The sequence below is a fragment of the Diabrotica virgifera genome, chromosome 4, assembly GCF_917563875.1.
Source record: "Diabrotica virgifera virgifera chromosome 4, PGI_DIABVI_V3a".
Taxonomy (NCBI): domain Eukaryota; kingdom Metazoa; phylum Arthropoda; class Insecta; order Coleoptera; family Chrysomelidae; genus Diabrotica; species Diabrotica virgifera.
This window is the reverse complement of record NC_065446.1, coordinates 64,634,133-64,740,748: the sequence shown is the minus strand read 5'-3', so window position 1 is coordinate 64,740,748 and position 106,616 is coordinate 64,634,133. Positions and strand designations below refer to the sequence as shown.

Sequence of the window (106,616 nt, the reverse complement as noted above, 5' to 3'; positions counted from 1 at the left end):
ACTTTACGGGAGTAAACACAATTACGGGAGTACCTACATAGGCGACGCAACGAAGCTTTCAACCTAGGAATTTTGTACAGTAAGATGAATCGTCACGCAACTTTTTGCATTCGATTCAGGAGAGTGTCAGGAAATTTTAAGAACTAAATTGATCTCCGGGAGATGAAAATTGCATTTTGGGCATAAGAAAAATGCTTTTCAATGTGCATCTCGAAGAGATGGAAAATGAGAAATTTAGAACTCGGGAAATATTAACGGAAATGAGTTCAATTTTTATACTCGGAGGTTTTGGGGGTCATTGAACACGAATTTCATAGATGGCGATGGTCTCCGAGGTACTTGGTGTACAGGGTGAAACTCGTCGCCTGGAGTTTTATGTTATAATCATTCAAAATAACCATTACTCGGCTGTTTTGGAGGTCGCCGAGCAAGAATTTCTATACGGCGATAGTCTCCGAGGTACCTGGTGCCCAGGGTGGAAATCGTCAACTGGAGTCTTATGTTATAATCATTCAAAATCAGTCAATAACCATAACTCGGGGTTTTGGGGGTCGCTGAGCACAAATTTCATGTCAGCGATGGTCTCCAAGGTACCTGGTTGCCTGTTTTAGTATGCAATTTCATTGGAAAATATAACTGACTTAATAAAAGAGAAGGAAATAACTCTCAGATAAGCTGCAGCCGAAAATAGCATTTTTGGGAGTCAGGGAGTCAAGGTTTCAAGCGTTGCCAATGCAAAGGTGGTTGTAAAAAGAAGTGTGCATGTCGTGCAAACAATAAAATTTGTAAGTCAAAATACCATGGTTTACTATCTTGTCAAAATAAAAATGATTAGTTTTCAAAAGTAGTTTTAAATAAAAAATAATACATCATGGATAATTTTGTTAATTTATCAACATTGGTCATATGCTTCTGGCCGCTGTCGTTATTGTTATTGACCGTTTATTGATTAAAACTCTAATTTTATGTTATCTTTATACAACATTTGGTAATATAAAAATTTAACTCATTCCCGTTAATACTTCCCGAGTTCTAAATGTTTAATTTTCCATCTCTTCGAGATGTACTTTGAAAATTAATTTTTTGATGCACAAAATGCAATTTTCATTTCCCGGAGATCAATTTAGTTCACAAAAATTCCTGACACTTTCTCGAATCGAGTGCAAAAAGTTGCATGACGATTCATCTTATTGCACAAAATACCTAGGTTTTGGGCTTATAAGTGCTTCGTTAATTCACCTAAGACTCATTCACGGGAGTAAACCCATTCACTAGAGTAAACCCACTCATAGGAGCAAGTTCGTTGTACTTTGGATGTAGCATGTGTGAAATGCAGATAGTATGCAATAATGAAACAATCACAAAAAATAGAAATTATTTCAAATTGTTGATTTATTAATTCGTGCCGACTTGTTTTAATTTCGGAATAATTATTATTTAATTAATTTTGCATACAATTTTACAACAAATTTTAAACAAGCTGAAAATGAGAGCGTTATCATAACGAAATCCTTCTTTATTTACGTATTTAAATTCATAAAATGAAAAATTGCTATTATGAAAAGTTGTTTAGAATTTAAAAAACTATGTTTTAATGTGCAATTATATCATTCCAATTTAAATATTGTGAACTATGAAGGTACATTACTCTTGAGCGAAATTCATATTTTTTGACACACTTCGTACAAAATTGATAAAATTTGATATATGATGGTTGCATCCTAGATCTTAGACCATGAAGAGCTTTTTATGAAGAATAACTTTTCTTCGTCAAATTAAAAATAAAAGAAAATGTGAAAAATAAGTGAAAATGATGTTGGTATCCGTAATTTAATAAAAATCTTTAAATATTGTTTTTCATCAGAAGGACGTAATTACAAACCTATATTAGAATATAATTTTTTATTGCAAATAACATTTCATAATAACAGTTTTCAATATTGTGAAATAAATAAAGCTCCCTTACTCTTTAAATAAATTCATATTTTTTGACATACCTCGTATAATATAGATAAAATTTTATATCTAATGGTTAAATCTTAGGTTTTAGGCCATACAGAACCTTTTTTGAAAAATAACTTTTTTTCGTAAAATTAAAAATAAAAAAATTTCCCATAATAATATATGTGTGCAACTTAAGCGACACCCTGTATATAATGTATACATAAAATATAATGTACATAATACATATCATTGGGTAGACAGCTCAAATAAAAAAATAGTGAGCTGGCATTTAACATTGCATTAACATTAATAAATAACATTTATTTATTTGACGTTTCAATTTTGTGTTGACGTTTAGTTGCGTCAAACGAAAACAAATATATTTGAAGAAGGATTGTGACGTCACAATGTCGACTTTGAGGTCGGATATCTCGAAGCTGGTTAGAGATACCGAAATGCCGTTTTCATATTTGGAATCAAAAGACAAAACTACATAGGAATCCGTCGCTAGATCAGGTCTAAGTATTACAGGAGCGGCAACGCACGAACGAACGAACATACTTTGCGAATTTACAAACGAAAAGTTTTCGTTGAAATAGTTATTTTTCTACGGCCGTGCTAGTACAGCCACTTTCCAGCACGCATTTTGTTTCCGAGAGTTGCACTTTCCCGCACGGCGTGCTGGAAAGTAAATTTTCCCGCACGGAGTGAGGGAAAGTAAAATACTTTTTAATATGGCCTTAAAATAATTATAATACATGCAAAAGCTAATATTTAGCTATTATTTACTAATTTTATTTCAAATGTATCTTATTGTGTCCATCCATGTTTTAATGAAATTACCGCGACAATTCGTTGAAATAATAGTACATATACACAACGAACTATACCTCCCTGGACTATTAATTTTCCCACTATTGATATATCCCTCGCGGCCTATCCAAAGAGTACCACAAATCTCATAATCATTAACAAACTATATCAAGAACGGATATCAGAATACACTGGCTATAACAAGATTTTTACTGATGCATCTAGAACTGAAAGCGGACATGCAGCGACCTTTATTCTAGGAAAGTCTGAATATGCAGTTCGCATCCCTCAATTCTGCAGCATTTTCACGGGAGAATCAATCGCCATTTTAAAGGCATTAGACATAATATGTAAGAGTCATGCAAGCTCAAACTTTCTTATCATTACTGACTCTTTATCTGTTCTTCAGAGCTTAAGGCAAATATATCCAGTACATGCTATCCTGCAACAAATACAACTAGCACTTTATCACCTACAAAACAGACACGTAAACGTTAAATCTCTTTGGGTACCATCACACACAAGTATCGCAGGAAATGAAAATGTAGATGAATTGGCAAAGAAAGCTGCTACTGACGAGCAAACTGAAATAATGACTACATTTCCATTCAGTGATATCCAGCTCAAAATTAAACAGCACTGTGTAAAAAATTGGCAACAAATGTGGAATTCTAATAAGGCTAACCTTAAAAACGTTAAAACCAGGATTGGCACTAAACTACAATTTCCAGAAAACAGAAGGCAACAGGTGATTATAAACCGACTAAAAATTGGGCATACAGCGTTAACTCACCAGCATCTCATAACAGAAGAACCACCACCTGAATGTTCGTATTGTGAGTGTCCAATACCTGTTCAATATATATTGATTGAATGCCCTCTTTATTCCTACGAAAGAGCAATCAACAACGTACCAGAAGAAGCAAAGAAACTTAAAGATATTTTAAACTGTAATGTATCAAATACAATCAAATTCCTTAAGGACATACGTTTACTACACAAAATTTAAGTTATGTTATATGTTTCATTTTGTAATGTGTAATTTATTACTTGTAATTTAATACGCAATTTTTAATTAGTATATATAACCTTTAATGATTGATGCGGAAATTCTAAAAAAAAATAGTATACCTATTGTACAACAACTGAGAAAAAATACATATTTCTCACGAGCGCAGAAGTTTGTTATTGTATTTAATAATCTTAAAATTCATATACGTTATTTATTTAAAATTCTAATTAACAATTATATTTCGACGGTTTTGAAAGATATTTCTTGGTAAGTTTTCTTCAACACATTTTACTTGACAACATTAATTGTGTTTGTATTGTGCATGTTACCATGGAAACGGCGATCATATGTATGAAATACCGGCGAGAACCCGCGAGAAAAAATATTTCTCACTGCAATGGCCGACTTTTCTCACTGTGTGGGAAATTGTTCGTTTTGAATGTATGTAAGTAGTGAGAGAAGTTGCACATTGTATAGCATCCATAGAAAAAATTATTTTGGCATAATATTCGAAAGTCAAATCAGTAGACAATAGCAGTGGTTTTGAATCGTCGTCATGGTAACCAATTACCTATATTGAAAGTTTGGTCGTTTGGTTTTGACAACCTTGTCAAAGGATAAAGGATTAGTTTGTGTATTTTCACTCCTAAATAAAAATTGATATAACTCTATTTGTTGTGGCTTTTTTCCAAACGTACGGCCCTAGAAAAAATATTGTTTTTAACTCATGCGAAAAGTGTCTTCCCCCACTTGACTGCTTCCCCGAACTCCGCTATCGCGTCGTTCGGGTCAACGTCAATTTTCGCACTAGTTAAGAAATAGTTATTTTATAGTTATAACTAGTGCGGAAAGTAATACTTTCCCGAACGAGACTGCCGTTGACCCGAACGACGTGATAGCGGAGTTCGGGCAAGCAGTCGAGTGCGGGATAGACACTTTCCGCATGAGTTAGGAACAATATGTTTTCGCATATAATTCAACATTGCATATAACTCCACAACAATCAATTTTAGAGAAAAATCACAGGAGACCTTTTTGCTCAAAATGACTCAAAGAATCTAAAAAACAAATTGTGCGAAGTAAAAAAATTGATTTTTTGAATTTGTTTAAAAAAAATGTTTAAACAATTTTCCGACCGCGGCACCGCCTAGCACCCTGTGGATTTGTCATAAGGACCTCTTTTTGAGTAAGTCTGTGCAAAAAAAAGAATGTGTGTGTACTTTGTACGCACGTAAGAAGTTATTCTTCTATTATATAATTTCAACGAAGTAAACATACTTAACAGGTTATTTGTATTTTATTTAAATATTAAACTAACTTTCTTATATACCACTTTCAAAATTTTTTTATTAAAACAACCAAACATGAAAAAAAAATAAATCGTCCAGGATTGGAACTCGCAACCGTCCAATCATGGGCCCAACGCTCTACCAACTACGCCACCGAGCATCTTTAAGTGACACGTAAGTTTCGGATATAATTACACAACACGGTGACAAATAGACATATAAAAATGTTATACCTACATACATAATATTTTATTATCTTACTACAGAGAAAGACAAATCCAAAAATTATAATAAATAATACATTTACTAAAAACACTAATATATTCTTTTAATGACTTATTTGCGCTGATACAGATACTAGTCTAGTATAATAAAATTACACTACATGTAAATCAAAATGTAAATTCGTACAGGTTGAAACAAATTTTATATCAAAGTTTAGGTGGGTACAAACGATATTTTCAAGAAAGTATCCAAATCATACAAGGGGATCATTGTTTAAATAATTAAAAAGGGGTCATTTTTACAAAAAAATTACTTTTTTAACTGCTGAGGACATTCAATTACTAATGAAGGTCTATGAGATTTTTTTCTGCAAAGTTGAAGGGTAAGTCTTTCACATAAGACTTACTAAATTAAATTTGACCCCCTGTTTATTTAAATAATGGTATATAAAACTTTAAAAACAAATTTGCAAAAAATTATTTTTAGCGTTTTAAATAAGCACTATAAAATATCTTATTTTATAGACTAAGTTGCGCTATGTTATCAGTATTAAGCAGAAAAAAATTGGTCCAAAAATATTTAATATTTTTTGAGATATTGAATTTGTTTATTAAATGTTACTTTATTTTCTATTGCAAAAACGCGGTTGTTGCCAAAGAAATATTCACCTGTATTAAATCTTATAATTTTTATATTTATGTAAATTTTCGACAGATGTACTGATAAATTCAAATTTCAATTAAACTAAAATGGCATTTGAAATTTATTCAAATTTGTATATAAGTTGGTTTTTTAATAACGTCGCGTGGATTAAATATTTTGAAATGCCGTTTCGATAATTGGGTTTCTGGGAATTTTTCACTAACTAACAAATTTTTTTGTCTTTTTTTCCTCTTCTTTTTTTTTCTTGGAATTATGTTATTACGGGCCCTTTTAGGGTTAAGTTTCATTAAGAATGTCGAATCTCTAAGTTGTAGATTCTAGACATAAAAATATTAAGATTGGTCTAAAATCACTTAAATAAAATGTGGCTACTTACTGAGTTACAGGGTGTTTTATTTAAAAATTTAAAAATTATTTTTACCAATTACTTTCAAACTATTTGACGTATCCTTATCATACTTAGCAGAAAGTGTGTGTACCATACAGTGTACTAAATTGTGATAAACAAAAGTTTCTAGCTACTACCAGAGGCGTACGACAGGGGATAGTTAATGGTTGACCCTTCCCAAATTCTACGCCACTGAGGGAATTACTATTTTAGCGAAATTTTTCGATTCTCCAATATTTTTTATGTAAATAATATAGTTTTTACTGGTAACGATTAAGTCATTAGTTTTCGAGATATTGGACGTTAAAAATGAAACGGCATAGTTATTTTGATTCATCCATTCATTCATTTTAAACTTCCAATATCTCTTAAACTGATGACTTTATCAATACCAATAAAGTTATTTACATACAAAGTATTGGAGAATCGAAAAATTTTGCTAAAATAGTAATTCACTCAGTGGCGTAGAATTTGGGAAGGGTCAATCATTCACTGTCCCCTGTCGTACGCCCCTGGCACTAGCTAGAAACGTTTATTAATCACAATTTAGTAGGGTGTATAATAGCCACACTTTCTGCCAAGTATGATAAGGATACGTCAAATAGTTTTAAAGTACTTGGTAACAATAATTTTTATATTTTTAAATAAAACACCCTGTAACTCAACAAGTAGCCACATTTTATTTAAGAGATTTTAGTTAAATCTTAATATTTTTAGGTCTAGAATCTACAACTCAGATATTCGACATTCTTAATAAAATTTAACCCTAAAAGGGCACGTAGTAATGTAACTCCAAGAAAAAAAAAGAAGAAAAACGACAAAAAAATTTTTTAATTAGTAAAAAATTTCCAGGAACCCAATTATCGAAATGACATTTCAAAATACTTAATCCCCGCGACGTTATAAAAAAAAAACAAATTATAAACAAATTTGAATAATTTTCAAATGCCATTTTAGGGGGGAGTTTAATTGAAATTTGAATTTATCAATACATTTATGGAAAATATACATAAAAATAAAAATAATGACATCTTAAACAGGTGAATATTTCTTTGGCAACAACCGCGTCTTTGCAATTTAAAATATAGTAACATTTAATAAACAAATTCAATATCTCAAAAAATATTAAATATTTTTCGACCAATTTTTTTTTACTTAATACTGATGACATAGCGCAACTTAGTCTGTAAAATAAGATATTTTATAGTGCTTATTTAAAACGCTAAAAATAATTTTTTGCAAATTTGTTTTTAAAGTTTTATATACCATTATTTAAATAAATAGGGGGTCAAATTTAATTTAGTAAGTCTTATGTGAAAGATTTTATAGACCTTCATTAATAAGTGAATTACCTCAGCAGTTAAAAAAGTATTTTTTTTTTTGCAAAAATGACCCCATTTTAATTTTTTAAACAATGATCCCCTGGTATGATTTGGATACTTTCTTAAAAATATCTTTTGTACCCACCTAAACTTTGATATAAAATTTGTTTTAGCCTGTACGAATTTACATTTTGACTTTTTTTTATTTTATTAGGCTATACATACATACCTATCTTGAAATATTATATTATTTATGAAATTTTACTCTCAATCGCGCCTAAAGAAGAATAACTTCAAAAATTAATCTATTTTACGGGATGGATCAGTCTCCATGATCATTGTATTTGCTCACTAACATGTCTCCATTTCTTCCGGTCTATTGCTTTCTTAGGTCTTCCTCTACTTTAGTTAACCATTTCGATCTGGGTCGACCACGTCTCCTCTTTCCTCCTGGGTGCCATAATATCATAGCTTTTGATATTGATTCTGGTCCTTGTCTCCATATATGACCCAGCCATTTGGGTATTTGTACTTTTATTTTCTTTACTATAGCTACTCCATTTAATTCTTCTAAAATTTCTTTATTAGTTCTCCTTATATACTCTTGTTCTTCGATTCTTACTGGACATTGTATTGTCCTTATCATCTTTCGTTCAATTATCCTTAATTTCTCTTCTTCTTTTTTATCATAGCCATCGTTTCTGCTGCATGCATTGTTATTGGTCTTATTATTGTTTTATACTATATATATTTATTTTTGGCTTGCACAAAAAGAAATATTGGGTGGAGAGAAGCAGAAAGACTAGCTACTGACCGAAAGGCATGGAGACGTCTGATTTCTCCACTTACCTCGACAACGTAAGGTACAAGAGGACAACTTAAGTAAATAAGTAAAATATATTTATTTTGGTTTGTATGGGGAATATTTTACTCTTTAGTAGTTTTCTATTTGTTTGGTATATACAGTTTGTCGCAGTTATTCTTTCTTCGATCTCCGTTTTTCTTTCCTCTTTGTTGTTTATCATAACGCCCAGGAATTTAAATTTTTGTACTTCCTCGAATTTTTTATTTCCTATCCTTATCTCTTTGTTTTGTTCTGCTTTTCCGAGTCTGATTAGTTTTGTTTTCTTTTCATTAATTCTTAGTCCCATCTTCTTTCCCCCTTCTTCAATTTCCATCAATAATTTTTTCATAATTTTTCTTGTTTTTGTTACTATCGCTATATCATCTGCATAGGCGACTAGTTAGTAACCTGATGCTCTTAGGTTTCACTTGTGGATCTTTAATAACACAAAATCTATCTTTTTCTTTTAACAACAAAAAGTCTACAGGATTTGACGACATGCCAGTTTCACTCCTAAAGGAATGTTCATCACAATTAGCTCCTTTTATAACCGAATTAATTAATTATTCAGTGAGTACCGGAAAATTCCCCGATATTTTAAAAACTTCTAAAGTAGTTCCGGTTTATAAGAAAGGTCCAAGAAACTTATTATCAAATTACAGAGGCATATCTATTTTAAGCGTTATCGCAAAAACTTATGAAAAAGTAGTGTATAATATAATTACGTCATTTCTAATTAAAACAAGAATCCTTAGTAGTAAACAACACGGATTTCGACAAGGACGATCATGTGAAACAGCTACAGTAGATTTAATTCAAGTTATTCATGAAAAACTAGATCAAAATTTGTACACTTTTGGAATATTCTTTGATCTCTCGAGGGCTTTCGACTGCCTTGATCCAGTATGTCTAAAAGAAAAACTTATAGCAATAGGCATTCGCGAACCGGTCAACTCATGGATATTGTGACGAATTTCTAACTGAGGCCGGCCCTGCCCCTAGTAGTCAACAAACAACAGCGACACGTCATCGACGAGTATTGTCTCCGCTAATCCAGAAGTTTCCCCGATGATAGGCGTGGACCCGCCTCAGGCCTTCCTGACTGTTCTCGAAGCAGAGCCGTATCTATATAAGCGGATGATTTTTAAGCAGCAGGCAGTCAGTTAATATATTCGACGCGATATATATTGTTTTATTGTTTGATCGGGTTGCTGAAATGTATGTATTTGTAAAGTAGATAAGTCGTATTTGTAAATAAATTAAATGTTAGAAAGTGTAAAATAAATTAGATATTGTTGTTAAATAAGTGTTAATTGTAAGTGTTATAAATAAACAATTTCAAGTAAGTCTTTTATTTATTTAATAATAATTAAAAGTCAATTCGCGTAATATTTCCTAAAAACGTAACAAAATGGTGCAGAAGTGAGGATACTTGAAATACATAAATTAAACGTAAATTTTCGGTTTAAATAGAGTGTGGAACTTTTAAAAATAAATAAAATATAAATCGTAATAAATAAAGTGTGTGACAATGTCTTCACAACATAAGAAAATCACTGAATTGATCGTTAAGGAGCTCCGCAACCAGTTAGAAGAGAGAGACATGGACACTACTGGGAAAAAGTCTGATCTAGTCAAACGTCTAAAGAACGCTCTTCAAGAAGAGGGTCAAGATCCAGAAACCTATTTGTTTGAAGACAAGCATGCTGCTGTGATCTCGTCGATTTCGAAAGTTTCCTCCGATGTTTCTAAAGTTTCGACAGACATTACATCGTTGGAGAACAAAGTTTCCGGAGACATTACATCATTAGAAAAAAAAGTTTCTAGTGACATTTCGAAAGTTTCGGGTGATATTTCATCCCTTGAAAGCAAGATGACTAACGAGATCTCTGCTAGCATCTCTAAAGTTACCTCCGATTTTGATGACAAAATATCATCCATAAAATCTACCTTTGAAGAAAAGATCAAGGAAATAGAAAAGAAACTGGAGGAAACGGAAAAAGTGGACAAAGTGGTGGAACCCATCTTAACAGATATTAAAGATGATGAAACCAAATACAAGTTGGAGCCACGGTCGATAGTTGAAGGGAGTGTAGGTCATGCTCGTGTTAAGGTGCCAAATTTCGACGGAAAGTCATCATGGAACAACTACATGAAACAGTTCGAATCGGCGGCCAGAGCGAACGGATGGTCCGAAAAAGAAAAAGCTGTAAACCTCACTATTGCTCTTCGAGGCGACGCTTTGGATGTCCTCCAGACCATAGCCGTAGAGGAGACAGATGACTTCGAGCAGCTTAAAAAGAGACTGAATATGCGATACGGACACGAACATTTAGAGCATGTCTATCAGTCGCAGTTTAAAAATCGAAGACAAAAGAAAGATGAAGCTCTTCAAGAATACGAGGTCGATATTGCCAGGTTGGCACGATATGCATATCCAACAGCTCCCGAAGACATGATGGAAAAGTTGGCTGTTCAAACATTCATTGATGGCCTTCGTGATCATGAAATGCAAAGAACACTGCGATTAGCTCGTCACAAGACGCTGGTTGATGTCTTGTCTGCCGCCCTCGAATACGAATCAGCTACCCAGGCCTCTGGCGGGTACAGTAAAGTTAGGACTGTGAAAGAGGAAGAGGATGAAGACAAACTGGACCAGATTGTCAATATGATAAAGGGCATTTCCTACAAGAAAACAAAGACCATGAATTGCTGCAATTGTGGTGAAAAGGGGTACGCACGGAGTTTAAGGAAGAACGCAAATCAAGAAACTCACCAGCAGGAAATAAGAGAACACACAGACCCTAGGGGGGCAGCCTCGACTCAGAACTCCTCTAAAGACCATCTAATACTAATAGCTTCTTTTAAATGTCGTGAAGATAATGTATATGTAGATGGAGAAATAAATGGTAAAAATTATACATTGTTGGTGGATACCGGAGCGACCAGGACCATTATACGACCGTCAGTTATAAACAGTCGTAAGAAACTCTGACCAACGAGGTTGCGACTGCGGACTGCCACAGGTGAAAATGCCAACATCCACGGAGAAATCCAGATACAATTGGGGATTGGAGCAGAAAAGTTCGTCCATACTGTCATAGTTGCAGACATCGAAGAAGATGTTATATTAGGAATGGACGTAATGAATTTGCGTGGATTTCAATTGGATTTTAAGAACAGGGTAATCAAAGTTGGCAACGAGGAGGTATTTCTTCATCCACATGATGACAGCACTATGCTAGCAGCTATTAGAGAAGATACAGTTGTGCCTGCGAGGAGTGAAACGATCATCGTAGCGCGGCTACAGGGAATTGTAGAAGAAGGAACACCTGTTATGATGGAGCCATGGAACCACGACGAGGAGGTTGGCCGAGGAATCATAATTGGAAAGGAATTGGTTACTTCTGCTAAAGAAATTCCCGTGAGATTGATTAATGTCAATGACTACCCGGTGACCATCAAGAAGGAGACAAAAGTAGGAACTTGTGTACCCGTGACGTCCATAATCCGTCAGACAACAACATCAGATAATTCCAACGACAAGTTCGACCAAATGGTTGCAGTTGCAGGCCAATCTCTGAATCAAGTGGAGAAAAGGAAATTAAGGGAATTTCTTAGGCAATATCGTGACATATTCGTACCGAAAGGAGGAAAGACAGGAAGAACGACAGTTGTCAAACATAAAATTGACACTGGTACCGCTAGGTCAATTCGTCAATCAGCTCGACGATTACCACAGGCGAAGAGAGAGGAAGCTGAAAGGATTGTTCAAGAAATGAAGAAAGACGGGGTGATAGAAACTTCTACGAGCCCATGGGTCTCTCCGGTGGTCCTGGTCAAGAAGAAAGATGGAACTACGAGGTTCTGTGTGGACTACCGTTTGTTGAACAATGTTACCAAGAAAGATAGTTATCCTCTGCCTGGGATCGACGACACGTTGGACACATTAGCTGGAAGTAAATTGTTTTCTACGTTGGACTTGAAGTCTGGATATTGGCAGGTAGAAATGGATCCAGTGGACAAAGAGAAGACGGCCTTTACGACAGGATCTGGATTATGGGAATTCAACGTTATGCCGTTTGGACTCTGTAACGCTCCTGCGACATTTGAGAGGCTTATGGAAAATGTGTTGAGAGGGTTATCGTGGAAAACGTGCCTGGTGTATTTAGACGACATAATCGTTTTGGGAGAGACGTTTGAAGACCACCTGAAGAATTTAGAAGACGTCTTTAATCGACTTAAAGCTGCCCAGTTAATGTTAAATCCCAAGAAATGCCAGTTATTTAAAAGAAAAGTCAATTATTTAGGTCATATAGTCAGCAAAGAAGGAGTGGCCGTGGATAAAGGAAAAATCGATTCCATTAAGGAATGGCCTGAACCAACTGATAAACATCAAGTGAGAAGTTTTCTGGGACTATGTACTTACTACCGGAGGTTCATTAAGAAGTTTGCAGATATCGCTAAGCCATTAACGCGACTTACAGAGGAAGCAAGAGATTATTGCTGGGATGGAGACTGCCAAACGGCCTTTGAAACTTTGAAGAGGCATTTAATTACAGCGCCAATATTAGGGTATCCACTGCCAGAAGGAGAGTTCATCTTAGATACGGATGCAAGTAATGTGGGAATTGGAGGAGTGCTGTCGCAGATCCAAGGAGGACAGGAACGAGTCCTTGGATATTTTAGTAAAGTGCTTTCAAAACCTGAACGAAATTATTGCGTCACGAGAAGAGAACTTCTAGCAGTAGTAAAATCAGTGGAACACTTCTATCAATACCTCTACGGAAGGAAGTTTCTAATCCGAACCGACCATGCCGCCCTTAAATGGTTAATGCAGTTTAAGAATCCAGAGGGTCAGATAGCCAGATGGATTGAACGACTTCAAGAATATGATTTCAAGATCGAGCATCGGGCCGGAGTTAGCCACAGAAACGCTGATTCTCTATCTAGAAGACCGTGTCCAGCAGAATGTTCCCATTGCAACAAAACAGAGTCAAAGGAAGCAGCAGTACTAAGAACAACAGTGGTCAACGACGAGTGGACGCCTACCAAGATCAAGGAAGAACAAGAAAAAGATCCAGTTTTACAGAAGATTCGAAAATGGAAAGAAGAAAATCGTCGACCATCTTGGCAAGAAATATCAAGCCTAGGCTCAGCAGTTAAGACGTATTGGGCCCAGTGGGACTCATTTATCTTGGAAGATAGCTTGCTTAAACGAGTAATAGAAAATGATGATGGTTCGGTGAGGAGAACACAGTTGGTGATTCCAAAGAGCAGAGTAGCCGAAGTACTTCGTCAGTTACACGACAGTCCATCAGGAGGGCATTTTGGTGTAAAGAAGACCCTTCAGAGAATTCGGGAACGATTTTATTGGATGAAGAGTTCCGACGATGTGAAGGACTGGTGTAAGAAATGTACTACCTGTGCTACAAGTAACGGGCCCTACCAGAAAAGAAAGGCTCCTATGAGACAGTACAATGTTGGAAGTCCGTTTGAAAGAATAGCTTTGGATATTGCCGGGCCATTTCCAGAAAGTGACAATGGATGCAAATACATGTTGGTGGTAATGTATTACTTCACGAAGTGGGTGGAGATCTTCGCAATTCCAGACCAGAAGGCCGCCACTATTGCAGATGTGTTAATCAAAGACTGCATCAGCCGACTTGGAGTACCTCTGGAGATCCATAGTGACCAAGGAAGGAACTTTGAGAGCGATCTATTTCAAGGAATCTGTGATAAACTAGGCATGAAGAAGACAAGAACCACGGCCTATCACCCGCAATCGGATGGAATGGTGGAGCGTATGAATAGGACAGTTGGCAAGTATTTGACAAAGATGGTGTCCAATCATCAACGAGACTGGGACCAGTACCTTCCGTTCTTCGCAATGGCCTATAGATCTGCTGTTAATGAATCAACTGGCCAAACACCAGCAAAAGTCCTATTTGGACGTGAGATGCGTCTACCCTGTGATCTAGAGTTTGGATGTCGACCTGGAGAAGATGTTGCTGGTGAGGATTACGTGAATGAATTACGAAGAAGAATGGACGATATACATGAGTTGGTCCGTTCTAATCTTCAGATCGCTAGCGACCGAATGAAGAAACGATACGATACCCAAGTTGAGAAGGGATGTTTCAAGGAGAACGACAAAGTCTGGCTTTATAATCCAAAGAAGCGAACAGGTTGTTCTCCCAAGTTGCAGCAGTTCTGGGAAGGTCCGTACCTCATTGTCAAGAAAATCAATGACGTTATCTACCGAATAAGCAAGATTCCTAGGGGAAAGCCGATGATAGTCCACCATAATCGGTTGGCGCCGTACGAGGGAGACCACGACGTAGATGAGGAAGTGGAAGTCAACCAAGTTCGAGAAATACCTGACCTTACCTTTGAAGAGTTCTTGGGTGCCTACGGAGGTACCGGTAAAGCAAGACATGGTGTTACCACTGAAGAAAAGCGAGATCTTCTCGCACTTCCCGATGACTATTCGCTGGCCCATACCATCCCGGCCACTATCAAAGACGCACGAGGGTTGGCATCCGCCTTCCGAAGGAAGTTTGGTCGAGTTGCAGAACTTCAATGCCAACTGCCAGCTCCTGGCAAAGCATTGAAACTCCAAGATGCATCACGTTACCTATTCTATCTGGTAACAAAAGACACTGTCCGTGACCAACCTACCTACCAAGATGTATGGGATGCATTAATTCAATTGAGAGAGCACGTGTTGGAGTCCGACGTGCAAAAGTTAGCCATACCAAAGTTAGAATGCAGCCAATTAGACTGGAGAGTTATCCGAAATATGGTAGAAGAAATTTTCCAAGACACCGAGGTCCAGGTGTTAGTCTGTTGCAATCCGCATAGTTACTGGTGCGGAAAGAAGACCGTCCCCTGTCACTTTTATACAACTGGGAGTTGTAAAAGAGGGTCCAGTTGCCGATACCAGCATCCAGTTCCAGTCCTGACAAGGTTCCAGGAGGAACCATCTTTTAAGGAGGGGGCAATGTGACGAATTTCTAACTGAGGCCGGCCCTGCCCCTAGTAGTCAACAAACAACAGCGACACGTCATCGACGAGTATTGTCTCCGCTAATCCAGAAGTTTCCCCGATGATAGGCGTGGACCCGCCTCAGGCCTTCCTGACTGTTCTCGAAGCAGAGCCGTATCTATATAAGCGGATGATTTTTAAGCAGCAGGCAGTCAGTTAATATATTCGACGCGATATATATTGTTTTATTGTTTGATCGGGTTGCTGAAATGTATGTATTTGTAAAGTAGATAAGTCGTATTTGTAAATAAATTAAATGTTAGAAAGTGTAAAATAAATTAGATATTGTTGTTAAATAAGTGTTAATTGTAAGTGTTATAAATAAACAATTTCAAGTAAGTCTTTTATTTATTTAATAATAATTAAAAGTCAATTCGCGTAATATTTCCTAAAAACGTAACAATATATTCGTTTACAACGAATAGACCACTTTTTGTGTCTATTAATAATATTTCATCGGAAATCTACTATAGTAATTTAGGAATACCCCAGGGTGTAATATTAGGTCCACTACTCTTTTTACTTTATATAAATGATATGCCTGAATATATCTCAGAAAAACACATATTCATGTATGCAGATGATCAGGGGCGTCATTTGGGCGTCCAGGGAGGGGCATTTGCCCCCCCCCCTGGCCCTAAAAAATGACTGAAATTTACAAAAAATACATCAATATTCATCATAACATCATATATAATGTATTGTATATATAGTGCTTGCCCCCCCCCAAACAAAATTTCAAATGACGCTCCTGCAGATGATACCACCATACTTGTCTCTTGTCTCAGCGGAATCCTTCGAGTTAGCACATTCTAAGGTCAAGAATGTAATCTTGTCATTTAAGAACTGGTGCTACCGAAATAATTTGGTAATAAATATAGATAAGACAGTATGTATTCAGTTTTCTTATGGTGAAAGAAAAATAAGTACTTCTGCGTTCGAAATTACAGACAACGTGATTATTAAATTGGTTGATAGTACTAAGTTCCTTGGCACGATTGTGGATAATACTTTAAATTTTCGTGAACACGTAAACAATACCTGTTTAAAATTGAATCGAGCATATTTCGCGATGTTGTCGTTAAAGGACGAAGTTACTGTAAATGCGTTGGTTACACTATACTATTCTCAAGTGTATTCCATAATCAGTCAAAACATTATTGTTTGGGGACAGGCATCGGAAAGTTTGAGAGTATTTGTCCTACAAAAACGAATAATTCGAACAATATTTGGTTTACGCTTTAGAGACAGTTGTCAACAATGTTTTAAAAATAATAACATTCTTACGCTTGCTTCAATATACAGTGCGTCCATAAAGTAACGCATAAATTCGTTATTTCGTAAACCGGCGACTTTAAGGAAAAATCCCGAAACAGGTCGATTTTTATTTTCAAATTACGATTTTTTGGCATATATATCATACTAGTGACGTCATCCATTTTGGGCGTGATGACGCAGTTCTCTATCCAATAATATAAACATTAACATAATTATTTATACAGGGTGTTCAAAAAACATTTTTTTAAATAAAATAAGTGAGACAAAAAGAAGAATATATGTAATTTATTTTAATTCAAAATGCATTTTGCTACTGTCAGTAAAGAGAAAAAAAAATTATTTGACAAATAAACATTGATTTTCGTTTAAACAAAATGTTCAAACTGCCAAGAGACAGGTGGGTGGCAGCTTCAACATTGCATTTAAGCGAAAAAACAATATTTATTTGTCAAATAAACATTTTTTTTCTGTTTTCTGACAACAGTAAAACGTATTTTGAATTAAATAAATTACATACATTCTTCTTTTTGTCTCAATTATTTTAATTAAAAAAATGTTTTTTTGAACACCTTGTATAAAAAATATGTTAATGTTTATATTATTGAATAGAGAATTGAATACCCTTTCAAATGAGCTATCACATGACCCCTATTCTTATTAAAAAAAACATCGGTTACGTCGTAATGCCCAGATGGATGATGTCACTAGTATGATATATATGCCAAAAAATCGGAATTTAAAAATAAAAATCGACCTGTTTCGGGATTTTTCCTTAATATCGCCGGTTTACGAAATCATGAATTTATGCGTTACTTTATGGACGCACTGTATATCTATAAGTTGTTATCACGCACGTTCACTAAGTTAAATGATCTTAAAACAGCAAACGACTTACACGCATATAACACAAGAAATGCCGGGATAATATATCTTCCCCGTCATATTCATACTAATTTTAGAAAATCTCCTGAATATGCAGGCTCCCTACTTTTTAATACACTATCATCTAGTTTTAAAAATTTTAATTCACTAAGAACTTTCCAAAAAAACTTAAAGCAATTCTTAATAAGCCATGCCTTTTATTCAGTACGTGAATTTACAGAATGCTTAGCTCTAATTATTTAGAAGATTTCCAATGTCTGGGGCGAATTTTAATTTTTATATTGACATGATTTATAGAATAATTGTTGGCAACTTATTATGTATTTGTCTTGTACTGTATATTATTTTTGTTTGTAATTGTAGTGTTGTAATGTTTATTGTATTTTTTTTGACATGCCCTATGTATACGTGTATGTAACGAAGGGTCAATAAAATTACCTATCTATCTATCTATCTACTGCAGTGGCGTGCGGTCCATTGAAGCGGGGGAAGCGCCGCTTCCCTATTTATTTGTCGATATAAGAAAATATATTATTAATTAATATTTAATAATAATTTTTTTCCCTAATCCAAATAATCTACATAATTATTACCTAGCCAATAGGCATTGAAAAATATTAAAAATTAATCGCGTACGAACGAACTCAATATGCACACAATTCAACTATTAAATAGTCCACCAAATTTTGGTCCACTCCTGGCAGAAGCGCATCTCAAAATCGCCGCTTGTCATGCAGTTATCCCTTTTAAAATTGGTCAGGGTTCAATGACCGCACCCACTAGTCGCGCGAATTTTGGTATGCCATGGAAGCGCTCGTTATATCGCCTTCCCGAAAGTGAGATGCTCCGACTGTTGCTGCTGCTAAGGGGTGCTTAGGTATTACATACATTCGCTTAAAGAATATTTCGATTTAAATTTTTTGCAGAGATATTTCCTTTTACTGATCTTATATTTGACATTTTACAGAAATCAAATGGTATTGCATTTTGTATAAAACAAATTGATGACTTTATTAATACGATAATTAAAAAAACGAGAGCAGTTTAAAAATATTTGGGATAAAACTGAACATATGGGGTTTGAACATGAAAGAAAAATAATGAAAATTGATAATTTCGGAGACAGAGAGACAGAGAAAACAGAGGAAACAAAGAAACCTTTTGATAATATTCTACAACAAATAAATTCTAGCTTTCAAAATTTTAACGATTTAAAATTTGTAGAATTATATAAATATAATCTTAATATTTCTAATTACAATTGATTAAAATTTCCCACAGAGGAATTTATGTCATTACGATTAAATAATGAAAATTTTTTGATATCCCAGCTTTGCATTCTCAGTTAAGTATCATTTATGAAACAACTGACATGAATGATAAAGAAATACCCAGAAATCTGGGATTTCTTTATAACTACTGGTTTAAACAAGTCGCTGTGTGAAGTGGTCAAGTTGTGTAAATTAGTACTGCTAACTATCCCAGCCACAAGTGCATCAGTTGAACGAAGTTTTGCAGTATTAAGATGCATTAAAAGTTTCAAATTAAGAGTTTAAAAGAAATTCAACAAGCGAAGACAGACTTTGAAAGTTAGCCCTATTATCCATTGAAAAAGACTGCATTCAACAATTATCAGAAGTTGATAGGAGAATAGACCGCGAGTATAAATAAGTGTCATTTTAGTGAAAGTTGTGTGTTGTGGAAAATGCCTCGGAGTATATTTTTTTTTTAATAGGATTCTTCTTTAGTAAACCAAGCCCGGCGCGAGGACTCAAGGCCCGAGCTAGCAATACAGATCAATGATAGGTCACTAGTCACTAGAAATAGCGGGAATAGAGTGCCTCACGCATTCACGCGTCACGGATTTAGTGTGTGAGTCCTTGTAAGCAGGACGTCTCACATAATTAAGTACTTTGCTGATAGAGAGCCCCTGCGCATCAGAGCGTTATCAGGTGGAAAGTTGCTCGACCCTCGACCCTTAAGAAAATATTTTTATATCCTTATTGAATCGCTTCCCCTTTCGAAAAAGTCACCGCACGCCACTGATCTACTGCCAGGTTACATAGTGTTGCTGACAGTGAGGCACCTTGTCTCACTCCTTTATTTATTTCGAACTTGTTTCCCCTTTTTGTGTTAGAATACTGACTTTTGATTTGTTCATTGACATTGCTATTAGGTTTCTCAGTTTTTTACTTACTCCTTGATATTTTAGGGCTTTCATTATTTTCGTTCTCTTAATTGAGTCAAAGGCTTGTTCGAAGTCTATAAATAATATTTATATTTCATGTTGATGTTCGTGTGCTTTTTACATGATTTGTTTGATGGTACGTATTGTATATGTTGTTGATCTGCCTTTCATGAAACCGCAATGGTATTGCCCTAAGATATTTTTTGTTTCATCCGTTAATCTTTTTTGTATTATTGACAATTTATATCTCGACATATTAGTGACTTAATTTTATTTCTGCTAAGCGAAGGATGATTAAGTGTATGTACGAGTTCTAGTTATTGATGATCCAAATCTTTTGTTAACCATTATGTAATCTATCTGGTTTCGAACTATACTCTCGTGGCGGTCCGCTGGGGTTTTCCACGTATATAAACATCTAGGTGAGAGCTTGAACCAGGTATTAGTTATTTTCATATATCTTCCTCCTGACAAAATTGATATAGTCGTTCGCCTCGGTCATTCCTCTCTCCCAAGCCGTACGGGACTATTAAATCATCGTCTCTACCTCTCCAAATCTTGGCATTAAAGTCGCCTATTATGATCTGTGTCTTCTTCCTCTTCGCCTAGCCATTCACGTCTACATCTGAGCATAAGCCACTTTAAGTCTTCCTTTCCATTGTCTTTTATTGTATGCTACTTGTAGCCAATTTTTCCCGGCCGTCCGTTTCAGATCATCTGTCCATCTCATAGGAGGTCTGCCTCTGGGTCTTTTTGTGTTGGTATAATCTCCAGGTTAGAATTATTGTTCTGTGTCATTTGTTTAGAGTGCTCCTATTAGCTACATGTCCAGCGTATTCCCATTTCAATTTTAATGATTTTTGTACCACATCGGTGACTTTGGTTTTCTATCTTATCTATGTGTTTGTTTTCCTGTCCTTAAGTGATATGCCTAGCATTGCTCTTTTCATCGCGTGTTGAGTGACTCTGAGTTTATTCATATTCTTTTTTGTGATTGTCCATGTTTATGCCCCATATGTTAGTATCGGAATAATGCATGCATCAAAAACTTTAGATCTAAGATGTAGTTGAATTTGTTGATTTCTAAGTATATAGTTCAGTTTGTCGAATGATTCCCATGCTAACTATTTCCTTCTCTTTATTTCTCCCGCTTGAATTTCCCTATTGAGTATTATTTTTTGTCCTAAGTATACCTACATATCCTTCAACTGTTTCTATATTTTATTTGTTTTGTTTAAATTCATTTTCAGTCCTATTTTAGAAGATTCGGTATGTAGTTCTTAAAGCATGGCTTGCAGTTCTTGTAGGTCAGTAGCTATCAGGATTATGTTATTCGCAAATCGTAGATTACTGAGGTAACGGCCATTTATGCATATTCCCTTATATTTCCAATTTAGGTATTTAAAAACGTCCTCCAAAACTAAGGTCAACAGTTTGGGTGATAGAGTGTCTCCCTGTTTGACTACCCTGTCTAATGGTATAGAGTTCGTGTATTCATTTTCATTTAGCTAGTATGTATTAGCTGCAGCTTGGTTCATAGTTTCTTTTATTAAGCTAATATATCTGCTGTCTATTCTACAATTTTGCATTGCGTTTATTATGTTCGTGTGTTCTATGGTGTCGAAATATTTTTCGTAGTCTACAAATGCTATAAAAACTGAAAACTTGTATTCGTTACATTTTTCTACTAATATTTTTGTGGTAACAGGTAATCGGAAGTTGAATAGCCTTTTCTAAAACCTGCCTCTTCATATGGACCTTCATGTTGACCTTCAAGTCAATGTATATTGATGTGTGTATTTGTATAAAATTATAAGGTGCTGTAATATTGATAATAGTTCAAGTAATGAAGCTTAAAATAGGACAAAATATCGCAATTTTTACAGAATGGATCGATTTGCTTGAAAATTTGAAAATAAGTAGTGAATGATAGTCCAAGGATCAAAATCTATATGATGCCAAAAGGCGCTTTTAACATGGGGGTGGTTGCCACCCCATCTCGGGGGTGGAAATTTTTTATTATATTTTGACCGAAAAAGTTCGTAAAAACATTCATTATAAGCAAAAAACGTTCTATACATGTTTTTGATAAAATTAATAATTTTCGATTTATCCGCTATCGAAAGTGTTAGTTATAATATCGAAAAAATCAATGTTATTAATCACTTTTCTGCTAATAACTCAAAAAGTTTTCGTTTTATCAAAACAACTTTAACAAAAATAAACAAAACCGTTTTTTAATTTTCTTTAAGACCAATAGTAATCGAGCTATACTCTATTATATGTTAGCTCTTCTTCGTCGTATGCTAAATATTGTAGTTTCAAAGTCAAAAGACTTAAAAACTATGCATTTGTCAAGAATAACTTGATCAAACAAATTTAAAGCATTTAAAAATACCTATCTCTAGAAATAAAAAAAAAGTCTTTAGCTTAAAAATTTAGCGACTTATAATGATTATTTCATTCATAGGAGATTCTGACCAATAGAAAGCTAAAGAAATCTGAATTAAATCGATAATTTTTGATAATCTGCCGTCGTTAAGTATATTACGTCAGATGCCCTTCGTTGCTACGAAAAAAAAATACATTCAGTGACATTAATGACAATTAATGTTATAAAAATTATAAAAGTGATGACTTTCAATCGTCAAATATTTATAAAAACTGTGTGTTTAATGGTACTTACATAAATAAATTACAATAAAATTTTTGTTTTGAACAGTTTTATTCATGAAATAATCGCAACAAATTGCACTCGACCTCTGAAATTAATATAGAATTTTTGCTCTCGTGACACTTTGACATAATTTCACTCGCCTTCGGCTCGTGAAATTAAAACTGTCAAAGTGTCACTCGGGAGAAATTCAATAATTTCAGAGCTCTTGTGCAATTCCTACTGAAAATCATGTCAGTCCCTATTTTTTTAGCAAAAATTAATCGGAAACAACCCCCTAATCACCACCTTAAATAAAATTATTCATTGACTTGATTTGGTCTTCTTTATTTATGTATTATTAATATAGGTTCATTATCATAGGTATTATTAATATTTAAATAGGTTCTAGAAGTTTGATCGGCTTAGAATGATTAGTTTTAAAAAATATGGAGTTAAAAGCAAATAACGAGTTTTTGTAGTTTGGTAAAAAATGTCCTGTTCTTCAGAATAGAAAGATTAGCATCAGAGATACGCAAAAATATTTTAAATATGAAAATGTAGCTTATTTAGTTCCCAAGAACTTGGTTTGCAAAAATTTTCTACTGCAAAAATTGAGTGAGCTATTGAAAATTAAAACTTTTAATCACATGCAAAAACCACCTTTTTGCACGATTGATAATTTTTGACTGTTTACCGTGACAGATTTTACGTCAGTAGGTGACATTTACTAGCAACTCGACGGTAAGTAATCCAACTCGACGGTAAGTACTCCAACTCGACGGTAAGTAATTCACTTACCGTCGAGTTAAAAAATCTCTTAATTTTAATTTATTTTTTGAAAGAATAAAGAAAACTAACGAACTATTTATTAAGATTGAAACTTATGGTACAATTTGTTAAATTATTTAATGAAATCCCACTTGTTTGGGCTGTGGTTTCACTTCTAACAGAAACTCCTGCAGAATCGCATACATTAGTAGTAACGTGTGATCCAAAATTATTGTCACCATAGGTGGCTCTGAACGACAGAGATAGCTATACAGTGCATGTCTATTCTTAATTCAGATATACTTTCCAGTTTACGTCAACTTTGCAGTGTACGTCAACTTAACAAGAAAAGTTAGGTTATGTAGAGATGTTGATGGTGGACATATACAACATCCTGTTTGATTTTATTTATTATTGTTACGTATAATTTTGTTAATTCTTTTTATTTTTGATTAAAGTTCTGTGTTAAAGGTTTTGACTGATTTTTTATGTTTTATAATGTTAATCAAAATTAATTGATAAACCAATGATATAAGATTAAAACAAGACATACGTAATTTTTTGCACGGCTAGCTTTGATCCCAATAATTGTGGATCGCTCGTTATTACTAGTATTGCACAATATTTTTTCGGCAAAATCTATTTTATTTTGAAGAGAATCTTCTACATAGCTTTCTGCCACTGTCGATGAACGCCAACCTCCATGGCGCTTTAATCCGAGGACATCAACACCTTTATTAGCCAAAAGCGTTGCTGATGTCCTCCTGAACGAATGGCCAGTATAGTTCTCGGGATTAGGCAAATTTAAGAATTTGGCAATTACTCAATTCTCCATTGTTGTTATGCACCCTAGTTACTGCCTAACAACCAAAGTATCTATCTTGATAAAATGAATGAAACTAGTCAATATGACGAAAATGTTTAATTTTATAATTTATAATGGTATCAATCGTGCAAAAAAGGTTATAAGCAAGTCGAACGTTAATGGTAACCGATCTCAGACAATAATTGGAGTCGTCGCTCCGCTTCTCCTCCAAACAATTGTCTTCGATCGGTATAAAACCCTTACCGTTCTCCATACTTAATATACTATTACCAACCATTTCAATGTCACCCCTCTTTGTGACTGAGGATTTTAAAGGATTTAGTATTACTAGCCTTATAGATCTTGTAAAAACCTACAAAACTCTTTTTTACCAAACTTTATAAGATAAAAAATAAAAAAGTTAAGGTTAAAAAATCAATATATTTTTTTGAAAAAAAAGCAGAAATCTAATTGAAAGCATAATAATATAAGTTAGCAGTGTTTTTAGTCATTTACCTTATTAATTATTCTTTATCTATGTATTATTAATATATTCTAGATGTTTAACTGGCTTAGAATGATTCGTTTTTAAAAAACTGGAGTTTAAAGCGAATAACGAATTTTTGTAAATTGGTAAAATGTATTCTCTTCAGAATAGATAGGTTAGCATCAGAGATACGAAAAAAATATTTAAATATGAAATTGTAGGTTATTTAATTCGTAAGAACTTGGTTAGAAAATATTTTTTCTACGACAAAAATTGAGTGAATCGTAAATGAGTATACCATCGAAAAACATTGATTTTTTAGATATAAAACTAACACTTTCGATAGCAAATAAATCGACTCTATTAATTTTATCCATAAAATTCATAGAACGTTTTTTGCTTAAAATTAACGTTTTTATTATCTTTTGCGGTCAAAATATAATAAAAAATTTCCACCCCCGAGATGGGGTGGCAACCAACCCCATGGTAAAAGCGCCTTTCAGCATCATATAGATTTTGATCCTTGGACTATCCACTACTCATTCTCAAATTTTAAAGCAAATCGATCCATTCTGTAAAAATTGCGAGGTGAAAAGATTCAGTTCCTGGATTATAATGATAATGTGCGAAAAAATTTATTGTGCGTATTTGCACAGTGATAAAAACACATTGCAACTAATTTAAATGTTTGGATTCTCACCGCACACAAAGCTAGAGAGTTACTTTTTATAGTTTAAGTTTAGAGTACTCGACAATTTCGCGGGCTCTTGAAATTCAATTTGTACGGAAACGATTCCTACGATGCGCCCGCATCATTCTCCTGGCACAAATTTATTCCCATGATAGCTGGTTCCCATGATCGGGTGTATCGAAATTTCAAACTGACAAGACAAAAAGGTGGTCTACAATGCAGGTATGGGAATTAAGCACTTGTGATTTTTAGATTTCAAGTAAAGGTATGCAATAATAGTAAACTTCACGGTTTTGATATTCAATTTCAGAAAAAAAAAAAATTAAATGTAAGTTATTATTTACTATACTTCTAAACTACTATTATTTCTAGACTAGATGATCTTGAAATGTGTTTATTGTATCTCTAAAATTTATATTGTACCGTGAAATGGGGTGAGATTGATCAAATTTAACTTTATTTGATTTATATTTTAAACGTTTTTGTGTATGTTCTATATTTAAACACTTCACGTGTTATATTAATATCTAAAGAGTAGTGATTTAACACTAGTTTTGTTTTAATTATTCAGAAAATGCACTTATCTCATAAAAAAAGGGTGATCAATCTTAGACCCGTGACTGGGGTGAGATTGATCATGATGATTTTATAGCATGAAACAGTAGTGCTTTTAAATAGAATATGATCAATCTTAACCCCGACTAATTCGGTCAGATAGTTTTTCAAATTTTTACAAAGGGGTGAGATTGATCATGCGGGGTGAGAGTGATCACACTATTTTTATTGTACTATTCTTTATTTATACAAAAAAAAAAACATATTTTAATAACTAAAAATGTAATTCAGAACAATTTATAGAAAAAGAAAATTTGATTTAACATTCTTTTACATTAATTTCTCCGCGAAAATGATATTTTTGTATCCTATCAGAAATCGTCTCAAGTGTCGGATCTGGTAGTAAAGCAATTACTTCCTTGAAGGGAACAGTGGATATGTCATTTTCAATTATTTTGAAAATCTTCCTCCATCCTGCTGATTTAAGGCCTTGAACTTCGATTTCTTCTCCTTCTAAAACTCCTTTTATCTGACAGACATAGCGAATTCCGTCTTTTTCCGAGAACCAGACAAAAATCTTACTAACAGGAATTTTCCTTTCGTGATGTTTTCTAATGAAGAACAGAAATATTTAACCTCCTCTTCATCTTGGCTAATATCAACATCAATGTTGCTGTCATCTAATTCCAGGTTTTCATTTGAATCATCGTCACTGGACTCCTCTGATGGTTTAGGTGCTGTAACACTTTGACCAGGTTCAGGTGCTAACAGTTTTCCTTTACGTCTAGGTTTTTCAGAGCCGAAATTGTACCTCAAGTCTTTCAAAAAGTTAGTAAGAGAGCATCTAAGCTCGACTTGATCAATAGTGTCTTGTGGTAGCTTTTCCAAAACTCGATTGGGGTTGAATGGTGCAATACCACATGCTTCAAAACTAGAAAGTAAGTTTCTTTTTACAGCACTTTTCTCTCCGTCTGGATTTTTAGGTGGTACTTTATTCATGATTTTAAGTGTTTGCTTTAACAGCTTAGGAAATTAATTTTTCGGAATGCCAGAGGTTTTGGAATTTTGCATTTTCCATGATGTTAAAGTTTTCCTCCAGCTTTCTTGGAAGGGCCTGAAGAATGCGATATCCAACGGCTGGCAAATATTAGTAAAGTTGGCTGGTAAGCATGTAAATATTATATTATTTTCTTAAAATTTTAAATTAATTTCTGCAACGTACGTAAGGTGGGGTGAGATTGATCACTTGATCAATGTCACCCCATTCAATATTATCCGCCATCTTAAAAAAGCTGGCGTTAGCTAAAATGCTAGATACTTAAAATTATTATTACAGAACCATAAAAAATAATTTTATAACACTAGAACTAGCGAACTTACCTCCGTTCTTTCTCTACCATCAAAAGTACACAAACTATAAAAATAGGCCAAAACTATGGTTAATTTCAAAGCAATAGAAACTTCTTCCCAATGCCAATTGCAAACTAACAACGACGTGAATTGATCATAGTCAAGATCCAAGAAATGAACAGTGCCACGTACAGAAACAATTTTACATTGTTACCGGTTGTATCTACATATATGTGATATAATGACAAATGATCAATGTCACCCCGGGAGATCAATCTCACCCCATTCTACGGTATCTCTTTCTAATAATTGTTGTTGTAGTGATGCTGTTTTTTAATTGACTTACGTATTTTACATTTATTAAAAATACTATTTTTAGAAATAATAACTCGATCTTTATTCTGAGAATTAGCTTAATCCTTTTTTGGTTATTTAGATAGTGGTGATGTTGAAAAAGTAACTATTCGTTACAAAGTACTCGTTACTTACGAATACTGAAAGTAACGATTACTATACAGAGAGGTAAATCGTTACTTTTATTACTGTGATTACTCTGATTACTTCGTATCAATGGTATTAGAGCGAGTACCTATTTTGATTTTGAGTATTGTATCTACTCGGTTGATATCGGAGTCGGACCAGTATTCCACGAGTGTTCGGTATCAGTACAGTTAAGCAAAATTTTATATATGAAGGGCGAAGGCTATGAAGAGTTTTACAGGATTACAGGGCGCTGAGAAGTAGCTGAAATAGAGGGAGGTATATCATTTAACAAAGCATGCACCCAGAAACAGTTGTCTATACGATTTGTCAAGGTAGATAATTCACAGAAATTCCCAGATAGTCCAGAGAAATAGGGTTTTTGTCGGGACACTTGAGCAGCCAGGTTACAAATGAGTTTTTGGGTACTATATACCTAGTACATTATAAATACAAAAACGCCCGTCACAGTTCCGACGAGAATTTTAGCTATTAACAAATAAGCATCAAAATGGCAGTTTTCTCGTTTAAATCGCTACAGGTAAAAATACGGTAATTAAATATCTTATTTGGAGTATTCATTTTTTAGTAGGTGAGCAAAGGTTCAAAATGGCAGTTTTTTAATTTTGGTCCGATCATTTGTTGCTTCGATAATGGCAAAAAAGACTAAAATTTCGAAAATAAAAAATGTGCTAGAACTTTTGTGAAAATTAACTTAAGACTTTGATATGGCATGAAAAGCTGAGACTATCAGTACACATCATGCACAAAAAATTTCAAGACAATTCGTCAATTAGTTTAAATTTTATTCAATTTGTTTATCCAAAAGAGCTTTTTTGCAATGTTATTGTTCAGAAAATAATAATGATACAGCAATTCTGTGGAAAGCACATGAAAGAAGAATACTTATATTTTAAAAGCATTTAAAAAATCTATAAAAAGTCATTTTTATCATTTCGAAAACATTTTATTAAAGTTGAGTCATTTTTGGCTTAAAATCAATTTGAAAAGCTTTGTTAATATTGTTGTTGTTTATTTGGGTTTATATGACTGCGGACACTAAATCCATTCGCCAAATTTGTTAATATTGACTGTAGAGTAAATCTACTTTGGGACTTCAGAAGCTGGTCTTTTTACACGAATTTTCAAAAAAAAATATTTTGCCTAGGTTAATTGCTGTCAAAGTTAGCCACTTTTATTATTTAATTCACAGTAACTTCTATGTACATAAAATTCTCCTGTAACAGTGTTAGTTACCATACTCCTCCGAAACCATACTCCTCCGACTTGAACGATTTTTATGAAATTTTACACGTATATCCTGTAGAACTGAGAATAGGTTCTAATCTATTTTTCATTCCCATAAATTATAAGGGGGTTGCCTTCTTGACATTTTTTTTTTTTGACAAAATTGTCTACCTTAATTTTATATGGTGTAGAATTAAAAAATACATACAACCCTTAATTTTCACTCTTCTATCACCAACCCTTATTTTTTAATAGCCATCTATATATTTGCATCTATAAAATTCTTCTGTCACACTGTTAGTTGCCATACTGTTGCCGATTGTTAAGAAATTATATATGTATATTCGGTAGGTCTTAGAACCGGTCGTAATCTGTTTTTCATATCCCTGAGTGAGACGGGGGGTTCACCCTAACATTTTGTAATGTTAGGTGGGGATATGTGTACATAACGTACTCTACAAGACTACGAGTACATACAAATTAAAAAAAAATTATGATCAAAATCCATCAACAAGCTCCGGATATATTATCTGCAGCATACGTTTGACGAATCAATTTCATTTTTTGGGTGCACGGATTTTAATAATTATTCCCCTCCAACGATCACGAATCGATTTCGTTAGGACGCAATTTTTAAAGCTTTATTAACCACTTTATTGAAGTTCAAAGTTTAGTCAAACTTTACACATAAACTCTATACCTTGAACTTTAAAATGGCGCTAGTTCGGTTGCTTAATTGTTATAAGCGATGTAGCTGTGAACTAAATAAAAAAAGTGGCTAACTTTGACCATAATTAACCTATGCGAAAAGATTTTTTTTGAAAATTCGTGTAAAAATACCAGCTTTTCAAAATCCCAAAGTAGTTTTAGTCTAGAGTCAATATTAACAAAGTTATTCAAATTGTTTATAAGCCAAAATGACCCTATTTTAGAAAAATGTTTTCGGAATGATAAAAATGACTTTTGAATGTTTTTTTAAATGCATTGAAAATATAACTATTTTTCTTTCACGTGGTTTCAACAGAATTGCTATATCGTTATTAGTTTCTGAACAATAATGCCAAAAAAAAAAGCTTTTTGGGATAAACAAATTGAATAATATTGAAGCTAATTGACGAATCGTCTTAAAAATTTTTGTGCAGTGTATGGACTGCTTGACTCAACTTTTCATGAAATATGAGAGTCTTAGGGTCATTTTCGCAAAATTTATAGAAATTTTTTTGTTTTCGAAATTTTAATTTTATTTTGAAATTTCCGAAGCAATCAAGGATCGGACTAAAATTCAAAAAATTCCATTTTAAACCTTTGCTCATGTACTAAAAGAAGAATACTATAAATTGTATTTATACCATAGGACAATAATACCAATCTACTCTGATTTCGTCAATGGCTGTTTTCGTGAAGTAAAAACAATAAAGATAACCTAAAGCGATTTGACCTTAAAAATAAATTACCTACTTTTAATGTGATAGTGATAGGTTAACCTACTTGTTATATTTTTTTTACTAGAAAATAACAAATATGTAATTCCTAAAATATACTGAAAATAGACAAACGTATAATCAGAGACAAACAAGAAGGAAATATCCTCATACATCAAGAAAATTGGTTACAACCCAGCTGCCGTTGCTTTCGTACCAATTTCAGGATGGCACGGAGACAACATGTTAGAAGGATCTGACAAGATGCCATGGTTCAAGGGAGGGCAAATCGAACGTAAAGAAGGAAAAGCTGAAGGAAAGTGCTTGATTGAGGCTTTGGATGCTATCCTTCCCCCATCTCGTCCAACTGAGAAACCCCTCCGTCTTCCACTCCAGGATGTCTACAAAATTGGTGGTATTGGAACAGTACCTGTAGGTCGTGTTGAAACTGGTGTATTGAAACCTGGTATGGTTGTAGTATTCGCTCCAGCCAATTTGACGACTGAAGTAAAATCCGTTGAAATGCATCACGAAGCCCTCCAGGAAGCAGTACCTGGTGACAATGTTGGTTTCAACGTCAAGAACGTCTCTGTTAAAGAATTGCGTCGTGGTTACGTAGCTGGAGACACCAAGAACAACCCACCCAGAGGAGCTTCAGACTTCACTGCCCAAGTCGTTGTTCTCAACCACCCTGGTCAAATCTCAAACGGATATACCCCTGTACTCGACTGTCACACAGCTCACATTGCCTGCAAATTCGCTGAAATCAAAGAAAAGGTTGACCGTCGTTCTGGTAAGACCACTGAAGAAAATCCCAAAGCCATCAAATCTGGTGATGCCGCCATTGTCAACTTGGTACCCACCAAGCCCATGTGTGTAGAATCATTCCAAGAATTCTCACCCCTTGGACGTTTTGCTGTCCGTGACATGAGGCAAACCGTTGCAGTAGGAGTCATCAAGAGCGTTGCCTTCAAAGATCCCAGCGCCGGAAAAGTCACAAAAGCTGCAGAAAAAGCCCAATAGAAGAAATAGTCTATTTGGACTCCACTACTTAAATAATTTTGATATGTTTTGTTTCTTTTATACAGAGTGTCCCAAAAGTAGTGGAACGGTCGAATATTTCGCGAACTAAACATCGGATCGAAAAACTGAAAAATACGTGTTCAATCATTTTCAAAAATCTATCCAATGACATTAAACACCAACCCCCACTACACCCCCTGGAAGTGGGGTGGTGGGTAACTTTAAAATCTCAAATGGAAACCCCTAGTTTTTCTTGCAGATTTGGATTCGGTACGTAAAAGTGAGAAACTTTTATTCAAGACATTTTTTCGAACTGTGAATAGATGGCGCTATGATTGAGAAAAACGATTTATCCTGATACCATAGGTAAATCATAGAAACGGTCTAATATCTCGAGAAATACACTTCCAAATGAGAAACCAAAAAAAAGGTTTTTAATACTTTTCGAAAATCTATTGAATAACACTAAACATGACCCTCCAACCCACCCCCTGGATTTGGGGTGGGGGGTAACTTTAAAATCTTAAATAGCAACCCCCACTTTTTATTACGGATTCGGATTCGTCATGAAAAATTAAGCAACACTTATTCGAAACATTTTTTAGAATTGTTGATAGATGGCGCTTTAATTGGAAAAATACGATATATTAGCGCCATCTCTCAGCAATTTTAAAAAATGTTTCGAATAAATGTTGCTTAATTTTTCATGACGAATTCGAATCTGCAATAAAAAGTGAGGGTTGCTATTTAAGATTTTAAATTTACCCCCACCCAGTCTCCAGGGGGTGGGTTGGAGGGTCATTTTTGGTGTTTATCGATAGGTTTTCGAAAAATATTAAAAACCTGTTTCTTGATTTCTCATTTGGAAGTGTATTTCTCGAGATATTAGACCGTTTCTATAATTTACCTATGGTATCAGGATAAATCATTTTCCCCAATTATAGCGCCATCTATCCACAGTTCGAAAAAATGTCTTGAATAAAAGTTACCTACTTTTAGGTAACGAATTCAAATCTGCAAGAAAAACTAGGGGTTTCCATTTGAGATTTTAAAGTTACCCCCCACCCCACCTCCAGGGGGTGTAGTGGGGGTTGGTGTTTGATGTCACTGGATAGATTTTTGAAAATGATTGGAACGTATTTCTCAGTTTTTCGATGCGATGTTTAGTTCGCGAAATATTCGACCGTTCCACTACTTTTGGGACACCCTATATATTAATATTGGAGTATCAATGTATTTTTAATAACTAATGGACTTATTACTTGCATTGCATTATTTGTGATCTGTAAATTAAACTTGGACAAACAGAGAAAACCATCCTTTATTTTATCTAAACTGTATTCTGTATTAATGTTTGCATAATAAAGATCACCTCTCTCGTGCCAAGTAGGTACCTTTTTGAAATCAAAAGGAATCCTGCCACTGATTTCTTCACATTTATTAAGTAATCTTCTGTATAGTATTCTTAAGAAAAGTTTTAAAAAGTAACTTATTGCACTTTTGCAGAATTTCGCATTTGGTATTTTAAGTAGTGCGAAAAGCCACTCTTTTGGAATCTAGCACATATCGTAGATATCGTTAAACAGCTTCACAATAGATAGTATCAAATATTCCTTCATTAATTAACTTGATTGTTGTTTCATACATACCCTCTTCACTTAAATAGACATGCCATAAGCCATATTATATAACCTTATATAACGACAGTTCTTTTATGTGACACTGGTCTACGCAGGTTTGTTTGGTCAAGACTATATTGAACCCGTCTATAGCAACGTTCTATAAGAATGTTTATTTATACATATACTATGCAGAACTCCGGAACAGACCATAGAATAATTCTAAACGTCGGCTCGGAAACTCTCCCTAACTTCTGCGGAAATTAGACATGCCATACAGCAAATGAAAAATAAAAAGCTCCTGGCGACGATCGTATAACGTCTGAAATGTTAAAAATGGGCGGCAACACCGTTGTAGAGGTTGTGGAAGTCTTGCTGAATAAGTCTCTAATAGAGAAAAGAATACCCAGTCTGTGGGAAAACGCCGAAATAATAAAGATAAAAAGATCAAGGCAGGTTTTGTTTATATTTGATTCAGAGTTGGACCACCATCTCCATATAGCTATTTCAGCATCCTTATGCCTCATCGGTGAAGCTCAGAAGTCTCAACTCTGAAGGAAATACAAACAATTCTGTCAATTTAAGGCAAACCATCGCAATGCAATGAACCCACCTCTGAGACGCAATTCAGCGACATCTCTCGTATTACGAGGAAAACAACGAAAAGCCCCAGATGCAAAGTTTACTACCTTTTAAACAATTAGAATAATTGAAATAAAAATATAATAAACAATATTTTAAATCCAAGACTTTTCGTTAATAAACTGCTTTCTGGCTGCATCCCATTTCTCCGGATTTTACAATATATAATCACAAGAGACGACGAAAGTAGGAGAAAGCAAATAGAGGACGCTTAGGTCACGCATTTACCTTCCCTTCGTCAAGGAAAAGGACCGAAAGACAGTTTAATACTAAGTTTTAAACCTTTTTCCTCCAGAGCTTGTCTCCACTGTTCCAGTTTTTGTTATAAGTCTCTTTCACTATTTCCTATTAACACTACATCATCAGCATACATTAGGCACCATGGAATGCTACCCTGTAGTTTCGCTGTTATCTGGTCCAAAACTAATGAGAATAAAAAAGGACTAAGGACAGAGCCTTGGTGCAATCCTACTTTTACCTGAAATTTATCAGTCTCTCCCACACCTGTCCTAACACTAGTCGTTACTCCCTCATACATATCTCTCACAATCTTTACATATTCGCCAGGGACTCCTTTCTTATTGAGTGCCCACCACAGAATCTCTCGAGGAACACTATCATATGCTTTCTCAAGATCAATGAATACAATATGAGCGTTGGTCTCTTTATTCTTGTATTTTTCCATCAGTTGCCTTACAATGAAAATTGCATCTGTCGTTAATCTGCCCTCCATAAAGCCAAATTGATTATCGGATATTTCGGTTTCTTCACGTACCCGTCTATCAATTACTCTCTCCCATATTTTCATGGTGTGGCTAAGTAGTTTTATAGCCCTGTAGTTTGTACATTGTTGTATGTCTACCTTGTTTTTGTAGACAGGTACTAATATACTGCTTCTCCATTCGTCTGGCATTTGTCCAACTTCCATAATTCTATTAAATAGACCTGCTAGCCAACTTATTCCTGTCTCTTCCAATGCTCTCCATACTTCCCCAGGAATGTCATCTGATCCGACTGCTCTTTCTTTCTTTATTTTTTGAAGCGCTTGAGCCACTTCCTCGTTTGTTATTCTGGTAACCATTGCTGTTACTGTCTCCGTTAATTCCACAGGCTGTCTGTCAAATTCTTCATTTAATAAACTGTCAAAATACTTTCTCCATCTCTTTTTGACATCCTTTTCGTGAATTAGTATTTTATTATTTTCATCTCGGAACATCTAATCTGATTAAAATCTCTTGCTTTCTTTGATCTCTGTTTGGCTATTGGCTTCGCCTTCCCTGGTATGTATCAAGTTGATCGTATAGGTTTGAATACGCTTCTGCTTTAGCTTTTGCTACTGCTACTTTCACTTCCTTTTTGGCGACCATATAGTTTTAAAGATCTATGTCGGATCTGGTTTCTTGCCACTTTTTATAAAATTTTCCGTTTTATTTTTCCTTGTGGTCTTCTCTGATATTTTTGTTTAGTTTCGCTTTTTATTTCAATGTCCAGAACAAGCAGCTTATGTTGTTGGCTTACTATCTCACTAACTATTAACTTGCAGTCCTTGCATTCACGTATGTCTTCTTTCCTTAGCATGAAGTAATCTATTTGGGATTTATGTTGTCCACTTTTGTAGGTAATAAGTTGAGTTTCTCATATCCTATGCTGCTGCTAATTCATCTCCAGCTTCATTTCTAGTTCCAAAGCTTAATCCCCTATGTATTTTTTCATATCCTGTCTTGGCTTGGACCACATGTGCATTGAAATCCGCTCCTATTATAACTTTCTTCTCTGCTGGAATATCACTCAGTACGTTTCCTAATTGGTCATAGAAAGCTCTTCTTTCATTCTCACCCAGACCTGTTTGAGGAGCATACACACACAACATTCAATACCTCTTTATCAATTACAAATTTCACTGACATCATTCTATCACTTGTTCTTACAACTTCTACTACGTTATCTTTCATTTCACTATCAGCAATTATACCAACTCCATTTCTAGTGTTACTACTCCCTACATACCACAATTTGTATCCTTCACCTAGTTCTTTCGCCCTTTGTCCTTTCCACCTAGTTTCTTGATTACAAGCAATTTGAACTCTTCTTCGTTTGAGCGCATCCACTAACTCCAGACTCTTACCTGTAAGACTACCAAGATTCCAAGACTCTATCCTGATTTTTCTAACCTGTAATGGTGTTTCCCCTGAGATAGTCCTCACCCGGAGATCCGAACGGAGGCTCATTTTACTTCCGGAATATTTTACCTCAGGAGATGCCATCATTGGAGTATAAGTGTTTATTGCGTTGGAGAAGGTCTTTTCATTATTATGGCCTGAAAAATTTTTGAAGTTATACTTCTTTACCGGCGATATGCGGGTGAATTTTTATATGTTAAAACCTATGATCCCGGCGCATGCGCATTATAACTTTGTTCTGATTGGATGTTCAAATGACATGTCAAAAATTATTCAATATGTCGGCTGTGGTACAGCTGTAGTTTGATTATTTATGGTTGTTGCGTTTTAAAATTTGTGTGAAAAGAAACAACAAACAAAAGTTAGTTAATAGTTATACTGCCTTTTTAAATGGTTTTCATAAGTATACCTATATTTTTGGACTTTTGGACTATTTTGGACAAGGAAAACTCATTCTAATTTGGTAAGTAGTTTTTATTATAATCATATTGTAATTATACATTTGGATTAGGTTGAAATACAGTAGAGCGTCGATTATCCGAACTAATTGGGGGAATAGGTGTTCGGAAAACCGATTTGTTCGGATAATCGAACTACAATATATTGATACATATTTATAGTCATACATATTTATCCACAAGTGAATAAAAGCCATATTTATATACCTACATATTTATTTATATCTTGTTAATGACAACTAGCAACTAAACAAAAAAGTGCAGTCTTAGCGACAACATAATTATTTTTGGATATAATATTGAAGAAAATTGAAGATATTTTAAGCGTCAATTACTAAATCTTGCTCGGTATTCGAGTGCGGGACGCGGGAGTCGATAGTTCGAATAAGCGGTCGTTCGGTTGATCGACGTTTGGATAATCGACGCTCTACTGTACATTTATTTTCTCAAGAATGGGGATTTTAGAGAGAAATCCCAAATTAGGTCCGATTTTTATTTTTAAATTATGATTTTTTGGCGTAGATTTATTTATCTAGTAGGTATGTAATGCTTTGATTTACATACTTAATTTGATTAGCAACAAAAGTTCTACCATTTTTCATCTAATATATTGTTTTCTTACTGTTTTGTTATATTTTAATATTTTCTTCCACAAAATTTAAACTACATAATTTAATTATATTCAAAACAAGTGTCAAACAGTAAAACGTTCAGTTACCCTATTTTTCCACATGACAAATAATGTGGAATTGGACGAGTGAGTCTAGGCTTCGATTACGAATCAAAGCGTCCCGAAATTCACGGGTTGGATTCCCGATGCAAGTTTTTATTTTTTTATTTTTTTATGCATTTTATGATTGTAAGTATATTTGTTATATAATTTTTTTTTTCAGAAAATGCGTATTTAAAATTTTTGCCAACAATTATTATCGTTCAGAAATCATTTTTTCTTTGTGGCATTTTTCAATGTGTTTGTGTGCGTTTTATTCTTTTATTTTTTAAAATTTTTGTTATTGTCTTAAAAATCACATAATATGTAGTAGAAGCATAACTTCTTACGTGCGTACAAAGTACACACACATTCTTTTTTTTTGGATATTTGAATGCCTGAATGCCTTTTCTATCAGCACCATACCCTGCCCTACATGTTCAGCCAATACACCACCAATGCAACCAAAGTGCAGTATTACCCCACACCCGCCTGCATTTTTCTGTATAGGCCAGGATCCCTACTGTAAGAACTGCCCTATAAGCCAATGTATTGTTGCCCGTATCCCGCCACTAGGAGACACATACTTTATTCGGGATACAATCTTGACCGAATCAATATATTAATAAAATTAGTGAATGTGTTGCATAACTGCAAAATAATAAAACCAGACATTTGCAAAGTGCAATTTTTTATAAAATGAAAGTAATGGGGAAAATTATTTGCGAGTGGTTAGTGTACCTACATGTAAATGTAGCCGTGTTTATTGTTACGTTTGTAAAGTGATTTCCGCGAAAATTATTGTTTTTCTAACTTTTGATGCGTATAATAATTGCAAAAGTATCAATAGGACAGTTATTCAACATGAGCGATCTCCTGAAAATATTTCATCAATTGGTACGTAGTCAAGAGAAGTAGGTAGTTTAGCGGGACAAATTGTAACATTAATGGAAAAAAGTTAAATACAAGAAAATAAACATTGGAGAAACGTTCTTCAACGAATAATAGCAACCATTAAATTTTTGTCCAAGAACGGTATATCCTTTCATGGAAATGACATATATACAGCGTGTCGCAAGTTAGATGAAAACATTTTGGCTATCAAAATAAATACAGATTTGAAGTTTTGCACAGTCATACAGGTTGAATGTTTACATTTTTTAAGATACTCGGCTGAAATTTAAATTTTAAACACAGCCTACTGCGACTCCTCAAATAGGGTAAATTTTCAATATTTTGCTTGGCGTTATTATTTGTAGTAAGGATCCTAAAACTTAAAACTGGTTGGCCCGAGTTGCATCTCGAGACAGATGAACTTTAGGGTCCTGACTACAAATACTGAAAAAACTAAAAGTGCGAATTTTGTCATGCAATTTAGTATGTGGGGTTAGAATAAGATTTGGGGGTACTTGTTCAAATAACTTTTTCCGATATCTCTAACGCTAAGCAAAATATAGAAAATTTACCCCATTTCTGGGTTCGCAGTAGGCCGCGATTAAAATTTAACTTGACTTCAAATCTCTATTTATTGTAATAGCCGAAATATAGAGCTGTCTTCATCTTAAATACTACACACTGTATTTAAACAATCTTTAATTATTGTTTAAATATAAATTGTATTTATTGTTAATAAAAATTTTAATTTCTGGTGCAATTAATTCCTATTAAATAATTGATTCATTTAAAAAAGTTATTATTAGATATTATTATTAAATCATAAGAAAAAAGAAACAGTACCTAGAAGCACGAATACAGCAACTCGAGGAGGAACATAGAACCGGTCAGTCTAGACAGTTTTATAGGGACATAAAAACAATGACGGGCAACACGATCAACAGCCCAAGATTTATAAAAGACGATGCAGGACAATTGCTCACTGACGACGAAGAGATAAGCCGCCAATGGAGAAAGTATTTTGAGCAACTCTTAAATACAGAAAACCCCACAACGACAGGGCAACAAAGACAGTACCAGTTAGCCGAACCTGAAATACCAGGGCCCACACTAGCTGTAGTAAAGTCCGCAATTTCGTCCCTAAAAAACCATAAAGCCCCAGGCCCAGACGGCATACAGGCGGAACTACTAAAAAAAGGGGGAGACAAACTACATCTTGAGATATATCATCTTATAAGAGAAGTCTGGGAAAGAGAAGAAATACCGAAACACTGGCATGAAAGCCATATAATACCTATTCAAAAGAAGGGAGACAAACAAATATGTCGGAACTATAGAGGAATATCGTTAATTAATACAACATACAAGATTATATCCATAATACTGTTTAGAAGATTAACTCCATACGCAGAGGAAATAATAGGCGACTACCAAAGCGGATTCAGACCGGGAAGGTCGACTATAGACCAGATCTTCGTCTTACGCCAGGTGTTGGAAAAAAACTGGGAATTCAACCGCGATGTACACCAAATCTTCGTGGACTTCAAACAAGCTTACGATTCTGTTAGCAGAGAAGCATTGTGGGAGACTATGGTAGAAATGGGAGTACCTGGAAAACTGGTACGATTAGCAAAGGTGAGCACGGAGAACGCTTCCGCACGAATCAGAGTTGGCAGCAACACGTCGGAGGAATTCCTCATTGACACCGGACTTAGACAAGGAGATCCTCTCGCCCCCCTGCTGTTTAACTTCGCACTGGAACATGCAGTAAGGAAAGCTCAGCCACAACTGACAAACCTTGCCGCCCAAGGATCAAAAATACTATTAGCCTTTGCGGATGACGTGGACACAATTGCACAATCCACCAGAGATGCAAAAGAAGTTTTCACCCTATTCGAGAACGGAGCCAAGGAAGTTGGTCTTAAGGTCAACGAGGACAAGACCAAGTAATGGTGGTTACGAAGAACCCAAGACCAAGGGTTAGACAAAACGTAACAATTAATGAATACAATTTTGAAGTCGTCAAAGAATTTAAGTACTTGGGAGCGATCATAACATCTGAAAATAACTATGAAAAGGACGTGGCAGCCAGGATTATTGCAGGAAACAGGGCATATTACTCGTTAAGGACCCTACTTAAATCAAAAATACTCTCAAGACCAGCAAAAATAAGAGTATATAAGACAATAATTCGTCCCACAATAACGTATGGAAGCGAAACCTGGACTCTAAATCAGCGGGAAACAACAAAATTACTGGTACTTGAAAGGAAGATACTGCGGACTATCTATTGGCCTTGCAGAGAAGAGACAACAGGAGAATGGAGAAGAAGACACAATGATGAACTCCAGACAATATACGGAGATGAAAACATAGTACGCTACATTAAATCAAACAGAATACGATGGGCGGGTCACGTACTAAGATCAAGTGACGAAAGACTTCTAAACGCCACATTCTGGAAAAGACCCGATGGAAAAAGGTCAGTTGGTCGCCCAAGAAAGAGATGGAAGGACGCAGTAGCCAGCGATCTACGCAAAATGGGAGTACAGCAATGGGAAATAGCTGCTCAGGACCGACAACAATGGAGGGAAATAGTAAACGCGGCCAAGACTCACATAGAGTTGTAGAGCCAAATGATGATGATATGTAGGGGCCCGAAAAGTGTGTAGTGCCTCGGGCCTGATTTGGAGTAAAATAGGCTCTGCATGTCTCAGGAAGTTTTTATCAACACTCAGGCTGTCTTGCTTGGTATACTAATACTAATATGCTGAGACTTGGCACTTGGTCTCATACTGACAGGGTAGTAGGACTTATTTTAGAATGGAAAGTAATCTACTGTAGCGCAGTTCTGTGTCATCTAAAGCAATGCTATTTCCCTGATTTACAAATTTAAAGGCAATTGAAAAAAGAAAAGTATAGTGAATACTGCTTATACTTGATAGTAAAGCAAAAGACGCATTAAAGCCTCTTGATCACAACATTGGTACATTGATGGGAACAAAATAGAATAAAACAAAAATAGAAAAATTAAATAATTATATTACAATGAACACAGCGGTTTTACACATTATATAACAAATGATTTTTACAAAATTAAAACAAATTCTCAGAATTTATATGTTATAAATATAAAAATTTTCTCTTTTATTTACAATAAAGCTTTTTTGGAATCTAATATAATCCCATTGTTAAGTCAATTCCAGAGACATGCTCTTTTAGCTATGGATTACAAACAGTCAATATACAGATAATTTAATGAGTTTAATTTGATAAACAAGTAGATTAGAATATTTCAAATTACAAAAAAAAATTACGAAGCCTGAGATATTTGATTTTTTAAATTGTGTACACCCTCTGAAATTGCTTTTCTATTTACATCACAGACTAAAGCTGTCATAAAATACTTTTTTGTGTAATACTTTTACTAATATCAACAAAAGTTTACTTATGTAGTACCTACTGGTTAACTTTTGTAATTACTATTAGGTACTTTAAAATTAAGTAGCCTTTCAATGTTATTTTTGTTTGTCTATTCATTAATATTGCCTATTTTCAATCAACATTCACATCGATATAAGAAACAACTAGTACGTCAAACATTATTTTTTAAATTTTTATAAGGCTTTATTATTGTCGTAGTCGCATAGTTTTGTAAATTTTCAATGGTTCTATGAAAAGGATATGTCCAGAAGAAATTAAACTTGGCCCAAAATAAACCAAAGTCTACAAGAAATATTAAGATAACGCAAAAGAAAAACTCGTGGGCTGGCAGACATACTTCAGTAACGAGATACGCAATAGACTAGGTTGTTGGTTCAAATCACACGCTAGCGTGAAAAATATTTCACACCCAACATTCAAATGAATTGAGGTTTGAACTGTAAAGTCGGTCACTCACGGTACTGCCACGTCGTTCAATTATGTCCAATTCGACTAATTGACAAAAATTTTGATCGTGTGTGACCGAGCATTCAACGTACAATTTGACCGAAGACAGACTGGTCTGTCTACTGCAGTAGGTACCGCAGAAAGGTAGTCTACTGCAGTAGGTACCGTCTGTCTACTGCAGTAGGTACCGTAGGTACTGCAGAAATTGATGTCATCGACGATCTTGACGAAAGTAGTACGAATAAAGATAGGATATCACGGTATGATAAAGATTAATTTACTGGTCCCTACTGGAAGACTTTGAATTGCTGGAAAGTCGAAATAAAGTAGAACAAAGATTGCCACAAAATGTGAGCACCAATGTTTAACATATTTTGCTTTATCTGAGTGTAATAAATAATGAAGTCAAAAAATGCATACAAACAGTTGTAGAACTTAAACTTTAGAAGATGGAATGAAAAGTCCGTTACAGAACGAGAACAAAAAAATAAAAGCTTGTAAACAAAGATTCCTAAACATAAATTATTTTTAAACTTAAAAAGAATGTCAAACATTAAAAATAGTACTGCTTTAAAATAAGAAAAATAAACTGAAATAGGAATAATAATTAAACAGGGTGAAACTCACTTATGGAATAAAATTATTTCTGTCCTTGTTTTAAAAAATTATAAAAATCTGCACACCTTAAACATAAATTGAAATGTGCAACGTGATTCACGCAAACCTAGAATAGTCCATAAGTTTTATTTTGAATGGAACGTCTTGTATAATATTTTTATATTTTTAATAGCTCTTTAAGAATCTGATCTCTTAAAGAATTATAACTATGTCTATTCTGAATATTACAGGATGAAATTTTGGAATTATAAAGTGTAGAAACCGCTTACTTATTGAATTAGACTGTTTGTGCCCTTATTTTAGAAAATTATATAAAACTCTGATACACGTCAACTTTTAAATTCAAATGTGCCGTTTTTAAACATAAATTTAAATGCACAGGTTGATTCATACAAGTTTTGCACTGTCCATCGTCTTAATTTTTAATGAAACATCCTGTATTTTTTTTGTTTTTCAAAACTTCTTAATCACTTGATCTTAACAAACTAAATTATGTAGTGTCTATTATGAATAATCTGAAATTAATAATTTATAAACTTTAACTAATGGTATTTTTTTAATTACTTAAATACAGAGATAAATCTTTTAAACTTAGTATCAATCAATTTTGTATTTAACTTGTATTATCCATAATAGACCCTACATAATAGAGTTTTTTAAGAAAAATGTACAGGGTGTTTCATTAAAAATAAAGATGATAAATTATGCTAGTACGTGAACTACCCTGTACATTTATATTTGCACATTTGAATTTAAAAAATGACGTGTACCACCGCTTTTTACAATTTTCTCATATAAGGGCTAAAAAAAAAATTTTATTCCATAAGTAGTTTTCACACTTGTATAATCTGAAAATGTTTACCCTGTTATATTCATAATAGATCGCACGTGATATAGTTGGTTGTGATCAGGTTGTTAAGAAACTTTTAAAAATATAAAAATATACAGGGTGTTTCATTAAAAATTAAGCATATGGACTATGCTAGGCTTGCGTGAATCCCCTGTATATTTAAACGTATTATTTACAAAGCGCAGATTTATACTCGTATATAAAAATCGACGGGTCTCAGCGTTTTTAAAACAACGGCAGAAATAATTTTATTCCATAAGCGAGTCAGTTCTGTTCCACCATATAAAGGTATATCTACAGGGTGATTCATTAAGAATGTCTAATCTCTGAGTTGTAGATTCTAGACCACAAAATATTAAGATTTAATCCAAATCGCTTATATAAAATTTGCCTCGTTACTTATTTACAGGGTGTTCTATTTAAAAATTTAATAACCATTTTTACCTAGTACTTTAAAAATATTTGACATATCCTTGTCATACTTTGCAGAAAGTGTAGTTGCCATACACCCTACTAAATTATGATAAACAAACGTTTCTGGCTACTACCAGAGGCGTACGACAGGGGACAGTGCATGGTTTACCCCTCCCAAATTCTACGCCACTGGCGAAATTGCTATTTTAGCACAATATTTCGATTTTCCAATACTTTCTATGTAAATAATATACTCTTCATTCGTAACGTTAAGGTCATTAGTTTTCGAGATATTTGAAGTTGAAAATGAAACTTTACAGTTATTTTGATTAATGTATTGTGCCCCTTCATTTTTTTAACTTCAAATATCTCGAAAACTAATAATTTTAACGATACGAATGAAGAGTATATTATTTGCATAGAAAGTATTGGAGAATCTGAAAATTATACTGAAATGGCAATTCCATCAGTGGCGTAGAATTTGGGAAGGTTCAACCATTCTCTGGTAATAGCCAGAAACGTTTATTTAACATAAATTAGTAAGGTGTGCAGTGCCTAAACTTTTTGGCAACTATGATACGGCAATTTCAAATACTTTTAAAGTACTGGGTACAAATAATTTTTAAATTTTTAAATCAAACATCCCTATTACATAAATATTAACTATTTGTATCCAGTATTTTATAAGTATTTGACATATCCTTATCATACTTAGCAGATAGTGTAGATACTGTACAACCTACTAATATATGTTAAATAAAACTTTCTGGCTAGTACCAGAGGCGTACTACAGGGGAAAGTGAATGGTTGACCTTTCCCACATTCTACGCCACTGGCGGACTTACTATTTTATTGCAATTTTTCGATTCTCCAATACTTTCTATGCAAATAATATACTCTTTATCCGTACCGATAAAATCATTAGTTTTCGAGATATTTAAAGTTAAAAATGAAGGAGCACAATACATTAATCAAAATAGCTATGCCGTTTCATTTTCAACTTCAAATATCTCGAAAACTAATGACTTTAACGTTACGAATGAAAAGTATATTACTTACATAGAAAGTATTGGAAAATCGAAATATTGTGCTAAAGTAGCAATTTCGCCAGTGGCGTAGAATTTCCGAAGGGTCAACCATTCACTTTCCCCTGTCGTACGCCTCTGGTTGTAGCCAGAAAAGTTTATTTATCATAATTTAGTAGGATATACAGTACCTATATTTTTTGCCTAGTTTGATAACGATATTATGTCAAATAGTTTTAAAGCCCTGGGTAAAAATAGTTATTAAATTTTTAAATAAAACACCCTGTAACTCAGTAACAAGCCACATTTTATTTAAATGATTTGGGTTAAATCTTAATATTTTGAGGTCTAGAATCTACATTTCAAAGATTGGACATTCTTAATGGGTGATTACCCTGTATAGCGGCTTCTGTGTGAACGAAAGAACAAAAATTGTTACTAACAGTTAAACAAAAACATTCAAAAATCATAAGAAAATGTCGTAATAAATATTAACTGAATTTTATTAACTGAAAAAGGAAAACAATGAAACCCAAAAAGGTACCAACAGATGTGGAAAAAACTTTTTAAAATATAGCGATTCTGATATCGCATAATTCCGCTCAAACAGTGTCATAAGTCAAAAAAGCAAAGTATCGAGAAAACGAAATTTAAAATGTGTGCTAGAACTTTGCCGGGTTGAATGCAAAAACTATTAAAATTTGTATAATATGTAACTGTTTTAGTCAGTTACAAAGGTTTTTGAAGCTCTACAAGATAGTGCAATAATTCTGCTAAAAATATTTAAAAAATATTTTTTTTTCAGTTGTGACACTATACAGATAAAGTAACGAAAAATTTACGAAATATGATTTATCAAAAGTGGCTCTTGCAGTACTGAATACAATATCATTATTATTACCTGATTGACGGACTAATACTTTTTAATGATGTAACTTTAAATACAAGTAACTACATTAAACACAAAATAGTCCAAAAAGAAAGATAAATAAGTGATAAATGTGTCACTTTTCTTGAGTCCATACGCAGCTGGTTGTTAATAAAGTAATCACATATTATACTGTCCTAACTCGACAAACTACGCTCTATACAAATCTTAGTTGGACAAATGATTTGCACAAGTCGATATGTGACACTGTTTATGTTCGGTGCACCGTTGATTTTGGCACCAATCATATAATGACGCTTGTGTCATCTAACGACAAATACTTGAACTATAAATGTAACATTTTTTAGATAATAGTTTCTAGTTTTATTAAACTGTTGGTCCAATAAAACCGTTTTTTTTTAGTTGTGACACTCTTTGAGCGGAGGTGCGATATAAAGATATACAGGCGAGTAATGCTTTCAAAATATTCCATTTCTATTATTGTATTAGTTTGATCGATGTGTATGAAAACAAAAAATAATGAAATATTAATAAATAGAGAGAGAGTTTTTGTTAAATATACGCTATTTTGGTATAACAGTAAAGTACGTATTGATTGCAGAAATATTAATAAATAATCGAAAAATCATAAACTGGCTTGTGATTTATACATATCACTAATTATCCTCACAATCGGAATATTGCCAATGGTTTTCCTAAAGAAAAGTTCTTCTATCGTTTCACCAGGAACTTTTTTGAGAGTTGGAAGAAGCAGTAAGAGCTTGCCGAATCTTAAAGGTTGTCCAGGATGGGTCGTACTTATGTATTTGTTTAAAGTAAGTTGTGTTTCATCTTGAATAGCCACTATTTTCGCAGGATTGCTGAGTACTCTTTCATGTTGAGTAGATGCCGGCAAACTGGCCTTATCAAAATTTGTTTTAAAAAGAATAGTCGCCCTCAAACACGAATATTCATGAGGATCAACGTGAAATTGTCTAATATTAACTAAGATATCTTGAAATTCTTGTACACTTTGTAGGAAGCTACTACTAGTTTCTATGGAACTGCAATTTGGAACTAAATGCGGAAGGTACGTTAAGGGTAAAAATTGAGCTGCTCCAAGTACGAATAGTTCCCTCCAACTCTCTTCTAGAAGAAGGAGTTGATCAGAAAATGAGAGCGAGGTAAAGGCGGGAAGAGTTCTAGTCCATTGGACGTTCATAAATAGTAATCTTGCCGCTGCCTCACATACAACTGCTGGATTTGGTATTGGTGGAGGTGATATCGGTTGTAGCGGTAACGGAAACTGTAACGAAAAAATTCAAAAATTAGTTACTGCCAATGCTACGCAACAATGATGAATAATATTACTTATAATACAATAAATTATATTTATAATATTAAACCTGGATCCCGCGTACCAAAAAAATTGATTAATAGCAAGCTGAAAATTTGTTAATAGCTTAACGGTGTCTAGTCGGACAAACTTTGATATATGGGAACACTGAAACAGGGAAAGTTTTAATTGTGGAAAAGGTTAAAAATTTTGAAGGTCAGACTACGAAAACGTTCCATGTATTTTGTCGGACAGAACGTCAAATTGATTTGTTACCACTTTATTAAAGAATTTAATTGATTTAGAATTTTAAGCTATTGCATTAGCCTTTTTATTTTTCTGTTTAGGCCAACCGGTATTAGAGTTGCACAAGTTTGACTTAAATGTTTGAACTTGACTTGAGTTTGACTTAATTTCAAGTCAAACTCAAGTCAATCCCTCTAACAAATAATTCAAGTCAATTCAAACTGGTCAATCGTACAGGTTTGAAAATTCAAACTCTTTGTAAACTAGTTTGAAAGAGTTTGAAAAATAATTTATTTCGTACATATACTTTTTTGTTGAGATAGACATGTCAGTTGCCAATTAAGATAAGAAATTTAATAAAACATTGAGTGCCATATAAATCATCCTTTAGTTCCAATAATTTTAGTATTTGTTTCCCTCTACTTATTTTTAAAAATCATGTACAATAAAACACTGACACTTTCACAGTATAGTTATTTTCCTAACAAGTGCAGAAAGTCATTCTTTTCCGCACGCGATTGCAGTTTGCCGAACGACGCGAAGCGGGAGTTCGGCAAGCAGTCGAGTGCGGAAAAGAGACTTTCTGCAAGAGTTAGGAACAATATTTTTTCTAACAGTCTTTAAAAAATTACCAAATCTTTATCAATTAATTTAATTAATATGAAAATACATACACAAATTAATTCTTTGACAAGGTTGTCAAAACCAAACTTTCAATATAATTAGTTAGCATGACGACTATCTTGGTTTCCATGACGATGTTTCAAAACGTCTGTTATTGTCTACCGATTTGACTTTCGAATATTATGTCTAAATAATTTTATTTCATCGAATTGTCGCGTTAATTTCATTAAAACAGGAACACAATAAGATATATTTGAAATAAATTAGTAAATAATATCTAAATATTAGTTTATTGCATGTATTATAATTACTTTAATGCCATATTAACATATCTAAATTAACACGCGTGCGGAAAAGTAAAAACCGCGTGCGGAAAAGTGAAACTTTTTAAACTAAAATGCGTGCGCGAAAGTAGACATTTTGGCACGCTCGTAGAAAAAACTATTTTAAACACGCACAACATAATTAAATAAAAAAATACTAAATGAACAGTTTTTGGTTTAAATGAGATCTAGCTAATAATTTTCTGCTTTAATAACCGATAACAATAAACACCGGCACCGTCTTCAACGACAGAACGAAAGTCATAAAAAAGGTTTAAAAGGAAAGTTAAGAAGGAAGAAAACAAAGAACCTCAAAAATCTATTTTCGTACCAACCCTTTTTTAAGCATGTTAATTCCTTGAAATTTTATGGTCAAATTTGGATTATCTACATTTTTTGAATACAAACGCTCCAGAATCTCGTAACATGTGGTGTGTGTACTAAAAGTATAAGTCAAGCTGCGTAAGTGAAAGCGGAAGGTACTAACAGTATAAGCTGAAAGTGAAATTTAATAAAAAAATTTCTTCTTGGTAAAAGGTATATCAGTTTAAAAAGCCCTAAAGGACTACAAACATATGGACAAAACGTTATCGCTCTATAACAAGAGCATCATCAGTGTTACAAGAACATGGTGAGCCCACCAAAAAATACAAAGGTCAAAGCCTTTCAAAAAACAGACAAAAGTCTTATATAAATGAAAACATCGAAAAATCCAAAGGATGGATAAAATTCTTAAGGATACGGCCTAGGGCAACATATGACTCCCACACGTTGTAAGTGGGTCAAAAGGTATCTAGGTCATTCTGTTGCAGGCAACCTCTTATAACAGAATGAACTAGTTAGATTTTGTAGTTTATAATAGTTGATCGTTTGTTCCGTAGTCTTTTCTAAAACCCATCTGATAAAATTCCAATTTATTTTTTGATAATTTCTTAATCATTTCTGTAAATAGTTATAAATATGGGAAAGTGGACTTATGAGTCTGTAGTTTCTGAGGTCGGTGCATGACCTTTTTTATGAAGTAGGATATTGTCTACGTTATGCCACGGAGTTGGTGTTTCTACTTCCTGTAAACGTCTGGTGAATAGTTTAGCAAGGACCTGCGATAATATTTTTCCAGTCACTTTCCAGGCATCTGCCACTAGGTATTTCGTTGCCTCAGCGGGACTTCATTTCTGATGTTATGTTTGGTAAAATTTTGGATTTTTGATTAATTATCTTTAGTAATGATCAACTTTCGATACACGGCTGCTTTTTGTATAATTAGCTATAAAAACTCTATAGATAGTGTCCATAATTTGATCTCTGTTCATTCCTTAATTTGTGGATGTTTTTTCTTTTAATGGACATGTTCTGTCTGAGTATTTTTATGCTTTTGTTTTACTCTATTACTACAGTTATTTTTATCGTAAGTATTGTGTCGTCTGAGATGCTTTCTAACCTCATATTCAATATCTTTTCTAACCTCATAAATGTCTTATTCAATATTTTTGGTTTATGTTTGTCATTATCCTGATTTTCTCTAAGTGTTCTTCTTTCCTCTAGAAGATTTCTTGTGCTGTTGCTTAATTTTTTTGTTTTTGTTTTCAGCACGAAGACAGTATTTCTTTTCATCTTCTTTCAATGTTTGAATAAAATAATATTATTATTTATTTATTATCGTTTATTGTATGTATAAAAAATACGTACCCGAGGAAAATTCAGTATCGAATTGCATAAAAATCCAGCAGCGGCTGGTCCCACAAATCCGAAAGGACCTTCCATGACAGGCGACGTCGTCGGTTTTGGCATGGCCAGATTCAATGCCCCGACAGGTGGTGACGCCATCATCCTCTCCCTGGCCTCGCTGAAGAAATTTGACATTTGTTGTCTTCGCAAAGTCGAGTTCCTTGGTCCCCTCTCGTGCTGAACGGCTGTAACAACAAAATTAAATTCAGTAAAAGGTCCTTTAAGGATAATAGAGCGACGAAAACAAATCGTGGCATCTGTGCTACGCTTTAAAAGGGGGCTACTAGGAAAAGATGAGTTTAAAAATATTATTGTTGGGTTTAAATACTCTTTTAGATATGATTTATAACGATTTCTGACAGTACATCTCATTATATAAATAAGGTTTTGAACTTTAAAAAGAACTGCTGTATTTATTTGAGTGCATGCATTTAAATATAATAAATAATAAACACTATGCTCTATTTGAGTGCATGCATTTAAATACAGGGTGTTTCAAAAAAGTATGTCATAAATTTAATCACGCATTCCGGGGACAAAAATAAAATGATTGAATCCAACTTACCTTAGTACAAAACTGTACACAAAAAAAGTTACAGCCCTTTGAAGTTACAAAATGAAAATCGATTTTTTTTTACATTATATCGAAATCTCTTAGAGATTTTTCATTGAAAATGGACATGTGGTATTCTTATGACAGCAACATTTAAAAAAAAATAAAGTGAAATTTGTGCACCCCATAAAAATTTTATGGGGGTTTTGCTCCCTTAAACCCTCCAAACTTTTGTGTACGTTCCAATTAAATTATTATTGTGGCACCATCACCTAAACACAATGTTTTTAAAACTTTTTGCCTCTTAGTACTTTTTCGATAAGCCAGTGTTTATCGAGATATTTTGAATATTTGTCGAATCTACCACATATTTGTATATGGTTAAGTACCTATGATATACCTGTTAATAATCTGAAAATTTATTTATAATTTACATTTTTAGGTATATTTTGAAGAAGAAGCCACATCTCGCTAAATGATGACATCAAAAAAAGACTAAGAGGCAAAAAAGTTTTAAAAATACTGTGTTTACCTAATGGTACCACAATAATAGTTTAATTGGAACCTATACGAACATTTGGGGGGTTTAAAGGAACAAAACCCCCAAAGAATTTTTATGTAAACCTATCAAAAAAGAAGCCGCATCTCGATAAAAATTGGCTTATCGAAAAAATACTAAGAGGTAAAAAAAGTTTTAAAAACGTTGTGTTTAACTAATGGTATCACAATAATGAATTAATTGGAGCGTACGCAAAAGTTTGGAGGGGTTTGAGGGAACAAAACCTCCATAAAATTTTTATGGGGTGGACAAATTTCACTATAATTTTGTTTTAAGATGTTCCTGCCATAAGAATCATACATGTCCATTTTCAATTAAAAAATCTCCAATAGTTTTCGATGTATTGAAAAAAATCGATTTTCATTTTGTAACTTCAAAGGGCTGTAATTTTTTTTTGTGTACACTTTTGTACTAAGGTAAGTTGGATTCAATCAATTTATTTTTGTCTCCGTAATGCGTGATTTATTTTATGATATACGTTTTTGAAACACCCTGTATAATAGATAATCAACACTATGTAATATGCAAAAAATGGCATTTTCTAGTTTTATAAAAATATTCCTCGCAAAATATAATTAGCTGTTCTAAATTGTCCGTTATAAATTTTTACATAGTTATAAGTTGATCAAACTTATACAGGGTGAGGCAGATAAAGGGCCTATTAGAAATATCTCGAGGACTAAAGCTAAGAGAATCATGAAAATTGGAATACAAGGGTTTTGAGGTATGAACTATTTAATGAAAATAGTTTCTTCTCTTTGCTACTTCAGGTTATCCGGAAGTTGATTGTAACTTCGTTTTTTTAAATGGGACACCCTGTATATTTTTACATTTTTCGATTATCCTCGATTTCTTCTTTCTTAAAATATAAGGTTTTGTAATATTATACAGGGTAGGTTAAAAGATAATTACGTTTTCTTATTAATTTTGTAGCAACATTCACACCCTGTAGGATTGTAGTAGTTTGGCATAATAAACTGTATTGATGTTCAAATGATTTTTAATATAGTCTACTATTGTTAAGAGTTATTGGTATAGTTAAATTTTTCATTTTAATATACGGGGTTGGTCGAAACTCGGAATGAGTATTTTCTGAGTTTTCTTAAATGGAACATCCTGTATTTTAGTATTGTAATGAAATGTTATTTTATGGTACTTTTTAATTTCTTAAGCATTCCCTATACCTAACTTCTTTAATTTTTGAGTTATTGGTGATTCAAACCAAACATTAATTGCAACACAAAATAGGTGAAATTGTATTAGGTTGGCCCTGAAAATATTCAGTCACAAATAATTTTTTGGAAATGAATACATATTAATCTATACTGATACGTAAAATTGCCAATAGTGGTTGAGGTATCAAAATACCATCGAAGTTAAGATTGTTGGTGCGATTAACAATTAAGCACAAACTAAAGCAGTTAGGTATAGGGAATGCTTAAAAAGTAAAAAGTACCATGAAATATCATTTCATTACAATACTAAAATATAGGGTGTTCCATTTAAGAAAACTCAGAAACTACTCATTCCGAGTTTCGACCCACCCTGTATACTAATATTAAAAATTTAGCTACACTAATAATTGTTAACAATAGTAGTCTATACTAACAATCATTTGAACGTAAATAGAGTTTATTATGTCAAACTACTACAATCCTACAGGGTGTGAATATTGCTACGAAATTAATAAGAAAACGTAATTATCTTTTAACCGACCCTGTATAATCTTACAAAACCTTATATTTTAAGAAAGAAGAAATCGAGGAGAATCCATAAATGTAAAAATATACAGGGTCTCCCATTAAAAAAAAACGAAGTTATAAGCAACTTCCGGTATAACCGGAAGTACCAAATAGATGAAAATATTTTCATTAAATAGATCAGTCTTCAAAACCCCCTTATTCCAATTTTCATAATTCAGTTGTCTTTAGTTCTCGAGATATTTCTAATAGGCCCTTTATCTGCCTCACCCTATATACCTACTCGTACATTTACTTAGACTTACAACATCCATCTCATTTGACATCCATTTGACATCCATCTCATACAAGTATGTGTACCAAATCTGAAAGTACTGAATAGCTTTACGTATTTTATGTTGATGTTCATTGTCATTTGGAACTCAAAAGGTGATGGTGAAGGTGTAGATGGTATCATTATCTTCATCATTATCATCAACCTGTACGCGTCCTCTAGTGGACATAGAGTCCCTGTCCCTCACTCTCAACTCTTTCCATCTGCCTCTGTCTGATGCAGCTTTCATCCAGTTACTGCTAACACGCTACACGGTATTAGTTTATCTGAATGGTGGGAGTTCTCTGCTCCGTAGTGCTTCTTGTCTTAGCCTCTTCGTCTATACATTTTCTCTACCGGTTTTCTGATAACCTGACGACGTGTCATGCCCAAATTCATTTTAGTGACACGATGTTTTTGATAGCGTATGTTGTTTTTGTTCTACGACGTATTTCTTCGTTTCGACTTCTCAGAGAGACACCTAACATCTGACGCTCCATAGCCCTCTGCATTACGGAAATCTTTGTATACTCCATAGGTGAGTACAGGTAACATAAATGGTCAAAGATTATCCTTTTGTAGCATATTGGTAGGTCCGATTTAAATCTTCTTCTTCACGTGCCATCTCCGCGACGGAGGTTGGCAATCATCATGGCTATTCTGATCTTAGATGCTGCTGCTCTGAATAGTTCGGTTGATGTGTATCCGTACCATTCCCTCAAGTTACGCAACCACGAGATTCGTCTTCTTCGTACACTTCTCCTGCCCTGGATTTTCCCCTGTATAATCAACTGAAGTATGCTGTATCTCTCATTACGCATAACATGCCCCAGGTACTGCAGCTTTCGTGTCTTGATGGTTTCCAATATTTCCAGTCTTTTGTTGACTCTTCTCATGACTTCATTGTTTGTTATATGTTCGGTCCATGATATCTTCAGGATTCTTCTATACCCCCACAGTTCAAATGCTTCCAATTTTTTAGTAGGCGATGAGTTAAGTGTCCATGCTTCTATCCCGTAAATCAGAGTCGAGAAAATATAGCACCTTGCCAGCCTAACTCTCAGTAGATCAATCAAGTTAGTAAAAAATAAGCCGTTTTTCGACATAAGGGAAAAGACGAGGTTTGACAGTTGAAATGTGTAGTATGAGATATTACAAAAAGACTAACATCTTGGGATTCATCAATTTTTTATTGGAACAATTTTTAAATAGACAATCAAAACGTCAAACTTAGTTTTGTGCTCATAACTTAAAAACTTGTTTATTTAGAGATTTGACGTCCACAGGTAACTTTTTCAGAAAAAAGAATACATCGAATGAGATAAGCTACATGAAAATCGGTTCATAAACAAAAAAGTTACTGCAAAACGGACGACAAAATCGCTGTTTTTGAATATTGTTAATAACAATTTTATTGTTTATTAAAATAGGTTTCAATATACCTAAACTTGAGCACATTATGGTGTGTGAATGGTGTGCAAAAAATGGTCCAGATCTGTTAAACGGTTTTTGCAAAATTGAATTTGTTTATAAAATTTTTTGAAAAACGATCTAATTTCTGAGGCTGGTCCAGTTAATTTAGCTGAATGTATCTCAATAATCCGGGACTCATTTCCATTGCTAAGACTTATACTAATAGCCTATGAAAAAAAAAGTAAAAAAAAATTACATGTACGTACACAAAATGATTTGTTAATAAATAGCAGTTTTTAAGCTTATAAACAATTACAATAATTTCGTAGAAATTAGATCAAATTAAATGGCAATAAAAATACGGAAAGCTGATTAAAATACACAACTTCTAAAAAAAATTTTTAGGTCCTACGACCCTTGGGGTCTGAGATGGTCCCCTTTTTTCAAAAAATCACTGTTACGTTAATTAACAACACTAAGAGCTAAAATTAACCAATCTTTTATAAGAAATGTCAATGTTTTTAACAAAGTTTTTAGCAAGAAAAAATATTAAAAATTGTTTAAACAGGTGTGTTGTAAACAAAGAGTATTTTGCGTTCCGACTAAAGTAAAAAATAGTGGGCGTAGCCGAATGAGCAGAAATTCGCACACTACCATTCGCTAGACCGTTGCAGCTCGTTTTTAACATTGACAGTATACCGGATTTGAAGCTTAATATTTATTATATATATTTTGGTAGAAACTTTAATTTTATGAATATTATTCTGTTGCATATTTATTTAGTAGAATTATATTTTAAATAAATGAATTTAAAAATAACAATAAAAAGGCCACTTCAAAAAAGTTTTATACATCCCATTAGCTGTTTTTTCTTTGGATAATTTTGCAATGAAAATAAGATAAATGTTATTATTTTAATGTGGTACCATAGATAAAAAAAAAATAGTAAACTTGGTAAAAAAATAGGTATAGGCCATTTTTCCGGGCGCTCTATTTTGAATCCGTGTGTAGTCCAGGCTGTATCGTCGACCCCGTTAGGTTAATTATTCCGATTCGTATTTTTTGCACAAACTTACTAAAAAGAAAAGTTGCTTATAACAAATCCAGGGGCACCAAGAGGTCCCGCGGTCGGAAAATTGTTTAAACAATTTTTGTGAGATTTCATTAGTTTCATGTTTACTTATAAAATTTAGGTGACAAACTGTTTAGTTTATAATTTTAATCAACGCAGCATTAAAACATAGGCCATGAAGAAGTTTTCTGGAAAATTTCAAGACAAAATATGCAACAGGAAAAAAGTTACGCGACCTTATAGACGAGTGGCACTCCCCCAAAAAAACGCTCATTTCTCGAGATACTAACCACGGTATGGTAAATGGCTAATTTTGGTCTTACTTTATGTTTTTGATGGTGCTGAAAACGAAAATGAAATTATTTTGAATTTTAGATGGGGAAACATTGTCAAAATCGCAACTTTGCCCTAAAAATAAAAAAAAAGAATAAAATCACGTTTTTCTTAAAATTAAAAGTTACACCATTTTTTTTTCTATAAAACATTTTGTTCCTTGTACTTCAGAAAGGTGAGAAACATATACTATAAAAATTTCAGAAAAAAATATAAAAATGGAACTGAGTTGTAGCGACTTCGCAAAAAAACGTGATTTTTTTTTTATTTTTAGGGTTAAATTGCGATTTTGACAATGTTCCCCCACGCAAAATTCAAAACAACCCTAATTTTCGTTTTCAGTACCATCAAAAATAAAAAGTATGACTAAAATTAGCCATTCACCACAAGCACACCGTGGTCAGTATCTCGAGAAATAAGCTTTTTTGGAGTGTGCCGCTCGTCTATAAAGTCACATAACATTTTTACTAAAGCATATTTTGAATTAATTTTTCTTTGGAAAACTTCTTAATGAATCATATTTTATTGCTGTGTTGGTTAAAATTATAAACTAAAAAGTTTGTCACTCAACTTTTTTAAGTAAACATGAAACTAACGAAATCTGACGACAAAATGTTTAAAAATTAACAACTTCTCTTTTAATGTGTTTAATCATTTGGACAAATCTCATTGTTATCTAAATGCCTCAAAGATGACACAGTAAAATTTTTAAAAGGAAATATTTACAGCGACCAAAAATACAGCGAGGTAAAATTGAAAAATCATCCAAATTTATTTTTCGCATTTTTGCAAAAAATTTGATTTTTGAACATGTTCCACTAATTCTAGAAAAAAAATATACTCCATATTCGGATTCAGTGACCTCGAAAACATAAGAAATAACCAAAATTTGTCATTCAACTTGAAGTTGATTTTTTTGGTCAGTATAACGTAATTTTAGGGGTTGCTGGCGCTCGCCAGCCGTGCCCACGATTCAGTCAGTCGACTACGCCCGCTATTTTTTACTTTAGTCGGAACGCAAAATACTCTTTATTTATAACACTCCTATTTAAACAATTTTTAACATTTTTTCTTGCTAAAAACTTTGTTGAAAACATTGACTTTTCTTATAAAAGATTGGTTAATTTCAGCTCTTAGTGTTGATAATTACCGTAACAGTGAGTTTTTCAAAAAAGGGGACCATCTCAGACCCCAAGGGTCGTAGGACCTAAAAATTTTTTAGAAGTTTTGTATTTTAAGCCGCTTAAGCAGCAATTTTGCAAAAACTATTAAACAGATCTGGACCATTTTTTGCACACCATTTACACACCATAATGCCCTCAAGTTTAGGTATATTTAAACGTATTTTAATAAACAATACATTTTAATAAACAATAAAATTGTTATTAACAATATTCAAAAACAGCGATTTTGTCGTCCGTTTTGCAATAACTTTTTTGTTTATTAACCGATTTTCATTTAGCTTATCTCATTCGATGTATCTTTTTTTTCTGAAAAAGCTACCTGTAGACGTCAAATCTCTAAATAAACAAGTTTTTAAGTTATGAGCTAAAAACTAAGTTTGACGTTTTGATTGTTTATTTAAAAACTGTTCCACTAAAAAATTGAGGAATCCCAAGACGGTAGTCTTTTTGTAATATCTCGTACTACACACTTCAACTGTCACACCTCGTCTTTTCCGTTATGTCAAGTAAAAACCTAACTTGATTGGCCTACAAGTCTAATTTCAGTTCTCTTGCACAAAGTATCTTTCTCATTTTCTTGAAGTTTGTTCTTGTTTTCTCTATTTGAACTTTGATTTCTTTGGAGTAATCGTTTGTGTGATTAATTATTGTGCCAAAATAGTTGTAGTTTTCTACTTGTTCTAAAGTTTTACCTTTAATTGTCAGGCTTTCATCATTATTTTGGGTTTTTGATATCCTCATAAATTTAGTTTTCTTGATGTTTATTGATAATCCATATTCTTCTCCATTCTCAACTATCTTGTTCATTAGTTTTTATTCTTTAAGGTTGTCTGCTATTATGATAGTATCGTCCGCATATCTAATGTTGTTAATTGGCGTTCAATTTACCTTTATTCGTGCTGTTTCTCCCTCAAGAGCTCTTTTCATAACTTCTTCAGAGTATGCATTGAATAGTAGTGGTGACAATACACACCTCTGTCGCACTGCTCTTTTAATTTCGAACTCTTCTGATGTGTGTTCGTTAATGCGTATTTAAATAGTATCCTGATTTAAATACATAGTTTAATTTACCAAACGCTGCCCAGATTGTGTGGAATATTGACGCTATGTGACGTGGGAGCTCACATGTCTGGTTATCTCTGCCCAACTGAACTGGATATTCTAAGTACATATACGATGTCAACGATACAGTCTGCTTAGTATCCCTTTCCATCAACAATATTCTTACGATTTATCACCAGATTAGTCATTGTTAGATGGTATAAAATTATAGTACAGTAGATTGTAGAGTAGATGGTATAGCAGACCCAAACTAATTGGGTAGTAAAAACGGCAGAGACACAAAGCTTGTCCATATCTGTTAGGAAAACCAGATGGTAATCTCAAACATCTAATTCAGACTGCCTAGGCGATGTAGGTGTAGCCAAGTTGTGTGGGAGGAACTGAGATATTTCACGTGAAAGTGAGATTGTTGCAGAGTTGAATGGCTAAGTGCTTATTTATTCTGAATAATATTGGATAAGAGATTAGGAAAATTACAAGATAAAATTCTTTGTTGTTTAATGTATGCTGTTGATAAAGTGTTAAGGGAGAAATACTAAGATACATTTAGAGCACATGCTGGAACAATGGAGGAAAGGTTTGGAACTTAGTAGGATAAAATTAATGGGTACCGTGCACCTACAGTTTGAATATCTAGGCATCACACTATCTAGCGAAGCAATCATCGAACTAGAAGTGAAATATCAAGTGAATAGAGCAAACAAAGCCGTAAAAAGCCTGAATGAAACAATATGGAGAAATAAAAACATCGGAAAACAATGAGAAAGACAGAATTTAAAAAGTAATCATAAGACCAATATTGACATACGCGGCAGAAACACGACCCAATACATAGAGAACAAAAAGAATACTAGAAACAGCAGAGATGAAAATTCTTAGAAAAATCGACAGTAAGACACTACGGGACAAAGCGATAAGTACAGATGTACGGAGGAGATGGAAAGTGGAGAATATCAAGGACTAGGTAAGAAAAAGAAGATTAGAATGGAACGATCGTATAAGCTTAGTGACAACAAATAGAGTAGTAAATAAAGACGGCGAGAAACCATTCCCCAATAGGAAAACGATCAATCGAAGAGACTACGAAAACGAGAGAAGGACAACTTACTAGAGGCACTTTGAAAAACAGACAGAGTCATGTCTATACAAAAAGAAGAAAATATATAATAGAGAACATACATATTTAGCAAAGATAAAAAAATACAATAGCAATGGCAAGAATTAAAAAGTTATAAAGAGAATTATCTACGATTAATATAGTCCAGAAAGCCACTGCGCATCCGCTAGGAAAAATATTCTGATTCGGATTTTTTCCACAATCTTACTCAAAAAGGACTCCTTTTAACAAATTTGCATGTTGCCAGGACCAAAAGGTAGTCAAAAATTTTTTAAACGTTTTTTTTTTGTTTTTTTCCTAAAATTATTCTTTTTGCATGGAAAAAAGTTTTTTTAGGTTTTTTGGATAATTCCAAACAGAAAAGGTCTTTAGTGACTTTTCTCTATGATAGTTTTTGACATATAAGCGATTAAAAATTGAAAAATTGCGAAATCGGCCATTTTTAACCCTCAAAAACTATGTGAAAAACTGAAAATTTGAATGTTGCCAAGGTATGCAGATATTTTTTAAACATCGATTGATGAAATCCCGAAGAGTTTTTTGCAATAAAATATTCAAAAACTCCTTTGTTTTTTAAATGATAATCAAGCGTGCGCGACACTATTTTCCACCGTTGCATGTGTATACAGTATGGTGCAAATGAAAGGAATAAATTCGTTTTTTCGTAAAACTGCGACTTTAAGGAAAAATCCCGAAACATGTCGATTTTTATTTTTAAGTTATGATATTGTGGCATATGTGGTATACTAGTGACGTCATCAATCTGGACGTGATGACGTAATCGATGATTTTTTTAAATAAGAATAGGGGTCGTGTGCTAGCTCATTTGAAAGGTTCTTCAATTCTATATTCAGTAATATAAAGATTTACATAATTATTTATACAGGGTGTCCAAAAAAAGTTTTTAATTAAATTATTTGAAAAAAAAAAGAATGTATGTAATTTATTTAATTCAAAATACATTTTATCGCCAACCGTCACTAAAGTCATTCATTATTGTACTCATTTGCTCTCATTTGCGGCAGTAAAGTAACACTTTATTGTACTGTAAGAAGAATTTTACTTTACCTGCCGCGATTAATCAAATTAACCAAGATTGAATGTAAGTGGTCAATGGCAGTAATCGATTATTTATTTGTGTGAACTTAAAATTTATTTACTTTAATTAATAAAAGTATTGTAAAAAATTTACGTTATTATTAATTAAATTTATGTCAAAAAGTGAAATTCTGTATTATTTTGCAATTATATTCATACAAAATAAATCAAAACTTTACAAAATTAGTAATTAGGTATTCAATATTGACAACAACTATCGATTAAACATCGAAACCGCCCATAATGCAAAGGCATTCTGTCATTACTGTCATTGTCATACATTTATTACGTCTAAAATTTATAAAATTCTTAAATCTTTTAAGTTAGTTAAATACTAATGCAAATAAAGTGTGAAATTGTGTTTTTGGTAATTCAATTATATATAGGACGGTGATAGATATTTATTGATAATTTATTAGTAAATATATTTATTTAGTTTGTCTACGATTCATCAAGAGAAAAGCAACTGCGCAAGGATATACAGCTAGTTCATAAACAGTGACGTAACTATTAACGATACTTTTATTTTTTGGTAGATACTATTTTAAGAAAATTAGTAATTTAAATAAAAATACAATTAAATTGTCTAAAATATATTTATTTCGTTGAAATCATAATAATATAAGTATAACTTCTTACGTGCGTACAAAGTACACACACTCTTTTGTCATTAGAAGGATGTAATTAAGTAAGTATTAAGAAAGTGTTAATGTTTTTTATGATTGGCGATAAAATTTTGTATGCACCACGTCAGTAAAGACTCTTTATCGAACTCGTCTGTTATTCGCCTCGCTCGCTACCGCTCGCTCTGCTTATAATATCAGACTCGTTCGATAAAAACTCACTTTACTGACTTGGTACATAAATAACTATTACTGTTACCGGAAAACTAAAAATGTTTATTTCACAAATAAACATTGCTTTTCGATTAAATTCAGTGTTCAAGCCAGCTCCCGCCAGCCACCTGCCTCTTAGAAGTTTGAACATTTAATTTAAGCGAAAAGCAATGTTTATTTGTGAAATTAACTTTGTTTTCTGATTTTTGAAAGCAGTAAAATGTATTTTGAATTAAATAAATTAATTACATTCTTCTTTTTTTTGTCAAATAATTTAATTTAATAAAATTTTTTGGACACCCTGTATAAATAATTATGTAAATGTTTATATTACTAAATAGAGAATTGAAGATCCTTTCAAATGAGCTAGCACACGACCCCTATTCTCATTTAAAACAATCATCGATTAGGTTATCACGTTCAAATGGATGACGTCATTAGTATACCATATATGCCACAATATCATAACTTAAAAATAAAAATCGACCTGTTTCGAGATTTTTCCTTAAAGCAGCCGGTTTACGAAAAACGAATTTATTCCTTTCATTTGCACCATACTGTATACACATGCAACGGTGGAAAATAGTGTCGCGCACTCTTGATTAGCAATTAAAAAACAAAGGAGTTTTGAACATTGTATTGCAAAAAACTCTTCGTGATTTCATCAATCGATGTTTAAAGAATATCTACCTACCTTGGCAACATTCAAATTTTCAGTTTTTCTTATAGTTTTTGAGGGTTAAAAATGGCCGATTTCGCAATTTTTCAATTTTTAATCGCTTATTTGTCAAAAACTATCATTTTTAGAGAAAAGTCACTAAAGACCTTTTCTGTTTGGAATGATCCAAAAACCAAAAAAAACTTTTTTCCATGCAAAAAAAATAATTTTAGGAAAAAAAAAGTTTAAAACATTTTTGACCACCTTTTGGTCCTGGCAACCTGCAAATTTGTTAAAAGGAGTCCTTTTTGAGTAAGATTGTGCAAAAAATTCGAATCAGAATATTTTTCTTAGCGGATGCGCAGTGGCTTTCTGGACTAATATTAATTCAGTTTCAAATCCAATGGTATAAGATTTTTTTGCAATTTTATTTGTAGCATTTTAACATGCACACTTAAAAACTACCATACATTTTGTCAATAGAGATTAAGAATTGGCTACAACGTTTTGATTTTACTTTCATACCTTCGTGCAGTCTTTGTTTCTGTTCTTACCCTAACAAGAAATTGTTGCTCCTTAAGAAGTCTACTTTCGCGACGACTTATGAGTGCCACTTAATTTTGAAGTCATTTAAATTTAAGTAGTGGAAAATCGTTAAAATAAACAAGGGATATAAGAGCTTCTTGTGTTCCGAAGGGTTTGATTGTATGACGAAGTCACTAACAGTTGCAATGAAGTTATTTGGGAAGGTAGTGTTATGACGTCACTGACTTGATGCATTATTAATTGCTGACTATGTACCAACGTAGTAGCGAATATTGATTTGTGTGAACAGCATTGAAAGGGTTGATCTTTTAGGGCAATATATAAGAATTATTTTTTGTTTTATTAAACAAATAAAATATCAGTGTAAATTTGTAAGTAATGCGGTACAAAAGGAAAAAGAAACGACAAAAAAATTGAACCCAAAGATATGTTAATCTACGGTGATTATTGCGCTAATAACCGGCAAAATATCGCAAAAGACGGAAAACATAATACGTTGTGAAATAAATAGAGATGAAACTAGTAGAGGTGGAAAATTATCAATAAAAAACCTACATTATATTGATTATTTCATTCCTAGGAGATTCTGACCAATAGAAAGCTACATAAATCTAAATTAAATCGATTATTTTTAATGATTTTAACTTCCAATCGTATAGTAAGATATTTGATCACGTGTTTAATTCTGTCCAATCAGATTAAAATTATACTGAGAATTATCTACTGTAGAAAATTACCGATAGAATTTTTTAAGTAGATTGTTTCTGTTTAATGGCTACCAGTTTCCTAGTTTTGACAACTGTCACATTTAAGAAAATATCCATAATATACGCATTAAAAAATAATCTTACGAATATCACACGACAGTAAGAATAAATAAGAAAATAATGCTTCATTTTTACTCAAATTTGTTGTCATTGGGCAATAGCCACTCGAGCCCTGCGGGCTCTCGTGTCTATTGCCAGACAACAAATTTTCGAAAAACTGTCGCATTATTTTCAATTTATTCTCACTCTCTTGTGATATTATACCCGATAATTTTTGATAATTTCCCGTCGTCAAGTATATTACGTCAGATGCCCTTCGTTGCTACAAAAAAATACATTCAGTGACATTAATGACAATTAATGTTTTAAAAATTATAAAAGTGATGACTTTCAACCGTCAAATTAATATTTATAACAACTGTGTGTTTAATTGTACTAATTTGTACTTACATAAATAAATTACAATAAAATTTTGGTGTTGAACAGTTTTATTCATGAAATAATCGCAACAAATTGCACTCGATCTCTAAAATTAATATAGAATTTTTGCCCTCGTGACACTTTGACATAATTTCACTCGCCTTAAACTGTCAAAGTGTCACTCGGGAAAAATTCAATAATTTTAGAGGTCTTGTGCAATTACTACTGATAATTTTCCACCTTTAGACGTATAGGAGGAGTTTGACAACTGCCATTGTCACAGGACAATTTTGACAGTTTGACTTCTATACGTCTAAAGGTGGGAAACTATCAATATAATGTAAATGTATAGGTTACTATTGCTAATTTCCCACCTCTACTACTTTTATCTCTTTTTATGTCACAAATCACAACGTATTATATTTTCCATATTTTGCGTTATTTTGCTGGTAATGAGTGCAGTCATCACTGCATTATACGCTAATAACCGGCAAAATAACGAAAACGACGGAAAACATATACTTTGTGAAATAAACAGAGATGAACCTAGTAGAAGTGGGAAATTATCAATAAAAACCTATAAATTTACATTACATTTTGCTAGTTTCCCACCTTTAAACGTGTCGGAGTACAGGAGAATTTTGTAAAATTCTCCGGTCATAGTGGCAGTTCCCAAACTGCTCCGATACGTCTAAAGGTGAAAAACTATCAATATAATCTAAAGTTATAGGTTTCTATTGATAATTTCCCAGCTCTACTAGTTTCATCTCATTTTATTTCACATCGTATTATGTTTTCCGTCTTTTGCGTTATTTTGCCGGTTCTTAGTGCGCTCATCACTGTATATCTAATTAAGCACTGTGTGGTCTTTTGAATGTCTTTCACGTTATGAAATATGAGTACGTAGCAGAATATACATACGATAGAGAATTAGCTATACTCAATTCGGATTTAGGAGTTGCTTGGGTACAAGAGAAGCCTTATTCAGTACCCAAGTACTAATACAGAGATGCAGAGATATAAATCAAAATGTATACATCGGTGTAATCGATTTAGACAAGGCTTTTGACAAGGTCCGACATAAAGAAATGCTAGAAGTATTGAAATCAGCTTGATTGGATGATAAAGATATACGAAAAATTACAAATCTATACTGGCATCAAGTAGCAAGAATAAAAGTTGAAAAAGAACTGACGGAAGAAATAAATATAAAAAGAAGAGTGAGACAAGCCTGTATACTATCGCCTGTACTCTTTAACTTATATTCAGAAGAAATATTTAAGGAAGTCTTAATGGAGACAACAGAAGGTATTATTGTGAAAAGAGTAACCGTGGACAATATTAGGTATGCTGATGATACCTTAGTGCTGGCTAATTGCGGAGAATAACCTCAAAGTCTAATGAATCAAATAAAACAAACCTGTGATCAGTATGGATTACAACTCAACGTTAAAGAAACTAAATATATGATACAAAATAAGATTATATAGAGAATGACGGTTCGAAAGTCGTAGATGCCACACTAGACAAAGTAGAGAAACTCGTGTATCTCGGGAGTAATATTAATAAGAGCTGGGATCCAACCGGAGAAATTAAAAGCCGAATAGAACAATCCCGAGCTACCTTTGTGAAAATGAGAAACATATTTTGCAGCCACGTTCTTAGTATTCACCTTCGCGTTCGTATGAAATATTGCTATATCTCTTCCATGCCGGATTAACCATTAGGCAAAGTAGGCAGTTCTCTAGGAGCCTCGGAAAAATTCAAATATCGCGCAATACCATAAAAGTAATGGTGGACGTATAAAATTACATTAAGTACAATTCATACTTTTGTTCACATAATGCCTATGTTGTGAGAATAAGTCGCTAATGAATGCCGTTTGGTAGAAGGAACAGTAGGTACTACCTGTAAGTCTGCACGGTTTCTTAGAAAAGTAGTAAGAGCAAGAGCAACAAATGAGTCAGCACCCCCTCGCTACACTCTCTTTCATTACTCATGCCTTTCGCTACATGTCAGGCAAATACAATGGTCTCCAGGCTCATTTTTCTAAGATTAACAAACTTGCAATTTACATATTTATTGTGCCACACATCCGCTTTAGTTGGAGTAAGTGCTGCTAAAAGTTGCGTTAGAGCAATATCTTATTTTGGATTTGTTCAGTTCGTGTACAACTTTTTTTCAGCCTCTACCCACCGCTGGGAAGCTACGATCAAATGCTGAAATGAAACTCCACTAAGCGATCCCATTCGCCAGGATCTAAACCTTGTCATTAAAAGAACAAGCAGCACTAGATGGACTGCAAGGACTGATGCAACAAGAGTTTTGTCTAAAGGTTACAACGCCTTCAAATCTATTCTTCATATTATTGCTGAAGACCCTAATCAGAAAGCTAAAACAGTTCATGAGGCTGTGTTTGTTAAAAGAAATGCCAAAACAGAAACATTCATAATGAATGAGTTTTGGGTAACAATTTTAAAACTCATCAACGCTCTCAGTAAATCATTATAGAGAGAAGAGATTGAACTTTGAACTGCAATTCAGCTTCTAAATTCACTTTTGGAGTTCTGAAAGTACCAAAGAGATAATTTTGCTTACTACGAGCAGAAAGCCTGCGATCTACAATATTCTGAATATTCCAACGAGGGTAAATAAAACAAGCAAGAAAACTATATTTTGGTGACGCTAATTCCAATGAAGTTTTTCTACAGGGTGGAGAAAAGTTACAGGTTGAAACGAATCTACCAATTTTGGATAAGCTAATTATTGAGTTGAGTCGTCAGTTTGCAGCGTACGAGTCAGTGAACTCAGTATTTGATATTTTGTGTGTTTTTTCAAAACTGAGTGATACTCAAATAAAGAGGTGTGCTTCAAAACTACATGAAAACTATTTTGATGATATTAAACCTGAAATCTAAGATGAATTACTGCAGTTCAAATATTTTATAGTGCATCTTCAGGACTTGTAGTGAAAATAATTTATTCCTGGTTCATAGTCTTTTTGGGTTATTTATGAGAACAAATTCGAATCGAAGTTTCCAAATTTGTAAGTAGCTTTTAAGATTTTTCTTATGCTAATGATTACAAATGCAACAGGCGAACGGTCATTTTCAAAAAAGGAAACCATTTCCCTCAATTATGGCTATTGAGAATCATGTGCCCAAAAATTTGGAATTTGAAGATATTTAAGTAGTTTTGTTTCTATGAAAAAAGTTGCTTTATAATAATTATAAGGCTTTGAAAACTCAAAGTAAATTTAATACATAATATTATTTATTATTACATAGTTACGTAATAAATAATAGTATATTATTCAACAAGCATGTAATGATGGGTATTACTCACAATGATGAAGTTTGCGACACGAGCCGAAGGCGAGTGCGGTTTTCCATCAGAGTGAGTAATAGCCATTACATGCAAGTAGAATACTATACTTTTCTACAACCTTCTTTTTTTATTAGTAGAAAAATTATTGTACTTTAAAATGAATCGTTCGTTTATTGATAACTATAACAAAAAAAACTAAAATAATTTATTATTGCTTTAAAATTTAAAATATCTGGGAATAATTTTTGTTTTAATTTAAGCAAAATGATATCCATTAACAGTTTTTTGACTATTTATTTGTTTTATTTCTTCAAGCAACACGTTTTACAAAACTAAACAAAAATTTAAGTTTAAGTCTACGAAATGTCCACTAATATATCAAAGGTATACCGCTCGGAGATGGAGGGGTTATCCTAGGTTTTAGAGGGAAAAGACAAAAGTTTCTTAAGGGGCCTCCTAGCTTGGGTTGCCTAGGGCCTCGAGATTCCTAATCCGGGACTGTGTATGGAGTGGAAGTGTATATTCTAAGTGAGGCTGTGCTTGGAAGGCTTTGAGATGTTTGTATACTCACGTCTACTAAGAATAAGCTGGGCCGATAGAGCTAGAAATGAAGAGGTTGTTAGACGGCTAAACCAAACAACATAACGGGTCAATATAATAAAGAGAAGCAAGCATACTTCGAGCATATTGTGAGACACCCTAAGAATATGAACTTTTACATCAGATCATTCAGGGAAAGATCCAAAGTAAACGTGGTCCTGGTGGACGAAGAACATCACTGATGAAAAATCTGAAACAATGGTACGGAAAATCGACTACTTCTACTTATTCAGAGCTGCTGTCCATAAAGTTACGATAGGGAATTAATTAATATGATTTCCAACGATAGAGAACCGTCATGGAACTAGAACTTGACGAAAAGATATCTACATAATAAATTATAATATCTTACCATCCTTATTCATGCCAGCTTCTTGGCATTTCTGCAACCTACAGGCTCTGCATTGATTTCGATGTGTTTTGTCTATAATACAGCTTCCTTCTTCTTTTGCTTTGCATACATATTGTCTGTTTCTTCTTATGGACCGCTTAAAGAATCCTGCACAGCCGTCACAGGCGAATATGTTGTAATGTTTACCCGAGGAAAAATCACCACATACCTTACAAGGAATGTCCAAAATCCTACCTGTAACAAGAAACAGATTTTTAAATCTTAGTGAATAATATGAAGTAAATAATTTTTGAAGTTATACTTCTTTACCGGCGATATGAGGGTGAATTTTTATATGTTAAAACCTATGATCCCGGCGCATGCGCATTATAACTTTGTTCTGATTGGATGTTCAAATGACATGTCAAAAATTATTCAATATGGCGGCTGTGGTACAGCTGTAGTTTGATTATTTATGGTTGTTGCGTTTTAAAATTTGTGTGAAAAGAAACAACAAACAAAAGTTAGTTAATAGTTATACTGCCTTTTTAAATAGTTTTCATATATGTACCTATATTTTTGGACTTTTGGACTATTTTGGACAAGGAAAACTCATTCTAATTTGGTAAGTAGTTTTAATTATAATCATATTGTAATTATACATTTGGATTAGGTTGAAATACAGTAGAGCGTCGATTATCCGAACTAATTGAGGGACATAGGTGTTCGGAAAACCGATTTGTTCGGATAATAGAACTACAATATATTGATACATATTTATAGTCATACATATTTATCCACAAGTGAATAAAAGCCATATTTATATACCTACATATTTATTTATATCTTGATAATGACAACTAGCAACTAAACAAAAAAGTGCAGTCTTTGCAACAACATATTTATTTTTGGATACAATATTGAAGAAAATTGAAGATATTTTAAGCGTCAATTACTAACGCTTGCTCGGTATTCGAGTGCGGGACGCGGGAGTTGATAGTTCGAATAAGCGGTCGTTCGGTTGATCGACGTTCGGATAATCGACGCTCTACTGTACATTTATTTTCTCAAGAATGGGGATTTTAGAGAGAAATCCCAAATTAGGTCCGATTTTTATTTTTAAATTATGATTTTTTGGCGTAGATTTATTTATCTAGTAGGTATGTAATGCTTTGATTTACATACTTAATTTGATTACCAACAAAAGTTCTACCAATCTTCATCTAATATATTGTTTTCTTACTGTTTTGTTATATTTTAATATTTTCTTCCACAAAATTTAAACTACATAATTTAATATATACAAAACAACTGTCAAACAGTAAAACGTTCAGTTACCCTATTTTTCCACATGACAAATAATGTGAAATTGGACGAGTGAGTCCAGGCTTCGATTACGAATCAAAGCGTCCCGAAATTCACGGGTTCGATTCCCGATGCAAGTTTTTATTTTTTTATTTTTTTATGTATTTTATGATTGTAAGTATATTTGTTATAATTTTTTTTTTCAGAAAATGCGTATTTAAAATTTTTGCCAACAATTATTATCGTTCAGAAATCATTTTTTCTTTGTGGCATTTTTCAATGTGTTTGTGTGCGTTTTATTCTTTTATTTTTTTAAATTTTTGGTATTGTCTTAAAAATCACATAATATGTAGTAAAAGTATAACTTTTTACGTGCGTACAAAGTACACACACATTCTTTTTTTATCTTGTGGTCTGATAAGAAACCTACTTCGCCGATTACGACGCTGCGATCTCAAAAAAAAAACATTACTTTTAGAAAGTCTAACCTTTTTTAGGCATACATGTCAAATTTTTGTGTGATGCGGCCAATAATATATTTTGATAGCTGTATACAGTTTGAAAAAAGGCGTATATGGAGAAAACCCATTTTCGATATCCCATTAAATATTATTATTTGAGAAAGAAAACGGCGAAGCCGAAGGACACAAAAGAAAAGCTGCATAAATATTACCGGACTAATGCTCCTTCAGACTGCACTGCCAAATTTTGGTTCCGTGAATTTCGTAATGGCCTATTATCTACATTGGATGAACCACGAACTGGATGAAATGGTTCTAGCTGAACGTAAAATGAAGGTGCGTGAATTGGCAGATACGACGAGAATAATTAGTAAAGGGTGCCCTAGTCATATTTTCAACGAAGTTTTGAAAATGAAAAATTATTCTGCCTATGGGTTTGCTAACCATTGACCAAAAACATGATTGTGTGACCACTTCTCCGTAGAGCACCTTTTGAAGCGTAATCCATCGGACTTTTGGCGTCGATTGGTAACCGATGAAATTTAGGTCCACTACTACACACCATAGTACAAAATGAACGCACGGTAGTGGACCGAAGTCGGCAAAATTGTTCCGTGTGTGTGTTTATGTTTTATTGGCACTGGTTTAAGCAACCAACTGGCCAGTCAATGTGTTTTGAATTCTCTCTTTTACAAAATATATGCTTAGTATCTAAATTTAAAACTATTAGTACTACTGTTTTTTTTACTCTGTTTTTTTTATTATTTTTTTTATTATATTTTTTAACATTTTTTTATTACATTTTTTTTTTTTTTTTTTTTATTTTTTTTTTTTATTTTTTTTTTAGTTTTTTTTTTTAGTTTTTTTTTTTTTTTATATTTTTTTATCGCGCTAAGACCTAAACCCGATTCAACCTCGCGGAGGTTTAGATCTTAGTAACTTTTTATTTTATTTAATTATTATTTTTTTTTTTTAATTTTTTTTTCTGTTTTTCTCAGAGCTTTAATTTTAAACAATTAACATGGTTGTACAAAATTTTATAAACATCTAGATTGTTTGATTGTAAAAGGTATATAAGATTAAAAGGAAATTGTACATTAATTTGAACTAGATTGGCAAAAAAGTTTGATATTTCAATAAAATGTAAAGGACATTCTAATAGCATATGTTGTAGATCAGCTAGCTCTCCACATAAACATTCATCATTATCTACAAGTCCTATTTCTCTTTTGTAGACTGGAGTCAGACAGTGATTACTTCTTATTCGACAAATAGTTTTGATAAAGCCTTTGTTGGAAACTTGATTAAACCATGTCTTGATGGGAAGTGTAGGCTGGATTTTTTTGTAATAATTTCCTTTGTCTGAATTATTGTATTGTTCCTGCCATTTCGTCCGTTTGATAGATCTCATAATAGAAATTATGTCTCCCATAGGAAGTTGATAAGTATGCAGAGTGGATTCCTTCGTTGTTGCTTTTTTAGCCAGATCATCTACTATTTCGTTGTTTTTTATACCAATGTGTGCTTTTATCCAACACAATATTATATTTTTGCCCGATTTCAAAGCTTCACTGTTCATTGCTATGATGTCACTGATGATATAATTTTCTGCAAAATTATGTACATTGTATTTCAATGTCTTTACAATGCTTTGGCAGTCTGTAAATATAACATAATTGAGTTCTTTTTGATTAATACATATTTTGTATGCTTCTTTGATTGCAATGAGTTCAGCTGTGAAAATTGTCATTTTATCAGGTAATCTGTTGTTTATTTTTATACTTTTTTGTGGGTAATATATAGCATATCCAACTTTTCCTTCCATTTTTGAACCATCCGTATATAATTTCTGATAACTCCCCCAGTTTTTTTGTACACACTGAAGGTGGTCTATTTTAGTAAGGAAGTCTGTCGCACGAATATTACTTAAATGACAGTTAACTGGAGATAAATAATCTTCATAATTTAGCTTTCGAGACGAGCTTTGTTCAATTTGGTGTATGTCGCCAATGGAATTAGAAACGTTGAGGAAGCTTTCCACAACTAAAAGCAGTTTCTTTTTTTCCCAGTAATAATGAGTTAGGTATGAGGTGGTTAAATGAACAATTTTATTTAATAGCAGTTTATCGTTAACCGCTGTTTTAACTATAAATTTCTCACTTAGGTATTCCCTGCGTAATGAAAGTGGAGGTTCATTAAGCTCACATTCCATGACCAATATAGGTGTGCTACGAAGATAACCAGTGCATAACCTAAGTGCCTTATTTTTGATCCTCTCGATTTTTTGGAGTACAGAGTTTGATGCTGAGCCATAAAAAATAGATCCATAGTCTAAGATTGATCTTATCAAATTTCTGTATAGTAATATTGATATGTTTGGATCAGCTCCCCAGTTACTGACACTTACAGTCTTCATGATATTCATTGCATTTTCCATTCTTCGTAATATGTAATTTGTGTGTTCTTTCCAATTTAATTTGGAGTCTAAAAATACGCCAAGAAATTTTATTGAAGTTTTATAAGGAATACTAGTATTATCAAATTGTAGATGGCTTTGAGGAACATATCGTTTTTTAGTGAAGGTAACAATGGTTGATTTACTCTCTGATATTGTTAAGTTATTATCGGTAGCCCATTTTTTTATAATATTCAATGTCGATTTAAGGTAGTTATTACATCTATCTATTGACTTATTTTCTGCATATATCGCAACATCATCAGCGTACTGTAGGATTTTTATGTGTTGAGGAAGTTTAGTTTCTAAGTCAGCAGTATACAGTATATATAATATAGGACTTAGGATGCTACCCTGAGGTAGTCCCAAAGATGTGTATCGGGAGTTAGATTGATCTCCATTTAATCTAACGTGAACTGCTCGATTAATGTATAAGTTAATGATGTTCCATGTTACTATCTCGGGTATTCCTATTTCCAACATTTTCGCGTATAGTATGTGAAGATTAACGTTGTCGTAAGCCCCTTTTATATCTAAGAACAAAGCACTAACTGCTTTCTTATAAGTAAAGGAACTATAAATGTCTATTAAAAAGTGGCAGAGGCTATCTTGTGTGGATTTACCTTTTCTAAAACCAAACTGACTTCTTGGTAATAGGTCGTTCTTTTCTAGCCAAAATTCCAGACGGTTTTTAATAAGTCTCTCATATGTTTTTAGTATACAGGAAGCCAGACCGATTGGACGGTAAGAATCCCAATTCTTTGATGATTTTCCTGGTTTTAAAACCGGGATAATAGTGTAAACGTGCCAATCGTCAGGAATCTTTATGCGGCGCATCCAAATTTCATTATATATATTTAGTAGTGCAGCCTTACCAATTCTTGAAAGATTTGATAGCATCGAGTAATGGATATTATCGGCACCTGGTGCTGAATTTGAGTTTTTCTTCAACGCAAAGTTTAGTTCAGTGGCAGAAAATGGTTTGACTAGGAAACGGATTGGTTCTGGATAGTCGTACAGAGCATTTAGTTGTAAATCAGGAATTACTAATTCTGCAGACGGCGGTGTGATATTTTGATGGAACTCTTCTATCCACGAAGCTTCCGACAGAATAACAGGGACTTTGTTCTTTGTTTTTCTATTTTTTATTCGGTTAACTTTTGACCATACATCTTTAATAGGGACTGACCTATTTAGGGATCCGACATAATCTCTCCAGCTATTTCTTTTAGTTTGTTTAGTGATCTTCTTGACATGTGCATCATCTTTTTTATACTTAAGTAGGTTTTCATGGTTTGGATTTTCTTTGAATATACAAAAACTTTCCTGTCTTCTTCTGACTGCTTCTTCACATTCTAAATCCCACCAGTATTTTCCTCTGGAAGTCGGTTTTTTTATTTTAAATTTGGGGATGCAGTAGGATGCAGTTGTATTTATATTGTGCAAAATTTGTTCATAAGAATTTATATCTTTAAATTGAGAGAATACATCTTCCGAATACTGTTCATATAATTTCCAGTCGGCATTCTTTAAATTCCACTTTTGTGAATATGGATTATATGTATGAGTTGGTTGATCCTCTAACTCTACTCTTATAGGTGTATGGTCTGAACCAAATAGGTCTTGAAGTGTTTTCCAAGTGATCAGGTGGTTTAAGTCAGGAGTACAAATGGTCAGGTCTATTGCCGATTTCGAGAAGTTCCTAAAGAAAGTAGGAGAGCCATCATTTTTGAATATTAAATTATTATCGTCTATACAGTCCATCAAGATTTTACCTTTCATATCTGTTTGGTTGTCTAGGCCCCAGGCAATGTGGTGAGCATTAAGGTCACCTCCTATTATAAATGGTCTTTCTATAGATGTTATGAAATTGTTCCATTGTTGTAACAATTGTTCCATTGTTCCTGGGGGAACATACATAGATATAAATGTGACAGTATATGACTTAAACTTTATTTTTATTGCTACTTTATTGACGTTTATTAAATCTACTTTCATGGTGACTTCCTCGTAATATAGGTTTGAATTTATTAAAATTGCTGAGCCACCGCCAACAGTTACTGAAAAGCGGTCGTCTCTGACAATATTGTACCCGTGAAAGTTATAATACTTTTCTGGTTTAAATCTAGTTTCTGATAATAATGCGATATCAACTTTCTGGTCTTCTAATAGGTGGATAAGGTTTTCTCTATTAGAGTTAGCCGATCTACAATTCCATTGACAAATTACCAATCTATTCATTATTATATAAGAGAGAACTTAAAACTGATTGAATTGAATTTACTAGAACTGATTTTTCTGGAATTTCAAAATTTTTGTGATTTATATTAGAGATAATACTTGTAACTATATTTGATATTAATTCTGTTAATTCTTTTGATGGTTCATGTATTTTAGATCCTTGTTCTGGATTAAATGTAGATTGATACGAAGAAGAGGTGATAATACCACCAGGTCTGTTGGACATGGGGTTTAACTTTATTATTTTTTGATGTTCCATTGTTACTTGGTCTGGTGAGGAAGAGATAGGTCGTTTGTATTTTGGTGGTTTTATTATTGTATATCTATTTGAAACTGAAGGTAGAGCGAACTGATTGGAAGATGTTTGAGACGTGGACAATTGAGTAAAGGAATATGAAGAGGATGGTGCATTCAAATTTGGAGTTTGATGAGAATTTATTGAGGAATTATTGGCTGCTATAGATGCATAAGTTATCTTAGGAAAGAGTTTAATTGTTTCCTTAAAAGATAAGCTGTTTTCAGACATATAATGTTTTATTTTCTTTTGGCGATCAAATTCTGGGCATATCTCCCATTCATTAGTGAAGTGTTCACCTTCACAGGATAGACATTTTTTGTTAAACGATGATAAAGAACAAGAATCGGAAAGGTGAGATTCATGACACTTAAAACAGCGAGGATTACTTTTACACTGCTTACTCATGTGCCCATACCTATAGCAGTGGTAACAGATAATTACCTTTTGCTGGTATTTTTCAACAGTGTGTAAGACATGATTAATTACTACATACTTTGGTATATTCTGGCATTTAAAAGACACAATAACTGATTTTGTTGGATTAAATATTACTTTGTCATCTGCTACTATTTTTCTTGTTATTCGTTTCACATACTCAACCGAGAATTTGCAATGGTGATCAAATTCCTTTATTCTATTTTTAAGATATTCTTCCGATATATCTGAATCTATATCCCTTACTACACCTAGTTTAAACAATTGAAATTTTGGAATGTATGCGGTCAGATTTTTTTGAATAAGGAATTTGGAAGTAACTAAAGCATTTGCGCTACTATAATTTTTAAATGAGACCCTAACTCGGTTGCGTCCGATTGAGTCAATTTTTTTTATATAATTGTCAATTTCTGGATGTAACGTAAATAGGATCTCGCCTATTTTAACAGCGTTTAATTTTCCTGTAAAATTTAAACTGGAGTTTTCAATGAAAATGTAAAAAGGTCCTAAATCAATTTTTTCGTATAAATAAACAGGCCTGGTTTTTTCTGGTTGATCTGAGTTTACTAAAGTATTTTGTTTTTCATTAATATTGTTAAGATTAATACTACTACTTATCTTATTTTGAGGCTGGTTGGGTAGAAATCCATTTAAATCTTGTAAATCACAGCTACTATCCATCGAATTCTCAATATCAGGCGGTTCGCCTCCACTAGATGACTCCATAGAGGAGTTTTCAAGTAACGTTTAACTTATGAACACTTTCAAAATGTAAACTAAATAAGGAAAAGTTTAACAAAACTAAACAAACTAAATTAGAACGGTATAAATCAAATAATCCGCCAAAAATTAATATTTTTCGGAGAGATTTCCAAATTTAAATTAACTTTGACAATTATTTTGACGTATGTATGGCAAAATTGTTCCGAAGTGGAAAAGAGTCAAGATCATGGCCACTGTATTTTGAGATTGTAAATATGTACATACTTTTAGTGAAACTATCAACAGCCAATATTATTGTGCATTATTGGACAAACTGAACCAAGAACTCAGTCAGAAATGGACTTATATACAGAAGAAGAAAGTGTTGTTTCTCAAAGACAATGCAGCGACAAAATTTATGATTTGGGATTCGAATTGCTTTTTTATATGGCCTATTCTTCTGATTTGACCTCCTTCGTTATTATGTGTTCTCTATTTTTTATTTTCTTTTCGCATTTTGCAAGTAAGTACTTGGGATATATCCGTTTCTGTTTAATTACTGCATTTTTAGCTTGTTTACTCCTTTGTCGTAAGCGTTTATTCCTACTTCCTATTTTCGATTTGTTTCCTAGGGTCTGCTCCTTTTTGGATACATATTCTCAAATAGGTTTTTGCTCCAGATATTGATTAAAGCGGTATGGGATGGGGCTTTGCTCATTTTATTGATTCCTTAATCTAGAATTAAGAACACAAACTACAATAATGGCGAATATGTAAACTTAAAAAAGATTTAAAATTTTTGTTAGCAATTGACCTAAAGCAATTAGGTATAAAAAAGGAGACGTAAGGAAGAGAAGGAAGTAATAGAAATCTAGATCATTAAAACGGTATTGATAAAGGCCTGTAGTGTTAAATATATTCAGACTAAACTACCAAAAATCCCATGAAAAATTGAGCTGGCTTATTATATAAAAATTTAAATACAAATTTGTGATGCAAATTTTAAATTAGTTATATTCGTTGTACCTAAAACGATAATATTGTTAATTATTAAATATGCCAATCCAAAAACGTGTGCTGCTAAGTTAGCCTTTTCTCAATGGGTGTCCTATATAATTTACGTTGATAATAAAAGAATCAGGGGAATGTGTTGAGTGCCATTGTTAAGCATAATGGCAAAACGGAAGTTGATAGTGTTAAAAGAATTAGGAACTGCCTACTTATTTATAAGAGTAACCAAAAGTACAATTTCCTGTTGCTTGTGCAATAATATCACTGACATAAATATATTGGTTAGTATAGAAGTATAGACTATAGATATACGATAAGTATACAATATAAATGGTTAGTATAGACATATGAAAAAGTAGTAACCTGTTTCTGTTCTAGTCACAGAAAAATGGTATAGTTGTAGCTATTAGTTATTATATATAGCTATTATATATTATTATATAGCTATTTGTGATGTTATATCAGGTTTCCAGGTACATGAGTTTAAATTTTTGGGCGTAAGAGGAAATAAGACCGAACCAGAAAAAAATAAAGTATTTAAAAAGGATGACTGAAGAAACTCTCAACCTTGTAGAAGAAAGACGAAAACTTAGACACGGCACGTCAAATTCAATACAAAAAGAAATAGAGATAAGCACCAAAAATACAACTATAAAACGGTTGTACAGAAGGGACAAAAATAATTGGACGGGGTCGAGTTCGCTCCCAATGGTAAGAATTTTACCTGAACTAAAAAAGGTAGAGTCCGAATTGGCTCCCATAGACAAAATTTATTTTACCTAAACATGTCGAAAATATCATCCAGCGTTGTCACTTCTTTCAAATTTTCTATTTTTGTTAGAAACAGGTACCTTCCTAGAAATATCTATGGGAAAGGAGGAAGACCTAACCCTTCGGTCCTAACTTAACTTTCGGGTATTAGAGTGTAGAGCGCAAACCGGCCGATTTTAGGTAAGAGCGCAAAACGGTCGAGTGCATACCGGCCGACACCGATAATTTGTGTTAAAATTGCCACATATGTCAATGTTGAACTAAAACAAAATCTAAAAGTATTTGTCTAAAAGTATAATTTTCCTATAAAAAGTCTATATCACTATGTAAATTTCCTAAGCAGTATAAATATTACACGATTTGGCAACAATGTCTAATGTTTCCGCGATTATATGAGAGCCTACCCGCATTCATGCGGGAGCCAATTCGTACCCTTCTAAAATATACCTGAACGAAGCGAAGCGAACTCGACTTCACCCAAATAATTATATAAAAAACATATATGAACAACTAGAGGAACATGCTGACCGCCAAGAATCTAGAGAACTTTTCTCAAAAGTCAAATATCTAGCGAGATAATTCAGACCACAGGCACAGATCATCAAAGATAATAGTGGAAATATCATAACAAACCCAGACGGTATCGCAGAGGTGTGGAAACAATATTGTGAAATACTATTCTCTAACAACGACCCAGACCGTAATACAGAGAAAAGAAGTTATGAAAAAGAACCTAAAATATTGAAATCAGAAATTGAGTTTGGCAATAGAAAAACTAAAATGTAGAAAAGCACAAGGAGAGGATGGAATAGCAGCTGAAATACTCAAAGAAAAGGGAGAGTTAGGGACGGAAGTAGGTAATGCTTAGAATTTGCAATGACGAGATCTGGAATACCTGAAAGTGGCCAAATGACTGGGGTAAACTCACGTTTATTCCCATATACAAAAAAGGTTCTCCGACAGATTGCAGTAATTACCGTACAATAGCGTTGATATCTCACACGAGCAAAGTACTTCTAACAATAATAATCAATGAAAGATTAAAATGCATTCTCTTACCGCAAATTCCCCAAGAAAAATTCGGATTCGTCCCAGGTAGGGGAACAAGAGAACATATTCTTAATATTCGTCAAATTATCGAAAAATCTCGAGAGATTAACATAGAAACATATTTGTGCTTTGTTGACTACTCCAAGGCCTTCGATAACGTAAAATGGGATAAAATGTGGCATATACTTAGAGAAATGGGTACGCCAGAACATCTAATCTATCTATTACAAGCACTTTATGTAAATAACACCGCTAATGTAAGAGTTAATAATGTGGTTTCGAAAAACTCCAAATTAAAATGTGGAGTGCGGCAGGGATGTATAATATCCCCCATTCTATTCAATATATATAGTGAACACATTATGCGTCAAGTTTTTGAGGAATGGCAAGGTGGAGCAACGATAGAAGGAAGAAAAATAAAAAACCTGCGTTATGCTAATGACACTGTTATATTGGCGTCTTCACCAGAAGAACTGGAAGAAATTATGAATAGGCTAGGAACGGTGAGTACGGAATATGGTTTGAAATGAAAATAAATATACAGAAAACCAAAGTAATGATTATCGATAGAATCAGAAACACCCAACCGGAGAAAAGAGACTTGGCAGGTTACGAAGTGGTCAGACAATTTAATTACTTAGGCTCCGTTATTACTAACAGTGGATGATGCGAAGACGAGATTCGTAGGCGCATCATAATGGCCAGATCGGCCACAGCCAAACTCACAAAAATATGGAAGAATACTGACATTACAAAAAACACAAAATTACGCCTTGTTCGAGCGTTAATATTTCCTATCGCCACCTAAGCCTCAAAGACTTCAAAAAAGCAGATTCAAAACGTATAATGGCATTTGAAATGTGGGTCTACCGGAGAATGTTGCCCATACCATGGACCGCACATCGCACAAATAATTCAATATTAGCCGAACTTAACATAAAAACTAGACTCGGCACAACTATGAACCAAAATATACTGAGATATTTTGGACATATAACTAGAAGAAAAAAAGGCATGGAACGAATTATAGTTGAAGGCAACGTAGGTAGAGGGCAAAATATCCAGAGGAAGATCTCCATTACGATGGTCGGACCAAATAAAGGACATGACTGGTTACTCATTCTCCGAAGCAAAACAAGTACAGGAGAGAGAGAATTGGACAGAAATAGTCAAACGACTTACATGACGCCACTACATCCTTACGAAGGAGAGCAAATAGAGGAGGAGGATTTAAAAAGGCAGAAAAATTGTTAAAATTGTTATACTATTCATACTTCATTTTTATTGCTAAACGTTGTGTACATGCTTACAGATTTTCGTGAATATTTTCTGAAAAATCCATTTTAAAAAATAGGAGTCCGATTAAATCGCCACTTAATTAATATTTAACTATTAATGTATGTGAATCTATTTAACTCCTGCAATCTAAAAAGTTTTTTACTGAAAGTACATCATCATGACGTTAATTAACTTTAGATCTTATCAGCTGATTAAACCCTTAGGTTTATCTTTTTTAATTTCTGCATATTCACTTGAAGGGGAATCAACGTTCAATGACAAGAAAAAATATGACTAATTACGTGTATTACAGTGATTGTGATTTGTCTGTACTGATGATTAAAAATAAGCATAAAAACAAAACAAAAGCGTAAGATAGCTCTAAAGAAGATGTACAAAATAACACCAAGTTAACAATCAAATGGGTACAAAACAAGGAGCGTCTTTGATGCCTCTTATGGTTACTCCGGTCACGAGAGTAATCAACCAAAGTTTTTCTTACTCCTTCTTTTCCAGTACAGTGGAACCCCGATAAGTCGGCCCCCGATAACCCGGAAGTCCGGCTAACTCGAAACGATTTTCATCAGACAAAAATTTAACAAATAAACAATTTAACAATTTTATCAAATAAAAATGGGAACACGGGGCGGAATGGCACGTCTAATTTTGATGCCTTGACTAGTCAACCAGTTTTTATTGAAAATGAAAACAAACTGCAGAAATTAATGAATCAATTATTTTAAAAAACAATAAATAGAATAAAACTTTAGAAAAAATCAAGATAGTTGACAATTTTACTTGATACAAAAAGTAGTTCACTTTTCCCATTCCGCCCCGTATGCGGGGCAGAACGGGATTTAATTTTTTAATAGGTTTTAATGAATACAGTCATAAGAAAAGCATGGAAAAAAAGTATAATTAGTGGGAAATAACTTTATTAATATTACGCCTAACATAATTTTTAATTTGCACATTGGAGTCAGAGACTTCTGCCCAACCTCCAGGTGGCAAACCCAACTCAAACTCTTGCTGCGTTCGTTTCCTGGGGAAAATTAACATCGGGGCCATGTAAGGTCCACTAGCGGAAAAACACAACTCCACAGTCACAGTTTCACCTCTCTCAGATGATGTTAGCGTGCCTACCTGCCGTTTGCCCTTCCTTGCTAAGATTTTAGAATGTCCTTTTGGATTCACGCTAATGCCGGTCTCATCACAATTGAAAATACGATCAGAAGTCAGTTTATATTTATCAATGCATTCTTTTAGAAGAGATTGGAATTGTGCTACAGCTACCTGCCCGATTAAAGCCCATCGCACGAGCTCCAGAGGTTGCCTCAGGTTTTCTTAAACTTAAATCGGGATGTCTCTTCAAAAAGCCATTAATCCAGTCTTGCCCTGCTGTTTGATTAATTTGGTTAAAACTATGAACGATTCCATTGCGGTGTGCTAACTGATACGCTAGCCTACGTAAATCTTTCATGGATAATCCAAACAATATTTTTTCCATGTCTTAAACGTAATTAACAAGTTCTAACTCCTGCTGTTCATTGAAAATAAACGTAAATTTTCCTGACTGTTTGTTAATGCGAAATTCCGGACTATTCCGCTTTTTCTTCACATATCTAGCCAATGTTGATTTTGGTACACCAAATTGAGACGAGGCTTTGTCTAAACTTATATTACCGTCAATTACTGCGGATATTGCCTGTTCCATAGAATCCACAGGCCAACTTTGTTTCTCTGTTTTTCTAGCAGTTTCGCACCATCTGTAACAAGAAAACTTGAAGGTAGTTTTTTTGCTTAAGCAACAAAAGATAAAGCGGGGCGGAATGAGACACGTCTCATTCTGCCCCGTACCGTTCTGCCCCGCAGTTCGTTATTTTGAATTTCAAAGTTTTGTGAGGTTATACAGCAATATTTTAAAGAACTATGGGGGTTTACAGCAAGCTAAAATGTCTATTTCAATAGTAAGTAATGCTGAATAAGCAATAAGAAAAATTTAGTCACTTACCTTCAAATCTAAAATTGACAGAAAGTGCAACAAAACAACTGAAATTTACAAATACGTTATAAATACCACCACCGCTTCGCAGTGAACAATGGCGACTACCAGTTACAGAACTACTCATCGAAGCGTAGCTTACTACCAAACATCGTAGGTGGCAGCATAATACACACGTCAGAAAATACAAATCTCATTCTGCCCCGCCGGTCCATTCCGCCCCGTATTCCCCTATGTAGGCAAAATAATATTTGAGAGATAATGTGTGTTTGTGTAATTTGAACTACATATACAATAGTAAAAATGATTCATGCACACGGCGCCAGAGAGACCGTCTCGGCTTATCGGAAAGAACAGACACCTGTCTGTATTCCTTTTCCTTTATTTATGTCAAACTGTCTTAGCATTGTTTAAAATAGACGTGACTATTTAAAAATTATTTTTTAAAACAATGGTCTTAGTATGTTCTTAAATAACAACATTGTTCCTTGTGACCGTATTGTGTGTAGTACAGTATCACTTCCGTTCTGTGTTCTGTAATCGTGCTTCAGATTGTGTTTGCATGATTTTTGTCTACGTAATAGTAACAAAACGTAAAAATGTAGTGACAATGGAAAAGAAACTAGAAACATTAGGTAGGATTGATAAAGGCGAATCTTTAAAATCAATTTATTGCAGCATCATATGGTGTCGGTACATCTCTACAGTATAACTGAGTTTTTTACCAAGAAATGAACAAAACTCTACACTCTATACAACTATACGTAATTTAGATGTGTACTGTGCATATGTGTTTCATGTTTTTGTAATTATAATGGAGGTTATCTGTAAGTATACCGTATTTTATTAATTTTTACCATATTCTCCGGCTAACCCGGATTTTCGATAACCCGGATTTTCGATAACCCGGATCGGCCGCGGTCCCGATTAATCCGAGTTATCGAGGTTCCACTGTATATACATCTGCTTGTCTATTCTTCAAAATACCTGGTTTAATTATTAATTGGAAGCTATAGGAATAAAAGGCAGATATCGAGCATCTAGTTTTATTAAATCTGGCCCAAGTACACTTTCGCTAACTTAGCATCATCAGGGGCATTTCGTCAAATCAGGAAGATATCCCAGCAAAATGCACCATTGGCGAGAAAGATTTTTTTAATTTGCAACTAATAAATAAGATTTAACACACACTGGACAAAGAACAAACAGAATGACGTTCATTGTTCTTACATTTTGACTTGAAGATGTAGCACCTGGCATAATTTTAATTAATTTTGATCTGTTTGTCCTTTGTTTGTCCAGTGTGTGCTATATGTTATTTATTAGTTGCAAATTAAAAAAAAAATATCTTTCTTGCCAATGTTGCATTTTGCTGGGATACCTTCCTAATTTGACGAAATGCCCCTGATGATGCTAAGTTAGCGAAAGTATACTTAGGCCAGATTTAATAAAACTAGATGCTCGATATCTGCCTTTTATTCCTATAGATTCCATATATTCGAGCATTCAACCTACATTCTATTTTAATTATTAATTAGCTAAATTTTGTATATTATGTGCTTCTAATCTTCATTTTATGCCATATTCCATAATGTGCTGTTTATTCTGTAATGAACCGTCTCTCGCTGTCCTCACTACTATATTTGTTGTCATTCGGCTTATGTGGTCATTCTATTCTATTCTTTTGTTTTTTACCCAGTTATTAATGCTATCCACCTTGCATCTCCGTCGTATATCTGTACTTCTAGCTCTGTCCCATAGAATCTTACCATCGATTTTTCGAAAGGTTTTCATCTCCGCTGTTTCGAGCAATCTTTTTTTCCTCTCGGTGTCGGGTCGTGTTTCTGCCGCGTATGTCATTATTGGTCTGATGACTGTTTTGTAAATTCTGCCTTTCATTTCTTTTCCGGTATTTTTATTTCTCCATATTGTGTCATTCAGGCAACCTGCGGCTTTGTTTGCTCTTTTCACTTGATCTTCCACTTCTGTTTCGAGCCATCCGTGGCTAGATAGTGTGATACCTAGATATTTAAACTCCATCACTTGTTCTATTATCTGACTTTCCAGCTCCAATTTACATCTTGTTGTATCTGCTGTTATAACCATGCATTTTGTCTTTTTTGGGGAAATTAACATGTTAAATTTTCTGGGGGTTATGGTAAATTGGTGCAATATATGTTTGTATCCGGTTATTTATTTTCTGGTTTTTTACTTCCACTGATAAAAACTTATTTCTCTTTCTTCTTCTTTTTCTTCAAGTTCCATCTTCCATGGTGGGAGGAAATAATTATGGTTATGCGGATCTTGTAACCACCGCTCTAAATAGTTATGAACTACTGCACTCAAACCATTGCCTTGGGCTCTTAAGCCAGGATACTCTTCGTATTCCCACATTTCGCTTTCCTTGACTTTTGATTTGCATATTAAGTCGTAATACTGATTATTTTTAAACTCTCATCACATGTTAAGTTCGTCTTTTGATAACTAATATTATTTTCGCTTCATTTTCTATTCTTCTTGTTACCTCCACGTTTGACACCCTTTTAATCCATAGTATTCTTGGGATTTCTCTGTAACACGAACAGAAAAGACAGCCTACTTATTTATATGCATTTGTTTTAGTGTCCACGCTTTAAAGCCATAAATAAGAGTAAAAAATACGTAACACTAAAGAATCCCTAGGGGTAAGGCTCTAACCTTATATCCCAACATAGAAACTTTTTAAGTTTAATAAATGAGGCGCGTGCTATTAAAATGTGTCTTTTGATTTCTTTGGTTTGGTCCACATTTGATGTTGTCCACGTTCCCATGTATTGTTAGATATCCAAACTCTCAATTGGCTACAGTACAGTATCTTCAGTAATCAATTATTGGATGTTTGCATCTGCTGATTTGCAGCCCGTATTCATGACAGCATACGTTAATGCGTTGCATTACGTTATGTAAATCGAAGTTCTTATCCGACATTTTTAACATATTGACAGTAAAACGTCAGTTATTCAAAATTTCTCCAGTACTAGATATACCCCGAATTTTGAAGAGTAGTGGAGACATGCAACCTTGGCGGACTCCTCTCTCTATTTTGATATCTCTGTTGTTCTGGTGTTTTAACTTTTACCTTGGCAGTTTGATTCGAATATAGATTCGATATAATTTTCATATCACGACTGTTAATAGTTTTGCCTTTTAATATACATGCATTTCATGTTGAACCTTATCAAAATGCTATTTATCCAGTTTGAGTTTTTAGTAGTAGCTATTTACTCCTTCAAGTTTTTCAATTGTTTTGTTTTTATTAGTACTTTGGATCGGATAGGTTTACTTGCTTGAGATTATTATAGTAGTTTTAAAATTTGACCAAAATGATGATACGATCAATCATGTCTGTTTTTACCATGTCTACTGACTACTAGTATGCTCTGACCTATAGTAAATCACAACTATTTTTTAGTAGGTATACAAGTAGGTATAAATATCTATTATAATAGATATTATAATATATAATTATATTATATATAATTATTATATTAAAATATATAATTATATAACTAAACGTTGGCTTCTGTTCCAATTAATTTCTCATTTATTCGTCTTGCAATAAATACTGCAACTGTGCAAGATTGACCTGTTCGAAATCATTGCTACTCTTCTTCTACTGCTGTTCTTTCGCTATTCTTTTTGATTACTTTTCTTCATGTTATTTTTAGATTAATATTTAATTAATTAATTCCTCGGTAGGTATTACAAGTCTTTGAAATCTTCTTTTTTAAGGGGAAAGGCGCAAAATCTTGGTAAAATGCTATTTAAATGCATTCATTTTTTTTTCGAATCCTGAGAATACCTACTAATAAATATTTTTGAAAAATTTAAACGCAGAATGGAAGATTACATTAATATTACCGAGGGCCGAAGTTCCTTAAAATAAACATAAGGTTTATTTTGAATGAAATATTTGTAATTAAAAATCACAATAAATTTTCTCTTTTGTTTTTCACCCCTGTAACTTATTAAAATAAACATTATAGAAGTTTTCAGGAACTTTCTACCCTCGGTGATAATGTAACCTTTAATTCTGCGTTTAAATTTTTTAAAAATACTTATGATATACTTTTAGGTATTAGGTATTAGTTCTCTCAGGATTCCAAAATAATATATGCATTTAAATAGCACTGGACAAAGACTTTGCGCCTATCCCCTTAAATACATCAACGTTATTATTTTTCTCAATTCGTCAGAAATTATAATATGTACTATTGTGTTTTCAATTTATCAATCAAAAGCAAAATGAAAATTAAATTAAATTTTTTTTTAAATAACGCGGGCACATAAATTTGATACACCCTGTATATTGAGCTGTAGATATTTCTTAGAATGTAGTTTGGATGTAAGTAGATTTCTCTTTTAATGAGCTTTCCGATGAACCATTAAAGACTTTTGTGAATAATTAAAGTGAAAATAACGATGCATTTAGATTTAAAATGGAAAAAGATTGTTTAGGGTATAGGTAATTATAAATTTCTCGAAATTGATAATTGAAAAGAAAGTTGGAATTTTAATATCTTTATTTCAACACGAGTATATGTTGGAGAGTTTCTCCGAAAGTAATTAGGATTGTCGGAATAATTTTGAAAATGACTGTTTTGTTTGTCGAATGGAAAAGTCGAGGTTTCTGATGTTTGGCAATGTGGAAGGGGAAAAGTAGTTAGAATGATTGAGGAGTTTGAAAAAGAAGTCATTATGTTTTTGGCATCGCTAAGGAGCTGTTCGACGTGTTAAGTGGATAGATAGTTAGCAGATACCAGTGGCTGTTTGATAGTGGAGAATAGTGTTGAAAAGTGGAACGAGAGACAGATCAAATTGAGACGAAATACCTCTTTGATTCTGTATTACTGTGAGAAGGAAATCAGAGAATTTTTTGGAGTTTTGTTTGAATCGAGTACGTGTCAAAAGAGACCCGGCTTATTGGAGAATTGGTGCTGGTATGCTGATAGTTTTGAAGCTGGACAACGGAGAAGGCTTTGAGGAGTAGCCTTTAACATAGTCAACGAGGAAGAGCTGTTTTGGGTCACGAGAAGACATCAGAGTGAGTGAAGCAAAAGGTCAGTCAATTTATGTGAAAGAGATTTTTATGTTCGGAAACTAAAATTTTGAGTAAAAAGCATATGAATTAAAATTCCAATATTTCAAAAAGTAAATAGTAAATATAGGTAATCCTGCGAATACATAAATTTGTTTTGTTTAGTTTGTTTTACCAAAGTCATCGGGAACGAACCGATAAATTGTTTTTTTTTAACTATAATAAATTTAAGTGGTGAAAATTTCATTCGGACATCTGTGTCCACAGGTTTATTAGATTCGATAGATTTCAGAGTATTGATTTTGATAAATAAAAGACAATTCTGTATTTTTATTTTAATATTTTGCTTTATTTCTTTTCCCTATTTTATCCCGATTAGGATCAACTAAGAGATACTGAACCCATGAGAGAAGATAAGGATAACGTGAGATAATTTGGATTTTTTTTAATAGTATAAAAAAGGCACCCTGAGATTTTTTATTCAATTTTTATGTATGATTTGCGACAATTAAATAATTAATCAAATAAATAAAATTTAATATAAAATTAATAAGAAGCAGATCATAACAGTACCTATATCCTCTTTATTGTTTAATTAGAGTGTTTATTTCCTATTTGAGCTCATATTTTATCGTATTGTACCTCATGTTGCATCTCATTTTATGTTTGGTTTTCATATATCTCAGTTGTTGCTCGTGTTGTCATGTTTGGCGTTTCTGGTAAGATCATTTACGAATTCCTTTTTGAACACATTTATAAGAAGAGAGGTTCACTTGTCATCTTTGATATGAGTGATTTCTACCGGTTCTTTTATCTCACTTCGCTGTTGCCTTATAAATATCTATATCTTTTTTTTGGTAACCATAGATTCAATTCTATTTCGATTCTATTTTATTTGCCAAATTTTTGTTATGAAATAAATCATATAAAAATTAAACATATACCTAGATGTAAATAATGTAAAGACCTTAGTAACAGTAATCTGCCTATAAAAAATGTAGGTTCATTTTGAAACAGTTGACTTTTGCAGTAGGTTATGATTAGTCAATAAAAAATTTGGAACAGAGTTAAACCTACAGTAAAAAGTAACATCATAAAAGTCAAAGGTGTTGTTAACATATCTAGAGCAATTTATTATATCCATCCGAATGGTATTAGAATATATTATTAGCAGTAAATTGTACATAAATAAAAGAATTAGGTATATTTAGAAGAAAAATAAGATCTACCATAGAAACAAATGTTGAATCTTATTATCTTCAGCAGAACAATGCGCAGGGAGAATCAAAAGAAAATTAAAAGCATAGGAAGCTTCCAGAATGTGTGCCTTCATCTGTATGAAAGTTTTTTCGAGAAACTATATGAAAATTAATGGATATTACGAATCGCATGTAGATGACGTCTATAAGTAGTATATGATACACAAGCGTAAATCACCTAAAAATATTGTTTTGTAGCAGAAAATGGCTACCAATAATAAGACCAATAAGTTAAATTCAGATTACATAAAACTGAATCTGAAACTTGAATCGTTTATAAACTTAATGAAAAAATTATATACCTATACATTTGTCAGAATAAGATAACAGATTGCTTATATTATGTTAACTGGAATAGTTAATCAAATAAATCTAATAAAAAATAAATAAAAAATATAAGTTCTGAGTCTGATCCCTATGATTAAGACGATCAAAGAATACATGGTACATGGTTCAAATCTCCAATTCATTAATACACTGACAGGAGTAAGTTTCATAGATTGGAATCCCATGAAGATGTTCTGGAAAAAGGCCACGGTTAAATTTTAGCCTACTATCAATGAGGAATGTTCTTGTTTATAGTTGTAGTATAAAAACATACATAAACAGTACATAAAAATATATAAATGTACATAAATATTAAGACTATTAATCGGTTCGCTAAACTCAGACACAACTGGGTAGTGATTTTAGTCGGTATTTTTTTGTTCTTGGCCAATTTTCCCAAAATTGGCAAAATTACTAACTATTTAGTAATTATTAACTATTTAGTAATTATTTTTTTGCCAATTTTACCAAATTACTTACTAAAATATCCACTTGTGTCTGAGTTTAGCGAACCGACATAAAAGCCAATTTTACCTGCAAATTTGTTTAACATTTTTACAGATAATTATTTATTGGTTATTAATAATTAATAAAAATTTCATGTTGAGCATGTAATTAAGAATGTTAATATGGAAATATATAAGATTACTTACTAGAAGAACTAGGTGACTGGGGTTTGATATGCATATGCGAATCTAAACTCATTAACTCACAACTTTGTCCGCCAGAACTGATCATTTTCTATAATATTGTATTTTTTTATAAACTCATACACCTACACACCACTCTACAGAACCTAACTTCTAACTCCACAACCAACCACTGTTTGAAGTCCATACTAATCCCTAGAAGACTTTAAAGCTTAGGGGATCGTTTGCAATGCCTGTATGAATGAACCCCTTTTGACTTAGTCGAAAGCACGACCTCTCATTGGACGGAATAGGCGAAGGGTGTGCGGAGGCCACACCCTCCCGCGTTTTTTGTATTTGCGAACATTATAGGGTGGGGTTTGAGGATCCGAAAGTCGGTGACGTGGATCGGGAATTTAATTGTTTGTATATTAGTGGCTGGCTTTAGGTCAATTGGGGAATTTTTATGAAATTGGATAATAATCTGTATTTAAAAAAAATCAATTTAATTTTATAATTTGCCTAATATGTTAAAAACTGCTATATAAAGATATAATTATATTGGTGTTCCCGTTTTAACAATATTTTTGTATTTTTCTTTCGCTAAAAATTTTATTTTGTATGCTGTTTTTCTCTCTATCTTATTTTCTTAATTTTCATATTTAATCTATATAGATTTGCTTTGATAATTTTTTTATTATTTTTGTTACCAAATGGAATATTTTCTCTGTGGTTTTATGAAAGTGTCTAGATAGTTTCATTTTACAGTTATTTTCATTTCAATTTTTTTATCCATTTTCTATTGTTATACCTATTGTTAAAAATTATGGTCCCAAGGTAATCACTAGTTTCTTAGTTTCTAATATCTCAAATTCTTTCTCTTTAATTTTAATCGTTTTATTCTGTGTTTTGCTTAATCATTTGTTATTATTACCTTCTTGTCTTCTTCTTAATATTTTCTATCTCTTCCATCCAAATCTTTGTTGGTTTTTTCAGTTTTCATAGTTTTCTTTTAAAAGAATTAGGTATCGTTTGCATATTATATTATTGCTGTACTGGTTCCATTCTTCTTTAACATATGATTTTTTTTCGTCTTTTTGTGTTCTTCATTATAATGTTCACATTATCATTGTTATGCGGCAAAATACTGAAATGCGTTTGTCTCAAATGTGTGTGTGTCATGTACCGAAACGTACTGAGTGGTTTCCGAGCGTAGTTATAACATATCGTCGGCCTCATATTATGAAAAGTGCATAAGTCCCAAAATAAGCAAAAATGAGATTTTTGCGCCATCTGATTAATATTTATGGTACGCATGCATAGCAAGACAAAAAAGTTCAAAAAAGTCAATAGATATCGCTAGAACCACAAAAAAGAATTCTACCCAACTCCACGGCGTTGGGTGAATCACATGAAACTTGCCAAAGTCCATCATTGTCATTGAGGTTAGATGTACTTTTGCTGCGCTGCTGTGTTATATCTTCAAGAAAAGTATTAGGTATAAGCTAACTATCTTCATGGAAATAGTGTAAACTTATTGAAGGTAAGTTCAATTTGATCATATTATTATAGTTTTTATGTTATCTACATTTAAGTAGCATTATTATCCTTAAAACCTCACATTTGTTTTTCTTGTGCGACTTAAGCATTATCACAGTTTATTTTTGGCGACTGTTTGAGTTACGCACATTTCTTCATGATTTTCGTTATTAAATTTGCCTCCAAATAAGTCCAAAAAATTTCCTTATTTCAAAAATGAAAGTTGCCTAACTCCATTTTTAAAGTAATAATATTTTAAAAATAGATCTATCTTTATGCGAAGGCTGCCGGACACTATTCTGTGTCAAATAAGATAAAGTTTTAAGTCAAAATCATTATTTAAATCAGTTTTTTTGGTCTCCTGTAAAATTTGTTAATTTGGACTTAGGCACTTTTCATATAAGGCCGACGATATGTGAATGTCGTGTTAATGCTAGGTGCTTCAGAATGGTTCTTAGTTTTCAGAAAATTTTTTATCGTGGAGTGCTATTTTCGGTCATACAGAAAAGGTCGCGAAAGCTGCCCAAGCTAAAATCAACAATGGTTTCAGCAGGACGAGGCAACTGTCACACGGCCAGGAAGTCTCTTCGAATACTGCATGATAATTTTGGAAAATTCTTTATATTTTTACAGCCAATTCGACCGTTTTGTCTATATATCTATTCAGATAGTTCCATTCCAGCGATATAATATCATTTTACAATAATTTTTTATCTTTTTTTTTTGTCTAAATTTTTCTATTTTGTATTGTTATGTCATTAGAAATTATGGTCTTTAGGTAATCACAATACCCACATAATGTGTTTCTCATCTTTCCAATTCTGTCTCTTTTACTTAAATCGTTTTATTCTGTATTTCGTTTTTATTATAATTACAGTCTTGTCTTTGTTTATTTCCATCTTCATATTTTCTCTTTTTTCCATCCAAATCGTTGTTCGTTTTTTTAAGTCGTTTTGTAGCTTTCTTTTAAAAGATTTAGATCGGTGACGTGGTTCTGGAATTTAAGTAATTATTTTTTGTATATTAGTGGCTGGCTTTAGGTAAATTGGGGAATTTTTATAAAATTGATCATTATTTTTTACCAATAATCGGTATTTGAAAAAAATTCAATTTTTATTTTATAATTTACTTTGTTAAATAATATATTGTGTTTACGTAGGATTAAGCCACAATTGATTGTAATCATAATTATTACATTTTTAACTAAAAAATTTGACGTGTCGATATTCACTCTGGAAATGGTTTTCAGAACCTTATAATTTTCTAATAGTCTAAGAGCTAGTGAACCCTCCGACTAATGGTCGTCCTGTAAGACTAGAAATTTTTCTAGTGATAATTCATAGCACACCAAGGCTAAAAACCATGACCTGGCAGGCCTCAGTGGTGCACGTGTATCTACCAGGTGAATCGAAAAGTGCAAATTTATGAGGTAAAATAAACTTTCTCCTGTAAGGTTTAAATTTAAGTATGTGTTTGAGTAAGTCATTCAGAAGAAATGTGTACAATGACAGGCGATTCTGAAGAGCATAAGACCTTGCCAGGCGAGGGGAAAGATTAGGGGTTTTTCCTAAAATTATCTTTTTTGCATCGAACAAAGTTTTTTAGGTTTTTTGAATCATTCCAAACAGAAAACGTCTTTAGTGATTTTTCTCTTAAGTTAATAGTTTTTTCTATATAAGCGATTGAAAATTTTGAAAATTACGAAATCGGCCATTTTTAACCCTAAATCGGACATTTATCTAAAAATTTCAATGTTGCCAAGATACGTAGATATTCTTTAAACATTGATTGATGAAATCCCGAAGAGTTTTTTGCAATAAAATATCGAAAACCCCTTTGTTTTTTTAATGGCTAATCAAGCAGGTGCGACACTGTAGTATAAGTGAGGACGTTTGAGTTTGCATAAATTCATTATCTACAGAATGGGCAAATTTCAAGCGAAATCGTCAGACAGGTCGATTTTTATTTTTAAATTAGGACTTTTTGGAATATATATATATAATACTAGTGACGTTATCCATCTGAGCGTGATGACGTAATCGATGTTTTTTTAAATGAGAGTAGGGGTTGTGTGATAGCACATTTGAAAGGTTATTTAATTATCTATTCACTAATGTAAACATTAACATAATTATTTATACAGGGTGTACAAAAAATTTTTTTTATTAAATTAACTTTGATTAAATTTGACAAATAGAAGAATTTTTTTTTTGTACACCCTGTATAAATAATTATGTTAATGTTTATATTACTGAATAGAGAATTAAATAACCTTTCAAATAAGCTATCACACAACCCCTACCCTTATTTAAAAAAATCATCGATTACGTCATCACGCCCAGATGGATGACGTCACTAGTATTATATATATGCCAAAAAGTCCTAAGTCAAAAATAAAAATCGACCTGTCTAAGGATTTTGCTTGAAATTTGCCCATTCTCGAGATAATGAATTTATGCAAACTCAAACGTCCTCACTTATACTACAGTGTCGCACACGCTTGATTAGCAATTAAAAAAACAAAGGGGTTTTCGATATTTTATTGCAAAAAACTCTTCGGAATTTCATCAATCCATGTTAAAAGAATATCTACGTACCTTGGAAACATTGAAATTTTTAGATAAATGTCCGATGTAGGGTTAAAAATGGCCGATTTCTCAATTTTCAAAATTTTCAATCGCTCATATAACAAAATCTATTAACTTAAGAGAAAAATCACCACAGATGTTTTCTGTTTCAAATGATTCAAAAAATCTAAAAAAAATTTGTTCGATGCAAAAAGAATAATTTTAGGAAAAACCCCTAATCTTTCCCTTCGTCTGGCAAGGTCTTATGCTCTTCAGAATCGCCTGTCATTGTACACATTACTTCTAAATGACTTACTCAAACACATACTTAAATTTAAACCTTACAGGATAAAGTTTATTTTACCCCCTAAATTTGCACTTTTCGATTCACCTGGTAGATACACGTGCACCGCTGAGGCCTGCCAGGTCATGGTTTTTAGCCTTGGTGTGCTATGAATTATCACTAGAAAAATTTTTAGCCTTACAGGACGACCGTTAGTCGGAGGGTTCACTAGCTCTTAGACTATAAATTTGTACCTTAACTTTATAATTTTCGAAATAGTTTCAGGACTATTTAATTTATAATTTTTTATTGTGTAAAAAACTCCTATATTAAATATTATAAGGTTAGAATAATAATGTTCCCGTTTACCAATTTTTTTTCACTGACAATTTTATTCCTTCTATGGTTTATCTAATATGGTTCTTAATTTTCATATATGTTCTATCCAGTTTTCCTTTGATGATTTTTTTTTATATTATTACTACCAAATTGAATATTTTCTCAAAAATTGTATTTTTTCTAGTCTTTCCAGTTAGTTTTATTCCAGCGAAATAGCCATCAGTTTCGATTGTTTTTTTACAATTTTTCTTAATTTTTTCCATTTTCTATTGTTATATCATTAGAAATTATGGTCCTCAGGTAAGTAATCATATATTTTTAATATCTTAATCTTATTTTCAATATTCTTTTTTTATATAGGTATATTTCTATCTGCATATTTTCTATCCCTTCCATCAAAATCTTTGTTGGTATTTTCACTTTTTCGTAGCTTTCTTCTAAAAGAATTAGATCGGTCCAAAAGTCGGTGACGTGGTTAGGAAATTTAATTGTTTGTATATTAGTGGCTGCCTTTAGATCAATTGGGGAATTTTTATAAAATTGAATATTAATTTTTTTCTACAACCGTGTTAAAAATGCAATTTTTAGCACTCCATACGAGCGTTAAAAATGCTACTTTAAGGCACTAGTTCTTTAAAATATTTTTAAGGCACTGCAGTTCGTATTGACCGTATACGCTCTGAGCTTCGCTGGTGGCGCTCCTAGCGGATTACTGGAATTATCTTTCACCGGTAATTTTTAAATTTATTATTTAATTGTTATCGCTTAACATTTACAACGCAAAAAATTAATTAAATTGTAATCGATTTTTTGAAGATTTTGCTAATCATTTTGACGTTCTATTGATAAAATATGAATTTCTTACTTCAGATACTTTCACAATTATCGTGTAGATGGCGCTAAGATTTTTAGATTAAATTATAATTACATATTACGGAACATTAAAAAAACTTAAATTCAGTATTTAAAACGTAAGTATATTTAAGGTAAAAATATATACCACAGCTTTGACCAACTAATATTTTTTATAATTAATGTTTTTAATTTTAATTTTACATTAATCACTTTGACATATTTATGTCAAATTTCCGGTAAACGTTTACAGACTTGCCACTACTGGCGCTCGAGAATTTGTAAATATCCCCTCTACGTACGAGCTCACAGCGGATAGGCAATTTTGAAGTAATGTCAAAAAAATATAAAAATTGAATGTCAGTCAAGTTCAAGTAAAAGTTTTTGTAGATATTGTCCTGTAATTACGTTTGTAGAAAAAATATTGTATGATATGCGTGTTAAAAAGTACATTTTTAAGGTACTCATGTGAATTGGAGAACTCACTATCGCTCATTCTGCAAACTTTCACATGCGTGCCTTAAACGTGTACTTTTAACACTTACGGGACAGGAGGGCAAGATGGAAGGATAGGGCAAGATGGAAATTACCCATAAAACCCGAACTGCGCAATGAAGCGCCCGGATCCACACTCACACAGATGCAGGCGAACCTCTTCCATTTACAAACGACGGCTCAGTCAGTTCAGGTCAGCTAATGAGTGTACACTAGGGTGGATCAAAAAATCGAAGTTTCGAAAACTGTTTTGGAATAGTGCGCAAAAGTTGCTAACTTGTATTACAAACCTAATCTTTATTTGCGATTTTTCAAAAAAATTTCATCTTCTGCCCTCTACCGGGGGTCGAAAAAATAGAAAAAAATAAAAAATACGAACTGATTTTAATTGAAAAGTTAAGTAATAAGTACATGTTATTATTATAATAATGATATCCAACTGAAATATTTTTGAAATATGTCATATGTATTCTTCCACTCACTCACCACCCTCCCCCTTAATTTTGATTATTTATTGTTTGAAGTCTTTTTTGGACTCAAATGTTGGCATATCTTTGCGCGAATCAATTTTTGCCTTGATAAAACTGTCTTTTTTTGTGATCCAATATCAATTGCGATATCAATACCGAAATGCAGCGATATCAATGATTTTCTCAGGAGATCCGGTAATAATATTATTCAAATCCTCTACTTTCAAACCTTGACGCAAACGGAGGACAAGTTATTTTATTGTTTTGCCAATCAATAAGATCAACATAGTCATATGCGTCAAAATTAATTTGTGGAATAATAAAAGGTCGGATGTTAGATGAATCATTATTGGCCTTAGTTTTTGCATTGAGAATGCTACGATGTGCAAGCTCTCTTATATGCGGGCAAGTGGCATGCATCATACATAGCAGAAGTTTTTCCTGATGTACAAAATAGGCATTTCTTTGAATTACAGCGTCTATACACTTTTCAAATTTTGCTCTAGGTATCGACTACGCTTTATTGTTTGTAAAACATGCTTTGCACCATTCACACATGATGAATTGCATTTGATCTGGATCAAGGAGCATAAACCATGACAATAAATTTGGTCAGTTCCTTTACTTCTAATGTTGGATTTTCAGTACTAACATAAAGACATAGAATGCGATTCGCCAACGTTAGCCATCGAAAATGACTCAACTTTCCAGGGCTTCGGCTTAATAAATCGACAGAAAATTCCGCTGTATATATTGCAACACAAATTTGAAACAAATATTTCTGATCGTCACAAATCAATTTAATCTGCTCTATTTGATTTCCTATAGTTCCTGCAAAATCTCTTGGACCTTGAGCTTGACCGTCAAGCTTTTGGAAAAGATGCCTTAAAGGCAATTCATTAGAGTGAAGCTGAATTACACCATTTTTTCTTCCCGTATTTACCACAGTTCTGTCACATCCTACTACCACTAGTTCTTCTACTTCTTCTTCAAGTGCCGTCTCCTAATCGGAGGTTGGATATCATCATCACTATCTTTACTCTACCCACCGCTGCTCTAAAGAGTTATATAGAACTGCATCTAAACCAGTCCCAAAATTCTACATTATACCTATAACTCTCTAAAAAGTTCACAATACGTCGACAAATGCTTAGAGTCGATTCAGAAAGGGGTACTGTGTGAGTGTGACCTAAAAATATGGAGCCTGGCTCTTGAACTAAAGAAACATGTTCTTCAATTGCGGTTTTTCTGTGGTGCTTGCCCTAAATATTTTCGATAACGAAGGTTTTATCTTTCCTTTCGTCAAAATATATGGCCTTCAAAGTTTCGGGAAAGTTTTGCATAAAACCTTTTCTTGATTTGTCTCTTGCTCTTCTCAGTTTGTTTCTGTCTATCATATTTTTCGTGTTAACGTTGGTAACAATTCCAAGGTCTTGTAGCTCTGCCGTTGCCACAGCTGCTGCAGATCTGTCCGATAGCCCATAGTGGTCACAAACTTTGGCCAAGGTAGGAAGTTTAAAATAATTTTGTGAACATTGAAAGTGTAGGACTAATAAACATTACTAAAAGTCCAAAGGCGCAGCAACCCCGCACCCCTAAGTTTGGACTAGACTAAACAAACCAGGACCGCCAGGACCAGGCTCCCGTTAGTAATGCCAAATTTATTTTTTCGTTTTTCAAAAGCATGTAGAGGGCAGAAGATGTAATTTTATCCAAAAGTCGTAATGATACTTTCTTATTGTCGTTACTAAAGGTAAATTTTGGTGCCTATTTCAATTCAAGTTGTCAATTTTTTTTAATTTTGTAATTTTTACTCCAACATTTTTTTTTCGATTTTCAAAGGCCGGTAGAGGGCAGAAGATGTAATTTTATCAAAAAATTTTAATGCAACTTTTTTATTGTCTTTACTAAAGGTAACTTTTGGTGGGTTATCCAAATCAATGTGTCAATTTTTTTTTAATTTTGCGATAATCGATCCACCCTAGTGTACATACGCTTCCCTCTGATTTTCGTAGTTAAATATTACGCAATTATTGAATTTTTGTGATACGATTATTTAAACAAGGTGTATAATAATATTATTATTATGCATTTATAGAAAGTATCTATTAGGTACAGGTTATCTGAATTGATATTTAAATAAGAAAAATAATAAAGCATTTTTAAAATATTGATATTATTATTGGAAAGGGGCATATGGGCAAGATGGAAAATTGCAATTTAGGGCAAGTTGGAAGATAATAGTTGGGCAAAAATAAAAGCAAGGAAATAGGAACCAGCGAGAATAAAAGAAAAGGTAAAGGAAAAGGGACAAAATCAGAAAAAGTTAAAAATATTGTACAACATTTAGAACAGTCTTCACAAAATGATGTTTTCTGTGTATGTGGTGAACGTTATGTGGAATCGCTCACAGAAGACTGGGTACAATGTCCTGTTAGGCCAGGGTAATAAGACAAAAATATACCCTGTTCGTGACACTTCAGCAGCCAGGGTACTGAAGCGTTTTTTTGACAAGTAATACCTATAGGAACAAATTGTAACTATTTCCTGCGTAGGATCTGGCGGCCATTTTTATTTATAAACAATTAACTGTCAAAAAATGGCATTTTTCCCTTTTTTTTTCAAATCAATGAAAAACAGTGAAACTTATGGTTTTCTTAGTACAAATATCTTTGAGAGTATGGAAAAAGCTTTAAAATGACGTATCACAAAGTTTGATATACTCATTTATTGTTAATATAATTGCAAAAAAGGTCAGAATTGCAAAAAAAATTAATTTCGCAATATCTATTGTAAAAATTAGTGTAGAGCTTTGAAATTTTTGTCATATAAAAAGTATCGTAAATCTTTCCATATAAACTTTTTGGATAACTTTTTCCAAAAAAATTAAATTTTTTTACCCTGTTTTAACTGCACAACTACCAAGTAATGTTATTTATATCATAATTGATAAAAAATTGTAATAAATATATATAATTTCTTATATAACAAAGTGAAAAGTTTATAAGGAAAGATTTACGATACTTTTGCATAATTATTTATTACTAATAAATGCATTTTTTATTCGCTATTTTTAAACCAAGATGAAAATATAGCTCATCCTCTTTCATTTGACACCTGTGGAATGGTTCTATCGTCATTTTTTTTCTGACTTATGTTATTGCAAAAAAAATGCTCTCTGGGATAAACAATTTGAATAAAATTAAACAATTGAATGAATCGCTTTGAAATTTTTATCACATATTAAGCACCAAAGAACCCTTATATGACAAAAATTTCAAAGCTCTACACTAATTTTTACAATAGATATTGCAAAATTATTTTTTTTGCAATTCCGACCTTTTTTCGCAATTATATTAACAATAAATGAGTACCTATATCAAACTTTGTAATACGTCATTTTAAAGCTTTTTCCATAATCTCAAAGACATTTGTGCTAAGAAAACCATAAGTTTCACTGTTTTCCATTGATTTGAAAAAAAAGGGAAAAATGCCATTTTTTTACACTTAATTGTTTATAAATAGAAATGGCCGCCAGATCCTACGCAGGAAATAGTTACAATTTGCTTTTATAGGTATTACCTGTCGAAAAAACGCTTCAGTACCCTGGCTGCTCGAGTGTTATGGGAAAAACCGTATTACCCTGGACTATGTATGTAATGGTTGGGCACATGAATTGTGTACCGACACAGAAGATGGCAGTTTTATGTGTGTAAACTGTAAAATGTAGTGCTTTCCTCTACATTCCATCTTGCCCGAACAAGCTTTCCATCCTGCCCTCAGGGTAAGGGTAAGATGGAATTTTTGACATTATTTTTTAATTAGTCATAAAAAAATTCTACTTAATATTAATAATATTTAATGGCTGACTTTTGTAACTGTAAGGTCTCTTTCCAGAATGATTAAAATGAAAGTTTTGTATTACGTTGTTTTATTTTTTACACATTATAAAGTTCAGCCTTCCGTCTTGCCCTCCCTTCCCCTATATCATAAAAATAACTATTATCAACTGGATAATCTGTATTTGAAAAAAAAAATTATTTTTTCTACAACCACTATTCAAAGTGCACTTTTCTGCACGGTTTTATGTTAGCAAACTTGATATTTTCTCACAGTATAAGATATTTGACATTAGTGTGCAGAAAAGTGACGTTTCTGTGCCGCAAAGTGACGTTTCTGTGCCGCAAAGTTCTTTTCTGCACAGTTGACTACCTCATTCTGAGTAACGTTATATTCTGTTTACATCCGTAGACTACCGCATTCTGAGTAACGTTATATTCTGTTTACATCCGTGGTTAAACTTTAGACAAATATATAACCTATAAGACAATTATTATATTTAACTATAGCATAGAAACTAAATTATGGATGTTACAACTGTTTTATTTTACAATTTTATTCTTATTAAACATTTTATAATTATCAAATAACCAATAAGGATTTAGCAACCTGTGCAAGAGACGTCGAATGAAGTAGGTTTTGTGTAAATCCGTGACTGCGGATACAAATATAATGTGTAATAATTGTTTAAATTTAAACAAATTAAGGCAGTGCATTAATTTTTTAACTGATTTCTGTGCAATTTATTTAGGTATAAGGAATTTAAATTGATTAGTAGGTATTAATTAAATACAGTTTAAAATTTATCACATAGGTACCTAGTATAATTAATCGTCGTTTGGAAATTGTGATTTTTATTTTTAGTAAAAACTGTGCTTGTAGAAAAAGTATAGTGTGAAACACGTGCAGAAAGGTAATTTCGCACTCGTTTGAATTGCGGCACTCGCTTGCGCTCGTACCGCAACTTTTCAAACTCGTGAGAAATTAGTACCTTTCTGCACTTGTTGCACAATATACTATTATAAGTTTCTGTGTTTAAATATTGTGTTTACATGAGAAACACAATTGATTGTAATTTGATAAGAAACTTGACGTTTCTATTTCTAATCTGGAAATCATTCTGAGGCCAATTTTCTTAATGTGTACCTTAGCCTTATAATTTTCGATATACATAGTTTCAGAACCTTGTAACATTTTATTAACGTGTTAAAAACTCCTATATAAGATTATGGTGTTTAGAACTGGTGTTTTCCGTTCACCAATTTCTTTGCATTTTTTTTGCTAACAATTTTATTCCTTCTACGGATTTTCTGTTTATCTTCTCTCATTAATTTTCAGATTTGTTCTATCTAGTGCTCCTTTGATGATATTTTTTATATTTATAGATATATCAAATCAGTTTTTAATTCTTCTTGTAATTTTTTTTTTAATTTGTCTATTTTTAATTGTTAGGTATATCACTAGAAATTATGGTCTTTAGATGGTTATATTTTTATAATCTCTCCAATTAGTTCTGTCTGATTTTGATAGTTTTATTCTGTGTTATGCTTCTATTATTATTACTTTCTTGTCTTTATTTACTTCCATTTTCATATTTTTTATCTATATCCATCCAAATCTTTGTTGGTTATAGTTTTTAGTTTTTCGTGGCTTTCTTCTCAAAGAACTAGGTCGTCTAGCTACATTAATGCATCTAGTTCCACTTTTACTGTATCAGTTGCATTCTTTTATTTCCTAGGATTTTTCTGTTCGTCTCTTTGTGTTCTTTATTATGTAAAAATAGTAGTGGACTCTGGACTCAAGCTTTTTGGACCCCATTTTTCATCATTTTTGATTATCATTTTTTGTCATTTGTTATTTAAAAACTTTTATAAGATATTTTCCAATTTACTTAAGTTATCCAGTTGCAGTTCGACAGATTCAAAATAGACAAAATTCAATTTTATTGTTATTACATTTTTTTTGTATCACAAGTACCTAAAAACCGAACAAAACAATAATTTTAGTCAAGTCGTCAGATACCAAAATGCCTCTGAATCTCTAAAAATCATATAAACAAGCTGAATATTATTGAGAATGTCAATTTTTAACCCCAAGAAGAAGCAAAAAAGTTTGCCACTTTTACCTCAGTAGAAAAAATATTTCAAACGAGAACTGAGATAATTTTGAACAGAAAGGTTTGTTAGCACTTTTTGTGTAGAAAGAACCGTTTTCTCAGAAACAACGCTTTAAGCGACCGGCGATTTTTAATGTCAGTTACGCGAGAAAAATCAATTTTTTAAATGAAATTTGTATAAACTCAAAAGGTAATAATTTGATATCTTTTGATCAGGGTGAGCTATTAACAGAAATCAAAATGCGTTTACAGGTAGATTGTGCAGTTTTCGTATGGAATTTTTGTATTCTGCTGTAAAAGAACTCAGTATCTAGAAAGCTGTTAAATAAATAAACATTGCGCGATTTTTGCCATTTTTTACGATTTTTATAAAACCAATCAAATGTATCGCTATCATTGACCGGTCGCTTTATTATAGAAGAGATATATTACATATTAAGTCTTACTCTGTCAAATGTCTTCTTGAAGTTGATCAAATATAGGAATGCAGAATGCGGCTATATTGTACTCCAATGATTTCACTGTAATCTGTCTTATGATGATAAATATGGTATCTGCATAGTAGATACCTACCTTCCTGTACGGTAAGCACCTGATTAGTCATATTTACAAGCTAAAAACTAGCAATCTATTTTGATATTCAAAAGTCGTTTAAAGGTTTGATTTGCAATTAATGTTGTTCTGAAGCTATTTTCTTGTGGCATTTTTACAATTTTAACTATTTAGAATGGGAAATAAGCCACAATATTATTAAAAAATGATTTTTAATAACGTTTCGACGCCCAAATCGGGTGCCGTTGTCAAAATACAAAATACTATTAATATAAACAAAAATGTTGTTGCTTAGTAAAAAAATTCTTCTAATAATTTATTTAATTTGACTCATTTATATCGGCAATTCAGATACATATGATACATTTTAAAGTAGAAGACTTTAAAATGATATTGCCAATATTTATGAGTTGCGTTCCTGGGACGACTTTACTGAAAGATAAAGTTGGGGTTGATTTCATGTAATCGAATGAACTATCTTTCAGTAAAGTCGTCCCAGGAACGCAACTCATAAATATTGGCAATATCATTTTAAAGTCTTCTACTTTAAAATGTATCATATGTATCTGAATTGCCGATATAAATGAGTCAAATTAAATAAATTATTAGAAGAATTTTTTTACTAAGCAACAACATTTTTGTTTATATTAATAGTATTTTGTATTTTGACAACGGCACCCGATTTGGGCGTCGAAACGTTAATAAAAATCATTTTTTAATAATATTGTGGCTTATTTCCCATTCTAAATAGTTAAAATTGCAATTAATGTTTATTAAATACTCCGTATAGGCAATTGATTATGTACTATAGAAAGGAACTACAACGTTAACGGGGTTTTATTATTTCATATGGTCAATGAATCTCTATATATGAAAAAACCGCGGAGTGCTACCATTTAAAGGGGTGCGTTTTTGAGAAATGGGTGAATTAGTCCCTGGGCACAGGTTACATTAGGGTGAGTTCTATGCACTTGTGGTACAAACACGCCTACATAAAAATTGTTTCCGGTTAAATTGCCTATCTAAATATAACTTTTTAAAGTCAAAGATACATTTTTTTACAAAAATATATTCAAAACAAAAAGCACAAAGAAACCCAAAAAGAAAGAAATTTTGTTTTTTGTCCCATAACTTTTGTCCACGGGGATATAGGTATAGACATTGCTTCACAGAAAAAAAACTTACATCATTTGACTTTAAAATGATGTCTGGTAGAGGTCATTAGGTTTTACAGTTTTCGAAATATGATTTTTCAAAGTTCGCCAATCACAGCACTTTTGGGCAATTTTCCTTGTTATTTCGCAAATATTGTTCTTTAACTTGTTTCTACGTAACTTTAGGCATATGCAATGGTACATGTAAGAGGAATAGAAATCAATTGCCTTTAAAATGTTCTACTGTATAATGTTGTACGACTTCTTTTAAAGAGGTTATCTTTTCCAAGACTTTATACTTTTAACGAGTTTTTATATGTTTTACGATTATTTTTTAAATTTCCCATTTTAACTTTTTTTCTACATTTAGGTATATATTATATAATAAAAAAAGAAAGCTTATTCTGTTTACTTTAAAATGGTGTATGATAAAAAATTCTAGGATTATTTTTGAATGATATGCTTTTTCAAAATGTAATAAGTACTTGCAACGATTTTTGATTTTAGGATTATTTTTTAAATTCCTCATTATAACTTTTTTATGTGATTGTGTGTTATGATTGAATCTTATTTTTTATAGGTAATACTTTGGATCCACTTAACTCGGCCGGATGGATTAATTCCAATATTTACTGTCAAAGCTCCTGCACCACAAGCTTTGCTTGAAAAAATAGCATGTAAATGTACCAAAGGATGTACAAAAAACTGCGGTTGTAGGAAGATAGGAATTAGTTGTTCCATATTCTGCAAAGGGTGCATGTGCATGGATACTAATTGTGGGAACTCTAAGATAACTGGTTTTTTTTTAAATGTCAACCTTTAATAGTTATTTATGATATAAGTTTTAAAAGTACACGTTTAGGGCACGCATCTGAAAGTTTGCAGAATGAGCGATAGCGAGTTCTGCAATTCACATGAGTGCCTTAAAAATGTACTTTTTAACACGCATATCATACAATAATTTTTCTACAAACGTAATTACAGGACAATATCTACAAAAACTTTTACTTGAACGTGACTGACATATTATATTATATATAGTATATATTATAAAATATTATATAATATTAATATATTATATAATAATATTATTTTATTTTTATATTATATTATAAAAATCGCTAAAAGTATAAAACCTTGAAAAACCATAATCCCTTTAAAAAGAAGTCGTACAACGTTATACAGTAAATAGACCATTTTAAAGGTAATTGATTTCTATTCCTATTATGGGTACCATTGCATATACTTAAAGTTACGTAGAAAAAAGTTACAGTACAATATTTGCGAAATAACAAAGAAAATTGCCCAAAATTGCTGTAAGTGGCGAACTTTAAAAAATCTTATTTCGAAAACTATAAATCCTAATTACCTCTACTGAACAACATTTAAAGAAGAAATATGTAGGTTGTTTTTCTTTAAAGCAATATCTATACCTATATCCTGGTGGACAAAAGTTATGGGACAAAAAACAAGATTTCTTTCTTTTGGGTTTCTTTGTGCCTTTTCTTTTGAATATATTTTTGTAAAAAAAGTATTATTGACTTTATAAAGTGATATTTAGATGGGAAATTTAACCAGGAACAATTTTTATGTAGATATGTTTGTACCAAAAGTGCATAGAACTCACCCTAATGTAACCTGTGCTCAGGGACTAATTCACCCATTTCTCAAAAACGCACCCCTTTAAATGGTAGCACTCCGCGGTTTTTTCATATATAGATGTCCATTGACCATATGAAATAATAAAACCCCGTTAACGTTGTAGTTCTTTTTAGCTATCTTATTTTGAATATAATCAATAGCCTAGTAGCAACAACTGAATTATTTTGACATTTCTCGAATTATTTTGGCCTCAAATTTTTGAAATGAAATGAAAAAGCAGAACAGCAAAATCGAATAAATGGACATACAAAGATTTTCTATCAAATACAAAAAAGGAGAAGGTAACAACAGTTTTACCAAAAAAGGAGAAAATAATAGGTACACGATAAAATGAAAGAAACGCGGTTCCATTCAGTAAAGAAAAAAGTGATTTTTGATCAGGATAGTGCACATACCCTCAAGTAGATAAGCTATTGCAACAGTAAAGTTTCTTGAAGTTTTGAGCTAGTGATTTGTTTGCACTTTTACAGGTTGCGTTTTCAGTAATAAGTAATATTTTGTCTAATTGCGACGAAATCGTTGAATAAGACAGATTTTGCAAAGACATGAATTCATTGATCTACAATTAAGACATTATAAAATTGTAAGATTTTATGAATAAAAATATGTTGAACTAGCAGGATATTATATTTATAAAATAAAATATTTTTATCTGGGAAAGTTTCGTTTTCTAATCTAGAATAGTAATTATCTTCCCTAGATGTAAGGATTTTTTTTAAAGAATCATAAAAGTCTAAATATTTACCATAATCTGGATTACACATCTCCTGTTTGGAACTATTTTACCTATTTTATTCACTTAAAATGTCACAAAAGTAGAAAGTAACAATAAACGATTCACTTTTCTTCTAACTGTATAGATTATTGAAGTAGTTATTTCTCCTTTAGACCCACCTGTACACCTTGACATAAACATTAAGTAATGTTGTTACTCACGTCTCAATTGAAAATATATCATTGTTTATCTATTAAAATTCGTTGACTCCACCACTATAAAAAATTTGTCAAAATGCGACTATTAACTTCTTATCTTGTTCACGATGATCTTGATAGTAATATACGGTTTATTTAAAAAAAGTTGATCTTGGTATAAACGATTACAGATTTGACTCATGATTAAATATTTTATTTATTGTGAATGGGATTATTTTATTACTGCAGTTCGAAGTACTGGATCAAAAACAAACTACATATTTTAAATAATAATGGGAAGCAAATAAAACAATAATTTTAAAAACAAGACATATTTTTTATATTGTTTCAACATCATTTATTTGATTAACATTTATTATTTTTACAAATATTTTTACAGGATATAAGACTTTCTAACTTCAAACATACACAATTTTCCAAACATGCAAAATGGTAAAGCTATAGTATAGGGGTGGCCAAACTGTGGCTCGAGAGCCGCATGTAGCTCTTTGAAGGATTATTTGTGGCTCTTAATGAATATACCTGAATTACTTTTAATTTTTGTGTTTTAAAATGTACAATAAAATATTCAATACAACAGCTAAGAAATACAATTTGATATAATATCAGCAGAAAAAAACAAATGTATGACATCTAAATACCCACTACGATGTAAAATCGAAGTTGATGGGAAAATAAGAAAGCAGGAAGCAAGGTTTAGATATCTGGGAATAGATATAACCAGTTAAGGAGATGTTGAAGAGGAAGTGCGACAACAAAGCTTAAAAGCAAGTAAAGCGGCAGGATCTCTTAATGACACAATCTGGAAGAACAAACACCT

The 106,616-nt window shown here is 32.8% G+C and overlaps 2 protein-coding genes across 2 annotated transcripts; one reads left to right on the top strand and one right to left on the bottom strand.

Annotated features, from left to right (window-relative positions):
- The first annotated feature begins 30,495 nt into the window (after positions 1–30,495).
- Positions 30,496–32,693, top strand: LOC126883529 (elongation factor 1-alpha-like). Its single transcript, XM_050649168.1, has one exon. It carries the CDS (start codon positions 30,600–30,602, stop codon positions 31,377–31,379), a length of 780 nt encoding a protein of 259 aa, XP_050505125.1. The 5' UTR covers positions 30,496–30,599; the 3' UTR covers positions 31,380–32,693.
- An 8,212-nt stretch (positions 32,694–40,905) lies between these two features.
- LOC114325838 (nuclear receptor subfamily 2 group E member 1) lies at positions 40,906–105,808 on the bottom strand. Its single transcript, XM_028273970.2, has 4 exons — positions 105,609–105,808; positions 67,715–67,948; positions 49,766–49,989; positions 40,906–46,853 (listed from the first exon to the last, which is right to left on the bottom strand). The coding sequence occupies exons 1-4, from the start codon at positions 105,625–105,627 to the stop codon at positions 46,194–46,196; spliced, it is 1,137 nt and encodes a 378-aa protein (XP_028129771.1). The 5' UTR covers positions 105,628–105,808; the 3' UTR covers positions 40,906–46,193.
- Between the last annotated feature and the right edge of the window lie 808 nt (positions 105,809–106,616).

Bases quoted from the DNA above. Each gene is read 5' to 3' on its own strand.
- LOC114325838 (XM_028273970.2), bottom strand. The intron at 49,990-67,714 runs GTAAGATATTAT...TTGTTGTTACAG, and splicing joins AGCTGGCATGAATAAGGATG to CCGTTCAGCACGAGAGGGGA. The intron at 46,854-49,765 runs GTACGTATTTTT...TTTTCGTTACAG, and splicing joins CGATACTGAATTTTCCTCGG to TTTCCGTTACCGCTACAACC.
- LOC126883529 (XM_050649168.1), top strand. From the start codon at position 30,600: ATGTTAGAAGGATCTGACAAGATGCCATGGTTCAAGGGAGGGCAAATC.